This window comes from Cajanus cajan, chromosome 7 (genome assembly GCF_000230855.2).
Source record: "Cajanus cajan strain Asha chromosome 7, NIPB_CcT2T_4, whole genome shotgun sequence".
In the NCBI taxonomy this organism is placed as follows: domain Eukaryota; kingdom Viridiplantae; phylum Streptophyta; class Magnoliopsida; order Fabales; family Fabaceae; genus Cajanus; species Cajanus cajan.
This window is the reverse complement of record NC_138523.1, coordinates 4,996,954-5,109,513: the sequence shown is the minus strand read 5'-3', so window position 1 is coordinate 5,109,513 and position 112,560 is coordinate 4,996,954. Positions and strand designations below refer to the sequence as shown.

At 32.1% G+C, this 112,560-nt stretch overlaps 4 protein-coding genes across 23 annotated transcripts; all 4 read left to right on the top strand.

Annotated features, from left to right (window-relative positions):
• Nucleotides 1-4,125: 4,125 nt before the first annotated feature.
• Nucleotides 4,126-25,175, top strand: LOC109813146 (polycomb group protein EMBRYONIC FLOWER 2). 10 transcript variants are annotated; one of them, XR_014428082.1, is made up of 13 exons: nucleotides 4,126-4,282; nucleotides 5,398-5,499; nucleotides 5,720-5,775; nucleotides 6,456-6,561; nucleotides 6,715-6,880; nucleotides 6,964-7,041; nucleotides 11,809-11,942; nucleotides 12,128-12,190; nucleotides 12,323-12,445; nucleotides 20,362-20,606; nucleotides 20,704-21,476; nucleotides 21,787-21,950; nucleotides 24,904-25,175. XR_014428082.1 is itself a non-coding variant. In XM_020377274.3 (10 exons), the coding sequence occupies exons 2-9, from the start codon at nucleotides 5,491-5,493 to the stop codon at nucleotides 12,410-12,412; spliced, it is 702 nt and encodes a 233-aa protein (XP_020232863.1). In that variant the 5' UTR covers nucleotides 4,126-4,282; nucleotides 5,398-5,490; the 3' UTR covers nucleotides 12,413-12,445; nucleotides 24,904-25,175. The 10 variants fall into 10 exon arrangements, 1 of the variants encoding a protein (XP_020232863.1); XR_014428086.1 differs by adding an exon at nucleotides 5,282-5,326 and having other exon boundaries at nucleotides 4,153-4,282; nucleotides 5,401-5,499; nucleotides 20,362-21,476; XR_014428083.1 differs by adding an exon at nucleotides 5,282-5,326 and having other exon boundaries at nucleotides 4,153-4,282; nucleotides 20,362-21,476.
• LOC109813151 (retrovirus-related Pol polyprotein from transposon RE1) lies at nucleotides 23,830-24,651 on the top strand. Its single transcript, XM_020377285.1, has one exon. It carries the CDS (start codon nucleotides 23,830-23,832, stop codon nucleotides 24,649-24,651), a length of 822 nt encoding a protein of 273 aa, XP_020232874.1.
• A 14,066-nt stretch (nucleotides 25,176-39,241) lies between the features above and the next one.
• EMF2 (VEFS-Box of polycomb protein) lies at nucleotides 39,242-70,601 on the top strand. 11 transcript variants are annotated; one of them, XR_014428080.1, is made up of 25 exons: nucleotides 39,243-39,453; nucleotides 39,831-39,909; nucleotides 40,448-40,574; nucleotides 40,662-40,785; nucleotides 40,997-41,052; nucleotides 41,779-41,884; nucleotides 42,006-42,171; nucleotides 42,253-42,333; nucleotides 47,962-48,095; nucleotides 48,248-48,310; nucleotides 48,448-48,569; nucleotides 51,329-51,361; nucleotides 51,609-51,640; nucleotides 52,503-52,555; nucleotides 52,644-52,697; nucleotides 52,783-52,842; nucleotides 54,117-54,163; nucleotides 54,255-54,364; nucleotides 54,822-54,951; nucleotides 55,853-55,901; nucleotides 65,137-65,220; nucleotides 65,958-66,037; nucleotides 66,217-66,306; nucleotides 67,238-67,443; nucleotides 70,268-70,601. XR_014428080.1 is itself a non-coding variant. In XM_083060449.1 (24 exons), exons 3-24 carry the CDS (start codon nucleotides 40,540-40,542, stop codon nucleotides 67,356-67,358), a joined length of 1,827 nt encoding a protein of 608 aa, XP_082916575.1. In that variant the 5' UTR covers nucleotides 39,242-39,453; nucleotides 39,831-39,909; nucleotides 40,448-40,539; the 3' UTR covers nucleotides 67,359-67,672. The 11 variants fall into 11 exon arrangements, 9 of the variants coding, with proteins under 9 accessions (XP_082916575.1, XP_082916572.1, XP_082916576.1 ...); XR_014428079.1 differs by lacking the exon at nucleotides 70,268-70,601 and adding an exon at nucleotides 67,590-67,672; XM_083060449.1 differs by lacking the exon at nucleotides 70,268-70,601 and having other exon boundaries at nucleotides 39,242-39,453; nucleotides 55,856-55,901; nucleotides 67,238-67,672.
• A 5,260-nt stretch (nucleotides 70,602-75,861) lies between these two features.
• Nucleotides 75,862-77,417, top strand: LOC109813165 (ethylene-responsive transcription factor ERF104). The gene has a single exon (XM_020377300.3). The coding sequence runs from the start codon at nucleotides 76,009-76,011 to the stop codon at nucleotides 76,879-76,881; it is 873 nt and encodes a 290-aa protein (XP_020232889.1). The 5' UTR covers nucleotides 75,862-76,008; the 3' UTR covers nucleotides 76,882-77,417.
• Nucleotides 77,418-112,560: the final 35,143 nt, after the last annotated feature.

Genomic DNA, 112,560 nt, shown 5'->3' with positions numbered 1-112,560 from the left:
TAAATTAAACATTAATAATCGGTTTTGAATAAGTAAATATTTGACCACCATTCAATTTTAGAAAATATTTAACTTTTCTTCAAAAAATTAATTTTTTTCTTCAAAAAGTTAGAAAAAATAATACATTTTTAGAATGAATTAATTTAAATACTTAACTATAAACGAAAATAATTTATTTTTCTTTTTTCTTTTTCTAATTTTTTATTATTATCCTTTTATCTCTCTTTCTTTATTTTTTTTTCTCTTGTTGTAACGTAGTAAGTTATTTCAGAAGGCCCAAAAGTCTAATATGGGTGATTTAGTAGCCCAGAACGGGCCGTTCCCAATCTGAAACGGGTCGTTCCAAACTATTAAATTGACCTGTAAATCATAGTTGAGAACAGACCGTTCTAGATGGAGTACGGGCTATTCTAGAGGGAGTACGGGGCGTTCTAGAGGGAGTACGAACCGTTCTGGATGGAGAACGGACCGTTTTGGATGAATCCCAGAACGGGTTGTTCTGGTTTCAGAACGGGTCGTTCTGCATGTGATTTTTGCACATGATGAAAGGGTGCAGAACAGGTCGTTCCGGATTCGGAACAGGCCGTTCTGGCCACTCCTGAACTTCTATAAATAGGGGTTGTGTGGTTGAGGAGAAAGTGAAGTTTTTAGAGAGAAGTTTTAGAGAGAAGGACTCTGGGTCTGTGAGCTCCTTTCTCTCTCAAATTTCTCTGTATGATTCATTTTCTCCTCTAGATCACTAATACCTTCTGTCTTTTCTTGAAATTCAGGTTAGGAAGCTTGTTTTGGGAGGATTGAAGTTTCGGGTTGAGCTTTGGAAGATAATTCTACTTCTTCTCAGTTATTGGCTATTTTGAGCCAATCTTCAGGTGAGGGAAGCTAGAATGTTTGTTGTTTAAGTTGCATGTGAGTTTAGAAACTCAATTGATGCATGAAAGTTGAGGATCCATGGCTGGATCGGAGAATTCGCTCATTTTTTTGGGTTTTGGGAAAAATGGGGTTTTTGGTGAATTTGATGCATCAGATAGGTGCATGTTGATTTTGAGTTTGTTTTGTGTTGTATGGAGCCTATGCATTATGTTTTTGTGTTTGCATGTGGTTGAATGTTGGGCCAGGCATGATTTGGTTGCGTCAGGCATGGAGACTCTTAGGAGTCTCTGTCTCAAGGACACCGAGCGTGAGTTGAACGCGCCGAGCGTGGAAGAGCTTAGAGCTCTCAGGTTGGTGTTAGGCCAGGCGCGAGCTGATTACGCCGAGCGTGAATATGTTTATAAATAATTGATTTAAATTGATGCTTATGCATGTTTAAAGTTGAAGTTTTAGATCATGTATGTATGATATATGATGTATGGTGAGGTGTGATTCATATGTATGCTTTGTGATGATACGTATGAATGTTTGAATATGATATGACATGTGTATATGTTCATATGGGTATGTTTATTGATCATGATGGTGGGTAGACCATGTATGATGTATGATGCATTATTGTATGTGATGCCTTATGGCATGTGTATGATTATTGATCATAATGGTGGGTAGACCATGTATGATGTATGATGCATTATTGCATGTGATGTCTTATGGCATGTGTATGATTATTGATCATAATGGTGGGTAGACCATGTATGATGTATGATGCATTATTGCATGTGATGTCTTATGACATGTGTATGATTGTTGATCATGATGGTGGGCAGACCATGTATGATGTGTGATGCACAATTGCATATGATGCCTTATGGCATGAGTCTAGCCTAGGACTTGAGGAGAGGAAAAATATTGTTGAACTGGAAGAGCTCACATAGAGTCTCTTGAGAGTGGTGCTTGGATAGACCACTGATATATGAGAGTGGTGCTCAGGTAGGACACTAGATTTGGGAGAGTGGTGCTCAGGTAGGCCATTGGGTTGGGTCAGTCTCCTCTAAGTCCTTAGCTAGTGTTGGAGTGAGGTATGAGGTCGAGAGTTATTCCCTTAACCAAGTACTTGGGAAGGTGCATGGATCCTTGCAGATAGTCGATGGGCGAACTCCATAATTGACTTGGTTATGCATGCCAAGGTCGTGGTAAGCTCGTACCCAGTTGTGCTATACCTGACGGTGGATCTGGACTTCCAATTGTGTAAGTGACATCATCCGAGTAAACCCAAGTGAGGATTATATCCTGTTTAGTTGTGACCGAGCGGGCACATTGGGCGTGAAAACGGTTAGGGTGGTTTCGGTAGGATGGAATGTCACTTATACAACTCTGTTGTTAGGAAGATCTCCTAGGTGAATGCGTGACGACGCATTAGATGATTGATATGCATTGATATTTGTCATGAGATGCATTTATTGCATGATTATTAATATGATGAAATGTGATGTTTGACTTCATGATTGGTGGATTGTATTTTATGCATGAGTAGTATTGGATAAAGTGTATGGTGTAACTCTATGAACATGATTGATAGTTGGATGATGTGTAATATAGATTTTATTCTGTACTTGTATGATTAGTTTTGAACTCTAGCTTACTCTTTTGTTTCTATGTGGTGGGACTGTGATGATCATACTTGGTATGGGAGCAGGTCAGGGCTAGCTTGGAGTTGAGGTGACCGCTGCGAGACAGGGAGTTTGATCCTCGTGTTAGAGTTACCATTTTGGGTAACGGTTTCGTCTGTGCTTGACCGACACTAGAGTCATATTATTTTTGGAATGACTGTATATATATGATGTTCTATTTTATAACCAGATACTTAGTTTTTTTCATTCTTATTTATACCTGTATGTATGAGTTATCCAACTTAATATTTCTCTTAGTTCACTAGTAATAGTGCGATTCCACTAAATGTAGAGACCATGACGGGTCGTTACACTTGTCAAAATCCATTCATTACTAAGAAAGATACCATTTGAATTTTTGAAAGAATAAAATAGCTATTATTTTAATCTAATAAGAACATTTTGAATAAGTTCTATTTGTTCATTTAAGTCTTTAAAAATGTAAGAAAAAATTTAACTCTAAAAATAATTACTTATTATTTTAATATTTAAATTAACATTAATATTATCAATTAAAACATGTATATCTTAAATTTTTTAACTAAAACCAATATTATTTAAAACTTTAAGCAACTCTTTTGAATTTTGATAATCAAAAGTGTTTCCGAATCAAGTGACATACAATTTCATGATCCAAATGATTTTTTAGCCGGAGACAAATGTACTCATATAAGTGTGGTACAATTTTCTCACTAACTTTTTAGTTTTATTTAATATAAGCATAAATATAATTAAAAATTATTTTATAATTTTATACATAATAAAAATAATTTATAATTTGAATAGTGTTCCCATAAATTTATATAATTTTATTCTCTTCAATTTTTCAATTAGATATTTTAAATACTTGTGTATTATTGTTATTGTTAGTCATACTTTATGCACTATTTTAACTAATAGTAAAAAAAATATCTCTTAATTATTCATTTCAAATTATATTTGTTTTATATTTTTATTTAAATTTATTTATTTTATCATATATCTCTTTCACTATATCATCTGTTATTTTTATCAATAAATTTTAATATTTTTTAAATTATAAATAGTTAAAATATTTTTTTTTTATTTTTAACAATAAATTTCAATATTTTAAAATTATGAATAATTAAAAATAATTTTATATTATAATTTAAATTGTTCATCATAAATTTAAAATTATATGCTTAATTAAATATATTTATTTATTATGAACTAGTAATAGTATAAGTTGATTCAGAAAAGTTACTGTATAACTTGTATATTAATTTTATTTATTTATTATTTAACATTTAATTATATAAAATAAAAAACTTATTATGTATGATAAATATATATATATATATATATATATATATATATATATGATAGATTTATTTATTCTAAAAAAATAAATCTACTTAGATTCAATCTACTTAAAAATTTATTTTATATTAAACTTTAATGATTCAATTGTTAAATTATAAATTTTTAATATTTAAATTAAACCTGTTACAAATTTTTAAAATTTTTTAAAAATATTTAACATTCTATTTTATTATTTTTAATTTTTTATCACTATTATTTTTCAATTGCATTTATTATTTTATTATTTTTTTCATTTCTCAGGAGCGTTAATGTTTCTTTCTTACCTCAGTTGTGTAGTTGTGTTAAAGGTTTCACTTCCTCAAACTTAGCACAGAACTTCTCTTTCTTTTGGGAGTTAATCAGAGAAAGAGACAGAGGGAGACACAGAGATAGCATCATCAACACAATCTGTTCGGGTATATTAGATTTTCAATTTCGTGTCTTACATTTTGGGTTCAATTCTCAGGTACGATATGAATGATCACACACTCACACTTAACTTTTGAAGCTCAGTTTTGAACCAATTTTGGATTCAATTGGTGCCATTTTTTTGTTCTTTTTTTCTCAACCCTTCTCCTTCACACTCTTCTCTTTAACCCCTTTTGGTTCATTCAAAGTGAGAACCTTTTCAGTTTTTTTTCCTACCCATTTGCTTTTCTTGCTGGCAAGATTTTTTTCCCTTCAGGGCATTCTCTGTTTTTGGTTCTTAGAAATTAGAACCCTTTATTTGTTTTGATCCATTCTTTTTACTTTCCTTTTTCTTTCTTGTTTTGTGATTGATTCTTGTACAATACTTTGTTTTTCATGCAACTGGATATACTAATCTCGTTTTCCACAATTGAAGAAACCTTTGAAGCTTCTGTTTCCCACAATTGCAAAAAATAAGGAGTTGGCTTGTGATTGACATTCCCCGCATATGTGAAATGTTTCAATTAAAATAAATAAATAAAAAAGAGAACTTGAGGCATTTTGATATCTTCATATCAAAGCTAAATGAAAACAGAAACAAGACACCCTGTACAATTCTATATGGTTTTTTCATCGCAATCATTGCCTTTATGTTATTATCATCGGTGTATTTTATATGTCACATGAGAGTATTTATAAATTGGGCCATGCTTTCATTTACTACCAGGGCCAGTGGTTTTCAACATGATAAGAATTTTTTTTTTTTTTGTCAAGTAGTGGTGTTCAGGCTTTGATGTAGAACATTGAAGTCGAATCCATTTATATGTTGGTATCTTCATTATTTGTAGCATTGAAGTTTTGATGATTTTATGCACCATTTTCGATTGCAAGTTTGTCATTAGAGAAAAATTCACATTCTTAAAGATTCAGAATTTTAGATAATTATATATGGTATATGAGTTGAGACTTCTTGAAAAAGAAGTAATACCAGGCATTCCTGTTTGCAGCTTGTGCAAATTCATATCTTCTCCTTCATACAAGGCTTACCTTTTGTAAGTTTTACTTTTTATTGACAAAAGCATTTTGAAACATGACCAGTGATTATATCTGTTTTTCCCTGCAGAAGCCATCTGCAGAAGAGGAGCTTGCAGCTAAAGAGAGTCTTTCAATTTATTGCAAGCCCGTAGAACTCTAGAACATTATTCAGTCACATGTTATGGGAAATGTACTCTATCTGATTGGCTATAATTATCTGCTTCTGTTATAATATTCTATTCTATTGTTTATCATATTTTATAATATGCATGAGGCATAGGGCTGACTGTATTTTTGGTGGCATTATTGTCTTATAAATTTTCTGGTACCTAAAGATATTTGGCCTGTGATAAACTACTATGGCATGTTGTATTGCACTATTGCTATTATAATTTGTCTCCGTTATGCAGCCATTATTCCTTAAGAGATGTTTGCGCTACAAGATAGAGGCGAAGCGCAAGAAGAGGTAAAAGTTATCATATATAGACATTTCCTTCTGGAACTTGCTGTCTTTAACAAATATATGTCAGTTACATGTCCATGAGTTTATCTCTGTGCATTGATAATTGAAATGGACATTTTGTGATTCAGATAATTACATGTATTTAATACCATATGTGAAACTTGGGAATTGAGAAACAAAATAATTGTGTGTATTTGCTTGCTATTATCATAAAACTAGTAGCAATTTAGGTTGCTGATATGAGAAGAGCTGTAAACCAAGTTGAATGAACAAGTTTCTGAATTTACACTTGCTGTTTTAGATTTTGTTTGGTTTTAAAATGAATAAGGATTAGGATTATCAAATCAAATAGTTCTTTGAAACCTATCAATTTAGTCCTCACCAATATATTTAGTAATTCTGTTCCTTTTGTCTGAATGAATTTCTTATTTCTTTTTTCAAGGGAAAAAAACCTTTTTTCTGTTTTAGATGATGAGGATAAATTAGTGTCTTATTTTTATGTAAACCTCTCAATCTTGTTCTATGATGGTGTTTGTTCATTCTTTCAAATAAGCTTGAATTTGCTATAATTTAAAGTGATTTCATACGAGATATTGTGTTCATTCTACTTTATCTGTATATAATGTTGTATTTATAAATATTGATTTTGATAAGCTAATGGGATATGTTATTTTCATATTTAGAATACAAATGACAGTTTTGTTCGCGAGGCGTATTACTGAAAAACAAAATGTGTTTCCAATTTATGTATGCCTTGCAAGGCGGATTTCTGATGATGGAACTTCAAGGGTAGGAATACTGCTGCTTAAAAGTTGAATCATTATTATTCCTGATACTAACCAGTTTCCTACTTCTTATTGTTAAAATACTTTATCTCTAAATTTTTTTTCTACTATATAATAATACTTTTTTGTTTTAACTTACCAAAAACAAAAAAAAAAGCACTCTGCCGTTTATCAAATCGGTCGGATTTTCATCTTTCGAAATTCCCCTGGAATTGATTTGAATACTCAAGTCCAAGCAAATTTTACACTCCCTGAAATCAATAAGTTAGCTGAGGAAGCTAAATCTGACTCACTTGTTATCTTGTTCATCAGCACTCTCACTGGTATGTATATGCTTATGTGATTCAATTGGGATGAAATATGTATAATTTTTGGTAAGTTCCTTTTTATGACTTTTTACTTGCAGGGGGAAACTCAAATTTATCTTCCGGAGTCGATTCAAACTCAATGCCTTCTGATTTGAGTCATCTGGCTTTATTTGAATGTGAGATGTGCTTTAATTACTAATTTTTATCTTTGACCATATTGTTACATTGTTATTTGAGCCCCACGTTTTTTAAATTTATGTACCTAGAGCCAATACTCCCCTAGGTCCTTGACGGGTATTGGCTTTGTTCACAATATGCTTCTATTGGGTCTCAAACCCCATACATTGCTAGTAAAGTCTCATCATGGACCAAGCTGCTAGGAGAGATATCCACATTTAATGCCTGACAGTGCCTCAAACAAGATTGTTTTTGAAGGAGGATACCTGTGGTGTGGCTAACCAAAAGAAAGTCCCCTAAGATGGAGCTCTATTAGTGTACTGAGCCACACTTCATGGTTTCTTGAGCCACTTCTAGTTTACACTTTTGTATGCTTTTCTCTTTTTTAAACAAAAATTTTTTACGTGACCATCTTGTTTTGTATGCTTTCCTTCTTATTGGATCATCTGGGTAGGCTGCTTGATGTGTCAAAAAATGGGTGTTAGAGCGTGTTTGGCTCCATTTGGGATGCCATCAACGACTTTGAACAGATCAATGCCAGGCGATCTTCGTGGTGGAGTTTGTCACTGGAAAGGTCGCCGGCAGTGGTGGTGATCAGAAAAGATGCTGGAAACCAAAGGTGGTGATCAGATTTGCGAATGGGAGAAAGAACATGGTTTGCAAACAAAAAGAAATCCCAGGGAAACTAGGTTCATCGGGAAAACGGTTCAAGGGCTGTATCTCTTAGGCTCTTGATACCATATTGAAAGAGAAGAAAAATAGAGACATCAGACTGAAACTGTGTGCCTATAAAGGCAACATGGACATAGGTTTATATAGACTTATTGTATTAATTACAAATAATTAGGATATTTTGCTTTATCTAAATCATTGATTTTGTTGCCTAAAATCCTCTTCTATTAAATTTAAATATTTTATCGTGATTTTCAACAATCCCCTCTCTCTCTCTCTCTCTCTATATATATATATATATATATATATATATATATATATATATTATGTGTGTATGTGTATATATATTATATAACCTTTCTTTCATAATGAATTCATGTATATAGTATCTATAACAAAAAATGAGTTCCCTTAGATCTCTTTGAATATTAATATGTGGTGCTACCTAAACCACAATTGTCAAATCAGGAATCATATCAAGGATAGTTTATTCTAATTGTTCTTATTTTGAATTGTGAATTGTGATTCGTAACATGTTGTACATAAAGGGTCCATGTAAAGTATTTTGGAAAGAATATTAAGGAGGAATTCTTGACCCTAAAATCAAAGTAAATTAATTGTGAATTCAATCTATGTGATTGATTGACAACTATTCAAATGTATAGTTTTCCCTCTTGTAGAGGTAGGTTGGGGAGGCAATGTGTGCTTCAACTAGAGTTGGCAAAATGGGTCAGATTTGTCGGGCTAGTCTGAACTGACCCAATAGATTATAATGGTTGAGCTCTAAGTTTCAAGTTTAAATCAAGTATGAGACTTTTTAGTCTGATTCGATAAAGTTCATGTCATAAATAGATTCGGGCTAGGCTAGCTTGGTTGAGCCACAGGCTGCCCACATCCTTATTTAGTTTTTCTAAGCGACTAAGAAAGTTTATTAATTAAGAGACAAAGACTAAATAAAATTATAACTTTTATAAACTTATACCCAAATAGTTGAATATTATATGTATTTGTGTGTGTGTGTATACATACATACATATATATATACATATACATATATACATATATACATATACTAACATATTATATATAAGTTTTTCATATTAAAAATAATTACAATAAATGTCACATTATCAATTTCAATGTTTTTCATAAACGTAATAATATAATAAATTAATTATTTATATTTTATTTATTACATTAAAGTAAAATGTCAATAAAAATAACTATCACAAAAATTATTTAGCTTGAATTTTGAAATAAAATTAAAAAAAATAACAAAAAAGTTAAAATGTCAAGCTGGCTCGATAAGCTCGAAGCCTATATAGGGTTGGATTTGGGTATCAATTTAGAAGACCAATTTAAATTTGGGTCCTTTTACCCTAGCCCATTAAAATATGTGGTTTACATCAGGCAAGCCCGCAATGGGCTAGGTAGCCCATTTTGTTAGCTCTATCTTCAACCTATCATAGTACTCAATAGTGTGCTATAGTGGGATAGCAGAGTGGAGCTGCCTTGGGACATTGTGGGATTGAAATAGTGGAGTGACTTTTAATAACGACTTTAACTTTTTGTGTGCTACAACAACATTATGATGGTATAGGCTTCAAACACCATTTTTATCACTAGGTAATGGTATAGGCTTCAAAAACCCATTTTTATCACTGGAAGATCCTTGTTTGGTTTTTTTTTTAGTTTGGTAAAATATTCCACAAAAAGTTGCCTATGTTTTGACCTTTTTCCCTTGCACCTTATATTCGCAACCTTGCGAAGGTTTGATATGCGACCAATAATTACATAGTGAAGCTACCTACATATTTTGAGAGGTTAATAGTATTGATATGATTTCTACTGTTAGGAGTCCCACATTGAATAGAATATGAAACTTAATGTGATACTTAAGCCTTGAGGCTCCCCCACCTAATGAACTAGTCTTTTGGGTTGGGTTCTCATCATGTGTTTAAGTCCTAACAATTGGTGTTTTCATTGAGAATTGGTCTATGAAATGGACTACCTATAGGCTGAATTGAGGTACAATCCGAATATTGATAGGTGAGTGAAGCCATCAAAGAGAAAAGAGCTACCATCAAGTCAGTGTTGATACAGTGAACGCAACTGTGGATGTCGACCCTTAAAGGGGACAGGAATGTTAGGAGTCCCACATTGAGTAGAATATGAAGCTCAATGTGGTAGTTAAGCCTTGAAGCTCTCCCACCTAATGGACTAGTCTCTTGGGTTGGACTCTCCTCATGTGCTTAAGTCCTAACATCTACATTTGTAACCATAAAAGACATATCACCCTAGCCAAAACTTACAATAATTGTTAGCGGTATTGTATAGTAAATACTATTCAATAGAACAAGATGTAGGAAGTTCAACTCAAAGTGAAGGAGCCTTTTTCCTCTAAATTGAAGGTTTAACAATCCCATCCTATGCCAAGAGTGTGTAGCACCTATAACTAAGGCCCTACCTAACAAATTTGTCACTTAAATAAAGATTGCATCCTAATGGCTTTGGTGAGGGTTCCATTGCCATTTGAAAATAAGAGCAATTTGTTGTTGACCTTGAGTTCCTACTTCCATGCCTTTCATCATAAACACATCGTTAACTAAAATGCATGCAATGGTGTCCACCTCTTTGCCCTCAGCTCTTGCTCCTTTGACTTCTTCACGAACTTAGTACGTGCTTGTATATGATTTCATAGAGAATTGGTGAGAAAACCAATTTGCCTAACTATCATGAATTGGTATGCAAGTACCAATACACAATTTGCAAGGGTAAGAGCAAATCATGTTTCTATGCCACTAACACCTACTCAAATAAGGAAATAAGTTAGCAAATGCACAATGAATAGAAAATATTTTCTAGGATTACTTCCTCATTTTGATGAACAACATTCCACTAAATTTCTAAAGATTTGTTAGGATTTAATTGCAAGGTGTGAGATTTGAGTCATGTTGGAAGTATGAGATTGACAACTATGGATAAGATGTACACAACCTCTCTCCCTACTATGCAAGTAGGAGGTTGTTTCCAAGATTTGAACCGTTGATCCCCATGTTACAAGGTAACAAGCTTACTATTGTAGTGAGGCTTGCCCTCCATTGGAAAAAGGAACAATAATGCCATAAAAGAGAAGAGATTCAACAAGGATGGAAATTTCATAAGAGCATATGAAGTAAAAAGAAAAATGATCTCAAAGTTGAACACATTGAAAAAATAGCGGGTAGAAGGAAGAACTTGAATTTTGATTAATGTATATTTGGTGCATGCAAGTGGGAAGGAAAGGACTAATAAAAATGGACTGGACCAAACTCAATCTCACAAGTTAACTCAATGGTGGAGGGTTGTCTAAGTCTTACAAGGACTTATTTTGGCCATATTCTTAGCTGATATGCGAAATATTTTAACAAAATCTATGGAGATAATGGCATTGTTGTAATGTTGTTGTGAAGTTACAAAGTTTTGGGAACTTGGTGAGGTAATGGAGTTACATATTCAAATTCATTCCTTTCTTGAAATCATCCATTAAGTGGACAATTCTTATTTTAGTTTATCAAGAGATTATGCTTCTATGTTTTTGTATTATACATGCTTCTATGTCTCATATGTAGCTGTATTGGATTTTTAAAACTTTTTTTAAAGGTTTGAATACTTTATGGACATGTATTAGTGAAATATCCAAGAGTATTAGTATCAGATACAGATATTTTGATATTGTGTTCAAATCATTGGATTTAGTAGTGAACTTTGAAGGAGGAAAAGGGATAAGAAGGACTGAATAACAAATTGTTATTAGATTGATAAGATGAAACCCATTGATACACTAAGACTATGAACTCCATAAGTAAATAATGGAAAAAAATCTGGAAAAGTAATGAATAGTTAATAACTCTAGGAAAAATTCCTCGATTAGTAAACTAATTGGTTTGATTGTATTTTCTGCAAATCATGTAAGATATTCAAATATACAATAAAGGTATTATAATATTTTTTTGTGGATATTTGAATGCTTGTTGTGGACTAATGTTTCCCAAATAACTTCTTAATGCATGATTGTATTCTCCTTTCAATTTTCTTCATTTTTTGTTTGACAGCTGGAAAATACTGCCTTTGTGGGAAAGTATCTTTGGAATCAATTTATCTGATTTTGAAGCACATGCCAAATTTTCGTTTGGGACAGAGCGTTAGTATTATGTCAAATGTGGATTTGCTTCCATGTATTCTGAAGGTTTGATGATTAACACTTTTGTTTCGGTAGAAAACACCAACATTACTCTACTTTCTGTTGTTCTATTTAAAGTATATGCTATGCATGGGCATTATATTTTAGGTCTAAGAATCCATTTCAAGCTTTATTATCTATACCTCATTGTTTGATATATGTACTAGTTCACAACTTCCTTAATGTTGCAGTCAGATTTTCTAAATGAGGGCACAAGAATCTCCATTCAAATTCCCTCTAATTTTGAGAATATGGTTAGTTCTAACTTGTCATTTCCCACTGAGCAAGAAATTCACACACCTAAACACCAAAAATGACTTAGATATCAAATGGAGAAATTATATTAATTGCTGTTTGTTTATTTTCTGTTCTTTCAATTTCTAAAGGGTACATCAAAGCAATTACAAATCTCAATTTCTGCTGAAGAATTTGGGGCCAAAGAACAATCTCCCTACCTTTCATCCGGCATGCAGTGAAGTACAGTTCTCATCATTATCTCATATGATTGGGTAAATTTTTATTTTATTTTCTCAGAAGATTCTATTATCCATTCAATCATTATAATTGTAAAGCTTATTTCTCTGTTTCTACGGAAGATTTCTTACAAAAAATGTAAACATAGTGACATGGATATCGTTGCTAATTGGAATTAGCTTTTTGCTTAGTGTACATGGCTACTTACTTGTTATTGAGTGTATCCACCTTCCTTGCTAGTTCCATATGCACTTACTATTCAACGCCAACTTTTTTGGCAACTTAGCCTTGGTCTATTGTCCTATAAGGAATTGGTTTCATAGTGAAGATTATGGATTCTTTTCTTCGTAGTTATAGTTACAAAAAGTACTCTGAGATTCAAGGTTGTATAGTGAGTGTTAGCTGCGGTTCACCATTGTGGCCGTGAAAGCCTTGAATATCTGTGTTTTCTGGTGCAGTAGTAATGGACTCGACATCCGCAAAGACAAAATGCTACTACTGGGTTTCTGTAATGGTGTGTTTGGATTGAAGAATTTAAAAGGGAAATGTAATTTAAGAAGGGATTTAAAATTTTTTGTGATAAAATTTTCTGTTTGGATATTTTATTAGCAGGAATTTATGTTAGAATTTTAATTAACTAAAAACAGCAGGATTTCAAATTCCACCTGAAAAGAGAGAATTGTAAAATTCCTTGTGTCTAGCCTTGCTCACGCTTGTTCCCTGTTCGCACTGGCTTGAGCCTTTCTTTCTTGATCTTCACTCTCTCTGTCTCTCTTGTTTGAGCCCTTTGGCTCTATCTCACATCTTGCATGCTCGATCCCTAGTTCGTTTCTTTCATTTCTGATTTCTTCTTTATCTAGGATTTTTCGTGTTTTATTTTTTATTTGTCTCTGCATTTCTATACATTTATAATTTATTCTCTAATCTAGGGTTTTTGTGTTTTTTTCTATTCATATGTTTGGTAATCTGATTTCCATTTTATGGTTTTGGTACCTTTACAACTTTAATCTGTTGTACTGTAGTAGCATTTGATTTGCTGTTTTGGATAATTGTGTGGTGAAAATGATTGTTTTTCTCCTTCAAAACATTTACAAATTCACAAACTATATTCGGTATGTTAGAAATGTATGTGCAAGGATGCCTGAGATCATTAAGAAGTTGGCTTTAAATTGAATAGATTAACAAAGACAACGATCAGTTTTCTTTGTATTAAAAATCTACATGTAATTCAAATTGTTGCTGAAAGTACCACATTGAATGACAATCTCCACTTCATGCCTTAGAACTTTTATATTCTGAATCAGATTATCTATTAAATTCTCATATTTTGTATATTATTTCCTCACTTTTTAAGAGATTTTAGCATACTTGCAAATTAAAACTCATGGTTTACTTGGTTTATCATTTAATGCAGCTACCATTCAAGTGTAATAAAACACATATCTCTAAGTTCGCCAAGGAGAAAGATGAATTTCTTGTTCCTGATATGAATAATAGCTAAATGGTTTAAATAAATAATTATTTTAACTCCAAATTTAACAAGCTCTGAAAAGCTGATTAGAAAAACTTTAATTTAAGAAGAGTATCAACCAATCTAATGTTTACTGTCGTAAGTATATTAGGCTTAATCATTAAGTTCATATTATCAAAGAAACTATAATTCCATCTCATAAATCTCAAAACAAGTTATCATTCCATCCTAAGACAATGCTTATCATGAAAATGAAAAAGACATTCATTTGAAAGATATTTGATTTGAGGGAGTTAGAGGAAACGCAGATCTATTCATATGCCCCATTCAAGAGGGAATTACCATCATAGGTAAGTATTGTGCTTACAACTATAGAAAATTCCACTCATACTAAGCAGAATGCTACAAGCAACTTATATGGTATTATGATAAAACCTAAGAAGCAAATTTACAAAATTGAACTGGTTCAAGTCTTTCTCTTTCTTAATAAATTATTTATCATGTTTCACAACCAGCATCCTGATCATCCTAACACCTAGAAGATAAAAGGTTATACAAATGGTTTCATGAGTATCAGATAATAGTTTCTGTTAGAATAGTGGATTAAGCCTAACTCAACCCTACAAAACTGGCTTGTAAGGTGAGGGTTGCTTTCCACTTATATACTATTCAATTACCTAATTTCTAGTCGATGTGGGACTTGGGTTTTTCCCAATACACCCCCTCATGCCTATGAGGCATGCATCAATGGTGGGTGGCCCATTTTTAAAGTGGATCTAAATGGCTCTGGTACCATGTTAGTATTGGAGTATAGTTTTACTCCTTAATTGTCTGTACACATTTATTACTATTATTACTGTTATTATAGACCAATCTTAATTGGCTCTATATAAACCTGCCTTGTACATTATTTTCAGTCAGTTAATGAAAATATATTCTTTGCCTATTGTAAACTTTCTCTCACCTCTCTTGCTCTCTCTCTCTTTCTCTCTCACATATAATTCTGTTATGGTATCATAGAGCTGCTTGATCCTCTTCTTCTTCTCTCCGTTTCTGTTCGTCCAGCAATCTCCCTATGGCTGAATCTACCTCTACAATGAATTCTTCCCCACCACCACCACCTCCTCCGCCCATCCATGCTACCCCCTTTAACACCGTCCCTCCCAAGAACCCTCCCCCTAACTCTCATCCGTCTCTTACCTTCTCTCACACCATATCCGAAAAACTTGACACCAAGAATTATCTTCTTTGGTGTCAACAGGTTGAACCCGTCATCAAGGGTCACCGCCTTCACCATTATCTTGTCAACCCGCAGATTCCTCAGAAGTTTTCAACCCTTGCTGATCGAGATGCTGGTCGCATCTCTGAATCTTATCTTGCCTGGGAACAGCAAGATCAATTACTACTTTCCTGGCTACAATCCTCCATGTCTAAAGACATGCTTACACGAGTTATAGGTTGCAAATCATCCTTCCAACTTTGGGACAAAATTCACTCATACTTTCACTCTCATATGAATGCCAAAGCCCGTCAATTGCGCAATGAACTCCGCAGTACCAGTCTTGAAAATCAGACAATCTCTGAATATGTGCTTCGAATTCAAACCCTGGTTAACGCTCTCACAGCCATCGGCGACTCTGTCTCTTCAAAGGAACATCTCGATATCATTCTTGAAGGCTTACCCGAAGAATATGAATCCACTGTGTCTCTCATCAGTAGCCGTTTTGACCTTCTGTCCATAGATGAAGTCGAGACCTTGCTTCTTGGCCATGAATCCCGTCTTGACAAGTTCAAGAAGAAAGCCGCTGCCTCTATCAATGTCACCACCACCACCCCTGAACCCAATCTGCCTCTCACACATCCACAAGCAAATCTTGCACATCAAGAAAACCGATCTGCCTTTTCTCAGCATCGTGGGGGTCGCACTAATTTTCGTGGTGGCCGTTTCTCTAACCATGCAGACCGAGGACGAGGCAGATTCGCTGGGTTCCAATGTCAAGTCTGCCATAGGCATGGACATGTTGTTTCCTCCTATTATTATCAGTTTGATGAAACTTATGTTCCATCCTCACCTCTTGAAGCACCCGCGTACCACTCTACCAACCAACATGCAAACCCAGGCGCGTGGTACAGCAATCCACCTGCTTCTCCTTCTCCTCACCAAAACGGAATTCTTGGGCCTAGACCTCAATTCACCCCTCAAGTCCACTTTACCTCCACCCAGGCGCAACCTCAGGCCATGATTGCTTCATCCTCCTCTTCGAGCAACAACAATTGGTATCCGGATTCTGGGGCATCAAATCATGTTACCAATGTCTCTCAAAATATTCAACAGTTTACTCCTTTTGAAGGACCCGATCAAATCCATGTTGGTAATGGACAAGGGCTTCACATTAACTCCACAGGTGTTACCACCTTTCATTCTCCAATCAACCCTAAGTTTCAATTTGCTCTAAACAATCTTCTATTTGTGCCCTCCATCACAAAAAATCTAATCAGTGTTAGTCAATTCTCCAAGGATAATTTTGTATACTTTGAATTTCACCCCTACGTTTGCTTGGTCAAATACAGGATACTAAAGAAGTTCTCCTCCAAGGCTCGGTTGGTCCTGATGACCTGTACCAGTTTCATGCACTTATTCCAACTACCAGTACACAATCTGTCCAGCGTGTGCAACCAGCCAGATCCTCCTCTGTTAATACAGCAGCAAAGAGTTCTGTTTCTTTTGCCACTTGGCACTCTAGATTAGGTCATCCTAATGTTGATGTAATGAAACATGTTTCCCGGAACTTCAACATTCAGTTTGTGACCAATAATAAATCAGATTTCTGTACTCCTTGTTGCCTTGGTAAATCCCATAGATTACCTTCCAATCTGTCTAATACTGTTTACACTACACCATTTGATTTAGTATACAACGATTTGTGGGGACCTGCTCCGATTACATCTACCTGTGGCTATCAATACTATGTCACTTTCGTTGATGCTCACACACGCTTTACGTGGATCTATCTTCTCAAAAATAAAGCTCAAACCTTTAACGTTTTCAAGCAGTTTCATGCTATGGTTAAAAATCAATATCACCACCCGATCAAAGCATTGCAGACTGACTGGGGTGGTGAGTATCGCTCCTTCACAACTTATTTAAATGAAGTTGGAATTCAACACCGTCTAATCTGTCCACACACACACCATCAGAATGGAGTTGTTGAAAGAAAACACAGGCACATTGTTGAACTTGGTCTCACCTTGTTAGCTCAAGCTGAATTACCTATGCAATTTTGGGACCATGCCTTTCTTACTAGCGTTTATCTCATCAACTGCCTTCCCTCTTCCTCTATTCAAAATGCTGTTCCTTATCGCAAACTCTTCCACCAACCATCAGATTATCTCTCTCTTAGAATATTTGGTTGCTTTTTCTTTCCACATCTTCGGCCCTACAACAAGCACGAACTTCAATTTCGATCCCAAGAATGTGTTTTTTCTAGGTTACTCTACTTCTCACAAAGGTTACAAATGTCTTGCAGCTGATGGACGTCTATATATCTCAAAAGATGTCGTGTTTCATGAAGCTAAATTTCCCTACAAGGATCTCTTCTCCCCTTCCACAGTTCATGTCTCCCAACATCCTATTTCGGTCCTTCTCACTATAACCCCCACTCCAACACCCTCCCATGAGACCAGACCCACTTCCTCTAACCCACCCGCAACCTCACCAAACCTGACTTCTGATTCCTCCACCACTGGTGTAGTTGCCACGGGTACTTCTCCCTCCACTTTATCCATTCCAACATCCTCAAACCTTGAACTCACCTCTTCTCCTGTCATTCACCCTCACAATGTTCATCCTATGACCATAAGAGCAAAAGATGGAATAGTCAAACCACGTCTACAACCCACACTTCTATTAACTCATGTTGAACCCAAAACCACCAAACAAGCCTTATCTAATCCTACCTGGTCTGCTGCCATGCAAACAGAATACAATGCCCTTCTTCACAATGGCACCTGGTCTCTTGTTCCTCTACCACCGCACCGCACTGCTATCAGTTGCAAGTGGGTTTTCCGTGTCAAGGAAAACCCTAATGGTATGGTCCAAAAGTACAAAGCACGTCTTGTTGCCAAAGGCTTTAATCAACAATTTGGCTTTGACTATCATGAAACTTTCTCCCCTGTTATCAAACCCATCACTGTCAGGCTCATTCTCACCCTTGCCTTAACTCATCGTTGGCCCATTCAACAACTCGACGTTAATAATGCCTTTCTCAATGGCACTCTTGAAGAAGAAGTCTATATGACACAACCACCAGGATTTGAAGCATCTGATAAAAATCTCGTCTGCAAACTTCACAAAGCCATCTATGGGCTCAAACAAGCACCTCGTGCTTGGTTTGACAAACTCAAATCCACTCTACTGCAGTTTAATTTTTATGCCAGTAAATGTGACCCGTCTCTGTTTGTATACTCTCATGAGAATAATGTCATTTACATCCTGGTGTATGTCGATGACATTATCATCACTGGCAATAATTCCACTATCCTTCATACACTTGTCTCTCAACTCCATTCAGTCTTCTCTCTCAAAGATCTCGGTGATCTTGATTTTTTCCTTGGCATTGAAGTAAAATCTCAGTCTGATGGTTCTCTCATTCTCACTCAAAGTAAGTACATCCGGGATCTATTAAATCGTACTGATATGGAAGGGTCAAAACCTATTTCTTCTCCCATGGTTTCTGGCAGCAAACTATCAAAAGCAGGCTCTGAAGATTTCCTGGATGCGTCTCTCTATCGTTCAGTTGTAGGTGCACTACAATATGCTACCATTACAAGACCTGAAATTAGCTTCTCTGTAAACAAAGTCTGTCAGTTCATGTCTCATCCTCTTACACATAATTGGGCTGCTGTTAAACGAATTCTCAGGTATCTGAAGGGCACTACATCTTGGGGCCTTCGTCTGCGACTTGCTCCTTCCTCCTCCTCTCTTTCGATTCATGCCTATTGTGATGCAGACTGGGCGTCTGATCCTGATGATAGGCGATCCACATCCGGTGCTTTCATCTTCCTTGGACCAAATCTTGTGTCCTGGTGGTCCAAAAAGCAAACTGTTGTTGCTCGCTCTAGTACGGAAGCAGAATATAGAAGTCTTGCTCTTGCCACAGCTAAAGTTACTTGGATCCAAACGTTGCTCTCTGAGCTTAAAGTCAATCATTCTACTCCAATCATCTTCTGTGACAACTTGAGCACTATGGCTCTTGCTCACAACCCTGTTCTTCATGCGCGTACCAAGCATATGGAATTAGATCTTTTCTTTGTTCGAGAGAAAGTGGCTGCCAAGTGTCTTCAAGTTGTTCACGTTCCAGCTATTGATCAATGTGCTGATGTGCTCACCAAAGCTCTCTCGCCTTCGCGGTTTTGTGATCTTCGGTCCAAGCTTCAAGTAGTTGAGTCTCCTCATCCTACTTGAGCTTGCGGGGGGCTATTGGAGTATAGTTTTACTCCTTAATTGTCTGTACACATTTATTACTGTTATTACTGTTATTATAGACCAATCTTAATTGGCTCTATATAAACCTGCCTTGTACATTATTTTCAGTCAGTTAATGAAAATATATTCTTTGCCTATTGTAAACTTTCTCTCACCTCTCTTGCTCTCTCTCTCTTTCTCTCTCACATATAATTCTGTTAGTTAGAATAGTGGATTAAGCCTAACTGTTTCCTACACATATCCTTCCTTCTTAACTTCAAGATCTCAAGCTTCAAAAATTTTATGGATAACAAAAATAATCAATCAATGGTGAAGATTAATATCAGGTGTAGTTTTGCAAATGGAAAAGAACTTTTAGTTCTGGAGGAAAACAGGGAAGTGGGGAGGTGTCACTCTCTATAATCTTTTCACATTCCATTTCTTATCTTTTTCTTGAACATAAATCATTACTCAATATGGTTGCTTTTGAATTTGGAATGTGGTGCTGGTATGATGTCAAATTTATTTGATTACGTATTAGGTTGGTGCAAATGTTTGATATGAACTAGATGCCTCACTTAAAATCACTTAAAAAATGTTTTCATCAGTAAAAGGGAATATTGCCATGTTATAATGATATTTGTTGAAGGAAGAACATATAGATTATATATAGATTTTTGTTCTAGTAGCATGTTGATTGTTCTGTTTTAAGATATTAACCACTTAAGCAACTTTGTTAGCTGACCCTCTAATTAGTTAATTATTTGTTTATCTTTTATGTTATTTATTATCTTATCAGTTAGTTAAGATAAGATCAAAATCTTATCTCTTTTATTCTCTTAATATAAATACCTTGTAAATACAATTCTATGATAAGGCAACAGAGTTCTTTTTCTTTTCTTGGAAAGGCTCCTTTCTTAACATGGTACCAGAGCTCCTTTCCTAGGGGCCTTGATTACCGCTGCCATCTCTGAATTTTTTTTTCATTGAACTTCTTCTGGTCTTGACTATGACAGAAGCTACAGATCCTAAAAGGAACATGGTTGCAGATTTCACGGATCCTTTCTTTGTACGTCCAAATGAAAATCCTGGTTTAGTGTTGATATCCTCTTTGTTGAATGGTGAAAATTACCACCAATGGTCAAGATCAATGAAGATGTGTCTCAAATCGAAGAATAAACTTCAATTCATCGATGGATCGTTACCAAAACCAGCGAATGATGATTCAAAATTCTTGGCCTGGGATCAGTGCAATACTTTGGTATTATCTTGGATCCTTCATTCTCTAGATTCTTCAATCGCACAAAGTGTACTATGATGGACAATGCCGCTAAAGTATGTAACGATCTCCGCGACAGATACTATCAAGGTGATGCCTTCCGCATTTGTGAGTTGCAGGAGGAAATCTATTTACACAAACAAGGCAACTCTTCCATAACTACATACTTTACTCATCTCAAAGGATTGTGGCAAGAACTTAATAACTCTAGACCAATCCCTTCATGCACCTGCAAGGTACCTTGTTCTTGTCAATTAATTCCCACAGTGATAGCATATAGAGAAAATGATTATGTCATCAGGTTCTTAAAAGGCCTTAATGATCAATACTCTACAGTAAGATCCCAAATTATGCTCATGGAACCCCTTCCCAAAATCAATAAAGTCTTCTCTTTATTAATTCAACAAGAAAGACAAATGAGTGTACAACCTGATAAAACACAAATCTTGATGAATAATACTGAGAGTTACATTGGAGGATGAGGGGATTTTGGAAGAGGAAGAGGAAGAGGCCGAAATCACAATTTTAGTGGACAAGGATACAAGGGTCGTGGCAAAAACAATAAAATGTGCACATATTGTAATAAATTTGGCCATACTATTGATGTTTGTTACAAGAAACATGGATACCCGCCTAATTACTTTCAAAAGACTAGTGCAGCCAACAATTACACTGTAGAGGATCAAATACAAGAGAATGATGATAATCATTCAATAGTTCGTGACCAAAAAGATGCTTCCAATTCTTCATTCACACCTGAACAACATCAGGCCCTCTTAGCTATGCTCCAAAAGGCGTCAGTAAACCATACTGCAAACCATATTGGGACCTCGCAGTCTACTGACAAATCAGGTACCATATGCAATATTATGCATATCATAGATCCAAATCTTGGGTTCTTGATACTGGGGCTACCGACCATGTATGCAATTCCTTATCCCTTTTTCAATGCTATAAAAGGATAAGGCCTATAATTGTGAAATTGCCTAATGGATCACAAATAACTGCCAGTTTTGCTGGAATTGTGTGTCTTTCTGAATATTTGATTCTCACTGATGTTCTATATATTCCGAGCTTTACTTTCAACTTGTTATCTATTTCAAGGTTGACCAACACCACTGACTGCAAACTCATTTTTGATGGAAAACGATGTCTTATACAGGACACCAATACCTCGAGGACGACTGGTGTAGCTAGCCTAAAGAATGAACTTTACTGCATCTCATTCCAACCACAATTAGAGCCCAACGATCATGTTTTAAATAATTTTCACTCTTACAAATGTAACACATGGCACTTGAGATTTGGCCATCCCTCTCATGAGAGGTTAGTTCAGATGAATAAAATGTATTCTAACATTGATTGCAATAAGATTGTTGATCCATGTGAAGTTTGTCACTTTGCTAAACAGAAGAGATTGCCATTCCCAGATAGTTACTCTAAATCTGCACCATCCTTTTGATTTACTACATTTAGACATATGGGGTCCTATTTCTATAGTTTCTTCATTTGGACACAAGTATTTTCTTACTGTTATTGATGATGCAACTAGATATACGTGGATATACTTGATGAAACCCAAATCAGAAACACCAAATCACATAAAATCCTTCATTCACCTTGTGGAAACTCAGTTCGGGGTTAAGGTCAAGACTCTTAGATCCGATAATGGGAAAGAATTCATGTTGAATGATTTTTATAATCACAAAGGCATAATCCACCAAACTTCTTGTGTTCAAACTCCGCAACAGAACAATATAGTGGAAAGGAAACATCAACATATATTGTCTATGGCTCGAGCTCTTATGTTTCAATCTAATATGCCGAAGTTATTTTGGAACCATGCAATTAACCATGCCACTTTCCTTATTAACAGGCTGCCAACCCGCTATTTGGATCACAAATCACCTTATCAAGCTTTATTTCAATGCCTCCCTGATATTAATTCTTTAAAAGTATTTGGTTGTCTTAGCTTTGCAACAACACCAAATGCTCATAGAGGCAAACCTGACCCTCGAGCCAAGAAATGTGTGCACTTGGGTTATAAACCAGGCACAAAAGGATATTTACTATTTGACATTGAAACTAAACAATTTTTTGTGTCCAGGGATGTTTATTTTTATGAAAAGATTTTTCCATTCACTGATATTCAACCCCCTGATCCGTCCAATCCTTTACCACTACCTTCTATCACCTTCTTTGATAACCACGATCCATGGTTCCAATCCACAGAAACCCCTGTCAGTCCAACCAACCAAACAACCAGTCCAACAGTTTCGAAAAACTCATCTTCATCCAACTTACCATGTAGAAAATCTACCAGAACACGAAAAACCCCAAACTACTTACAAGACTATCATCACTCTCTTCTTTCCTCAACTGCACCAAAAACCAAGTATCCTATTGACAACTACCTCTCTTATGATGCACTTTCCCTGAAACATAAATGTCTTACCTTATCTATCTCTACAAACATTGAACCACACACATATGAGAAGCAATTAAGCATGATTGTTGGAAACAAGCAATTGGTAATGAGTTAACTGCTCTTATGAACAACAAAACTTGGACAGTTACTCCTCTTCCTCCTGGAAAAAGAGTTGTTGGTTGCAAGTGGATTTTTAAAATCAAATACAATACAGATGGCTCTATTGCAAGGCACAAAGCTCGATTAGTTGCCAAGGGTTTTACTCAAACTGTTGGACTGGATTACTTGGAGACCTTTAGTCCTGTCATAAAAATGACAACTATTTGACTTATCTTATCATTAACTGCTTCCCTCAATTGGCATCTATATCAATTAGATGTCAACACGGCATTTTTACATGGTGATTTGTGTGAAGAAGTGTACATGAAAACTCCTCCTGGCCTCGAATCTCAAGCTCCTAACATGGTTTGCAAACTTGAAAAATCTTTATATGGCTTAAAACAAGCCAGCCACCAATGGAATGCCAACCTTTCCCAAACTTTAATTGCTTTTGGATATGAACAATCCAAAGCTGATTACTCACTCTTCACGAAGAAAACTCCCTCTGGTTTTACAGCTATATTAGTTTATGTAGATGATCTCGTCCTTGCTGGAAGTGACATTTCTGAAATACAACAAATTAAAGCTCTTCTCCATACTAAATTCAACATTAAAGATTTAGGCGAACTCAAGTATTTTCTAGGATTTGAGATAGCAAGATCTTAATCAGGAATCAATATGTGCCAGAGAAAATATGCTTTGGACTTATTGCAAGACTCTGGTCAACTAGCTTCTAAGCCTTGTAACACTCCTATGGATCCTAGTGTAACCATTAGTAAGGAATCAGGTACACAATTAGCTGACCCTTCATCTTATAGAAGATTAATTGGTCGGCTACTCTACCTCACGAATACTAAACCTGACATATGCTATGCAGTAACTAGACTTAGCCAATACATGGATACTCCTACAATTGTTCACCAACAAGCTGCCTATCGCATCCTTAGGTACATCAAAACAGCCCCTGGTCTTGGCCTTTTCTTCCCTAAAGAGTCTGACCTCAACTTAAAAGGATTCACTGATTCAGATTGGGGGGCATGCCATGACACACGTAGGTCCACTTCTGGTTTTTGTTTCTTCCTTGGGAGCTCTCTTATATCTTGGAAAAGCAAGAAACAAACAGTAGTGTCCCGCTCATCTGCAGAAGCAAAGTATCGAGCTCTTGCTCAAGGCACTTGTGAAGCACAATGGCTATTGTATCTTCTTCATGATCTTTGCATCGATCATCCTAAAGTTGTGGTTATATATTGTGACAATCAATCAGCATTTCACATTGCTAATAATCCTGTTTTTCATGAGCGTACAAAGCATATAGAAATGGATTGTCACCTAGTCCGAGACAAAGTCCAATCTGGAACCTTGCATCTCCTTCCTATATCCACACAGGACCAAATTGCAGATATTCTCACCAAACCCCTTCATCTTGGCCCTTTCCAGACACTACATCACAAGCTTGGAATGCTCAACATACATTCTAGCTTGAGGGGGGCTGTTAGCTGACCCTCTAATTAGTTAATTATTTGTTTATCTTTTATGTTATTTATTATCTTATAAGTTAGTTAAGATAAGATCAAAATCTTATCTCTTTTATTCTCTTAATATAAATACCTTGTAAATACAATTCTATGATAAGGCAACAGAGTTCTTTTTCTTTTCTTGGAAAGGCTCCTCTCTTAACAAAATTGCTTATTTATTTGTTTACATTCCAAGCAAAAAGGGCAGCGGCTGATAATTTTTATTGTTTTATTACAGGTGAACAACATGTTATTTATCTTAACATGAAATGGAGAAAGATTAAGTCACACAAACCCTTGATACATTTGGTTCTAGCATCAATGTTATCCTTTCAGTATTTGAGTGCATCAATGGGTGATGTGTCGTGAATAGTTTGTGACAATCACTTGGATAGTTGAATTACTTGCTAACATTTACTGCTAGCAATTTGCTGATCTGTTTAGAAAATGAATTGGTGAACAAATTAAACTCAACTGCCATATATTTATTCATATCTAATATTTGTACTATCACTTGCTTTTTTATTAGCCAAATTTAGGATATCCTGATTTATGTAGCTAGAAAATCCAAATTGAATGTGTGTTTTTTTTTATTTAATTTTTTTTTATTATATATAGCAAAATTTTACACCTATTCCGGTAACAGTGTAAAATTAGTTACTAATAATGTTAAGATTTTTTTTTATGTTGATAAAACAAATAAAAAAGTGAAATTTTAATTATTTAATTTAAATAATAGAATTTATAAATAAAAATTAATTATATATTTTGAATAAAATATTTTATAATAATTGAAATTCTTAAAATTTGAAATCTCTTATAATTCTAAAATCTTCTATCTAAACATAACTTAAAGGTGGAAGGCCAATATGTTGTGATGTTGTGGTAGTAGTGCTATCGCTCGTGTCATTAGTTACTATGATTTTATTCTTGATGTATGTCATTGTGGAGACTTGAAAATAGAAAATATAGTGGATGTGTCTTAACGGTGTGCAACATGCATTTTTTATTATTATTATAAATGATAGAGTGAGGATCTTTTCGATTCAAAGGTGGATCTACAATACAGAGAGGAGATAAGTGTAATCCCTCACTTTAATTAAATTATTAGTGTATATATAAAAATATTATATTTTACATCCTTAATTTTATATATTAAATTTATTAATAATTATTTTTGATAATTATATATATATATATATATATATTTGTATATATGATAATAATTATTAATTTTTTTAAAAAAATTGTCCCTACTAACCCGTCACTGTTTCCATTATTATCGAATAAGGAGTTAATAATATGTTGAAAATTTTTAAATTAAATATTATTGTCTATTTAATTTAGTAGTTAGTCAAAAGTTAATAGTATTTAGCTTAATTTAGGACTTTAGTTTTAGAATTGAGAGCTAAGAGGGATTCACTAGACGAATCTCCACCACTTAGCATTCCCTTACATGAGTTTTAACAATTATTACAATAAATGAAATCCTATGTTAGGCCATAAACACCGAGAATAGTTCAAATGATGAATTAGGCAACTTAAGGCAAAAGAAGAAGTATTAAGCAACCCAGTTGGAGGGCAGATTACGTTTAATAGCTTCTGATTCTTATGAAGGCAATTTTAAGTTTTGACCTACTTTTCTTATAGCCATTGCTTCTAGGTACAGTCGTTATGAATTTACTTTTCTTTTTTTTTTTTGGAATTTAATGGGCTTGTCTTTTAATGTGAATTAAGCGATGAAGTTTTTATTTTATTTTATTTTATTTTATTTTATTTATTTATTTATTTATTTTATCATATCTTTCATTTATATTATCACGGTTGGTGTTCTTAAAGTAGATAGGGATATTAAATTCTTATCATTCGTGTTTTCATGTTTCCTAAACCTATTTAAAGAATGTTTATATTAAAATAGTTATAAATATAAATTATTAAGAATATTTTAGTATATTTTTTCTTATTTCAATTAGTTTAGCTAAGAGCCAAAACTAATATTTTCATATATATATATATATAGTTGGGGGTTGATTATGTTTAATAGCTTCGAATTTTTATAAGGCCTTTTTTATGTTTTATCCTATCTTTTTATAGCCATTGTTTTTAGATATAGTTACTATGCTTTTACTTCTCTTTTATATTTAATGGGTTGATCTTTTAGTCTGAATTAAGCAATGAAGTTTATTTTTATCATAGCTTTTGCTTATATTATTGCGTTTAGTGTTATTAGAGTAGATAAGGATATTAGATCCTTATCATTGGTGTTTTCAAGCATCCTAAACTTACTTGAAGAAAGTTTGTACTAAAACAATTGTAAATATAAACTAATAAAAATAAATTAGTATAGTTTTTCTTATTTCATTTAGTTTGCACAAGAACCAAAACTATTATTTTCACATATATATATATATAGTTGGAGGGTTGATTATGTTTAATAGCTTCAGACTGTTAATTAGAAAGACCTTTTTATGTTTTAACCTATCTTTTTATGACAATCGATGATGACTTGACACCTCCTATCTTTGAGGCCATGCATCTTAGTAGTGAACATGCCATTGTTATTCACTCTACTATTAAGATATAATCTATTTGAAGTGAGATCAATTTAAATCGTTCTTCTTGGCTAGATGGTTAGACTATGGACATTGTCAAGTAATAGTATAATGAAATGTATAATTTACTAACTTTAAGAGCTACTATTGAGCTAAACACAAAAGACACTTCTCATAACCTTTCCTTTGTTCTTGGAGAGCTATATTGACCATGGATAATTTAGCTCTAGATGAAATTCTACACCCAAGACATTGTCCCCAAGGCTGCAATTCACTTTGTCTACAAGGGCAAGGAGAAGTTGCCTTAGTATGAGTTTGACAAACACCATGAGCGCCATGCACGTCATCATACCTCACAAGACATTTATCTTATAGGTATCAAACCTGATCGCTTTCCACCAACCAATGGAAGATATTTTGTTATCTATCCTCTCCCTTCCAAGACTGAGCCAACAAGTTTCAACAATCTCTCTGTCACACGCAGGCTGTATTGTTATTATTCTTTATATGATATTACTTTTCATATCTTTTTTCCTGGGAAAACAATATTTTTGTACAAGAAATGTTCAGGTTGTCAACATCAAATCAACCAGGTCCTACTACTTCACCTGTTTCTTCCCCAGCAACAACTCCACTTCTCCCTCCACTAACCAGTGAAGAGGACCGCAACAAGGTAATTGTTGGCCTCTACCAAGTTTTACACTAGACTCTAAGAAGGCTAGCACGATATGAAAGAAAATCCAACAAGCTATTGTCTTGCGTCAACATTGACATGAGTTTTGATGGGGAGGATGACTTTGCCTAGCTTTTACTAGTGCCAAAAAAGGGAATGTGATCAAAGTTTTTGTTTGTTTGCTCTGATAATTTTTTTTTAATTTCTAGATGTTTTAACCTTAATCAATATTTTAAAAATTCTAAACAATTTTACTATTTTCGGTTTGATCTTAGTAATAATTTTACAGTTCTTTACTCTAAACAAGTTTTATATTGAATATATTATGCATATTTTGCTTCGGTGCCAAATTTTATACAAATTATATCATGCATGTTTTTGGGGGGAGTCCCCTATACATTGCATATAGCACCTAAGTTATATAGACATGTTATATTTCTCATATGATCTAATATGTATGATAAGAAAGATATAAAAAAAAGAATGTTATGCCATATATAAAACACTTATGTGTGCTATGATTTAGCACCTAAGTTATATAGACATGTTATATTTCTCATATGATCTAATATGTATCATAAGAAAGATATAAAAAAAAGAATGTTATGCCATATATAAAACACTTATGTGTGCTATGATTTAGCTCTAAAATCTCTAAAAAAACTAAGACTAAAACTCATATGATCTGTATGTACACTTAGTCTAACATGCTCTAAGAATTAAAATTGAATATCATTCTTGTTGCTCTATTATGATCACTTCGTTTGTCTCAAACGCATATCGAATGATGATAAATGTAAGTGAATACGAGAAAATACATTTCTTTAAAGTATGTACTCGTGAAAACCAATCCACTTGAATGATCTTACAATGTCTTAGATGTGTGTCTTACATCACTTTGATAAAACGATTCCAAATCACTTTTGTGCTTTTAAGAAAAATTTCTTAAACTAAATTAAAAAAGCATTTCAAAAGTTAAAAAGTCAAAACGCCTCTAAAATTATCTTTTGCAAGATAAAAGCTTTTCAAAAAGTCAAGAGTTTTTTCGTCTTACCAACACAAAAATAATTTCCAAAACAAAAAATAGACATTTAAAATAAACAAAAATGTTTTTGTCACCATAAAATCGAGGAAGCTTTTTAAGTCAAAAAATGATCTTAGATCCCTCAGGTTTTGAAGTTTTAATGTTAACAAATGAAACATTTTAAAAGAGAAAATGTCTTCGAAAATGTTTATCAAACAAAGTGTAAGACAAGATCATTTGTAAGGCGACGTAAATCATATGAAACATATAATTTGTCTCATATACATTAATGCTCATTATTTATTAAGACTAATGGCAAAATTCATTTGAATGTCTTATTTTTTAACAGATCAAAGTAAAAAATCATCTTGGAACTCACAAAATTGTTAAAGATAATAAAATCATGCTTATTGTCAAAACGAAGGATGAAGATCCTTGAAATCTTACAAAAAAGCAAATAAAAGTGTTGTTGTTGTTGCTCTGCATTGAAATTACTTCTACAAGATCCATTTGGTATGAAAAGATGATAAATAACTTCCTTAATCAAATAAGAGGTAGCATTTTGTGAAATCTGTTTAAAGTTTGCATTAAATGAGTCAACTATTATCTCTCATCATAAGGAAAGACATTGAAAATAGATGAAGCAAACTTGTAAGTTGGATTCAAAATGTTGTAACTATCATCTTCTCCAAATTTATTATATAAGAAGATCTCGAAGCTCAAGAAAGAAGATACAATAAATAGAAGAGACTTGTACAGAAACATACTTTGTAAATCGTACTTGTGTATAAATCTCATTCTTTATTGTTAAAAGCTCAGTGCACTATATTGATTTATAATGTTTAAGTGAGACAAATACAACATCATTGTAACCTTCATAATCATTTTTATAAGGTAGAGCCTAGAGAGACTTGTCTGTAAAACAGTACTTAGTTGAGTCTGGAGAGGCTTGCTTGAAAATAATACTTGGTTGTTAATCATAGAGAGGTTTCTTGTGAAAATAATACTTGAGTAAATGCTTGAAGAAGCAGGTCAAAGAATACTTAGGGTTGAACAAGAAGTGACTTATTGGAAGAATACTTGTATCTTTGTTGAAAGATAGTGTAAATCAATATGGTTTGATTGAGAACTAGATGTGGTCTCAGTGACTAAGAAAAATCAATATAAAAATATCAAATGTTCTATTTGACTTCTCTTTGCACTTCATTTGACTAGTGTTACTATTTCACTGTATAAAAAGTGCGATTTTTTAATACACACTATTTAACTTTTTTTAGTGTTTATCTTTTTTCTACAAGATCAAATCTATTATTTCCATATATATATATAGGTTAATGGTTGATTATGTTTAATATCTTTCTATTGTTATGAATGCCATTTTTCTGTTTTGGCCTATCTTTTTGTAGGCATTGCTTCTATATATAGTTGTTATGGTTTTACTTCTCTTTTTGTATTTAATGGGTTGATTTTTTAGTCTAAATTAAGGAATAAAGTTTATTTTTACCACAACTTTCATTTATATTATTACGGTTAGAGTTATTAGAGTAGATAGGGATATTAGATCTTTATCATTGGTGTTTTTATGCCTCTTAAACTTATTCGAGGAATGTTTATACTAAAATAATCTGAAGTATAAATTAACAAAAATATTTAAGTATAGTTTTTCTTATTTCATTTAGTCTGGTCATTATTATTTTCATATATATATAGTTGAAAAGTTGATTATGTTTAATAACTTCAAATGGTTATGAAGACCCTTTTATGTTTTGGCTTATCTTTTTATAGTCACCGCTTCTAAATGTAGCCATTTTGGTTTTAATGGGCTGATCATTTTGTCTGAATTAAGTAATGTTATTTATTTATATCATAACTTTCGTTTATATTATTATAGTTATTGTTATCAAAGTAGATTGAGATATTAGATTCTTATCATTGGTGTTTTCATGCCTCCTAACCTACTTGAGGAATCTTTACACAAAAACAATTTTAAATATAAATTAATGAAAATATTTTAGTATAGTTTTTCTTATTTCATTTACTTTGACTGAGAGTTAAAACTATTATTTTCATATATGTAGTTGGATTTTTTTTTAAATATAAATTAATGAAAATATTTTAGTATAATTTTTCTTAATTTATTTACTTTGGCTAGGAGTCAAAACTATTATTTTCATATATATAATTGGAAGGCTGATTAAGTTTAATAGCTTTTGATTGTTGTGAAGACCCTTTTATGTTTTGACCCAACTTTTTCTAGTCGTTACTTCTAGATATAGTCTTTACAATTTCACCTCTCTTTGAATTTAATGCGTTGATTTTTTAGTCTGAATTAAGCAATGGAGTTTATTTTTATCATAAATTTCGTTTGTATTATTTTTGTTAGTGTTATTAGAGTTAATAGGAATATTGGATCCTTATAATTGATGTTTTCGTACCTCCTACACCTACTCGAGGTATGTATAAAAAACAATTTTAAATATGAATTAGTAAAAATATTTTGCTATAGTTTTTTCTTATTTCAATTAGTTTTGTTTAATCGAGAGCCAAAACTATAATTTTCATATGTATAATTGGAGGACCGATTATGTTTAATAACCTTTAGTTGTTATAAAAGCTCTTTTTATGTTTTGACCTATCTTTTATAGTCTTTGCTTCTAGATGTAGCCTTATGATTTTACTTCTCTTTTGTATTTAATGAGTTTAGGGTTTAGTGTAGATATTGATATTAGATCCTTTCATTGGTATTTTCTTGCCTCTTAAACATACTCAAGGAATGTTTGTAATAAAATAGTTTAAAATATAAATTAGTAAAAGTATTTTAGTATTGTTTATCTTATTTCATTTTGTTTGACCGAGAGTCAAACCTATTATTTTCATATCTATCTAAATACATTTAATAGCTTCTGATTGTTTTGAAGGCCTTTTTTATGTTTTGGCCTATCTTTTTTATGGTTATTGCTTCTTGATATAGCCGTTATGATTTTACTTTTGTATTTAATGGGTCGATCTTTAAGTCTTAATTAAGCAGTAAAATGTATTTTTTTTCTTCATAATTTTCATTTATATTATTATGGTTATTTTTATTAGAGTTGATTAAGATATTTGATTCTTATCATTGATGTTTTCATTCCTCCTAAACCTACTCGAGGAATGTTTTCATGCCTTCCAAGCCTAGGAATATTTATACTAAAACAGTTTAAATATAAATTAATGAAAATATTTTAGAATAATTTTTCTTATTTCATTTAGTTTGGTCGAGAGCCCAAACTAATATTTTCATATATATATATATATAGTTGGGGGCTGATACATTTAATAGCTTTCGATAATTATAAAGGCTCTTTTATGTTTTGGCCTATCTTTTTATAACCATCGTTTCTAAATATAGTTGTTATGGTTTTACTTCTCTTTTGTAATGGATTGATCATTTAGTCTGGATTCAACAATGAAATTTATTTTTACCATAACTTTTGTTTATATTATTACGTTTAATGTTATTAGAGTAAATAAGGATATTATATCCTTATCATTTGTGGTTTCATATCTCCTTAACCTACTTGAAGAATGTTTATACTAAAATATTAGTAAATGTCAATTAATAAAAAGTGGTATAGTATTATTTTTCTTATTTCATTTAGTTTGGCCAAGAGTTAAAACTATTATTTTCATATATAAAGTTGGAGGGTTGATTGAGTTTAATAGCTTCCGATTGTTATGAAGGTCCTTTTATGTTTTCACTAATCTTTTTATAGCCATTACTTCTGGATATAGCCGGTGGTTTTGCTTCCCTTTTGTATATTATCGGTTGTTATTTTAGTTAATTAACTAATGAAATTTATTTTTATCATAGCTTTCATTTATATTATTATGATTAGTTTTATTAGAGTAGATAGGAATATTAGATATTTAGTATTGGTGTTTTCATGTCTCCTAAACCTACTCAAGGAATATTTATACTAAAACAATTTTAAATATAAATTAATAAAAATATTTTAGTATACTTATTTTGATTTTATTTTGTTTGGCTGAGAGCCAAAACTATTATTTTCACATATATATATATACATGAAGGGATTCACTTACTTCAAGTTTAAGTTTTGGTACATTGCATTCAATAACTTTTGTTTTACAAATGTTATTGATCTAACATGTAAATTAAAAGTGTTTTTTTTTTTGTAAAGATAGGAAAGATTACAAAGATGGTCGTAATGAGGATTGAACCTAGGTCTTCATGCTTCTAACTACTCCAACCCCTTCCCACCCAACCACTAGGCTAATCCTAATGGTCAAATTTTAATGTATATGCTAAGTTTAAAAAAAAATTAAATTTGAAAATATGATATTTTATTATATAAATTCAAATTAGTATAAAAAATACTTTTATGACTATCCATTAATTTGAATTAATAAAATTGAGTATTAAATATTTTTTTATTTTTATTTTTAAATTTATAAACTTCATTTATACATTAAGACCTTTTAGTTATATATATTTAAAAATTTTGAAATTTATTTGATACTTTGGTTTATTAATTAAAATTGATGGATAGTCATAAAAGCCTTTAATACATTGATTTGCATTTATGTAACGAAATATTATATAATTTTCAAATTTTTAAGAAATTTGTAGACATGATTTATACATTAAGAACTTTTAATTTAATGATTGGATCATTAAAATTTGATTTAAAATGTGAGTTATTAAATATAGTCGAAGAAAGTGGATACCTCTCTCCCTCCCTCCCTCTCTATCTCCCTCTATATATATATAACATAAATTTTAAAATTCAGTTGTGTAATTAATATTACTATAAATAAATAAAATAGTGATAATAATTATTCTATCATCTTAATAGATTTATAAAATATAATTTTACAACGAAAATCAAATGATTATTTCATTATTTTAATAACTAAAATATATAAAATATAAATATATAACATGAATCAAATAATAATATTTATATGCCATAAGTCAAATAATAATATTTCTTCTATTACCTAAATTATTAACATATTAAAATACATATATAATATAAAATTTTAAATATATTTTTAGTCCTTAAAAATTAAATATTTTAATTTTAATTTATGTAAAATTTTTTTTTTATTTTTTATCCTTCTAAAATTTGAATACTGTATCTTTAGTCCATACTATTATGTTTTTTTCTAATTACTTGTGTGTTTATTATTATTAAATTAATAGATGATCTTAGATATCTCAACTATAAAGTTTTAATGATAACAAATACAAATATTTTTATAAGAAAGTTTTTAAAATAAGACGAATGTTTTATATAAGACAAATGTATTAAGACAATCCGTTATCTTGATAAAAGTGTTTAACAAATGAAGTACTTCATCTATAAGACCTTTACTTTGAATTAACATCATTTATAATATTTGATAACTAAATGGATCTTTATGTATATTATTCCTTAAAAGATTGAAGCAAAATAACCTCCTTGGTACCCACAATGACAAAAGTGAAGGAGGATGTGTTTTTCCTTAAAAAAAAGACAAGCAAATCTCGTGAATCATGGAAATCTGTAGAAAAGTTGTTTTGAAATAACACGCACATGACTTCACTTGTTTGATACCTAAAAGGTGATAAGTAACTTCCATGATCAGATAAGAAATGACAATTTGGTGAAACACAATGCAAGCAATTAATGCACTAACGAACATTTCTCTCCACAAGGAACAAATATTAAAGACAGACAAAGCAAGTTTATGAGAGACACTTAAGGATTTGCAATAGTTGTCTTCACTGAAAATCATATAAAAGGAAGTTTGAAATTTATAAAGAAAGAGAGATCGATCATTGTAAAAATTATATTCATTCTTTTTTGTAAAAAAACTTTTTCAGTCAACTGGTTGTAACATGTATTGATAGTAAGACGAAAACAATAATGTTAGTTTACCCAAATTTAAATTTGTGTTATTGCTTTGAGCTTGGAAAAGCTAGTTTGTTAAAGAATAATTGGCTATTTGAAGCGTGGATAAACTTTGTGCTAAAGAATACTTAGATAGTTGCTTGAAGAAGAAAGTCAAAGAATACTTAGGTTAAGCTATAAGTGACTTTTGAAAGAATACTTGCATCTTTGCAAAAACAATAGAACTTCATTAGATTTGATCAAGAATTGGACATAATCTTGGTAGTTGAGATGAACCAGTATAAAATACTTTGTGTACTTTTGATTAACATTGTTTGCATTCTTACTACGTTTCATACTACTTCACTAATTTGAATTTTTTTTTGATAAATACTATTCAACGCTTCTTCTAGTGTCTTTTTTTTTTCCACAATTATATAGTCAAGTGACCATCTCGAGACTGGTATTCAAAGTGTTTATAATACTTTGTCAGCATATAATACCTCTAAATTGTTTGGTAGATCCTTAAAATAAATGTTATATGTATGTTTTAAAATTATTATTAGGGGCTAGAAATAGTATTTTTAGGTTTTAGAGTGATAAAAATTAAAGAGGAATATTTTGTAGGGGCCAAAACCAATTTTTGCTTATTTTACAAGAATAAAAAAAAGTGTTTACAAAATTTGGAAGGATGAAAAATAATGAAATTTTTTTACAAGAATCAAAATCAAAACTCGATTATCTTATAGGGATCAAAAACATATTTAAGCCTAATATAATTTTTTATGTTAATAATACATCAAACAAACATTTAACCAATTAAATTAACATATTAATAATACCAAGAAAAAAATGAACATATTAATCAATAATCAACATTCAAACAAGGTAACTAAATCATTAAATCATCCATACCACATAATATAATATAATCAAATAATATTAACAAGGAAATAAAATTTTAAATATAAAATAAGAAATTTGGGGTTTAGTCATCTTTCACTTAAAGTCATTATGATTCTTGCATATAGGAGTTGTAGACTTTAATGATATCAAATGATATCCAACACAAGACAATTATAAAAGCAGTTAATTGGACCTTTAATGAATCATGTGAGTGACGTAGAGAGGATTTGTCCCTCTTGCATAATAGGAGATATGTCGCGGACCTCTAAATATTATGATACATGAAATATTTGTGGCAATGCAAGAATGAATCAATATTGGATATTGGGCTTATTCTTGTTTGAATGTCTCTTTAGGTATTGAGAAACATATGATTGGACTTAACAAAAATGATATACTTATGTCTCATAATCAATCAAATGCATATGGATGAATGGACATATTGTCCTACAATAATTATGGTCGGAGAAAAGTTGAAATTAGATCATTGATTTACTTTCTTTAATTAGGGGTTAGTGACACATTGCTAGATGTCAATCTTTGTCTATAATATTTAATATAATGATGTTAAATATTATTGTCAATTAAGTAAGAACCCATGGAGACAAAGAAAACATTTGGGGCAAAGTATAGAATTAAATATGATTTAATTCATTGATTGACAATAGATTTAATCAAATGTGATTTAATTAAATGGACATGATATTGGGTTTGTATTGGACAAGCTCAACAAGAAGGCAAATTAGGTTAACAACAATTTATTAATACAGAGGTTAAACTAATTATATATGTGCATCTTTCTATGAGAGAAAAATAAAGAAAAGTCTTTATGACTTTTATGAGAGGCACAAAACTCTAGCCATGTCCAACCATTGCTTGCACTAAATCCTCGCCCTCGGCATTACTAATGTGGACTGATTAGAGGCATCATCCCTTTGGTGCTTGTTGATCAAAGAAAAAAAAAGTGTTTTTCCTTCAATCGCATAGAGGACTCTCCAAAAGCCATGAAGTGCACTACAAAGGTAAAACCTTGAACCCTAAGTGTGATTCTTACATTTAGTGTAATTTATGGGAAACAGGGTTTTTGCTCAAGAGTTCTCTTTTAATTGAATTTGTTTTTTTAAAAATTACCCATGAAATTCCAACAAAAAAATATATAATTAACCTTAGCTAAAAACATGTCATAATAGATAAATATCCCACATTAGGTATTTTTGTCCCAATGACTTATTTATTGTAATTACAAAACTTAGTTTCACAAGAAATTGCTTCCAAATAAGCACATAGGAATGTCATGTACTCTTTGTTGTCTTAAGTTTAATTTTGGCCAAGAAATTTTTTTATTTTTTGTTGGGTATTTCTCTGATAGGACATGTGACATCGAGGTTCAACTAGGATTTATTTTTCTTTATTTTTTAGGATAATTGTTATTTTAATGTATTAGATTTCATTTGGTTTCATTTTGTTAAAATGTGGTACTCTCTATGTTGAATATTTGGAATTAATTTTGATAAAGTTTTCTATTGAATTTTATTTATTCGTATATTATGGTATGTGGGGTAGAGGGTGTCACATAGTGGCTTAGTAATGTGAAATCAAAGTGATGCTTGGCCAGTTGAGAAGTCTATACAAGAGTCTATCAAAGTCCAAGCTTTGCCCAATAATGTGTTATGCATCTTTATTGCATTGTATATTGTGATTGAGTCCATCCATTCATGCATAGTTTGTTTGGTAGATCTTTATGATCTTTTACCTTGGCCTTATGAGGCTTATGATGGAACTTCTCATCTATGATTGGGACGAGGGGCAACCATGTGCAGTTATGTTACCTCAACTTACTATAGATAGATCTTTGTTCTAGTAGAGAGTAGATTAGATGATGTGTTTCTTTCATTACTCCTAGACTATCTCATATATGTGTGCTTTATGTGAATTGAGATTGGTACCACATACATATAGATGTAAAAGCACAAGGGTCAATGCATCTTGTGTGTTGAGTTGGGAATGTGTCCGTGCTTAAGATGTGATTTGTTATGTACTTATAGATACTACATCGCATCTTGTATATGTCTTTGAACATATGTGAGATATATTTTCATTCATGTTTTTGGTTGTTTTGTTGTTTATTGTATGCGTTGATTGCTAATGCAAGTGAGCATGATCATCTTGAGTAAGATGAGATTGTAAGAGACGAAACTTAGGCTTCTTAGTTTTATTTATGGATCGTTCTAATTAGCTTGTGACATCGAAGTTGAGGTTTAGTCATGTTGGGTTTATTAAGAACATGTTTTAATTCATTTTTTATCTTGGTTTTATTATTTTTATAGAGATTTTTGTAATGGTTGTTTAGTGTTTATTTATGATCTTTACTTATGTTTCTTTTATTAAAGTCTTTTACTTAGTTAAAAAAAAGTGTTGTGAATCATTTTGCCCAAGAATTACAGTGTTATTATATTTAATTGTTGTATTTTATTAATTAAAATTAAAACAATTTGGGGGTAGAATAGTGTTACAAGAGGTAAGTCAAATACTACTTAGATTGAACCAATAATAGTTTGAGAAATAGTTCCTCACAAGCTTGCTTTGTCTGTCTTCGTTACAAGTTCCTTAAGAAGATGAGTGATAAGTGTCCGTTGATGCATTAAATACTTGCATTAAATGTGTTTCACGAAATGGTCACTTCTTATTTGATCAAAGAGATCACTTATCATTTTTATGATACCAAACAAATGATCTGTAACATATGTCAATAGGAATAAATTCTGTGTCAACTTTTGTTGACTTTCTCTATGATTTTTAGGATATGTTTGTCCTTAGTTTTAGTGTATGACTTATTTCTCTTTAACAAATCTGCGAGTTCTAGAAAGTTTTTTAGTTTTAAAGAATCATTCAAATATGCAACAAGTAGTTATTAGTCTTTATATATGACATGCATTTAAGATTATATAAAGATAAACTATATGTTTTATCTCATGACATATTGTCTATTTAATGAATTTCGTCTTATATATCATCTAATTTGCATTTCTCAAAAAACATTTTCTTTTAAAAAAATGTTATATCGAAAGTTTTAGAAATTCAAAATCATCTTTTAATTTAACACTTATAAATATAAAAGAAATAAAAGTTAAATATAATAATAGAATTAAAGCTAAAAATATAGAAGAAATAAAAGTTACATACATGAGTAGAATTGAGGTTGAATGTAAATATAGTGGAGGGAAATAATTCAGAGATGTGGAATGAATCAGAAAGAAAAACGAATAAAAGAGAAAAATAATAATTAAAGTAGTAGGTATGAATAAGGTATTTCCGATGATAAAACATTGGGAGAAGGAAAAATAAAGATACCGAAAAAAGTGAATAATAAATGAAGAAGATAATTATTAATTTTATATTATTATTATTATTTAATAATAAAATAATCTTAAAACGGTAAGAAGAAAAACAGTTACCAACAAAACTATTATTTTTTGTTACATATATAAATATAGAATATGTATTGCTATATATTACTATTATTTTTCAATTGTATTTTATTATTTTTTTCCTTTTCTCAGGGGCTTTTGTGTTTCTTTCTTACCTCATTTGCGTTTGTTTCACTTCCCCAAACTCAGCACAAAACTTGTGTTCCTTTTGAGAGATAATCAGAGAAAGAGAAAGAGACAGAGACACAGACGGAGCAACATCAACACAATCTTTCCGAGGGTATTATATTTTTCAATTTCGCGTCTTTCATTGTGGGTTCAATTCTCAGGTACGATATGAATGATCACACACTCACACTTAACTTTTGAAGCTCAGTTTTGAACCAATTTTGGATTCAATTGGTGCCATTTTTTCGTTTTTTACTCTCAACCCTTTCTCTCTTACACTCTTTTCTTTAACCCCTTTTGGTTCATTCAAAGTGAGAACCTTTCAGTTTTTTTTTTCCTACCCATTTTTATTTTTGCTGTTAAGATTGTTTTTGTGGTTTCTATTCACTGTCGTTACCAGAAAACCTTTCGTGGGCATTCTCTATTTTCTTTTTTTGGTTCTTCGAACCCTTTATTTGTTTAGTTATTTTCTTTTTTCGTTTCCTGTTTTTGTTTTGTGATTGATTCTGGTGAAGTAATTTGTTGTTTGATACACCAGGAGAAACCAGTCTCGTTTCCAAGAATTGAAGAAATCAGTCAAGCTTCTGTTTCCAACAATTGTAGAAAACAAGGACTTAGTATGTATTGGCATTCCCTGCATCTGTGAAATGTTACAGAAAAAAAAAGTAAAAGAAGAAAACTTGGGAAATTTAGTTTGATATCTTCATGTGAATGACTAAACAGTTTCTTTAATTTTTCATTGACATCCATAAAGACATAAGGGCACCTTTCAAATCTTACCGAGCCAACAAACAGATACCTATATTATATATATATATATATATATATATATATATATATATATATATATATATATTGAACGGCAAATGTTAGTAAATTACTAAGTTATGTTAGTTGGGGGATTCGAGCTCATTCCTTCCTTATCACTCCATATATTATGTGTCACATGGAATATTCATTTATTTGGAGCATGCTTTCATTTACTAATAGGGTCAGTGGTTTTCAACTTGATAAAAAAATGATTTTTTGCTTTGGTCACCTGTTGTTGTTCAGGCTTTGATTTAGAGCATTGATGTCTAATCCATTTGAGTACCATATTTTCAATATTGGAATCATTGAGGTTTTGATGACTTTTTGCACCATTTCCAATTGCAGGTTTGTTACAAGAGAAAATATTACATTATCGAGGATTCAGAATTTCAAATAAATATTACATGTATCTGAGACTTCTTTAATAAGAAGTAACCATGCCAGGCATTCCTGTTGCGGCTCGTGCAACCTCGTATTTTGTCTTTCAGACAAGGACTATTTTACTTTTGACAAAAGCATTGTACAACATAACCAGTGATTGTATCTATTTTCCCTGCAGAAGCCATCCTGATGCTTGTGAACATTTATCTGCGGAAGAGGAGCTTGCAGCTGAAGAGAGCCTTTCAATTTATTGCAAGCCCGTAGAACTATACAACATTCTTCAACGACGTGCCATGAGAAATGTACTCTCTGATTAGCTAAAATTATCTGCCATTGTAATAATATTCTACGTAATTATTTATCATTTGTTTTAGAACATCTGTGAAGCACAGGGCTGACTGTATTCTTGGTGTCATTATTGTCTCGTAAATTTTCTGGTCCCTGAAGATTTGGGCATCCTATAAACTATTATGGCATGTTGTAATGCTAATAGAATTTGTCTTTGATATTCAGCCATCATTCCTTCAAAGATGTTTGCACTACAGGATAAAGGCAAAACACAAGAAGAGGTAAACTTATCATGTATAGCTTTCCTTCTCCAACTTGCTCTCTTTTAACAGATTACATCGGTTATATGCCTTATGTCCATGGGTTTATATATGCTAAGTTCAGTTTAAAATTAAATAAAAAGATTTTTTTAGTCATATCTGTGTCTTGACTATTGAAATGAACATTTTGTGATTAAGATAGATTCATATATTTAATACCATATGTGAAACTTGGGAACTGAGAAACAAAATAAATGTGTGTATTTTTGCTTTCTATTATCATAAAATTTGTGGCAACTTTGGTCTGTGATATAAAGAAGACTTGGGGACACTTAGTTGAATGAAAAAGTTTCTAAACTTACACTTTGGATGTTTGTTTTTTTTGTGGTTCTAAAATGAATTATGATTATCCAATCAAATAGTTCTTGAGTAGTATCAAATCAGTTCTCAACAATGTATTCAGTAATCTCGTTCCTTCTGTCTTAATCATTTCTTATTTCTTTTAATAAGAAAATAAAAAATTCTTGTTCTGTCTGTGATGATGAAGATTTTTTTTATCCAAACCTCCTTGCAATTCCTTTTCTTGCTGCATGGTGTTTGATTATTCTTTCAGATAAGCTTGAACTTACTGTAATTTTTGTTGATTTCATGAGACTTTGTCTTCATTCTGTTTTATCTGAATATAGTTTAGTACATATAAATATTGATTTTGATATGCTAATGAGATATATTATTTGGCATATTTAGAATACAAATGACAGTTTCCTTGACGCGGACAATTACTGAAAGCCAAAATGTTTTTCCAATGCATATCTGTCTTGCAAGGCGGGTTACTGATCATGGAGTTTCAAGGGTAGGCTACTGCTTATTTCTTAGTAACCAGTTTCTTATTTCTTAGTATAAAATATCTTATATATAATAATTTTTCTACTGTATAATGCTTTTTGTTTTAATTTATCGAAAACAAACAAAAGCATTCTGCTGTGTATCGAATTGGTCGGATTTTCATCTTTCGGAACTCCCCTGGAATTGATTTGAATACTCAAGTCCAAGCAAATTTTACACTCCCTGAAGTCAACAAGTTAGCTGAGGAAGCTAGATCTTGCTCACTTGATATCTTGTTTGTCAGCACTGCCACTGGTATGTACATGCCTATGTGATTCAATTGTGATAAAAACATCTATAATTTTTGCTGAGTTCCTTATTATGACTATTTACTAGCAGTGGATAACTCAAATTTATCAGCTGGAGCTAATTCGAACTCTATGCCTTTGGATCTGAGTCATCTTGCTTTTTTTGAATGTAAGATGTGCTTTAATTGCTAAAACATGTTTAACTTTGTTACTTTGTTATTTGAGCCCCCACTTTTTTTAATTTTGTTTAACTAGAGGGGTATTGGCTCTGTTCACAATGTGCTTCTAGTGGGTCTCAAACCCTTTACATTGCTTGTAAGGTCCCCTCACCTGAAGCTCTGTTTGTGTACTGTGCCACACCTCATGGTTACTTGAGCTACTTCTAGTTTACACTTCTGTATGCTTTTCTCTTTTTTACTTGACCATCAGGTTGTTGTTGGATTGTTGATCCTCTTCTATTTCTGTATGCCTTTCATTCATAATGAATTCATTGTATATAGTATCTATAAAATAAAAAAAGTTCCCCTAAGTCCCTTTGAAAATCAATTTGCCTCAGTGGTCAAATCGGGAATCATAATTTTTTGTTTAGTTTTTTTGATTTTGAATCTGTGAATTGTGAACCATAACGTATCGTACATAAAGGGTCCAAGGTTGCCTAAACATATAAAGCAATGCAAGTAAGCTATTTTTGAAAGATTGTTAAGCATGAATTTTTGACCCTAAAATCAAGGTTAATTAATTGCGGAATGATTCTAGGCTGATTGACAGCTATAAAATTGTGTACTTCTGCCTCTAGTAGATGCAGTTTGGGGAGGTAATGCGTGCTTCCACCTACAGCCTTTTATCTGCCTCTATATTGTGCATTTGTGCTCTTCTAAGCCCATTACTTTTTCTATCTAACTTTTGAACATAGTATTAGAGTCTCTAAGCAACTAAATGGTCAGAGATCTGATCTTTGTCACCCCTCATTCATAGACAAATTATAATTTTGGCGCAATTAGAGATGGAAATTATTACTAATCTGTACCAGAAAGCCTAAGCAAGGATGAGTTGTTTTTTGACAATATTTATTAGTATCAACCTTGAATTTTGTTGTGACCCAATGAAATGATTTGTTGTCTTAATGTTCTACTACCATGAACTTAAGGAACTTCATAATGGATGGTAAAAATCTATGGTCTATTGAACATCATTAGATTGATTATCTAGTGATATATATATATATATATATATATATATATATATATATATATATATATATATATATATATTAAGTCTACTTGGTCATTGAAATTATAGGATTTAGTAATTAGGTAGTGAAGGGACAAAGAGAAAGTTGAGAATCCAAATAATTAGATATTTGATTGATATGGTGTGTTGATAACTTGATACAAAATACTGTCCGTTGTCTTATTTTATATACTAATAATAGATTGATTATCTACTTATTTCTGATATATATATATATATATATATATATATATATATTTGAAGTCTATTTGGTCATTGAAATTATAGGATTTAGTAATTAGGTAGTGAAAGGGAACAAAGAGAGAATTGAGAATCTAAATAATTAGATATTCGATTGATATGGTGTGTTGATAACTTGATACAAAATACTGGCCCTGTGGTCTTATTTTATATACTAATAACTAGGTCAATTACTATTGTGGTGTCACTAAGACAAGCCAAAGTCCACTATAGTATGACTACTAACCAAAGTTAATAGGTTCACAATAGTCTCCTGTTCATGGTATGAGTATGGATATGCTATGAGTATGGATATGCTGTATGTGACCTTATCATGTATTGGTGTATTTGTAAGGAGGCTGTACATTTTATATACTGTTAGGTCAATTACTATTGTCGTGTTACTAACATAAGCTGAAGTCCACTATTGTATTACCACTAACCATAGTTGATAGGTTCACAATAGTCTCCGACATGTGGTAGGAGTATAGATATGCAGTATATGACCTTGTGATTATTGGTACAGAGGTGATACACATAGTCGGTACACTACCAATACTTGCACAGTGAATCTGCCTTCATATTTTGAGAAGTTTCTAGTACTGATCTGGTTTCTACATTTCCAACCATCATGACACATTGCACAAGCCAAATGTTGCCAAGCATTATCAGCGTTGTTGTATAGTAATTACCATCCAATTCAACAAGATGTAGGAAGTTCAATTGACAGTAAAGGTGCCTCAATCTAATGCAAAGGCAAATTGAAGAGATCAACAACCCCATCCAAAGGCTAGAGTGTTGCACCTAGGCCTAATGCCCAAACCCAATAGGCTTGTCACTTAAATCAAGTTTGCACCCAATGGCTTTTGTGAAGTTTTCATTACCATCGAACAATAAGAAAAACTTGTTGTTGACCATTAGGTCCTCCTTCCATGCCTTCTTCACAAACACATTGTTCACTAAAATGCATGGTATAGTAAATACTGTCCATTATAACAAGATGTAGGAAGTTCAATTGATAGTGATGGCATCCATTCCTCCAAATTGAAGAGCTCAAGAACCCCATCCGAAGCCAAGAGTGCGTAGCGCCTAGACCTAATACCCAACCCAATAGGCTTGTTGCTTAAATCAAGTTTCACACAATGGCTTTTTGAAGTTTCCATTACCATTGACAACAAGAGCACGTTGTCGTTGACCTTTAGGTCCTCCTGTCATGCCTTCAACATGAACATTCGTTCACTAAAATGCATGCAATTGTTTGCACCCTTTTTGCCCTCAGCTCCTTTGACTTCTTAACACACTTGGCACATGCTTTTCTATGATTTCGTCAGGAATTGGTGAGAACCAATTTGCAAAAGTATTGCCAATTGGTATGCAAGTAACAATTCGTGGATTGCAGGGGTCAAGGTCGACTTATATTTCTGTGCTACTAGACCTTACTAAATAAGGAAACAAATTAATAAACACAATGAATAGGAAGTAGCTCCTAGGATTGCTTCCTCAATTTGATGAACAATTAATTCCACAATATAAGATCAGAATAGATAAGAAAATATCATGTGGAGTGGGCTCAACAAACTAGCTTGGGAAAGCTACTTAGGGATACGGGAGATGTTGGAGAGATGAGCATTATTAAAAAGATAACTTAGAAAGATAGAGGGAATGATTATCGTTGTTAAAATTTCTCCAAATGCTTCAAGCAACAAAACATCTGAGAAACTCAACGAACCTAGAAATTAAGTTAGATGCTGGTATGATTCACAACAAATAAAGTTATCATTGGAATGGTTGTTGGTGGACAGAGAAGTCACAATTTGTTGAGAAGTCCCACATCACCTGCTTCAATTATTTACGAGCGGTTTGTATTCCTATTTGACAACTTCACTTAATGCCAATTGGTTTCAAAATAAAATCTAACATGATATGAAAGCCTTTAGCCTACTTTTGTGGTTTTCAGACAGAATCTAGCATAGTATCAGATATAGAAATTATTACTGATCTGCCTTAATTACTGGGGTGTGGTTTATATATTTTGTTGATTAACTTCACTTAATGTCAAATTGGTTTTAAATAGAATTTAACAATATTGGTATGATTCATATGTGGTTAAGAAGCATAAATTGGGTATGGATCATTATTTTCAATCTCACTCTTAATTCTATGCCAACATTAGAAAAACGAAAAATAAAAAAGGCAACCTAGTGCATAAGGCTCCTACCATGTGGTTTTTAGGAAGGTATATGCGTGCAACCTCTCTCCGTATGCTAGTGGAGAGGCTGTTTCCTAGATTTGAACATTTGATCTCCACATCACAAGGCAACAAACTTACCATTGTAGCGAGGGTTTCCTTCAATTGGAAAAAGAATATCTCAAAAGCAAGGTTATCGATAATGGATAATGGTCTGTGGCGGACAAATATATATATACACAAAAATAATAGCAAAAAACTAAATAACAAGCAGCAAAAATAAATTAAAAATATTGGGAAAAAACCCAAGTCTCACATTGCCTAGAGATTAGACAATTAAATAATATATAAGTGGAAAGTAACTCTCACCTTACAAGTTGGTTTTGTAGGGTTGAGTTAGGCTCAAATCCATTATTCTAAGAAAAAACAACATGATATCAACTTAAATAGTTAATATCATAACAACAATACCATAATTCATCAGTCTCATAAAAATAATTGATTAAAACCCAACAAAAGGATGCAAATGTTTGACTTTGGTTAGATTGCTAGACATTGTCCTAAAAATAAGAATAAGAACAATAATAAATTCAATGTTAGAACTTAGAACAATATAGGAACTTAAACTAGACCCAACTAGTAGAAGAAGTAGGATTAAAAACGAAAAAATGTTGATGTGGACGCATCATTAGACGCAACAATAGATGCAAATGAAGGAAGAAGTAGCAAAAAATGACGTAAAAAAAAGAGAATGAAAAAATAGTCATCAACAAGTAGATGAAGAATAGATGAAGTAAAAAGTAGGATTAAAAATGAAAAAAAAAACCTATTGCTGCGTTCGGCGGAGATGTTCGTCGGAGTGTTGGGCCACTGTGGTTCAGGTTGCCGGTCGAAAAGGCGACTGGAGAGTGGTGGTCGAAGTTGAAGAAAGGTGACTGGAGAGGTTTACGAACCTAGGGTTCGTGTGAGTTGAGTGACTGCCATATGCGTTTGCGATTGCGAAGGAAGAACGAAGTGTGTCAAGCAAAAAAATTAAGGACTCACTCCATTTGGGCTTGGGCTGAAGCCCAAAAATAGTTTTTTTATTTTTAAAAACTGTCGTGACTGATGTTTAGGGTTTATGGTTTAGGGTTTAGGGTTTAGGGTTTATGATACCATGGCCATTGTGGGCGCCATAATGGAAATGGTGGACACTGCCATAAACCTTCATAAAATGGATGGCAAATGGCGGTTCAAGTCCAAATTGGGACATTTTTCCATTATAACGCCATTATAACCGTTATTTGACAACATTGCTCAAAAGGGATGAGATTCAGCAAGGACGGAGATTTCAAAAGAGCATACAAAAAATGAATAAAAATGTTCACAAAGCAAAACACATTGAAACAATAGTGAATAGAGGGAAGAACTTGAATTTTGATTAATGTATATTTGGTGCAGCCAATGGGAAAAAAAGAACTATTAGAAATGGGGACTGTACCAAATACAATCTCAAAAAGCTTACAAGGACTATTTTGGCCATATCTTTAGTCGATGTAGAACATTTTAACAAATGCTATGGATTTGAAGGCATTGTTGTAGTGGAGTGACATTTTTTGTGAACTCGGTGACATAATGGTGATGATACTGTCATGGAAGACGGTGCTGTTCGAATATCATGTTGAAATTATTGGATATAGGTATTGTGAACTGTGAAGGAGGAAAAGAGATAACAAAGATTGAATAATGAGTTATTAGATTGATATGGTGAGTGTTGATGATGTGATACAAAATACTGACCAAATGATATAATTTATACTAATAATTAGACCAAGTTCAGGAGTTGTATTGTAATGATAAGATGAAGGTCATTAATACGGGAAGAATATGAACACCCCTATTCAATAAGGAAAGAAAATCAGGAAATATAGTTAATAGGAAGTAACTCCTAGGATTAATTCCTCTTCTAGTTAACTAATTGATTCCTTTGTATTTTCTACAAATTGCGTAAGATATTCTAAAATATTCAAATACACAATAAAGATATTATGAAACATTCTATATATATTCTAGCACTAGTCATGGATTAACTTTTGCCAAACGATTTTTTTATGCATGATACAATTTCTCTTTCAATTTTCTTCATTTTGTGCTTGACAGCTGGAGAATACTGTCTTTGCGGGAAAGTATCTCTAGAATCACTTTATATGGCTTGGGATTGTTTTCCGAATTTTCGTTTGGGACAGCGAGCGGAGATCATGTCAACTGTGGATTTGCTTCCATGTATTCTGAAGGTATGATGATTAACACAATCTTTGTTTGGGTAGGAAACACCGTCATTACTTTTTGTGCTATTGTTTTTGGTATAAGAATCCATTTCAAGCTATATTATCCATTCTTCATTGTTTGATAGATTTACTAGTTCACAACTTCCTTTATTGTGCAGTCAGATTTTCAAAATATGGACACAAGAGTCTCCATTCAGCTTCCCTCTAATTTTGAGAATATGGTTAGTTCTAGCTTCAAAGTCATTTCCCACTGATCCAAAAATCCATACACTTAAAACCCCAAAACAGACTCAGATATAATATGGAGAATATTTGTTGACTTCTGTATATTGCTTTCCTGTTTTTTGGGTTTCTAAAGAGTACATCAAAGCAAGTACAGATCACAATTTCTGCTGAAGAGTTTGGGGCCAAAGAAAAATCTCCCTACCTTTCGTATGCAGGCAATGAAGTACCATCCTCATCATTATCTCATATGATTGGGTAAATTTTATTTTCTCATTAGAATCTATTACTATTTAATCATTATAGTTGCAAAGCTTGTGATTTCTCTGTTTCTATTAAAGTTCTTACAAAACTCAAGGTAAACAGTAACTTGGATAGAATTGCAAATTTGGAATTATTAGAGAAATTCCAGAGAGAATGAAAGAAAATATTATTGATTATTTCTGTTATGAAATACAAGGAAAGAGCAACTATATATAGTTGTAGAAGAGTGTAAGGCAAGATACACAAACCTAGCTTACATGATAAGCTAACTAACTAATAATAAACTAACTGAAAGTGACAGTGACTGGTGTCACTTTCAGTTATAAAAGAAACACTTACAAGGAAAAAGCAAAATACATCAATACAGAAAAAAAGAGTAAAATCCTATGCTTTTTAATACCCTCTGCAAGCTCAACAGTGTTAAATTTAGGCATAGTAACTAAACCCACACCGGGGGATACTTGTGCGACCCTGACCCGATTTTGATGGGAAAAACCCGCTTTGACCGGATATGGGTTTTTCCTGACCTGAAAAATTGGGTTAAGGTATGTAACTTTCTGCCCCCTACTCGCCCTACTGCTTTTTTTTATTTTTTTTTTAACATTTTTTTACAGCAAAAATAAATATAAATATAAAACTTAAATTTAAGTTAATACAAATTAATTATTTTAATAATTAAATAATTCAAATTATAACAATAATTAAGTAATAAACGTAAAATTATACGATTAATTAAAAATGTAATTTAATTCTTAAATTTTCTATTTATAAATTCTTTCTTATTTATTATTATTTATATATTATTTATATTATAATATAATTATGAACTTATGATTTAATTTATTTAAAATGTATGAGTAAATTAAAATTCTAAAAACAATATGTCATGGGTCCCCATGGGTTTATCCGAACCCGACAAAATCTGATGGGGATGGATTTTTAAAATATAAACCCGCCTTTTTAAAATCGGCTTCGACCTGTTCCGTTGTCATCTCTATTTGAATTTGAAGAAATCCACCACTCTAAGCTTGGATCTGAGAAGCTGAAACCGAGAGGGAGAGAAGCTTTGGTGACACTATATGCTAATAATCTTCAACAACACATCCTCTATGAAGGTCCAAATCAAGTTGTAGTTGGTAATGGTCATGGTTTGAACATAATCCACTGGTTCCTTAAATTTTACTCTCCTCTTAAACCTACTGTCTCTTTGTCTCTTTCCCATGGGAGTGTATCAGTGAGTTTTCACCTAACAAGTCAATTTCTCCCCAATTTTCAAAGCATATTTTCTCTAGGAGAAGAAATGCTATGTCTATATTTTTTGTCTTGCAACTCTTGCTAAAATTGAGGTGCAGCCAAGAAGGAAGCTGACAGAGTTCAGTGCGGCAGTGGAGGCTTTCCAGAATGGAGATTCATGAGGATGGCAGTTGTTGGAATCAAGTCATAGCAGTAGTTGTTGCCATAGTTATGAATCTTGGATAGTGAGTGGAGCAGCTAACCCACCCCCGCATAGCAGGATGAATGCTACCATGAACTACAGCACATAGACCCCTGACGTGGACAGAACAAAGTGAATGGATGTGAACAATGTAGAGAGTAGAGACTGCTGAATGGTGTGCCAGAGTTCCACAGGTTCATGCTGGAGATAGTGGGTTTGAGAGAAGGCTGGTGTTTGTGGCAACTGCTGTACAGGACACTATTCAGCTGGGAAATGGTCAGAAAATTGCTCAAAACAGAGGCCATAGGCCAATATTGTGTTTCCCAACCTTCTAAGAGATGGCTTCAATTTGCTGCAAATGTGGCCATCTTTTGGGCTGCTATGTCGATGACTAGAAAATGCTCCATGACAAGTACCACAGGAGCACCAGGAGGGTGTGACATTATGCCACTACAGCAACATTATTGCGAATGATTAACTACTATGGTTATTGCATTTCTCCTTAAGTTACTGCAATACTCAAGTTGGAATTGTAATTATGATTATATTGTGTTTGCTTAATGAAGTCCTTCTGTTCTCCAACCTTCTAGGATGGGGAGGCTTGTCACTTGATTGTTTGCTTTATTATCTTTTCTTTTTCTTTGTTAAATTCTCCCCCTGGTTATTATATCCATTATCTGAATAGAAATGAATTATCCTTGTTAAAAAGCCACTTGGAAATCCTCATATTCAGTAGTTAGCGTTAAATGCTAATTAACGATATGCTTTGTGATGTTTTCCTCTAATTTGGAGGAAGCAGATGCACATTTTTGTGGTTGTTTTTAGCAATAAGATACATATTGTGTTGGCTATTTTGGTATTTAGTAAATTTTGGATGTGCTCTCAGAGCTTGGAGCAATTTCTTTTTGCTAGTTTTAGAAGTTTTGGACAGAATAAGGATGCTAAAGCTTTATGGTGTGTATAAATTCTGCTTTCCTCGGGTGTCTTTGTTTTTGGTACATTGTCTTTGTTGAAGTGAAATGCTATCTGTTATTTATCTATCTTGCTTTAAGATAAGATCCTTTAGATTGCCTCCGCTGTTTAGCTTTACAATATCTTTTGAGTATCATTGGTGGGCATGCTGAAGTACTGGATAACTCTTTTATATTATTGTTGTTTATCTCTGTTCTCCCTTGTTGCTTTGTTTAAGGAAAATAACTTGTGTTCATTTGTAAAACTCCTTATTTGTAAAACAACAAAAAAGTAATGACACTGTTATTTAATTTCTATTAAATAAGTTGTGGTGTATATTTAACTATAAGCTGTTTGTATGGTTCAGGTTGAGGGAAGGAAATGTCATGTTTAATTACAGGTATTACATTTTAACTTTTCCATGCTCTTATTTGACTTGTATTTGGGTTTATGATCATGGGCTTTTAAAGGGGGTTGTCTTTGTCAGATATGCAGAGGGATTTGAGCACTCTTTTGTTGTGATGATTTATATTTTTTTCTGCACCCCATGTTTCCTTTGCTGTTAGAATATTTTAAGAAAATTTTGATCATTCATTGTATTCTTTTTCTCTCTTAATAAGTCTTTGTTTTATTAAAAAAAATTTCAGGTATTACAATAATAAGTTGCAGAGGACAGAAGGTAATGTATATATTATCTCTTTGTCTCTCAATTTAATGCATGATTGATTTCTTTCTCTTTATGGAGTAATTAATGTATTTGTGAAAATTTAGACAATGTTAACTAGATCCTGTAAAAGCTATTTCTGTGTTTCTTGAGTTTTGAGTATTGATTTTTATATTGTTTTACATTTCTGTTTTTCAAATTCAAAGGTCACTAAAGTTTGTAATAAGTGCGATACCATAGGACTTGAGAATAACATCCGAGCAGATTTTCTGCTTACACTTGGATTATGAGGAAAAAGGAATATTTTTTCTGATAATTCAAAGAGTGTGTATGAGATGTATCACTATTTATACAGCTTTGATCATAAAAAATATTAGTTATGGACTCGATTACTACTGGAAACATTGACCAATCAATCTAATTAGGGAATAAGTCTAATTAACTTTGTATGTAAAGAAATAATGCTCATGCTTCATATTTTGTACATGTTACAATGCTCCACTTAAAGTTGGTAAATGTATTTCTGTCATTCCCAACTTGTCAATTAGATCACAATTGTTTCATTGGTAGCCCCTTAGTTAGAACATCCAATATTTTATTTATTTAATTGTTAGAGTGATTATGCTGGTAGTATTTGTTTTGTACTGAACCACATATTAGCATAAATAGGAGTTCTAGGCTATGGTTTTGTATCATATTACATCCATCAATTGGATGTGACTATTTTGTGGTTCCTACTTATTGACATTTGACACTTGCCTAATTTTTATTATCTATGGGTTGTTGTATATTACAATGTTATATATTTTTTTCCTTATTGTCAATGTAATGTTTCTTGGCATATAACATATCTAGTAATGGAAACTTTGGATTGCAGTTACTGAAGATTTCACTTGTCCATTCTGTTTGGTTAAATGTGCTTGTTTTAAGGTTAAAACTACTTTCTCCTTTTAAATCAATACTTCTTCAATGTGATGCTGAAACCTGTTTCTAATGCTACCGGCATGACCTTTTTTAGGGTCTAAGATATCATTTGTCCTCGTCACATGATCTCTTCAACTTTGAATTTTGGGTCAGTAATATTCAAATTTCTTATTGCCATTCTATTCACTGAGCTGTATTGAACCACCAGTAATTAAGTATAAATAATTTTTCAGGTATCAGATGAATGTCACGCTGTAAATGTGTCTGTGAAAAATGATATCTCGAGATTGGAGGTGAGGACAGTTTGTGCTCAAGTACTTTCTTTTGTAAATATATTATTTTCTTTTGCAAATATATTATATTTAATTATTATACTTTGTCTTACAAACTGATGCTTCGCTAGATGCTTGGGAAGATTTATCTTTTTCATTTGGACCTCTAAGGTTTATCTCTTTCATTTGGATCTCTAAGTTGTTCTTGGGATACTTTGTTAGGCCCATAAGCCATGTTTCCCAAAAGATCACACCCAACTCACATTCACAGACACAATCCAAACCCCCAAAGTCACACGCCACATGATTGACCACACATAACTCACACACCCACACAATCACCGTCTTGATATCCCCCTCCCATGAACAAAAGCTTCTCTTCGGTAACTCCTTCCATCTTTCTGGTTATCTCTTAAATCTCATACCTTTCTTGCTGCCAGCGGCCACATGATGCTCAAAAATCAAAGAAATTACTCAATCACATTAACAAAAAGGTTAAGTATTTACTTAAGGGGTTGAACAAAGATCCCTTTCTGGGTGAAATTTTTTTGGTCCAAACAAAAACAATCAGCATGGTGTTTTTCGAACTCTGAGATATTGTTTGGTTTCGGAATCGTTCCCCACTGAACCATTTTGTTGTGGACGATATTTGAATATAAGAACGATTTTTGAAACCTTGGGCTTAATGTATGGATAATATGTTAGGTGTCCCGATAATGGGTCTAAGATAGGCTTCGGTACCAACTTAGAATATGGGTTTAGACCTAACTCAACCTTACAAAATTAACTTGTAAGGTAAAGGTTGTTTTCACTTATATATATTAACTTAGTCATATCACTAATTAATATGAGACTTGGGTTTTCCCCAACAGATTTTTCTTATATCCCACTGTATAGAAGAATTTTCCTCTGATCAGAGATAAATATCAGTAGTTCAGCAAGTAGTAGTTCAACTATTTCTCTTATTTGACACCTTGGTGCTCCTATCAGAATTTTCCTAGTCTTGTTTGGTCTTCCGCTATCAATTTTAATTGGGCTATATTTGTTTGACTCACTTTTTGCCCTGGGATTACTTTTTGAGTCTTTTCTTCACATGACAAAACCACTTTAGATTTCTATCATCTCTTAAATTGCTAGATCAGCATTCTTCTAGATACCTTCATTTCTAGTTTTATCTTGCATTTACATGCATGCATTTGAACATTTTCTACCATATCTTGTTGTGAGCTAGAATTTCTCTTTCAGTTTAAGAGGCACTGGCACTCTATATTCACAAACATTATCTTTTTGTCCAGGTTGTTGCTGATGATGTTGATCCAAGAGAGCAAACGTTTTTCTTTTGGTAAGCTATTTTATTTCTTCTACTATTCTGTTTTCTCTGGATTCATTCATAACATTTTATGAGATTCAGTTGCCATTCCATGTCTCTGCAGTGGAAAGCGCCTTAAGCGTAGAATACCAAAGGACCTATCTTTGAAAAATGCAGTGGGCTTAGAGGCTGCCTTTCCTGCAGCAGAGACTGATATTTTGGAGAAGGATGATGGTATGTTACTAACTTTTGCCACAATATCAACTATTTGAGTCAATCCATTAATTTTGTTAAAAACTTGTAGATGAGGCAAATGTATATATAGTTTTAGGCATATTATTTGTCTGCATGACAGATGTATGTATTTGATTTAATGCATCAAAATGAGGATTTTCTAACAATGTCACAATTGTCTATTTTCTAACTGTTTGCTCATATCATGTCAAAATCATATGATTTTTTTATATCATAAAAAGCATTATCCTATGTTAAAATAAATTTGAATGATGGTTTTGTTTTTCTTATTTTTCTCAAAAGGTTTATTAATTTCCTTTTCCGTATACGGTCATGGTCTTATTGTTAATATTTTTTTTTAGTTGGGGTTCTTACTCCAAAATATTGCATCAGTACTGCCAGTGTGTTACTGTTTAAGGAATATGTTACATGATGCTATGAGTCTATGACATTGCAGGGATTTCTGCCACAATTATTCGATCACATCCTGACAGAGACTCTGTCCAGTCATTGTCTGATTGTGATCAAGCGGTGCTTCATTTTGCCAAGACAAGAAAATTGTCGATTGAGCGTTCTGACTCACGCAAGTATGGCTTGTTTATCTATACATGGGAAACAAAAAAATGGCTCTTACTTTAGGAAACTTTTTGATGCATAATTACAAGGGTTCTCTCGTAACAACAATGTTAAGAGGAATGCTAGTAACATTCTCTCTACCACTCTTTTTCTAACACTTTGTTTTTTATTTAAATTTATTAGAAATCACAAATTTTGGTGGATTCTGCATCTCATTTAATGAGTCTATCTCTTGATTTAGTGGTGTGACCCACCAAAATTTGTGATTTCCAAAAAAATTAGCCAATAATAGACTGTCCCTACGTTCCTCAGATTACTATAAGGTTCCTGAAATACAAGACTTCCAAACAAAAATATATCTTCTTAAAATTTTAATGATGTTTTTGAAGCAATAATTTAATAACATAGTCTGACATATTGCTGTAAAGTTGACAGATCTATGATGCTCAATGGTTGAATTTATATTTCTTGTTCAATGTTTAGAATTATTTTGATGATACATCGAATTGATGGGTTGGTTTTGCATGTCAAGATGTTGCATTTGGGATGTTATTATACGTGTCAAGCTTACGATTTGTTTATTTGGGCATACTTTTTATTTATTTGTGTCAATTAATTTTCAAGAGCTTGAGTTTCTACTTTATTATTACAAAAGCAACATATCTAGGTTGAACGTAGTTTGTGTCATTACAAATAGTCAACTTGTGAATTTGGTATCTAATTGTTCTTCATATGTGGATTCCTGAACTGGTTTAGAGATGAGTGTGACTTTGATGAAATTTGTAGATTTTTCATGCATTGGTAGTGTTAGAGTAAATATCTAATATCCTTTTCTATTTGTGATTATCATTTTTTGCACCTGTAATTTTAGTGGACACACCTCTGACAAAAATTAGTTTGAAAACATTTCAGCAGTGCCCTCTTGAGGAAGCGACAATTTTTTCATTCTCACAAAGCTCAGGTGAAGCATAGCCGCTTATTTTATTTTATTTTATTTTTTATTTTGTGCTTGCTGTTGTGTGTTTATTTTTATTTTTTGCTGTTAGTTGCTGCAAAATATTCCTTTTAGTTTAGAAGTGGGAGTTTATGGACTGACTCTTCTCTTTAGTTTGGCACCTCAATGTTTTGAAATCTGTTGCTTCTTGTAATGAATTGATCAAGTGCCTTCATAATCCTAAATAAATACTCCCTCCTGTCCTTTTTATACGAAACAAATGATAGTGTAAAATAAACTATCATTTGTTTCTTATAAGAAGGTTTAGAGGTAGTATTTTAAAAGGTGGGTTCCTCTTTTACCTAGATACATATAAACTATCATGTTATATGATATATCATTATAATTAACTTTATAGTGAATAAATAAAAAGTAGCTGAATTCTATAATTATTTATTAATTAAAAATTAAATAAATCAATTATAAATTGAAAAAAATGCATAGTTAAATTTGTCATAGTATTAAATATATTTAGTATTAAAATATTGAATGTAGTCTGGATAAAGGGTTATGACATAATAAATAATCTCTCTGTCTCTGTCTCTCTGTCTGTCTGTCTGTTTGTCTGTTTCTCTCTCTCTCTCTCTCTCTCTCTCTCTCTATATATATATATATATATATATATTGGAACATAAGTTGAGAAGTGAATCAATGATGCAGCAGCACTCTTATCCAGCACAAAATACGAGAATACAATTTTTTTCAAAATATAGGATACAATATGCTCTGGATACATTAATAAAATTTTATAGAAAAATTTATATACATGTAGAATATTGGTAAAGAATGAGACATGAATTCTTTCTCATTAATTCATAATTTTGATGATTACAATTTACAAAAATATATTTTTGTGATCATAACAACAAAAAATACAGTTTATGGCCATATCAAGTTAACTATATTAATAAAAGCATATTTGGTAGAATTTAAAACTAGTATTGGTTATATACAATCACCTATGACTCAAAAGCATCATTATTAAATTGCTATCTAGTGTAGTAGTGCTTATTGTATCACTCTCTTCTCCCTTGTTATCATCATCTAGAAAAAAAACATAGTTTCAAAGTTTGGTTCATTAAGAGATAACTGTGCCAATTATAGAAGTCTAACACCATCATCAAGTGGATGATGTATATTCTACTAATCCTTTTTTATGCCCTTCATCTTTCATAGACAAAAGTTGAAGCTTGAAATGCACATAAACCAAATCTTTTACCCTTTTGGATCCATTTTTTTCTTCTTCAAAGAATGAATAAAGAATTATATACTCCAATTCCTTACAAAGTATAAAAAAACATAACTGTACAAAAAGCTTAAGGATACTTTTCAAATATGTATCTAGAAGTATCCAATAAGTATCCAGGAAGTATGCGAGAAAAAAAGGTTAAAAAATTGATAAAAAAAAGATTGGATACTTTTTGGATATGTATCCGAAAGTATTCAAGAAGTATTAGTATCTGACACGAGTATGACACCGGTACTTTTCCATTTTTGGAGTATCTGGGATTCATAGGTCCTTAATGACCAAGCTTGATTAGACCAACTAGTGGTTTAGTTGCGTTGGTCTACCCAATCATTTTTTTCAATCATGGTCCTAATTTGTTTGTTGAAGTGTGATTAGTCTCTAATCAATACTTTTTCTCGGATAATTAATTGATTGTTACATCATATGATTTAATTTGATTCAGATTTGAGATGTTGTGTTTAGTCCCATATCGTCTAGTGATATGACCTAAGTAATTCTTATAAGGCATGGTCAGTCCCTACCTTACAAGCTAATTTTGTGGAATTGAGTTAGACTTTTTGTTAAGGAATACGAGAGGGTAAAATACTAGAGAGCTCTCCATCAGTGAGGCCACAAGCAAACTACACAAGTAAACACGACATTACATCCAACCCTAAATCTTAAGGCATTAGGTGTATGAGTCTTTCTAACTTCAATATTACAAAACTCGCCCATTCTTAACCTATGTGGAACTTTTTCACTTACATTTGTCGCTCCAACAGTCTCTTCCTCGAGCATGAGTTTTTTTCAAATGGTATGATATCACTCTTTAGGGAATTTGAAGGGGGCAAAACACTCGAGAGATTTCCATTGATGAGTTACATGAAAGCCGCAAAAGTGAACTTGACACTATACCCAATCCAAAATCTTAAGGCATTAGGTGCACGAGTTTTCTTCACTTATATGTTGCTCAACTTGCTCATTCTTACCCAATGTGAGACTTCTTCACGCACTTGCCACTCCAACAAGATTAAATCTCTATTTTCATCCTTTGAAGATACAAGTAAACTCACTTTGGTCCTCGGAAGAGTTTTATCTTCTAGTTGTTCAATAATGTATAGTGTCATTATTATGGTCTTCTAAAGATTTTTGGCATCAATTTAGTCCCTCAATATTTTATGTATCATCAACTTAGATCCTTAACCATGGAAAATATCATCAAATTAATCCCAAATTAGGGTTCTATTATCCTTCTCTTGCTTAGGTTGACAATAAAGGACCAATTTAGTGAATCTGGGTTCATTTGATTTGCTGAAGGTAATTTTACTAAACAAGATAAATATAATTATTCTACGTTTGAATTACCAAAAGATCATGGGACACGATAAATCAAATGAAGAAAGATAAGGCAAAAGTTCTATTTTTTTGTTACTTATTAAACCATTGGGGAGACTTTTTGTCCCAAGTACAAAATACATGAGTGACAAAAATGTCCACCACAATCATCACTATTGTTGCATTACCACCACCCCACCCTTTACTATTGCTGCCATTGCTGTGCCCCCACCACATCCGCTACTAATGCCTTCACCACTATAATTGTTGTTGCCAATATCATTGTTGTTATCACCACTACTTCTATTGTTTTGCCACCACCACTATTGTTATTGTCGTCACCACCATTAATACTACTATCATCACCCCCCTATTAAGATAATTATTAATTCATTATGATCAATATAGTCAAAATCAAGATTATAGTTCGAATTTGAAAAAGGTCCCAGAATTGTAACTCAAGCGCAAGATTCTACTAAATTATAAAATCCAAATATATGCATACAAATTCTTATATATGCATTTACATAGTACAAGTAGGAGGGAAAAAGGCCTTCATAACACATGGAATACTTAATTTAAGCTTAAATTCATAATAACTTATTCATAGGCATAATAAAGAAAATATCTAAACTCCATACAAAATTGAAAATACCAACAAGGGGAAAAAAAGAAAGGTAGTGCGTACATGGACTATTGGTCATGTGCTGAACGTTCACTTAGTGATCATGAGGCTTTTCAAATGCTGATTTAATTATATTAGTGATTACTAATTAGAAATTAGAATTCAAGAATATTGAATAGGTTTATTTTGAGTTACGAGCTAAATTTCTATTAAGCCCAAAATGAAAGAGACATGATAATACTAGGCCTAAAACAAAATTGCAGAAAAGAAGCTTTTGTTGTCCAAAAAAGGTTAAAAACTGAATGGACATCTTAACAAATTGAGACGACAAAACCGCCGTTCGTACCGATTATACACTTCTTCCTGACAATTCTACCATTCCTACTTCTGAGTGATTCTGCATGTGGACGAACATGCATATAGGGGGTGAAATCATAGAATCGTTTGATTCTACATCTCTACGCGTGATTTTGACTTCCGTGATTAAGGTAACTAATATTAAAAGGGTACTATAGTAAATTTAATATTATTTTGTTTGTGTTGTCCATTTTTCACCAAACAATTTACAAAGTATTAGTTATCTTGTAACTTGGGCGTTTGTCCTATGTTGTTCTTTTTGTATTTTACCTTAATGTGTACCAAACACACTCATTATGTGTAATTGGAGGATTAAAATACTTGAATCTGATTAATTTTCATGTTATTGAATTGATGGATACAATAAAATAAATAGGCATAAAACATAATCAATCCGTAAAGTTTAGGGATTTAGATAAAACTGACTAAGGAAACTAAACTAGAAATTAGGAGAGGATAAACTAGTATATCTAAACTATATCTTATAGAATTATCTTCTCCCCCTCAAGCTGGAGCATATATATCATGTGCATCTAGCTTGTTACATATATATGTTATCCTAGGACCTCGTAAAGATTTAGTAAAGATATCTGCAAGTTGATCCTTGGAGCAAACTGAGGAGGTCTTGATGATACCGGAGAGGATCTTTTCTCTGATGAAATGGCAGTCAACCTCTATATGCTTTGTTCTCTCATGAAAAACTGGATTAGAGGAGATGTATAAAGCTGACTGGTTATCACAAACTAGTTCCATATGACCAACCTTGCAAAACTGCAACTCTTGAATTAAGAATTTTAGCCACAAGAGCTCACATGTGGTGTGAGCCATAGCACGGTATTTTGCTTCAGTACTTGATCGTGCAACAACACTTTGCTTTTTACTCTTTCATGAGACAAGATTACCACCCATGAAGACACAATAGTCTGATGTTGATCGTCTATCACTTGCATCACCTGCTCAATCTGCATCTGAATATCCAACAATGTCTGTATGTCCTCTATCATTGTAAACAAGTCCTTTTCCTGGAGATCTTTTGATGTATCTAAGGATTCGAACAACTGCAAGCCAATGACTCTCACAAGGAGAGTTAAGAAACTGACTTACAACACTCACAGGAAAAGATATATCAGGTCTGGTCATGGTGAGATAATTCAATTTTCCCACTAATCTCCGATATCTCCCTGGGTCAGGATAAGGCTCCCCCTGATTAGGCATAAGCTTCACATTGGGATCCATGGGAGTTCAACTGGCTTACAATCTGTAAGTCCGGTCTCTTCTAGAATATCAAGGGCATATTTTCTCTGAGAAATAGCAATACCGAACTTTGACTGAGCGACCTCAATCCCAAGGAAACAACGGTACCCCTTTTGGACACGGGAGTATCCTAAGAACACACATTTGATGGCCCGAGCAGACAACTTATCACGTCCTGAGAAAAGATTATGGACAAAACAAGTACAACCAAAGACACGAGGATGAACAGAGTAAAGGGGTTCCAATGGGTATAATAGGGAATGAGGTACTTGATCATTCAAGACAGACGATGGCATTCGATTTATTAGATACCCTGCAATGAGGACAGCATCGCCCCACAACTTTGGGGGTGCATTGGCATTCAATAAAAGAGTACGAGCAGTGTCCACAATATGTCTATGTTTTCGCTCAGCTACACCATTTTGTTGAGGTGTATGAGGGCAACTAGATTGATGTAGAATGTCATGAGAAGCCATAAATGATTTGAAGCAATCTGAAAAATATTCTTTAGCATTATCGCTTCGTAAAATCCGAATTACTTTGCCAAATTGAGTTTTGATCTCCGAATAGAAACTTAGGAAAATATTGAATAACTCAGAACGATTTTTCATCAAAAATATCCAAGTACATCTAGAAAAATCATCAATAAAGGTGACGTAATACCTATGCCCCAAAAGAGAAGGAACACGACTAGGACCCCAAACATCAGAATGAATAACATCAAAAGGAGACATAGCTCGAGTATTAACACTATTAGGAAAAGAAGCTCTAACATGCTTTCCTAATTGACACGACTCACACTCTAAAGACTCTAACCGTGAGAGATGAGGTACCATTTTCTTTAATTTATTCAAGCTTGGATAACCCAGGCGACGGTGGATTAAACTAGGAGACTCAATAGATACACATATGGTAGAGGTAGAAGGCTGAAGGTAGTAGAGACCATGTGATTCAGATCTGACTCCAATCGTCTATCCCGTACTCCGGTCCTGTATCAAGAAAGAATCAGAAGTGAAGGCTATGACACAGTTTAGTGACCGAGTCAACTTACTTATAGAAATCAAATTAAAGGGACATCCAGGAACTAGTAAAACAGATTTTAATGGTAGTGATGGAAGAGGTGATATTTGACCGATACCAGTAGCTTGGACTTTTGACCCATCTGCAAGAGTGATATGATGTGGAGTTTTAGGTGATGATAGGTTACGGAAAAGGGAGACATTACCAGTTAGGTGATCAGAAGCACCGGAGTCCAAAACCCAAGGTCCAATAGACGTAGAATGAGAGAGACAGACTGTAGAATTACCAGTATGAGCAACAGTGATGGAGGAAGGGGCCTATTTAGTCGCCTTTAGTTGAAGATACTCTTTGTAATCATCGGCAGATAATGTGATTGGATGATTGCTCTTGGGTTCAATCTTGACTTCTAGAGCCGAAGTCGGAGATTGAGCCACTTTAGCTGTCTTGCTCGGAAAGCCATGCAAGGAATAACACTTGTCTCGTGTATGCCCATCTCTTTGGCAGTAGGTACAATGGAGGTTTCCTCTACCCCCTTTACCACGAACACGATCGACCACGCCCTCGACTTCCACGGTCATTTGAACTAGGGATAAAAGAAGAGGGTGTGCCATTCTTGGAAATCTCTGCCATGAAGAGAAAAAGGAGAAGAACAGCAAAAAACACCTCTAAACAATCCCGAAAGACCTCCAAGACAGCAACCAAATAGTCTCGAAATTCCGTGGCAGCACCCAAACAACCACGAAAATCCAAGCAGCAACCAAACGAAAATCCAAGCAGCAACCAAACGACCACCTACAGTGTGACCCACAACCTAAAAAGGGTAAAAACAAGAAGAGGGAGGGCCGGCGTGTCCAACGGTGCAAACGGCGTCGCAAACGGAGGCCTGGAGGGCGGCGCGTGAACCCCACGCGCCGGCGAGCTTTTCTGACAAAAACCGCGCGTGAGACACCGTTCTGGAGGCGGCTCGCGACGGAAAGGCCGATCAACGATCTCTGAACACTCAGGCGGCGTCAACTCCGACAACCGCTGACAAAATTCGAAAAACCCTAGATGCCTTGGTGGCGGCTGGGTTAGGGTTTCCAAACCAGGACCAGAATGCTCTGATACCAACTTGAATCTGAATAATTTTCATGTTATTGAATTGATGGATACAATAAAATAAATAGGCATAAAACATAATCAATCCCTAAAGTTTAGGGATTTAGATAAAATTGACTAAGGAAACTAAACTAGAAATTAGGAGAGGATAAACTAGTATATCTAAACTATATCTTATAGAATTATCTTAACAAAAATAATAATTTTTTGACTAAATCTTTGATGCTGTTAGAATGTTGTGTGATTTGTGTACCACAAGTTAAAAATGCATTTGATAATCATAATAGTTAATATTTAAGAAATTGCACCCATTTACTCTTGGTCTAGGATACTCTTATATTGTGCCGTTTCAATTTTTATAGTAGTGTTCTACCCAAACTTGCTTTTAAGAAAGATACCAGTCTTCCGACCTCTACTTGCAAGGATGGCAATTTAGTTCCATCCCCACACCTTTTGGGTACCTAATTACCTGTATCCAAACCCATTACCTGTACTTAAAGATGAAGATGGTCATTGAAGAATGATCAATAATTGTCCTTTAAGATGAAGATGACTGTGGATGAAACATGGCCTCAGCCTCAGCCATGAACACAATGCTAGTTGGCCGAAATAATGAGTTCAGAACTAAGTATACTTGGGTTTTTCAGTTTTGAGGTGAGATAATTAAACATTTTAAGATACAATTTGTGAGTGCACATGAAAGTTATAGGTGTAACTAGACTTTTTTAGTTTATTTTAAATTTAGTATATTTAATATTATTAATAATGTGAGTATGGGGTAGGGTGGGCAAAGAGAATTAATTAAATTCCAACATTTCATGGTTGACCAAAAAGAATTGTGCAAGCCTTAAACGCAAATCCGAGAAGAGTGTTGTGGTTGCTATAAGCAAATTGCTTGGTGCCACCAAGAAGTGAATGGTGTTGAAGAAGATCACCGACTTGTCAAATGCTGTTGTCCCACTGGAGAAACCAGGCACAAATTCACATGTGGAAAAGGAGAAAGGTCAGAAAACTAAGTCCTGCAGTTGCAACAGCATCCACTGTGAAAAAGTTGGACGATCCCCTTGATGATTCTGATATTTATGAGCATCTTCCCAAAATGGAGGTATTGCAATTAGATTGCACCAGGATTTAATTTCAATTTTAGGCTCTCCATCAAAACTGTCGTAGTGGCTGTTGTGCAATTAACATGGTCTGTTGGAGTTTTTGGTGACTCGGTTCACATTTGCAGTGATCCTAGTAAAAGACTGTTGCCTGGTTATGTTTAGAAATTTCAGAGGGACGTCAATGCAATATGAAGGTTGTTCTGGAGGTGGTTACATTTTTAACAGATCATAAATGGATTAATAGTTTGACAGTTTGACTCATCCATTTATGTTTTACACCTTGTTTAGATGGTAATAAAGTAAGAAGACAACTTATCATAATCAATTTCTATGTTTTCTTTTCTTGTATAAAAGAATTGTCATCAGAAAGAGGAAACAAAATCTTGGAGGAGGATATGAGATCCTATGAAATAGAAAATTGGAAAGAAATCAGTAAGTTAAGTTGGCTTAAATATGTAGCAGAGTTCTCATATTTCTTTCCATAACAGTAAAATAAATTCTCATAAGACAACCATCAGCAGAGCAATAGGAAGAGGCCATAAACACAATCTATCCCATATCAAGTGATTTCAGTACATGTGATTTCAGATTTCAGATTTCGGTTCTTAAAATTTGGTTAGCTTTGTTTAATTAGTGCAATGTGGAAAACTATAAGAAATTGGGCACTAGTTTTTTTGTCTGATAAAAGTGATTTTTGTTCTGATATTATTACAACATAACAATGATACATGTTTGTATAGTAAATTTATGTGCTCTATTGAATTATTTGTATCAATAATTACATGGATTTGTTTTGTGCAATAAAATTACTAACGGTTAGCTTGTTATTTTATGTTTGGTTGCTATTGTTGGAAAGTTAATTTTGTGGCCTCTTTGGGGGCTATCTTAATTGTAGCCTCGAAGGGGAATCTTTAGATATCTCTTAAGTAGTGCTTATAAGGCTTGGATAGTTCTCATCTTATAAGTTGGTCTTGTAGGATAAAGTTAAACTTTTAGCTCAAATTCTGAGAGGCTAAGACTGATGACCTATGGTCACCTGAAGACTGAACAACATTTTCTGCTGCTAAAGATTTTCTTGTTTCATATTTCATAACAAAGTTTCTTTTCTAGTATTATTCAATTCATTATATTTATTTATTTTTAACTTGTTATTCATTTTTCTTTTCCTTTTGCCTAAAGCCAATGGCAATTGAACAAGTTCTATCAGATAAAGATAGCGAAGATGAAGTTGACGATGATGTTGCCGATTTTGAAGATCGAAGGGTATGCTTGGTTATATTGAATTTTTGTTTTATTTTTTAAAATTTCTATTTATAACTCCTGCCGAACATCAAAGTTCTTGCAGAACTGTTTGTTAATTATTCACTGCAAGGAGCTTAAGAGTGACTTGTAGGTTTCCTTTTCGAAATCATATATGCATGGCTTAATAATTGGGGCTTATTTTGGATTTGATTGTACTTCCAAAGTTGTTTAAACTCTAAACATCAAACACGAGAGTTTTAGCTAGGTTTTAAACCCAACCAATTATTCAATCAGTAAAAGGTTTGATTCACAATTCAATGGTTAAAACAATGCTAGATATAATTAGTAGTAAGGGGAAGCTATGGTTCACGGTGGATGACACTGTTATTTAAACTGATTGTAATGCACTAGCTGAACTTGTATCTGAACTTGTATCTCTGTTTATAACTTTATATTAATACAATGTTTACCCAGATGCAAATATCCTTTACTTTGGATGCATTACAATTTAATAATTACTAACCCATAAGAGTTTCCTAATTAGGTAGCACTATACTATATTTCTTAACAAAAGTTGTATAAAATGGAATCATGTACTGTGTACAGTGTAATCTGATGTTTCAACCAAGTTATAGACCTTATTTGGAGACCTTATCATTTGTTATATTTTTCAAACCTGAGATTCGTTGCTTTGGATTTCAACACAGATTTTACTATTGTGTTGTGAGCAATCATTGACTGGCACTGATACCTTGCAGATGCTTGAAAACTTTGTTGATGTGAGCAAGGACGAGAAGAATTTCATGCACATGTGGAACTCATTTGTTCGGAAGCATCGGTAAATCCTTCTTTACTGCTCAAGTCTTTCTATTTTCTATATCTTCTTTTGTTGATTTCCATCATTAATGATAGTTATACTTTATGCTGAATGTACCTTTGTGCTTAAGGTGATATTCCTGGAGATTGTCACTAATGTATTTCTTCTTTCTTGTTTCATTTATTTTCTTCTTGTGGCAGTGTGATTGCAGATGGGCACATTTCATGGGCATGTGAGGCTTTTTCAAAATTGCATGCACCTGAGTTTGATCGATCTCGGTCACTTGCTGGGTAACTAGCTTATCTCTTGTTTTCTGTTCACTTGTTTGGAATTTATACCTTTTCTGTTTGTATCATCTTGTGTTGATTTTTTAAGTAAATACAAGTTCTTAGCTGATATTCACCAGTCTTCTATATTCTATAGCAAACAAAACTATTCATAGTCATGATTGAACTACATATATCAACAATAGACGCATGCTTAGTAGTGGAAATGTTCAAAATTCTGGACTATCTAGAGGAATGACTAGTTTATAATTTTGATGTTGAAATTTCCTAACCCAGTCTAGAAAACAAGATTTTCATAGACTAAGGGTGTGTATGGATAAACTTCTCCAAAAGTACTTCTAGAAAAAGAAAAAATAGAAAGAAAAATTGAAATATGCTTTTCCATAAACTAAAAGTAGCTTATACATAAGCTAATTTGAAGCTCTCTCCCACTAACTTCTCCAAAATCTTATTTTTAGCTTGTGATTAAATTAATTTTAGCTTATAGAAAAAATTATTTCATTTTCTTTTTATGTTTTTCTTCTAGAAGTGCTTCTGAAAAAGCTAATCCAAACAAACTCTAAGTGAAACAAGAAAAACAAGGGGAAGAAAGACTGTCTTTGTTGTTGTCTCACGTTAGGTGTTTATGGGGGCTGATGCTTAAGTTATTGAAATTTTTTTTGGAGTAATAACACTAGCAATCCAAGATTGTTGAAGTTTAGCATGTGCTATTAGCTGTAATGTATGAATCATAACTTCAAAGCTGCACGTCTTAGTCATAAAGGAGAACATTTGTTATTTTGTCTAATGTTAATTTCTTGAGTGTTAATAACTTGATATAATGTTGTGTCATGCTTCATAGTAAGATACTTAAATGTCATGCACATTAGTTTCTTTGTTTATTTCTATATGTATATAAATCTGGGAATAGTTATAAAATTCGTAATTTTGGCAGGTGTTGGAGAATATTTATGGTCAAATTATACAATCATGGTCTTCTAGATGCTCGGACCATGAATGACTGTAATATTATTCTTGAGCAATACCATATGCAGAATTCAGATCCCCAAAGCTAAAGAAAATTCATTTTTACTTCCTCAATTGAAGTAATTGATGGCAAATAGTAAAGACTTATTGATTTTGCTTTTCCCCCCTCACAAGGTACAGCTTTCTGTCAATGTCTTTCGGGGTTTCAATTTTACATTCTCCTATTCTGGGCTACTGTTAATGCTCGTTACCATATTTTTGTTGCGGGATAAAATTTTCATCCCTCATGACATGACTATTCACGTGTTCTGCTTTTTCAGGACCAAAAAAAATGTGTTCTGCTTTCCCTATTTTTCTATACTGACACCAAAATTAATTATGTTCATAGAGGGGTTTCATTTTATCCATATATTCGTCAAATTACTTCATTACTTTATCCTTTTTTTCAATTCCAAGATTCATGTCTCAAGGAGCAAAGTGGTTTCATACTTTCATGTTTGCCATGCTTGTGGATATTTTGCGTGCATAAGGTTTAAAATTCATCTGGGGTCACCCATGTATCAATTTATGATTGATGCCTATATATAAAGTATCAGTTTTAATCTCCATGCTATATTAAATCTATAATCCTATACGGATGTATGATTGGTGGAAATTTTAATTTCCAAAACTTAATAAATTAGATATATTTAAATTTAAATAAAAATTTATTTTTAATATTTTGATAATCCAATAAGTATTCCATGAACAACCAAGTCTTTTGCACTTACCACAACCTTATCAAGAGTTTCATTCCATAAGCAACTTGAGATAAGCACTGACTGTATGACAGGTCACAGGTACCACAGTTAGACAGGTTTGAGTTGGCATTTAAATTAAGCAACTATATTCTCGGCTTCTAAATTAATTACAATTACAAATTTATTTTAGAGTGCGTGCTTTTCATTTTTTTTTCGATCTGGAAAGAAAGTAAAAGGGAAACAATTTGACTAAGGGTGCAGCATATCAAGCAAAAGTGTGGAGCTCAATATTGTCTTGTGCAATGCAGACATTCACTAATCCTTTGGGTGAAATGTTTTGTTTGGATTAAAGAATTTGAAATTTAAATATTTGAGAAATTATTCAAAATAGTAAAATTTTTAAATTATCCAAAAATAAAAAATAAAAGAGTAAGAATTTGAAATTCTTTTATCTCTAGGTTAAGACCCCCTCTTCAACCTAAACTGTTAACATTTTTGTTGACATGGTTAACATCTACCACATGGCAGAGACTAAAACCACAAATTTTAAAATAGTAGACTAAGAACAATTTTAACCAATTCATCATAAACAAAAACCATGATTTTAAAAATATAGGGGGACAAGGTTATTTTTTACAATTTTTTTGGAGACCAAAAGCATTTTACCGTAATAATAATCATCTCTTAACACACTTGTCAAATTTTTTCATATTGAGCAAATCTTTAGGAACCAAAAACACATCTTTAATATGATTTTAATGAGGATTCCTTTAGTTTGTAGAGGAAAATAAAGCAAAATACTTACAAATGAATGCAGGCAGGCATAAAGTGTTCGAATTGTGTCCCTTGCTCTATTGAAGGAAGCGTAATTTTTTCACAAATGCAATGCCGAGTTTCAAGATTTTTATAGGGTAAACATTGTTTGAGACGCTATACTAACGTATAATTTCGAGGTCTTCCAAATACTTTTAATCTAGTGTATATGATGCTTGGTCAGCGTTGGATGTTAGGGACTAAAATATTTGTGCGTTCTAATCAATTTTGTTATTTCCACTGAACACCTTAGAAGAAAAGCTTGAAGAATCATTTGAATGACTATCATCCACAATCATTGTTGACTTTTTCATTTGTTATTTCATCATATGCTTGGTTAAATCCATTAAGGTTAGGGTTAGATGAACCTTAGATGATTTCTACGTAATTGAGTTTTTATTTTTTTTATTATTTTTTTATTATTTTCAAGTTCTTATGACTTAGAGTGTCCACATTATTTTTAATGTTTGTTGTCAACTAATTATTGATCAGATAATTTTAAGCTATATACTTATTGAGGAATGGTGAGTATGCATAGTGGTACTGAGTTGATTGCCTTCTATTAGCATGATCCTAGGAATAAGACTTTTGTATACATGCATTAATTATTATGTATTTCCCTCGTATCTTGTTTACTTCAAAATGTTTAGCTTTAAGGTTGGTTGAAAAGCTGGATCTTATTACTATTTCTTACCCCGAGTCTCATAGGCTTCAATGACTTAATGAAAAATATAGTAGTAAATTAATAAGTGGAAGTCAAGTTTTTTTTTTATTTTTTTATTGGAAATTATGAGGATAGAGTTTTATGCAACATAGTCCCCATGGAAGCTCACCATATTTTGTTGGAGGGTCATGACAATTTTATAAGAAATTCATGCACGATAGATTTATCAATGAAATATCCCTCACAAAAAAAGATAAGAAATTTGTGACATCTACCCAAATGGTGGAGGATTAGATGCAAATGAAACTTATGAGAGAAAAAGAAAATGGAAATAAAAGAGAAATAAAAGAGTGAAAGGAGTAAAAAGGAGGAAAATATTTCTTTTTAAGTGATTTCTAAAAGAGAAAGTTATTTTTCTCTAAAAAGTCAAATCAAAAGAACTCTTTATCTTAAGCAATCTCATGCTACATCACTCAATGAGTTGGTTAAGAGATATTATATTGGGAAGAGATGTTTAAGCAGGCTTTTCAACTCTTATAGGGTGAGCTCTTCCATGCAAAGGTTTTAGCTCTACCAGATATTTTTAAAACTTTTGAACTAGAATATTGATAGTGCATTTTGGAAAAAATTTGTATGCATTTATTTGACCTTTTTGACCTTTGTATTTATCTTATATTCATGTTTTGGCTTAGATTTATGATAGTGGCGTTATTTGATGATTGTTGTAACTTTTACTCAATTTTTGGATTTTTACTCACTTTTACACTATATTCTTATGTAGGTTATATCTGAAGCTCCCGATATTGGATTTGAACATTCTTGGTGTCTATGAAAAGATAAAAAAGAGTTTTACAACTTCTATGTTGGGAGTAAAGGCTAGTTCAGTTGTTAAGGGCCTAAAAATGCGTTGCAAGGTTGTGGCCTTGTGCAATATTTTCTATTTGTTTTAGATTGTAATATTAGGATTTGTTTAGTGATGTAATTAGTTGATTTAGTGGGTTGTGCCTATAATTACTTAGGTTAGACTCACTATATTTCTCTATTAATAGATGTTGTGAGACCTGTTGTGTATACTTTATGCTCATTTTTTAGATTTTAGATTTCTTGTTCTAGAAGCTTCTCTCATTTTCTCTCAACTCTTTTCTTTTCTCTCTCACGAATTTATCTCTATTTTGGCCAAGACTTCATCTTTTCTTCGAACAGATTTGTGTGTGGACAATGGTGGAGATACACGACTAAGTTCTCTTAATCGATTCAAGTTTTCGATTACGGGAAAAAATCCTCTCAAATATGAATTCCTCTCTTATCTTCTTTTCTGTCCTTCAATTAATTTTGAATTAAATTCATGATTATGGATTTTATTTTTGATTAATTGAAGAACGAAATTAATTCGAATTAATTTTAGAACACGGAATTGGATTCAATTCGAATTGAAACAATATGAAACAAAGTTGTCTTCATAGGATTTTCATAGACCATAATTGCATTCTTTGTTCTTTAATTTGAATTGAATATTAAATGTTGGAATTTGAATTATCTTTTTTTTTATATTTATTTTTATATTGCAATCATCATAACTTGAATTGATGTTTTATCCGCTTGAAAAAAAATTTATGAAAATTTTTGTCTACTTTATGCTTACAATTTAATTACCTTTAAACTGTTTGTAAAAAATCCCATAGCTAACTTGCATGTGAAGATTCGTGTTCTATGGTTTGTGATTTTGGATTTTGACCTAGGTTCCCTATATTACCAAATTTATAGGGAAAACTAGTTTAATTTGATAGTGAGATGATTGTAGCTATCAAATATCATGCACCTAACTTAGGTGCGGGAGTTGTATTGTTGAAGGGTAGATACCTTATTACTTCTTTGAAATAACTCCCTATGGTGTCACTCTTAACTAGCCCACCTATAAAAAAAGTTTCATGCTCTTTTCCAAGCCTTCCAACCGTAGGGACACCACCTCGTTCCCAAAATGTTTTACATATGGTGACTCTAGGTCACTTAGTCCATTAGGCAGATAAGGAAATTTTTTTGTAAATAGTATAGTTCTTAGGAGTCTAAGTGATCAGATAGGACATTTAAGGCATGATTTTGCAGATTTTAGAAAAAAAAATTCTTTAGAAAAATTGAAAAATATAGTTTTGCTTTAGATTGAACAAAAGTAATTCAAAAGGATCCCAATAAAATAAAAGATATTAAGGATAGACCCACCACATATCTAAAAAGTACCCTTAAGTTAGACATCTTTTATGTTCGTTGCAAAAACAACACCATTAATGCTTGTATAACACTTTCTTTTGTAGGTGTTGAAGAAAAGGAAAAGGATACTCTAGATTTGAGGAAAAATGCTCTTCTAAAAGGAGAGTATAATGGAATCATGCCCATGGGTCGAGTTCAAATAGAGTCAAGTGGAGTGAATTAGGATTAAAAAAAGAAGGACCAAGCTTATGTTGAGCTTTGGGTACTTTATGTAGTCCATTTTTTTCCTTTATTAATATTTCCCTTATAAATATTTTCTTAATTTTGACCTTGTATTTTTGGGTCAATTAGTTTAGAAATTTATTTTCTTGTAATTTTCTTTTTTAGGATTGTATTTAGTATTTTAGAAGAGGAGCAACTAATATTTGTAATATGTGCTTATTGGGCTTGTTTGGACCATGAAAGAATGGATATTACTATCCATAGAAGTGTACGTCCACTTCTTGTAGGGGCTCTCTCTCATTAGTTCAAACAAACTGATCAAGTCACATGTTGTACACACTAGCCACATTTTTGGCATGCTTACTTGTACACCCTTTTTTTCTACTAACACCCCTATCACACCTTTTGTACTTTGCCATGTAGCTAACTCTCATTAACTCTTGTAGATCTAGGATGAGATGTCTAAATAATGGAGGGAAAGTTCAAATTTTAATTTCAAACTTTAACTAGAGTTAATTAGCTTGAATACAAGTTAATCTAACTTTAGTTACGCTCAACCTTGATTAGCTTAAGTTGCACCACAAGCTAGCAAACTCTATATATAGGATCCTTGTACACATAACTCGCTACTTTGAGAATTTATAAAAATTGAGATTTCAAATTTCTCTCTTGAAAGTCTCTAGTGCTCTCTAAGGATAACTTCTCTCCTTAAGATCTTTTATAAAGGAATTCTCCCTACAAGATCAACCTCTCTTGCTTATCTTCCATTTGGAAGTGGTGTACCTCCACCTTTTTTTTTCTATACATATTTGTTTGAGTTCTTTAATATTTGGAGCCACGGATTAAGATTGGAGGAGTTAGGAAGAAGCTATGGAAATTTGGTCATTTTCTTCGTAGGTTTTTCTATCACTTGTCCCTCTTAGAGCCTTATGCTTTGAAGGCGTAACCTTGTGCTTAGCTCACAAATTTTCCCAAATTGGGAGTTCTTGAAATCCTATGAAAACTCTCAATATTTATGTAACTAATATCAACACTTAAAAAATGATTCTACCTATAGTTATCACACCACAAATAAATATACAAATGTCCTTTTTTTTTATAAGCAAAAGTTAGTAATTTGAAAGTTATGTTAGCTAAGAAGATTTGAACCTACTCTCTCATTATCACTCTAGTCCTATATTATTCCCTTCATACCACTTATACCACCTTATAACTTCCATTAGGGATGCAAAAAAATAAAACTCGTACTTGTCAATCTCCACAGATAAAATTCAAAACGATGATTTGTGATGTGACTTATTATGGGTAAATGACCTTTTTTTCTATGCGTGTGAATTTCATTTGATACAGAGATTGCAAAATATAATTGTTAATGGTTGTACCTAAGATGGGCGTTGTGTAAGTCTTAGTTGGGATGATTTTAGAATTTTTTTTTTAATTTGTACTTACTAATGTAAATGCCACAATATGATTCTAGTAATAGAAGATAAATTAATGTATCCTAAGAGTGCTCAAGGGTATACTAACCTTGAAATTGATCACAACATATATTTCTAAAATAATAGTTTAGCCAACTAAAGAGAGTTGTGTTATGAAAGTGTCATAAGTTAATGATGAGATTGACTTACTATAGTGGATGTGTAAAAATGAGAGAGAAATCCACAAAAGGTGTTATCACTTGAAAGGTTTAGATTTGACCATAACTATGAATAGTTACTAGTGACCCAATGAGGATAAAGTCTTGAGAGCTAATAAAAAAAGGTTGTTTGGGTAGAATAGTCTAACTATCCTAGAGTTCTTACTCAAAGAGACTTGTGACTAGTCCCTTTAAGTTTCCTTTTTTACAGGAAAACAAGTGGAAATACATGTTGATTGGTTTCTTCTTTGTTTGTATGATACCCTTGAGTGATAAATGAATTCTATTTAGTATGTATGCTAATTTTGTTTTGTAATTGAATGAAAAAAATATATTTTACATTAATAAGATGCTTCTGTATGATGTAATAATACTTTTATATTGTAAAAAAAAAAAATATGTTCTAATAAATCTAAAAGTAAATTTTTTTTTATAAACCACATGTATCCTCTATTAATTATAGTCAACAAAGTTTTTTCTATGAATATTTAACATAGTTATATACTAAAGACTCAAATTCAAAATAATGAATTAAGTTACAACAATTTCATATTAATTGATTTATATACTTATCAATAATCTACGCGTAATTACATTAATACCATCACAAATATTACTATTTTCATTCAAAATCCAATCTAGTCTAATTTTATTTTATTTTTACATTTTGCACTTTACATTGAATTGGATCGAACATTTTTCTTATACAATTTTTTTCCATACTAAATACTAAAAACACACTTATAATTCTCAAAGACTAGATTGAATACATAAAAATAATAATCTGAGTCCATATTTATCAAAATAATTAAACTTCTTTAATGTCTTTTAAAGCAATGCACACTATTTTTACAATCATTTATGAAAATTTAATAAATTATTTTTTTCGATTAATATACTTCATCCGTTTCATTTTGTTTTGATTTTTAAAGTTTTAGCATGAAACTTAAGAAATACAATTAGTATGTTTGATTTCATCATAAGATAAATTATGTAACTTCTCAAATATACATTTTAACATTTTGGATTCTCACCAATAATTAAAAAAAAATGAATTAATAATGATTAAGGTTATAATAAGAAAAAAAAATACTTAAAGTTACATTGATATTGTGAAGCAACAATCAAATTGAAACATACAAAATTGCTAAAATGTCAAACATAATTTAACGGAATGAGTATTTTTTTTTTTAATAAAGAGGTACAACTCTTTTCTACTAGTCGGTCCTTATAGGAAAAACTATATCTCTAGTTACAATTCTATGATCAAACTAGGGGTTAAACCCTAGTTATTTACTCTATTCCAAAACTTTAGTTCTTCTAGACAATTTAAGTGAGTAATTCATTTTTTTTTATGAATTTCAATTGCTTTGGGATGAAATGTCTTGTTTGGATGGAGAATTCATAAAGAATTTGAAATTCAAAAGTTTGAGAAATTATTCAAAGTTGCAGAATTTCAAATTCTCTGAAAAAGCAAGTAAGAATTTGAAATTCTTCTTCTTCTTTTCTTTTTTGTCTCACTTATAAATAACTTTTATCACTTTCATCTCTTGTTGTCTTCTCTTTCTTTTTTTCTCTATCTCCCTTTTCTCTCTTTTAATGTTGACATAAAAAATTTTAATTTTTTTTTAGTTATTGATACACACACAAAACACTAACTCTTTTAGGGTTCACATATACACAAAACACTAATTTTAATTTTGATGTGTAATTTTTCCAATATGTTATGTTTAGTTGAGTAATTAAGGTTAGTTTAAGTGAAACATTAATGTTATTTTGAGTGGTATGGGTGTAGTTAAAAATAAGAAAACACTTAGATACAATTCTTAAATATGATTGAAGTTATTTTTAACCAAAAATTTTAACTCATGATATGCATTTTCATTTAATACAAATTTTAGCAAAATTTCAATTTTGATTAGAGAAAAACAACAACTATTCTTAAGAAATTGCACTAGTGGAAGTATTGTACAAATCTATAAAATAATAATTAAAGATAATTTAGTTCAAACATAAATAAATTAAATACTTTTTAATTTGTTATCTTTAAGAATTATAAAACAGAAGTTCCAGAAAACTACGCACACAGATAGAGGGAAAACATTTAACTGCATAAATAAAATAAAGGGGAAGTACCCTCGAAGCGTCGTTTCGTGCACTATTGGTCTCCGCAACAAAGCAAGTCAAGTTGACATTTGAAAATTCCAAAACGACAAAAAAAAAAAGATGTGACATTTCCTCTAACACCAATTATTGATAGTTACAAAACGATGCTTCCTCTCTCCATCTTGGAACCTCTCTAGAAACCCAACTCTTAATTTTCCTCATTTTCTTAATCCTCTCTCACCCATCTTCATATTTATACAATCCCTCACTCCCCAATTTCCACTCAACAAATTCTCCACTTTGCCAATTTTACCAACTCCACTCCCTTCTCTCTCACCTTCAATTACAAAACCATGCAAAGCTTTGAACCCAACTTCACCTTTTCCACCTCAATTTCACAACCAATTCAAACTTCAGTTTCACAATCTGATATCAGCATCACTGATTACCTTGTACCCCAACAAGATCTTCGGTTTCAATTTCAATTTCAAGTTCCCATGATCAGCAATAATAACACACCAATGAACCAACCCCACCTTCAAATGCCTCAAATTTCACAATCTTTCTCCAAGCCTCCAAAGTCCTCAAACCTAAGCAACCGCAAACCCTCCTTGAAGAACATCACAATCCCTTCCATAACCTCAGGTCTTGCAACAGCTATGTCACAACACATGGATACAACAACAACTATGTTTAGCAACAATCAGATTAGCTCTTTTTCTTCTTCAGATGATGCCAACAATACCAAAGAGGAGAAGCACTATAGAGGGGTTAGAAGAAGGCCTTGGGGTAAGTTTGCTGCTGAAATTCGTGACCCTAATAGAAAAGGGTCAAGGGTGTGGCTTGGAACCTTTGACACGGCCATAGAAGCTGCTAAGGCTTATGACAAAGCAGCTTTCAAGATGAGAGGGAGCAAGGCTATATTGAACTTCCCTTTGGAGGTTGGGGAGTCAGAAGAATCAGTTTCAAACTGCACCATCAAGGTTGGTGTGAAGAGAGAGAGAGAGGAAGAGAGTGAAGGGAAACAAGGGAACAAGTATGATGAAGAAAGTAATAATTTTAATAATAACAATAGTAATAAGATGGTGAAGAAAGAAGAGTGTTCTCCAAAAGGGGTATGCCCTTTGACCCCCTCATGTTGGAAAGGGTTTTGGGACACTGATGTTATGGGAACCATCTTTAGTGTGCCTCCTTTGTCACCTTTGTCTCCACTAATGGTTGTTTGAGATTATTATGGCCTTCTGCTCTTCCAATGATGATGTTCAGTGGCCAAAGGATGAAAGAATTGAAGAGAGGGATGATGCTGCTGATTGTCCTCTCTGATTTAGGATAATAATTTTCCTAAATCAAAATGGTAGTATGGTAGTAGTAGTACTAGATTATTTTGCTATGGGTTTGTTTAATGTAAATATAGGATAGTATGAAGCAAGATTCTTTTGTTTGTTATAAAAAAAAAAAAAAAAAAAATCTCATGCTTATCTTCTTCCCTTTGTTTGATCAAAATGCACTGTACTTGAATCAATATTGAAATTTGTTTATTCGTTTATTGGAGAAGATGTGTTGTCCACTGAAAATTGAAAATGGCTGGTGACATTATTTATTGAATTTAGTTATCGTTTCCCTTTACCAATAAAAAAAAACTTAAATTTTAAAATGAGACAATCCTGTGGGCAAGTTTATAATCGGGAAAAAATTGGTTGTGTGGTCAAATAATTGATTGTCCATCAATATATAATGGCATCATCCATTTATTATATTGTTATTAGTTACAAGGGTTGAGACAGATAGGTATGGGTAGATAACACTTTCAAATTATGAAGCTACCAACAATCTGAATATAATAGCTGCTTTGAAACTTTATGCATTCCAATTGAATTCTATGCTAATCCTGATTATTATTCTCGACTGCAGTTAATTGCCCAAAAAAGTAATCACAATTCAAGTAATGCAAAATAGATTCAATCCCTTTTACCAATTAAAAAGAAAGTAAATTAATCTACAAATCTTAAACTACTTGAATCTCTCTAAATTACAAATATATATATATATATATATATATATATATATATATATATATATATATATATATATATTAGTTTGGTCATAATTATAAATTTCAAATAATTTTGAGATCAATTAAATTTAAAAAAAAATCGTAAACACATCAACGAGATTAAAGATGGATGGATTTGATTGAGTAGAGAAACTAAAATTGAAAACTAAGAGAAAAGGGAGAAATCTCCCATTTTAACTAAAAAAAACTGTCGTTTCTTGGGGAAAAAAAAAATTTAGCTTGCACGTAATAACATACTTAGCCATATATTCACACCTAATCTTGTTAGAGTCATAACCACGTTGTGTAAACCGTAAAGACTACTTTTTGAGGGAAAAAAAATAATAATTTTGTTAAGTATACCTAGAGATTCTGTTTTGATAGTCTGGTGAAAGAGATTCTGGTTCACAGTTGGAGGTGGTTGTCATCCTTCACAAAGACTTTCCGGTATACTTTTTCACAATGGTGCAGCAATCCTGGTCTATGCTTATGTAGATTAGGGGCTTGATGTGTTAGTGTAGGTGGAAGACAGCTACGATGGGAGTGGGGTTTATAATAGAGCAGTAGTAAAGGGTTGTGAAGGGGTTACTTCTTTTCTATTTTTTTCTATTCACGGAACTGATATTTGGTTCTATATGTACACTTTTCTGTTTATCTTTTTGGTACCACTGGTACCTTTTCAATGAAATTTTTCTTAGCTGTTAAAAAAAAAAGTATACCTAGACATATCTAATGTATACTTATACTCAATACGTGTTTGGTACGAGTATCACTCACAAGAAGTAGTACTATGCATGCTTCAGAATTGAAAAGTATGCAAGGATATTTAACCACCAGCATCCCATAAAATGTTGAACCAGTTTTTTTTTTTTTATTAGTAAGAATTATAATGATAGTAAGGTTTGATTCTAAGATCATTTAATTTACATAAGAATAGTTCATGTTCACCGAATTTAAACTAACATTTCTTAGATTAAATGATTTTGAAAAAGAAGAACAACAAAATGTATTTTAATTTTTTTTATTAAAATTAGTTCTAATTCTAACATATTAAAAATCATTTTGGTCTTGTATATTTTTTATTTATTTATAATCAATAAACTTCTTTTCCTTTTACATAGACTTGAGATATTAGTGCAAGAAATAAAATTTATCGATTAAAAAAGAATATGAGGACTAAAATTGTCGTTTTAAAATATAAAAATTAACACTAAATTTGAGTAGAAGGACTTAGAAGTAAGAACACATTAGAAATTTCAAAGTCCGAGTCAAGCAAGGCTCCAAGTCCAAGCATGTGGCATATATATCTTTTACTGAAATTGACTTCAAATGAAAGGCCAAATCCATGAGCCTAGAGGAAAGGAAAGAAAGAAGTGAGACACAAAGAAATGGACAAAATATAAGAAAAGGGTAAATTAATATTTATTTATTTATAGTAAAATGCATTATTAATATTATTATTATTATTATTTTGACAAAATCATACTTTTGGTCCTTCAATAATATCAAATTTACAATTTAGGTCAATTTATTGAATTTTCATTTAATCTTTAAAATTGTAGTATTAGTCATTGTTAGACAACATAATTAATATTTAGAAAATATTCCTCTTATACATAATTATTAAAGATCAATTACCATCTTAATGGGATCCACAATCTTAATGGGATTCACAATCATAGGCTAAGACTCCTCTTGTACTGATGTATATATTGATACTACCATATCAATGAAAGCAGGCATAATTGCTTACATGGTATCAGTAGTCACTATCTGATCCTTGAAAACCCTACCTGCCCTCACAAGACAGCGCCTCTCTCCTCATTCTTTTCTCCTTTTTTTTTTATTCCATCTCCTTTTCTCCCTCACATCAATGGCCGACCAAACCAAATTTCACCCCGCACTTGCTGTCAACAACGTTAAGAATTTCATTCCTATCACTTTAGAAATGGAAAAGGGTCATTATTCTTCATGGGCAGAGTTGTTCAAAATCCATTGCCGAGCATACCAAGTCATCGATCACATTCTCCCACCTACACCAACATCAACTGACACGGCAACGGAAAAAGTTGCCGAAGTCGATCCAGCACTTTGGTCTCGCTTGGATGCTATCGTCCTTCAATGGATCTACGGCACCATCTCCAACGATCTTTTACACACCATCTTACAACCCGATTCGACTGCACAACAAGCATGGGAACGATTACAAAATATCTTCCTGGACAACAAAAACTCACGCGCTGTCTACCTGGAGAATCAATTCACTCACGTTCATATGGACGACTATCCCAACATCTCGGCATACTGCCAAGAACTCAAAATGCTTGCTGATCAACTATCTAACGTTGGTGCACCAATCTCAAATCAAAGGCTAGTTCTTCAATTAATTGCGGGTTTAAATGAGAACTATGATGGTGTTGCTACTTTCATTCAGCAAACTAATCCTTTACCACCCTTTTATGAGGCACGATCAAGGTTAATCCTTGAAGAAACTCGCAAAGCAAAGCAGGCTGCCTCCGCCGCCAACAACGCCGGCACCGCTCTCCTCACAACCAACCACTCCATTGATGATGCATCTAGTGTTGGTCGCGGTCACAATTCCAGCCCTCATCCTTCCTCTAATCGTGGCAACAATGGCTCGAAACGCGGTCAAAACCGTGGACGCGGACGTAATGGTGGCGGTCGAGGCAGAGGTCGCAACAACAACCACCACAACAATGGACAACAACATGGTGGACCCTTACAGCAACGACCGTGGCACCAACAACAGTCCCAGTGGATGTCATACCCCCCGTGGGGACCTTGGGGACAACACCCATGGGCTGCTCCTCCTTGCCCTTACCCCACATCTTCATGGACTCCGCCTCCTCCTGCACGTCAGCCTGGAATTCTTGGCACTCGCCCACAACAAGCATTCAATGCTCATGGGCCTCCTTCACAACATGCACCCACCGACATTAATGCGGCAATGCAAACTTTATCTCTGAACGTTCCTGATGAAAATTGGTACATGGACACCGGTGCCACATCACACATGTCTGCTTCTAGAGGTACTCTCTCGTCTTATTTTAATTTGAGCAATAACAAAAATATTATTGTTGGCAGTGGACATGAAATTCCAATTTGCGGGTATGGAAAAACAACCTTATCACCTCCTCACCCACCCTTAACTTTAAACAATGTTCTGCATGCCCCTAAACTCATTAAAAACTTGATCTCTGTACGTCGTTTGACAACTGACAATTTTGTGTCTATTGAATTTGATCCTTTTGGGTTTTCTGTGAAGGATTTTCCGACGGGGATGCCACTAATGAGATGTGATAGCACCGGTGATCTTTATCCTATCACGAACACTCCATCAACAAACACTCCATCACCTTTTGCAGCCCTTTCTTATGTTTTATGGCATAACCGCTTGGGACACCTGGGAGCACCTGTTTTACGCTCCCTTAGAAAAAAATAAATTTATTGACTGTGAACACTCTAGTCTTTCGTCTATTTGTCAATCTTGTGTTTTGGGGAAACATGTTAGGTTGCCATTTTCTGTTTCAAATTCTTCCACTACCAAACCCTTTGATATAATACATTGTGATTTATGGACATCACCAATTTTAAGTTCTGCAGGCCATAAATATTACATTATTTTCTTGGATGATTACACTAATTTCTTATGGACTTTTCCAATTGGCAGAAAATCACAGGCTTCTTCCATTTTCTTGTCTTTTAGTGCATTCATTCACACTCAATTCGAAAGAAATATTAAATGTTTTCAGTGTGATAATGGGAAGGAGTTCCATAATGAAGTTTTTAAAAAATTCTGTCACATTCATGGAATGACATTTCGCTTCTCTTGCCCATATACATCTCCACAAAATGGCAAAGCCGAACGTAAAATAAGAGCCATCAACAACCTCATCCGAACTCTCCTTGCTCATTCCTCTATGCCACCATCATTTTGGCATCACGCACTTCACATGGCAACCTACCTCTTAAACATCCTCCCAAGCAAGCTACTCTCATCTTATTCTCCCACTCAAATACTTTATCATAGAAATCCATCTTACACACATTTACGGGTTTTCGGTTGTTTGTGTTATCCTCTTTTTCCCTCCACCACAATCCACAAATTACAACCTCGTTCCACCCCTTGTGTGTTTTTGGGATACCCAAACAATCACAGAGGATATAACTGTTATGATTTATCAAATGGAAAAATAATCATTTGTAGACATGTCATTTTTGATGAGTTGCAATTCCCATTTGCCAAGCTACATTCACCCACATCTCACACCTATGATTTTTTAAATGAAAGCTTACATCCTTTTTGGCATCACCACTTACATACTCAACCTACCTCAACTCATCAAACACAAGCTGAGCCAAATAATACACCACAAATTCCACCCAACCCCGAACCAAATTCACCCACATCTCCACGACCTAATACACCACCACCAGCCCTCTCACCTCAAACGACCACAATGCCACCTAGCCCATGTCTGACCCAAATAAATCAAGCCCCACCTCGAACCGTCGAAACACGCAGCATGCATGGGATTCATAAGCCCAAACGTCAATTCAACTTGACGACCTCCATTGCACCATCACCCCTTCCCCGTAACCCAAAAGTTGCTTTGTCTGACCCGAATTGGAAAATGGCCATGCTAGATGAATTTGATGCTCTTATTAAAAATAAGACGTGGGAGTTGGTTCCTCGTCCTTCTGATGCTAATATTATTCGTTCCATGTGGGTTTTTCGTCTTAAAAAGAAATCTGACGGTTCTTTTGAGCGACACAAAGCCCGTCTTGTTTGTGATGGCAGGTCTCAACAGGTTGGTGTGGATTGTGATGAAACTTTTAGCCCCGTCGTAAAGCCGGCAACTATACGGACCGTTTTGAGCATTGCTCTATCACAATCTTGGTCCATTCATCAATTGGATGTTAAAAATGCTTTCCTGCATGGTAAGCTCCATGAAGTTGTATACATGCATCAACCGATGGGTTTCAGAGATCCCATTCATCCCGATTATGTGTGCTTATTGAAGAAATCTCTCTATGGACTCAAACAAGCCCCTCGTGCTTGGTACCAACGGTTTGCTGATTTTGTCTCCACTATTGGTTTTTCACATAGCAAATCTGATCATTCACTATTCATTTATCATAAAGGAGTTGACACGGCATACATTCTACTTTATGTTGATGACATCATTCTCACAACATCCTCTACTACTCTTCATAATTCCATTATGTCACTACTTGCTTCTGAATTTGCTATGAAAGACTTGGGTCCTTTGAGCTATTTTCTGGGTATTGCAGTTACACGACATGCAGGTGGGTTGTTTCTTTCTCAACGTAAATATGCAGAAGACATTATTGAGCGAGCCGGCATGAGCTCTTGTAAGCCATCCACCACGCCGGTCGACACTAAGGCTAAACTAAGTGCATCTTCTGGACCTCCCTACTCAGATCCCACACATTATCGAAGTTTAGCAGGAGCTTTGCAATATCTCACCTTCACAAGACCGGATATATCATATGCTGTGCAACAGGTTTGTTTACATATGCATGCGCCAACAAATGACCACATGCATGCTCTTAAAAGAATTGTGCGCTACATTCAAGGCACCCTTGATCATGGTTTACATCTTCATAAATCCACAATCTCTGGTCTTCTCTCCTACACTGACGCTGACTGGGGTGGATGCCCAGATACTAGACGCTCCACCTCTGGATATTGTGTATTTTTTGGCGACAACCTGATCTCATGGTCCTCTAAGCGTCAACCAACCTTGTCTCGATCCAGTGCTGAAGCAGAATACAGAGGAGTAGCTAACGTGGTCTCTGAGTCTTGTTGGATCCGGAATCTTCTCTTTGAACTACATCATCCGGTTCATAAGGCCACACTAGTTTATTGTGACAATATCAGCGCAATATATCTCTCAGGCAATCCTGTTCAACATCAGCGCACCAAACACATTGAGATGGATATACACTTCGTTCGCGAGAAAGTGGCTCGTGGACAGGTTCGTGTCCTTCATGTTCCGTCACGCTATCAAATTGCCGACATCTTCACTAAAGGACTTCCGCGAATACTCTTTGAAGACTTTAGAGACAGTCTCAACGTACGGAACCCTCCCGCTTCGACTGCGGGGGTGTGTTAGACAACATAATTAATATTTAGAAAATATTCCTCTTATACATAATTATTAGAGATCAATTACCATCTTAATGGGATCCACAATCTTAATGGGATTCACAATCATAGGCTAAGACTCCTCTTGTACTGATGTATATATTGATACTACCATATCAATGAAAGCAGGCATAATTGCTTACAGTCATGATCTAACATTAAATAGATGATATAACAATTAATATTTAATAATATTTAGGTTAATTTTCACATTTAGTTCTCACTTTTACCTTATAAAAGTAGTATAATAAGAAGAAAATAAGAACTAAAAGTACAAATTAACCTAAATATTATTTAATATCATTCATTGTGACATCTATCTAATGTTAAGTCGTAACCAATATTACAATTTTAACAATCAACAAATAAACATTCAACAAAGGGACTAAAATTGCATATATTATAAAATTGAGGGACTATAATTGTAGAATTAAAAATAGAGGGACAAAAATTGAGAATTTGATATTATAAGCAAAAAAATGGATAAACATTCAACGAAGGTTCCAAAATTATGAATATTGTAAAATTGAGAGACTAAAATTGTGAAATTAAAAATAAAGGGACAAAAGTTGTGAATTTGATATTATAAGGTGACCATAAGTACAATTTTAGCCTTACTCTTTTTTATACCAAATTTGTGATTTTGGTTCTCAAAATTTTAATCATGTAATTTTAGTTATCTAATTTTATAAAATTATCAATTTAATTGTTAAATGTTTATCATCAACTATTAAAATTGTCATGTTAATCATAATCTGACATGATAGCATAATAATTAATATTTAATAATACGCTTAAATATAATTTTTATCCTATATTTTATCACTTTTTCACTTTTAGTCCTTATAACTTTTTATGTTGTTTCATCCATAACCCTTTTTATAAGGTTTCAAAAATAGTCCCTGTCATCAATAACTTCTGTTAAAAAAAATCTTATGTGGCAAATGGAATATTTGTTACATTCCATTTCATCATTGTCACATAGATAAATTAATTTAAAATTTTTTAGAAAAAATTTCAAAATGCACTACATTATTGCCACTTCATCATATTTTTCACATGCACCCTCTTTGGACTATGGAATGTTGTGTTCTAACTGTTTTCGATGGCAAAGTTAGACCACCAACCTCCCTACTCCGATGAGGTGTCTTGCTCACCGTTGTTGTGACAATCATGGTAGATGGCGATGATCTTAATGGTCTTAATTCAATTAGCACAGTTCTTCTTGGCCTTGGAAAAAGAAACATTGGCAGTGATGCTAACAGAGTGGTAGATGCTCTTGCTAGACATGAGTTCTTGCATGATGAGGAAGTAGCTAAACATGAGGTCTAACTCCTCTATGGTTAGGTGGTGACCAGTGGCGATTTCAAGACTTAGTGGAAGACAAATTTAATTGCTAAAAAATAAGGTTGGTTATGCTTCCTAAAGCAAGAAAGGAATGATGACAGGAACAAGGAATCTACCTCAAGCTACCATGCGAAGATACTTAGGCCACTTCTCAAATATGGCTTCAACATAAGAAACTTGGACATCCTCCTTTTAGTGTTATTAAATCCCTATTTCCATGTTTGTTTACAAAAATTTATGTTGAGTCATTCAATTGTGATGTTTGTCAGTTATCTAAACACCATTGTTCTTCTTTTCCAATTAGTAGTAATAAGAGCTCTTTCCCATTTGATTTAATTCATTCTGATGTGTGAGGACTTATTGTGGAATCTATCTCTAGTGCTAAATGGTTTGTGACATTTATTGATGATTGTACAAAGGTAACATAAACATAACTAATGAAAAATAAATCTGAGGTTGGTCAAATATATTATTTATTAAAAATTTTAATTAATTAAATATAATTAAAAAAATATAGCAACGAAACCACTTATTAAACTACTTATAATTTTTTCCTTTTTATTTTTTTTTTGTTTGATAAAGAAATATAATTTTTTTCCATTGGGTCCCAATAGAAGTAAAATAACACTTTCAATTGCCATTTCATATACAAGGTGAAGATTAAACCTTAATCCTTAATTAAGAAGTTCAATTGTCGAATCACTTGAACTAATTATTTTTCCTTTTCTATTCTTATTAAGAGTACAAATGAGATAAATAATTTTCCAAAATTTATAAGAAATGGTGTCGGTAGTAAAATTGGATAGGATCAATAAGTGATTAGTCTAAGTAATATTGAACTTTGGTCTTTTAAGCATGAACTAACTAGTATGTGTGAAGAAAATTTTATTGAAAGGAATCAATATATGATTACTAATCCTAACTAGTGAAATTGGATGATATATCTAATCCTTAATTTTTGTATTACATAATCAAATTTATTTCTGTTGAAGATGTACTATTTAAAAAATAAAAAATAAAAACTAGTTGAACTAAGTTACAAATCCATTCTAACCCAGCCAAGTTGGAGACTTAGCAAGTTGAATGATATTTGGCCGAAACTGCGTCCAATTGATAGTCTTGCGTTTAAAAAATGATTTGTTGTTAAAAACTCTTTTCAAGTTAATCTCGAACTAATTTAGTTACTTACGAAACTAAAACCAATTTCCCTACCAACACATAAGAGCAGGAAATGGAGAAGTTTCAGTTTCTACTTTCTTTCTATCTAGAATTGATGTTTCTGAAGTTGCGTGGTGGCATCGTTATTTATTTGTTTGCTAAACGTTTTAATTGCTTCTTTCTCTGAGGTTGCTTCTCCCATTCCTTCTTTCTTCATGTGTAATACCACTTTCAAATCATGAAAAGGATGCGAATGAATTGAGGACCAAGACGCAAATCAATGCAATAATAAGGGCATAGGGGACAATGAATCCATTGATTTTTTCCATAACCTCAACATCTGTGTCATTGTCTCAAACAGCCATGCATGATGAATCAGTTGATTTTTCCAAAGGAAACCTTAGAAACCCACTTGGACATCCACCACTTTGGCCTTCGTTGATGTTTCCCTACATCAATCAGCATGACCTGAAATCAAGGTTGTCATATTTCTTACATTAAATTAAGATTGAAAATCATATTATTGTCTTCTAGCTAATTTTAAAATGAAATAATAATAAAAAATAGACTCGTCTTTAACTTATTCTCATTTTGTAAATAAAAAAAATTATTCTCATTTTGAATTGTTGAAAATATGCCTTATTTTTTATAAATATGAATAATTTAATTACAATCTTTTAATTTTTGGTCAATTTTATTTCTTATATCTTTTTAAATATTTTATCGCTACATTTAGTAGAGTTGTTTAGTGAAGGAGTATAAATTTAAAGAGTATAAAGAGTCCAATTTGAACCAAAACTATTAGATTAGTTATTCCACTCAGTTATTTATAGTTAGTTATTTTTAAGTATCAGATATGTAGTTTGTTACAATATAAAGACAGAGGGTATATATATCCTCTTTTTATGCAATCTTAGATACATAGCAGAATATATTCAGAAAAGTATTTTTTTCTCTTCCGGTTTCAATTCCTTCATGAAATCGTGATTGTCTTACTTCTAATATGGTATCAGAAGAACAATTTTTTTCATTTCTTGCTCGTGGGTTATCTTGCTACTAATTCTTGCTGAGTTCGTATCCCTTTACAGCCACCACTGTCACGAATTCTTTTGCCCACCTATCACTCCCACATCACCAACGCACATGGCAGAACATCTTATGGATCCAAGCAACCCCCTTTTCATGCACCATTCGGATGGACCAGGACTTGTCCTCACTTCGCAGCTTCTTGATCACAAGAATTACACCACATGGAGTCGTGCGATGTATGTGGCTCTCACTGTGAAGAACAAGTTATCTTTCATTGATGGAACCCTCCCGAAACCTAATGTAGAAGATCCTACTTTTGTTCCTTGGAATCACGGAAACAATGTGGTTATATCTTGGATATACAACTCTGTCTCAAAAGAAATCATTACAAGCATTCTCTTTGCTACAACAGCAAAAGAAATCTGGGATGACCTGAAAACCAGATTCTCAAGAAAGAATGGACCCAGAATATTTCATCTAAAGAGACAATTAATGTCTCTTCAACAAGGTTCAGATGATGTGAGCACTTATTATACCAAACTGAAATCTATCTGGGAGGAGTTAGCAGGCTACAAACCAAACTTTCAGTGCACCTGTGGAGGGCTTGAATCTCTTCATAAACACGCAGTCAGAATATGTAATGTCTTTTCTCATGGGACTCAATGATTCGTTTTCCCAAATTCGTGGCCAGATTCTTCTCTCTGACCCCCTCCCTTCCATTGGTAACGTTTTTTCCCTTATTCTTCAAGAAGAAACACAAAAAGAAATCGCTGTCACTCACGCTACTTTTGCTCATTCTGATGATATGGCTTTTGCTGTGAATCAATGCTCTAAAACAAATTTTGATAACAACAAAGGTAAATTTGTCAAGAAAGACAGACTCAAATGTGCTCACTGTGAGATGTTTGGACATACTAAAGATAAATGTTACAAACTTGTGGGTTACCCTCCTAACTATTTCAAAAATCGTCAACCACAAGTTGTTAATCAAGTTGATATTTCACCTGAATCCTCGACATCAAATACTGCCTTAAATCTGACCCCTACTCAGTGTCAGCAATTGATGACTCTCTTGAACAATCAAATACAATCAGACAACAATCTTAATGCTATAACTACCAATGTTACAGGTATATGCATGAATGTTGATTTTTCTGATAAAAACCACACTTGGATTATAGATTCTGGTGCTACTTCACATATATGTTGTTCAAAAACCCTGTATAATTCATACTCACCTCTTGTCAATTCTCATGTCTTATTGCCTAACTCCACTAAAGTCCAAGTAAAAGGCATAGGAAGTATCAAGCTTAGTGATGAGATTTTCCTGCATAATGTTCTACATATACCCACTTTCAGATTTAATTTGCTATCTTTGTTAATCTCATAAATGAGAATTGTTTTAGATTTGTGTTTGAACCTAACAACTTTATTCTTCAGGATCTGAAAACCTTGAGGACGATTGGCTTGCTAGACCTCATCAAGGGCTTCTTCTCTTTGAATTTCCCAAGTTTTTTTTTAAATTCTGTTTGTAGTGAAATTTGTAATTTTGTTTCTTATAATACTTGGCACAAAAGATTGGGCCACGTTCCTGCTGCTGTTTACCGAATCATTGCTAATAAAACTCAATTGACTGATATTGATTCTAATTTTCATTGTAGTACCTATCATCTTGCAAAACAAAATAGACTACCTTTTCATAATTCTAACAAATTTAGTGCTAATATTTTTGACTTAATTCATGCTGATATTTGGGGACCTTTTAGGATACCTACTTATGATGGATATAGATATTTTCTCACCATTGTAGATGATAAGAGTAGATTTACTTGGTTATACCTGTTAAAGAATAAATCTGATTGCATTAATATCATACCAAAATTCTGTTCATATGTGGAAAATCAATTTCAGACTACTATTAAGACCTTTAGATCTGATAATGCCAAGGAACTAGCTTTTAAGGAATATTTTTCTAAGAAAGGAATCATGCATCAATTTTCTTGTATAGAGAGACCACAACAGAATAGTGTTGTGGAAAGGAAACACTTACATATCCTTAACATTGCTCGTACCTTGATGTTTCAATCCAATGTTCCCCTTCATATATGGGGTGATTGTGTAAAAACTGCAGTTTTCATTATGAATAGAACTCCTAGTCCTATTTTAAATTATAAATCACCTTATGAGCTCATCTACAATAAGATTCCTAACTATTCTGATTTCAGGACATTCGGCTCTTTGTGTTATGCCTCTACTCTTCTTTCTAGCAGGCACAAATTCAGCCCTCGAGCAACTGCTACAGTCTTCATCGGTTACCCTCAAGGCGTCAAGGGTTACAAACTCCTTGATATCAGCAACAATCAGATTTTTATCTCAAGAGATGTAAGGTTTTATGAACACATTTTCCCTTTTCAGAATAAATCCACCACAGGGCTCAATGAGGATGTTTTTACTTCTCATATTACACCAATCTTGGTCAATCCAAACTTTGAACCTGAAACTGATATGGACCCAGCTACTAATTATCCTACATCTCAACAACAAACTATGCCACAATTATCCTTACCAGCTTCTCTTGACCCTCAACGAAGATCTACCAGAACCACACATCCACCTTCCTATTTGTCTGATTATCATTGCTATAATGTGAGAACAGACAACAAGCCCATTTATCCCATACAACATTACCTAGACTATTCAAAGCTTTCTACATCTCAAACACATTTCACATGCCAAATATCAGAAAACTTTGAACCTCAAACTTACAACCAAGCCATCAAACACAAGCATTAGCAACAAGCTATTCAAGATGAACTCACTGCCATGGAAGTTAACAACACATGGACTGTCCAACCCCTTCCTCTTGGGAAAAAGCCTATCAGTTGTAAATGGTTATTCAAACTCAAACTTAACTCAGATGGAAGTGTTGCTAAACATAAGGCTCGACTGGTTGCTCGGGGCTTCACTCAACAGTATGGTTTGGACTTTCAAGAAACATTTTCTCCTGTAGCAAAGATCACAACTCTTAGAGTTTTATTGGCTGTAGCTGGTTCTAACCGTTGGCATCTTGCTCAACTAGATGTCAACAATGCCTTTTTAAATGGCACTCTAGCTGAAGAAATATACATGCAGATTCCTCCAGGATATTCTACCTCGAACACAAAAACAACAACTCCTCTGGTTTGCAAACTCAATAGGTCTATATATGGTCTCAAACAAGCATCCAGAAGTTGGTTTAACAAGTTCAGCAACACACTCATTTCACATGGCTTCACACAATCCAAATATGATTACACTCTCTTCACAAAGGGTTCGAAGGCTACATTCATAGCGGTTTTAGTATACGTAGATGATATTGTGCTTGCTAGTCCAAGTTCAAATATGATCAATGGAGCCAAAAATATGCTACAGCGACAATTCAAGTTAAAAGACTTAGGAGACCTAAAATTTTTCCTAGGCTTGGAACTCTTAAAATCAAGAGAAGGTATTTACTTATGTCAAAGACACTATACTCTCGCCATTCTTGAAGACTGTGGTATGCTTGCTTGCAAACCTTCTGCTATTCCAATGGAAGCAAATCTCAAGCTTCATACAGAATCAGGAACCAAACTTCTAAATCCAGGCATATATAGAAGGCTGATTGGGAGATTATTGTATCTAACAATATCTCGGCCAGACATCTGCTACGCTGTTCACAAACTGAGTCAATTTGTATCTAATCCTCACTCAGATCACATGAATGCAGTCAACGTGTTACTCAGATATCTTAAAAATACTGCGGGACAAGGTATTCTATTTAAGGCTAATTCTGACACAAGGTTACATGCTTATGTTGATGCAGATTGGGGTTCCTGCATTGATAGTAGAAGGTCAACAACAGGCTTCTGCATTTTCCTAGGCAATTCATTAATTTCATGGAAAGCTAAACGACAGAAAACTGTGAGTCGTTCCTCTGCTGAGGCTGAGTACAGGTCCCTTGCTTCTGTGGCCAGTGAACTTGTTTGGCTGAAAAATCTCTTAACTGACTTCCAAGTTAATACGACACATGCAGCAGTTTATTGTGACAACAAGGCCGCCATTCACATAGCTTCTAATCCAACTTTTCACGAAAGAACAATACATCTTGAAATTGATCTACATTTTGTGAGAGAACAAGTCTCAAGAGGAATGCCGAAGTTGTTTCATGTTAGAAAGTTTCATCAACTTGCTGATGTGTTTACAAAAGCTTTGCCAAGAAATGTTTTTTTAAGCATTTTGTCCAAGATGGGTGTTGACAACATCTTCCTCCCATCTTGAAGGGGGGGTATTAGATTAGTTATTCCACTCAGTTATTTTTAGTTAGTTATTTTTAAGTACTAGATATGTAGTTTGTTACAATATAAAGACAGAGAGTATATATATCCTCTTTTTATACAATCTCAGATACACAGCAGAATATATTTAGAAAAGTATTTTTTTCTCTTCCGGTTTCAATTCCTTCATGAAATCGTGATTATCTTACTTCTAATAAAAACCCATCAAAATAAATTAGGCCCATTTTCTGCTAAATGCTGATGTTAGATTGAGTCGGATAGATTTAAACGATTTGAGTTTAAATTTTGGGTCAATAATTATATTTGGATCTAAATCTAAGAATTACATTATTTTTATTTATTTTTTACTTTTGTACAATTTGACATTTGTTACAATAGAATATATATCATAACTTTTAAATTGGATCTTTATTTTCACGTTGAGCCATAGATAATTTTAAATTTAATAGGCACAAAATACTAAATATTAATTATTTAATTTTTTTAAAATAAAATAATTGTAATTAGTACAAACCCTTATTCTCGTCCTCTCTTTCACTGTTATGATGTAAGAAATTGCAAATACGCATCACACTTAATTGAACACATCTAGCACACCACTAAGTTAAAAATCCAGTGAATTATAGCTAAGTGATTCTTATTAATTTTATTCTCAGACAAAATCAATTATGTAATACTTTCACCCGATAGAAAATAAGTGATGTCACACTTAAAGTCATTTTTCTGTTAACATATATTAACAGAAAAATGACTTGGAATAAAAATAAAAAAAAACTAAACAAAGGCCTTCTATTGCATTTAAAAAATTATATCTAAATTTTCTCCTTACAAAATTTCTTCGTGAGAATAGAAGCAGAAGGAAACAACTAGTTTTCACTACTATATAAGATAATTTAGTATGAGTTTTCTTAGATATTTACTTATCATCTTGAGCCATGGAAACAAAAAACCAAACGCAACTATAAGGAGTAATATTTATTTATTGGCTTAATTGTACCTTTTTCTCTCAGTTTTATAATCTCATGAATTTTGTCTCTGAAGAGTTTTACCCTCCAATTTAGAAATTTTCATAAATTATGTCCCTACATTAAAAATTGTGGAGGTCTAAAGGAAAAATTATCACAAAATGTCTTTATTATCGTGAGTTTCTTTATGTGGAGGGCAAAAGTTGGATATTTTATATATTCGGGGAAAATTTATGAAAAAAAATTAATAATTAAAATTGTGAGGTTGGGAAATTTTAAGGACAAAAAAAAATGTAATTAAGTCTTACTTATTTAGTTTTTTCTTTAAAAAAGTTACATGAATCGTCCCTATATTTAAGCTAGAAAATGAATATAAGCCTTGGAATGAATAGAAATCGCTTCAAATTTAACTAAAGAGGGTGGTTTACGTTCAAGTTTATATTTTCACCATGATTATTTGACTCAAATTAATTTTCAATAAGGGTAACAAATAATACTAGACAATCATCTTGGATGAGCTATGAAATTGTGGCAAATGATAAACATGTTGCACTGATCATTCTGGTTATCGGAACCAATCTTACTCAAAATTGTTTCTATATTTCTTCAACAAAATTGGCCAAATTATTCCCAAAACAATATTGGAAGAACAACATATTAAAATTTTATACTAAATTAATACTAGAATTTAGAATATCACATAGTACTTATTAATTGTTCTAAATTATCTACTTCTTAAAGATATTTGTGTAATGTATATGTTATCAGAACGAACTTACTTATACACGTCAATAACAATTTTTCCACCATAATTTTTCTTTGTCAATTGTCATAGTCTCTAAGATGGATCAAAAAGGACAAATACAAAATTTATAAGTCTAATGAGATCTTATTCTAAAAGTGCAACTTAATATTTATTCATCACATATATTAAATTAATTAGATCTCGCATTAAAAATTTAACACACTTGTCTATTGGACTTAACCCTATAATTAGATATACTTACGTGATGATTCTAAAATCCAAAATAGATCACTTAATAAAATTGACTTATAAGAAAAATATATTTAAGGTAACATTCAACCCATTTTAATAAAACAAAACTACACCAATTAAACTAGCCCAAATAAATAAAAATTCTAACATTCTCCTACTTAGGTGATTTTATTTATTTTTAAAGTTCATTTTAAAAATGACTCTTGAGTTGAACTACTATGACTACAAAACAACATGAATACAATCACCATAAAAACATAATCCATGATAGAGACAAATTACTCAAAGTTTGATTTACTAATGACTACATAACTAACAATTTCATTAACATGATCATAACATAAGTGTGAAATACTATATATCATAACATAATTTATGTGATTTTTTCATGCTATTGTGTATGGATCCTTCATCGTGTCTTCTCGAGAAAATACAACCAATCTTCTCAAGAAGATTACTTATCATATTTCTCACGAAAAAAAATTCTCAAAAGGAACTAAAAACATCTCTGAGATAAAGTATATAATATTCATTGCATTAATAATGTAAAAAAATGTCATTGTATAATAACATTAAAATTAAAATAACATAAGTTCAATGCAATAAAAATAGACACATCAAATAATTACAACTCCTACTATAATGGGTCAAAAGACCCTTAGGGGATCAACAAAAGACCTTATAATCCTCATATTCTTAACATGTTTCATAAATATAATGGGTCTAAGCCCCTTAGGGGATCAACAAGCATTGCCTCATTAGGTATATGCTCAACAAAAATCACTCCATTTTCCACCATTTCCAAACAACCAGAAATTTAATTCTTATATGCTTAGATGTTGTAGTAGTGCTGTTTTTTTTTGGTAAAGAAAACAACAAAATTGTTATAACAAAAAAAAATATTCAATGGCTTAAAAAAGAGAGTTTACAATTCCAAGAACAAAGACAAAATTTCTCAGCCATAAAGCATGTAATCTAGCCCCATAATAGGCAACAAATTCAACTTACATATATATAGTAGAGGAAGTTGTTAAAGTTTGTTTTATATTTTTCCTAGATACAACTCATTCAACCAACATGAAAACATATCCAGAAGTAGATTTCTCATTATTTAGACCACTACAAGAAAAATGTAAATTTTCGACGGAAAATTTCTGACGGATATGGATTCGTCGGAAATTTCCGATAGATTTATATTTCCGACGGAATTTTCCATCAGAAATTTTCCGTCGGAAATTTTCGACAGAAATATAAATCCGTCAGAAATTTTTTCCGGAAAATCTCTGACAGAATATTCCGTCGAAAATTTCTAACGGAATTTTCCGTCGGAAATCTTATTTTTAATTATTATTTTTAATTTCTTTTTTTAATTTCTTATTTTTAATTTATTATTTTTAATTTCTTATATATATTTTAGTGTTAAAAATTTTATATATCTTTTAAAGGTATAAATATATATTATAATTATTTATTACAAGTTTTTTATATCTACGATTAATATTAAAGATGAAAATAAATTAGGTTATACTATATTTTATTATAATTTACTTGGTTTGAACCTAACTTTCTTTAAAAATATATATTTTAAGTGTGACTTATTTATCTATCATAGATAATTTTTAAATATTTGGGTAGAACTACAATCATATAGACTTATTTTATAATAATTTAACACTATTAAAAATATAAAAATCTATATGTTAAATTTATAAAAATAAAGTTTAATTTATTTATGATATAAATATGTTTTTAATATCTAATATATATTTTTAGATGATAATTTATTTTAAAATATATCTTATAATAACAATTCTAAATGGAATATAAATCTTATGATTTTTCTTATTTTTATTTTTTTAATCAATGTATACAATTTTACTATTTTGATTTTTCAATCAACGTATACAATAAATAAAAAATAGAAAAGAAAAACATACATGCTACAAATTTTATTTTATCAAAAAATTATTTGTTTTAATATATTACATTATATATGTGAATATTAAAACATATATATATATACATATATATATTATAATTAAACTTTTTTTAAAAATTAATTCATTTTTAAGAAATTTTTTTTATCACGTGAGAATTAATTTTCTTCAAAAATTTGATAGATATAAAATAAATAAAAAAAATTTTCTGAATCTATATATTTATTTTATTAGAATATAATTTTTATTTTTTAAAATATATTATTTTTTTAGGTAAAAAATTATGTATATGTCAAATAGTAGTGAGGGCAAGTGCCTCACTGTTCCAAACGTGCAGTTGTATATATATGTATGTGTATATATATATATATAATATAGGAGGTTATAATTATACCGGTGTAACTTTTACTAAGTATTATGTCGCTCTATAACTTTATATTAAATGTGAATTTTGTAAATCCAACCCTTAAATTGAAAGTTCATATCACTTTATACGTGTATATCAAATTTTGTTAAAATTGAACAACAACTGGAAGATAATCCAAGTGTTCATATTTTAGTGTATTTTGAAATGAATATATTACATCAATTTTGTTTTATAAAAATGAAGTATCAAATCATCTTGGATTAATATAAAGTTTTGTATATATAATCTATAAGAGATATGAACTTTCAATCTAACAGTTGGATTTACCAAATTCACATTTAATATAAAGTTATTGAGCGGTGTAATACATTGTAAAAGTCGCATTTAATATATATATATATATATATATATATATATATATATATATATATATATGAGGGGGGTTATAATTACAATGGTATAAATTTTACTAAGTGTTACACCGCTCAATAACTTTATATTAAATGTGAATTTTGTAAATTCAACCGTTAAATTGAAAATTTTTTACTATTAAATCATATATATATATAGACACACACACACACATATATATATATATATATATGAGGGGGGTTATAATTACAATGGTATAAATTTTACTAAGTGTTACACCGCTCAATAACTTTATATTAAATGTGAATTTTGTAAATTCAACCATTAAATTGAAAATCTTTTACTCTTAAATCATATATACAAAATGTTATATTAATCGAAGATGATTTCTTATAAAACAAAATTAAATCTGTCGAAAAATTTATATTTTTGATGAGAAAATTTTTGTAGGAAAAGCTATATTATTGATAGAATATTTCAGACAAATTTATATTTGTCAAAAATGTAAGAACTGGTTTTAAATTTGATATGAAAATATTATGATATAATTAGATAAGATTTTAAGTTAGTATTTTATTAATGGTTGATAATTAAAAAATAAAACATGGATAAATACATTTTTTGAATTTTATATGTTTGATTTAAGATAACTTACAAAATAACTCTTGGTAAAGTTATTCCGCTCAATAACTCATGGTGTGTTGAATTTCATCGATCTAATTAATTGTTAAATTAAAATTTATTAAATTTTACTAATAATTAATATAAAAAATTAATTAGTTTTGGAATAAATTATTTGCTAATTAACAATATAATTGAAATATTAATTATTTTAAATTATTTAACTAAAATCTTATTGACAATTTACTATATGATCTTAATATTTTTGTATAACTAATATCTGGTTTTAAATTTGATATGAAAATATTATATATAATTAGATAAGATTTTAAGTTAGTATTTTATTAATAGTTGATAATTAGAAGAAAAAAAAAGGATAAATACATTTTTTAAATTTTATATGTTTGATTTAAGGTAAATAAATATATTAAATTAATTAATAATTTATTTAAAATATTAAAATTTAATTTATAAGTATGTAATAAATAAATATTTATAATTTTATAAATTATATTATCATTATAAATTATAAAATTAAATAATTTAAATTATAATTTTAAATAAAAATAAGTAGATGCTAATTATAAAAGTAAGTACATATAAATAAAGAATAATTAAATATATTATTATTATTATAATTATTATTATTATTCGTAATATAAAATTATTATATATTATTATTATAGTACAAATATGAGATTGTATATTTGAGGATGACTTAAATGAATTATTATTCGTGCTTGACCTGGAGTAGTACTGGGATGGGTGACCTTCTGGGAAGTCTCCCAAAATTTGCACAAGTAAGGATAAAACACGCTAAATAGTGAAATATTGTGAAATAGAACCCTTGAGAGACCAAATATGAGAGTTGTTACATTAATAAATTTATTAAAATTAAAAAAAATTATAATTTCCGACGAATTTTTCCATCGGAAATTTTGACATCAATTTCTGATGGATTTTTCTGTCAGAAATTTTGACAGCAATTTCCGACGGATTTTTCCGTCGGAAATTTCTGACAGAATTTTCTGACAGAATTTTCTGTCAAAAAATTCTGTCGGAAAAAGCAAAATTCGTCAGAAATTTACCTATTTCAGTCGAAAATTTCCGTCAGAAATCAGTGGACAACCAACAAAATCTACATCAGAGTAGCCAATAACATCATCCAATAACATCCAACCCATCTATTTTCCTGTAAACAAGCATGTATTCTTTTGTCTTTTGTAAGTATCTCATTACCTTTTTTAATAGCAACCCAATAAGCATATTCCAAGTTTGACAAGAATCTACCCAAGACACTAATAATAAAAGGCAAATCAAGTCTATAGTATATACTTGTGCATACATCAAGCTACTCATTACACTAACATAGGGAACATCCTCCATGGAATTCTTTTCAGTGTCATTCTTAAGGAATTGATCCTTACATAGCTTGTCCCATTTGACAATAGGAACATCACTAGACAAGTCTCCAAGTTAAAACGCTTCAAAACCTTATCAATATGAGCCTTTTGAGATAAACCCAAAAGCTTGCGAGACCCATCTCTATAGACCTCTATACCCAAAATGAAAAATTCCTTTACAAGATCTTTCATATATCAAATCATGCTAACAACATTTTCTTTGTCTCAACAAGCATATCATAATTGTTTCTAGCAAGTAAAATGTCATCCACATAGAGAATAAGAATAATGAATTTGCTCCCACTAACCTTGAGATATATGCATTGGTCTACTTTATTCTCTACAAACCCAATGGATGTAATAATCTCATCAAATTTAATATACCACTACCTAAAAGCCTATTTCAAACTGTAAATTGATTTCTTCAATTTACATATCAAATGTTTTTTACCCTTCACTATGAAACCTTCAAGTTGTTACATATAAACCTTTTCATAAAGATCTCCGTTCAAAAAAGTTGTCTTTATATCCAAATGATGTAATTTCAAATCATAATAAGCTATAAGAGCCAAAATAATCCTTAGGAAATCTTTAGAAGAAATAGGAGAAAAAGTTTGTTTGTAGTCAATATCCTTTTTTTGAATGTACCCTTTGACTAAAAGTCGTGCTTTAAAACATTCTAATTTGCCTTTAGATTGGTTTCAAATACCCACTTGCATCTAATGGGTTTGGTATCATCAAGAACTACCACAAGCTCCCACACACCATTATGATTCATAGAGAGTATTTCATCATTTATGGCACAATGGAAACTAGCACAATATGATGCTCTCTACTAGAACTTGCCCCATCACTAATAGGGGTTTTAGAATCACTATATCATTTTGTAAATATTTGGCGGTGATTGCCTTAATTATTTTTGTTCCATGGGTAAGACAATAGAACTTATAACCTTTAGCATGGGTGGGATAACTAATAAAATAACATCTTAGTGGTTTTAGGACTTAATTTTGATGCCAAAAGGTCATAAATTTTAACTTAGCAACACAACACCAAACACAAAAATGGTTAAGGCTAGGTAGACATAATCAAAACAAAAAAAAAGTCATCCATAAAAGTTATAAAATACCTGTTTCCACACAAAGTTGGTTTCAAAGGCCCACAAGTGTTTGTGTGAATTATGCCTAAGAAATCTTTACTACATGTAAGGTCTTTCCTATTCTTGGTTAATTTACCTCTTATGCAATCTACATATTCTTCAAGGTCTATAAAATCTAGAGGAGGTAATACCTCATCTTTTATTAGCATGACAATCCTTTCTTTAGAAATATGTCCTAGATGTTTTTGCCATAAAGAAAAATAGTTTTCTTTAGTTAAAGCTCTTTTGGTTCCAAACATTTGAACATACAAAGAATTGAAAATATTTGAATCAAGATTCAAACGGTATAAACCATCATATTTGATTGCTTTGCCAACAACTTGAGAATTGAAAGATAAACAACAAACTCGTTTATTAAAATTAAAAGCATAAACATGATCATCAAGTTTAGACAAAGAAATCAAATTTCGTCTCATGGACAACACATAAACAATGTCTTTTAATTGTAAAACAAAACCCAATTCTAGTTTCAACTCAACTAGTCCTATAAATTGAACACCAACTTTATTCTCATTTCCTATTGGAAGATTAAATTCTTCTTCACTTAGCTTTCACTTGTTCTTGAACTCTTGCAAAGAATTAGCAACATGAGTAGATGCTCCAGAATCAAGACATCGTGAATTTATAGGAACATCCACCAAACTAGTGTTAAGTCAGACGAAGACGAAGCAATTCCAAGTGAGGTTTTGAATATGACAAATATAATACATATTGTTATTTCTAATAAGTGTGCCAGTGTTTAAAAAAAACATTAGTACAGGAAAAATGAAGGACAAGCATATGCATCAGACGATACAAGACGACAAACGAAAGCTTCATAAATAAAAGTCAAAGCAAAAAGAACTCAGACGGAAGTTGGTCAAACAAAAATGGAAGTAAAAAAAAATTAGACGAAGAGCAGTACAGACTAATAAGCATTTCAAACGAAAATGAAAGACTGTTCATATAAAAGTTAATCAGATTAGAAGAAAGTCAAAACATTATTGACTAATTCTTAGAAGAAAGTCAAGATTGGGATGCACAGGACCAACAAACGCAGACGAAGACTGCCACGCAAGAAATTGAAGAATCAAGTCTTAAAAGACAAATCAAGGCATCATCTACGATCATATAAAAGCTCTCAACGTAAACGCGTGATCAAAAAGAAAAAGAAGAAGAAAAGCACACAAAAGCAAGAACATGCATGTGTTAGAAAAAGTACATTACTTTTTTAGATAAGGACAACACTCTACAACTATGTGACCAGAAAAGGACAAAAAGGTTCCTAGGTCTCTGCTAAATTTAGAAACTACTGCTACCAAGGCAAAGAATATTTCACGCAAGGTCTATCACAGGAAGTAACATTTAATGCAAGAACTCAAGCATTAAATGAGAAGATTGAACTAGTCATGAACGACTATACTTGCTTCAACGGACACTTGCAATAGGCAGATTTTACAAGACAATATATATATATATCACTGTCTCCAACCTTGGAAGGTTGGCTTTTTTGGTTGGCCCTTGGCCTTGCATTCTTAACAAAGTGATATCAAGCCCATGAAATAACGAAACCAGAGATAAAACATATAGAATCAAATGTACCATAGTGTATTCATCTCTGTAAACTAAGGTGTTCCAAACATGTACATTTTAGGAGCAAAACCTTAGTGAGTTTAGCAACTTATGTATCCTCTCCATGAGAGTAAACCAAATACTCAATCGTTGTAAAGACTAAGGTTGCATACCTTAGTGAGTGTAGAAACCTATGTATCCTCTCTATGAGAGTAACCCATACACTAAACTAAACTTGCCTAGCTAATATTGAAAAGCCTGAAGAGGCTAGGGAAAGAATACTTGTAAAGCCTAGAGAGGCTTGTCAAGGAATACTCACTGCGAGCCAGAAGTGGTTGAGTAAATAATACTAGCATTGATGAGTGAAGTCAACAGGCCAGGAGTTGGTCGAGAATACTCATTGGGAGCCAGAAGTGGCTGATCAAAGAATACTAGCGCTAGTGAGTGAAGCTGGCAGGCCAGGAGTTGGTCGATAATACTCACTAAGAGCTAGAAGTGGTTGAGTAAAGAATAGTAGCGTCAACAAGTGAGGTTGACGAACCAGGAGTGGTTGAGAATATTCAGGCAACTAGAAATGGTTTAAAAATACTAGCGTTTGCGAGTTAAGCTGACGAGCCAGGAGTGGTTGAGAATACTTGAGACCAGGAGTGGTCGTGACCCGGGTGGTCTATAATACTCACTACTAGCCTGAAGAGGCTAAACAAACAATATTTGTACTTAATTGATTATTTAATGGAACCCTTCATTTGAAGGAGACTGGACGTAGCTCAATTTGAGTGAACCAGTATAAAAATTTGCTCTATGTTTTAATGTTTCAGACGCACTTTTTTGGTTAATCTAATTCACTAAAAGCTTCGTCCAATGTTTATCGTCTATTAAAACTATCTTCAGACGAAAACCACACTTGTTCAATTTGTTATCTTAAAGAACGGTTTTCATTTAAGAAACATTTTCTCTTAGCAGAAGATGAAACTCCTAGACGTAAAATGATTTTGGTAAACCAATCATAGGATGTTTCCGCTCAAGCATTCATTAATAATATTTTCACTGGACGAAAGAGAGTCTTCTTGCAAAACGTTTTTAAAACTCCTTTGTTCACACACACATATTTAACCCCCCCCCCTTTCTATGTGTTTTTCATTTAACTTCAACTAGATTCATGACAAATGAAAGCAAGTGACTTACCTTTACCCTTATTTTTTTAAAATAAGCTTCGAAGGCCTATAAATTTGACTTCTTATGGCTAACCTCTTTTCAAAACCAGCATTTTAATTCTTTATTCATAGAAACAAGTTTCGGCAAGGGGTTTGTATGATGAATTGTGACATTTGTATTCTTGGAATTTGTTCCCTTTTTCCCTTGGAAAACCTTTTACGGTGAGGCTGAGAGACCATATTCACACTTTTAGATGTCACTCTCATCTTATCCCCCTCTTAGGAACAAATAGAAATAAGGTTGTTTATGTCCCACAACTCATTTTCGGTATTATAAGAAGTTTTAAGGCATCAAAATTTTCAACCAAAAAGCTAAGGGCATAATGAACAAGGAGATTATCAACTCTAGGGCCATTAAGATCACTAAGTTTATTAGCCATGGTCACCATTTCATGACATATTGCCTAACAGGTTAACACCACTTATTTCATCATATTTCATGTTGACGAAACTCTCCATGTCTAGCTTCAACATTGTCAGAAATCACATACCTTTCCCCAATAGAAGCAAGAAAAGTCTTGGAATTATCAAATTAAGGAATAGCCTTCACCAATGACTCATCAATTGACCGCGTGATTAACCTTAAGGAAACTTTAAATTTAATCTATACCCTATAATAACACTTGGTACTTAAAAAAATTACATTATATTACATAAAATTGTTAACTTCAAAACTAAAAACCACAAGCGAGACACCAATATACACATATTCAGGAGTTACTACTACATTTTTGTCATTCTCCATTTGGGTGTCACTACTACAAGTTAGGTATTGTTCTTGGGCTTCACAATGCATGTGTTAGGTATTGTCCTTGGGCTTCACGATGTATGTCTCTATAGTTGATTTATTTCATGTGATGAGAAATTTTAATGGAAAAAATCTTTACTACTTTTTTATTATTATTTTCTAACATGGACAAAATGATTAAATGAATCATAGAATATTAATTCTTCAGTTTTTCATTTCCACGGATACATTTATAATTAGGGGTGTTTGGATTTTTTATGTATGTTTTAGAGATATTATTTTCTTATAATAATTTTTAATTTTTCATATCTAATGATGCAACTCAAACTAATTTGTTATTAATCGAGTTGATTCGGTTCAAATTTGATAGAAAATTTACACAAATTCAACTCAATACAAACCAAACTAGTTTAATCAAGCTGTTAGAATATAAACACTACATGACTCATAATAAGAATTGATATAAATGTTATAAGTTTCAAATTTTTACATTATTGGCTTTTAATGAAGGAGTCAAATTAAAGGGGTAGTTACATTATGAGTTTATGAAAGGGTCTCTAGTTTCGCCTATATAAAGCTTATAAAGCTCAATTGATTCACATATTCAGAAAAGGTAAAGGCTAAAAGACTTCTATTCTCTTTAAATTTTCTTTCTCTAATATTTGTGTAGGTTTCTTTGAGATAATAATGGTTGTAAGTGGAGGTATGTTTCAACATTATACTCTATATTCTCTATTCTTATTTTGTAGTCTGTATTAAAGACCAATGACCAAGTAATGACTATTTTATTATATTCATCATAGATGTCCAACACATGCTACATACCAAAAAACAAACTATTTCTTGTAGGTTGAATAATGAGTTTAATAAAATTCAACCTAAATCAACTTGTGAACACATGTAAGCTCAACAACTGTTTAGTTAACTTCACCTATGACCAACTTCTGAGGTCAGATATTCTTATTCTTGATTATTCTCCTTTTAAGTAAGGTTTGGACTCAAACAACCAAGTTCCTTAATTTGAGGATTAAATTGATTAATATTTTAGGCACGTATTTTGTAGATTATTTATTGAATTGTTTGTAGTTATTTATTTATTTTGGGTAAAAATTAGATTTTAAGTTTTTCAATTTTCGACAAAAATTCTCTCCTTATACTTTTAAATATAATGAAAATTAGGACAATAAAGTGATAAACAAATTTATCTATACCTATTATAAAGAAAAGATATGATATGTAACAACTTTTATTCTTTACTTTTAGTGAACCAATATACCTCTCAAATGTTAAGAGAGAGAAAAAAATAATAAAGTGTTTCGACCGTAAGTCCATTGGTATCGTTAGGGTCATCAACTCATTCCGTCGAGGTATTGTTTACTTTGGTACTCATAGGACCGTTACAATTTTTTCCTTGAAAAAACGCCTCGGTGAGTTAAGGAAATATGGTATTTATAAATAACCCTTGGGCTCAATTTCTAAGCAATTTGGGACTTTTACATATATACCAAAAGAAGGACTCCAATTGAGATTAAGGGGTAAGAGTGGCTTAAATCCTCTTTGACACTCGTTGGACTATCACGATTTTGTCCTTGATAAAGAGCATTGATGGGTTAAGAAGGGGGAGTATTTATAAACTACCCTTAATTAGGCTTGATTCCTAAGTGATGTGATACTTTTAAGCATACTGAAACAAGTCAAGGTATTGTCCACTTTGATGCTTGTTGGACCGCCACAACTTTGTCTTTAATAAGGTGCATTAGTAGGTTAAAGATGGAAGGTGTTTATAAACTATCATTACCCTTGATTCTTAAGCAATATGAGACTTTTAGACATACCAAATGAATCTCCTAGTCGAGACTAAGGGGCAAGAGATCACCATATGTGATATTGTTTGCTTTAACATTTAGTGAATCATCACGATTTTGTCCTTAAAAATACATCTAAGTAAACTAATTAAGGAATGAGAGTATTTATAAACTATTCTTATCCTCAATTTCTAAGTGATGTCAATTTTTTAAACATATTAAAAAGAAGAAATGTAAAGAGAAAAATCAACAAATTTAAAATAAAAGACTAATTTTAACCCCAAAATTATAAATCTAAAACACATTTTACTCATTTTTTTTTATAGTTTTAAATATCCTTCACTTCTGCCAACTATATACAAAACGATGGAAATAAAGTTGTCTTTTCAACAAAATTTCTTTATATGCATGAAAAAAAAAAACGTTGCTCAAGACATGTTCAAGAAACTTAATTACTTACAATTGTACTCTAATCTCAACCTTGTTAAAATAATTAAGTCCATATATATTTTTCAAATAACTAGTATATATATATATATATATATATATATATATATATATATGTATATATATATATATAATAACTAATATTTTAGTCTCTTTTAAATTAAATGTTTATTATATATTACTAAATTTTATAATAAATTATATATATAAAAATATTATACTTAAATATATAAAATATATTTAAAATTTGTATAAGCAAATATTTTAAATATATAGAATATATTTTTATATTTAAGATGAATAATTTATATTATAATATATAATTAATTTTAATTTTTTAAATATTATATTTTAATTTGTAAATAAAAAATTAAATTAAATAATAAATTAAAAATTTTCTAAAAAGATTTATTAAAAAATAATGTCTAACAACATTCTCTCGTATGTATAGATAATCGTTGCCTAGGAGTGTTCATGAATTGGTCTTTTGAAAAATTTAAACCGAATCGAATCGATCCATTTTATAAAAATAGATCAGTTAATCAACTCATTTTTTATAAAGTGGATCGGTTTGACTTTTTTAAAATATAGATCAGTTTTTTTTGAAATTGAATCGGTTCGATGCGGTGTAGTTATCCATTTTTTACTCATATATGAATCGATCTTTTTAAAAAATCAAACCGAACTGAACCAATCCACTTTTTAAAAGGTGGATCGGATAATTAAACCAGTTTTTTTAAGTGGATCGGTTCAATTTTTTTTTAAAACATATCGGATTTTTCAACATGTATAAGATCGGATCGGTTCGAATCAATTTGGAGTTGCCTCTTTTGCCTGTCATGTTTTTCTTAAAATGTTTTTTATGAGGAAAAAATTATAAAAACATAATTAACTGTACTCGGCATTGTTAATCAGATAAAGATATGAGAATTTCTATGGTACCCTCTATAAAAGAAGGGTACCGATACTATTGATGATGTGTCACTTACGTGTAAATCCAAGTCATTTATAATTTTTTAATTATTTAAAATTCACATCCACGTATGAAGTTCACATTTTTTAATTTTTTTTTTCCAAATCTTTCTGGCTTCCTATTTCTTCCCTCTTTGCGGGCCGGCGAGCGAGACAGCGTAGGCGGAGACCGCGATTGTCGACGAGTCGTGGAGGAGGAGCGTGGCGGAGAGGGAGACTCAATCATTTCAAGTAATTGTTCTTCAACATCCTTCCTCTCTCTAATTATAAATTACAAAAACATAAAAAACGGTTCATTCGTACCCATGGCCATTTTTCTTCCGCTCATCCCTCCCAATCCCAAACCACCATTCTCCCTTAATCTCATCTGAATTTCGATATCTCTCTCCATATTCTCTTTCTCTCCCTCTCGTTCTTGTCTTGCGTCTATCTCTGTTTAGTGTTTACGCGCTTGTTTCCATGGAGTCGGCCAAGATTGCTGGCTTCGCTGCAAAAACCCTAATCCCCGCGTGAAACGTGCGCGCGGAAACCTCATCGGCGGAGAATGGCGATTGTGACCAGAGATCGGTACCTCGAGAAGTTGGTGCACTTCGTGGAGGACCAGGCGGGACCTCTGATCGAAGGAGCCTTGATGTTGAAGCTGAATCCGGCGGGTCTTCACGGTGCTCATCGTATAATTATAAAAATATTAATAAAAACTTAAAAATAAATAATATAAAAATTTAAATAAAAAATAATTATTATTTAAAAGGCTGACATGACATTTAAATGATATGTACATACACATTATATACACATCAAATACAGTACCAAAACTCCTCATTTATCGGGGGTAGAGTAGCAACCCCTAAAGATATTTGTAAAGAAAACTCCCAACAGAAACTGACTAAAATGTCAGATCTTCATGTTGGGTAAACTTTTCAACGTTGTTATATCGATCTAACTGTTGCTAAAAGCTTCCCGAAGCCAAAAGCATCAGTCACATGCTGCAATTAGGGATGGCAACGGGGCGAGACGGGTACGAGTTTCATGATACCCGTCGCCGTCCCCGCAAGTTAAACTCATCCCCATCCCCGTCCCCATACCCATCGGGTATAGATTTTCATCCCATCCTCGTCCCCGTCGGGTATCGGGTATACCCGTACCCGTCAATTTTTTTATTTTTTATTTTTTGTAAAAAAAATGATATTTTTAAATTATTTTTTTTATTATATTATAATTATAATTAGGTTATTTTTTTATCTCATATTATAATAAATAATCACACATAAAAAAATATTAAATTTTTTTAATATAATTAAATTGAAAGTGAATATTAAATTAAAAATGAGAACGGGGACGGGTACGGGTACGGGTACGGGGCGGGTAAGTACATACCCGTACCCGTACCCGATTTAATATATCGGGTTTTACCCGTACCCGTACCCGTATCCGGTCAAACCGAGTATTTCCTGTCAAAGTCGGGACGGGTTCAAGTATTACCCGCGGGTACGGGTATATTTGCCATCCCTAACTGCAATATGCAATGACATAGCGACAAAAGTAGGCCAACAACTTGCAATGAACTCACTGCATTGTCACCACAATTTCCTTCACTATACCACACTTTGCCTGTTTCTGAAACTTTTCTATCCATGAACCACTCCTTGTTACAAATATTTTGTTAACACTAATTATACAACATATCATCTATTGAGTTAAAACTTAAAATGATTTTTTAAAAGAATATAACATACCAACAATTTAAAGTATAATTTTAAACATTTTTTAAGTTTGAACTTATCAAATTAGTGAAATGGGATGAGTCACCTGCATCAACTTTTTTTCTTTTCTTTTTATAAGGAGCATCTTACATATATACGATATACAAATTAGTGTCCACTTAAAATTAGTAAATTATTTAAATAAATTAGTATTTTTGCACAAGCTAAATATTTATCATATATAATTAAAATTTGCAATAAATTATATAAATAGATATTATATTTATATACATAAATTATATTTGAAATGTGTATAGATAGATATTTGAAGTGAATAAATTATATTTTAGATTTATAATAAATAATTTATATTATACCATAATATTATTTTTATTTATTGATAATTTATTTTAAAATATTAAAATTTAATTTATAAATAATTATGATAAATAAAAATTAAATTAAATAAGAAGTTAAAAGAAATTAAAATCTCTCACATAAAAAAAATCTAAAACTATTCTTATGCAACATTCGTGTTTAATATATAAATTATTATTGACCAATTTTTTTTTAAGTAGTTAAAAATAAATGAATTTAATTGTATATAATTTATCAATACATGACTAACAGTATCACGAAGTTATTAAAATATTTAACTGTCATGGTTATTAATTGTCACCGTTTATTGCATATATATATATATATATATATATATATATATATATATATATATATGTATATATATATATGATTAGTTTTTTTTTATAAATATTTAAAAATAAATAAACATAATTATACTCAATTATTAATATACAATTAATAGTTTCATGTAGTTAATAGTTTAATCAAATTGTTAAAATATCTAATAATTAATTATGAACATTATTAAATTTAACATTTTTTTAGTAATATTTATTTACTTATATTTTTTAAAATGTCATTATAGATTAAGTTAATAGATTATTATAATTTTTTTAGAAAATCTTATTATAGATATAATAATATTTTTTATCTCAATATTTTTCTTTATAATTATTTTTCAAAATTAAGTCTCATGAATAAAAGAATGACACATAAAGAATATATATAATCAAAGAATATATGAACTTTAATATGTAATTTTGATTTGATGATGATTAAGTTAGAATAGTTTTTCTTGTTAAATTTTTTTTAGGTATATTAAATTTTAAAGGACTTGTAAACAAGTGCCATAAAGTATAAATAAATAATGAAACAATTTAATTATAATTTTATAAAATTTATAAAAATTTAACAATATTATTAAAAAAAATTACAAAATATCACTTAACATTTTTTAAAATATTGTCATTAATATATAAAAGGTTATTAAAAGTCTTTAATAAAACAGATTTTATCTTATATTCGATAAAGTATCACAAAAATACATTAATAATATTTATTTATATTTTAGTAATTTTTAATATTGTTAAAAATATATTTTGTTGTAGGGGATATAAAATCAATGATATTTATATGTATAATTAACAGTGTACTGTTTAATATGTAAGATGTGGCATGTAGGAAAATGAGTGTGTTTTTTATTTTAGGATGTGAGAGTTGATTGATTTCTAAGCAACGATATCAGGCCTAGGTACTAAGAGCCAAATAGCTTGCCACATGTAGTGGTTATCAATGTAGAAATGGCTATTATAAATTGTAGAAAATGGTGATACGTGTGATTGGGGAAAGATAAAGATATGCCACGATACGAAAGCGAAAGTAATCCAGCCAAATGCCTCCATGGTACAATCATGGTGTAGAAAGATGTTGTTAATTCCGTTTCTCTCATGCTTACATAGAAGACATTTTTCTTTGACAAGATTTGTTGGCAAAAAGTGATCATTATTCATGTCTCTTAAATTGTTTAGAATTTGAATTCCTCTTTTTAATATGAAATAAAGTACGTGAAATAGAAGAATTAATTTTTAGGATACAAACGTGTTTAGAAAAATCTAAGAAGAAAATATATGTGAAGGAGATTAGAAATTATCACTTATGTTTTTATTAAAAAAGATAGAATTCGATTTTCAACTTGAAAGTAAGATTGTAATCGAAAACGTTGCTTTATTTATAGAGAACCTACTTATGGAAGAAAAAAAAGTATAATTTCTAATGGAGTTTTAGTGGGAATGAAATTTTACATCGATTAAAATTAAATATATTGATTAATATATAAGTGAGAAAGATTCATATACTTAATGTCTTAAAGTTTTGGGTTATAATGGTGCCAACTCTCTTGTATGATTTATTCACTACTCATTGGTGAAGTACTCCTCAGTGTTTAACTCTTCGACCCAACATTGGTATCAGAGCTGATGGTTAAACCTAATGATTGGTGATCAACTCGAATAAATATTAGCTAATAGAATTGGTAGTGGATCCAAGAATGGGATCCTTATCAGGCAATGTAATTGGCAATGTTGAAAGTCTTCTAAGAGTGTGGAGGACATGTTACATAGGCCACCATGAAATAATCGTGGATGAAAATGACTTTTGCTTAAGGAGGAGGAGCGTGACCATGTGGCTGGAAGAGATTCACACTTAAGGGAGAGTATTGGATCTCAAGAGTGAAGTGAGTCTCTCATTGATTAAAGTTGGACATGTTGAGTAGTATATATTTGAGAAAGACCTACCTACCTAATGCCTTAAGGTTTTGGGTTATATGTGGTGTCAAACTCACTTGTACTTAACTCCCTTAACTTATCAATGGTATCAAAGCTGATGGTTGGATCAAGAGACTAGTGATCGACTTAGACAAGTATTAGCCAATAGAATTGGCGATGGATCCAAGAGTAGAATCTTGGATAAAGGAATGTTGTAGGAGATTTAAGAGTGATCATCCCTTGTATCGAAGTCTTCCTAGAGGTGTGGAGAATGTATCCCATTGATGTGCAATGGTGGTGAGACTTCCACTTGAGAAGGGAGTATGATTATTTGGAGGAGATTCACACTTGGGGAGAATTGTTGAAGTTCAAGTGTGAATAGATTCCTACATCAGTTAAAGTTTGGTATGTTGAGTAATATATAAGTGAGAAAGACTCATCTACCTAATATTTTAAAATTTTAGATTATGATGTGATGTCAACCTCACTTGTATAGTTTACTCATTACCCGTTGAAATGTTTCATAATGTTTAACTCCCCAACCCAATAATTTCTATATTCTATTTGAATACAAAAATTATTCACCCAACTAACAATAAATTTTAATAAATATAAATTTGGTTACCATAAAAGTTAACTAAATTAATTTACATATTAATTTCTAACTACATTACGATTTTAAAGTTCTTTCTGTGGTTTGTCTATATACTATTTTATCATTAATTTATAAGAAAAAAATGTATTTAAATAAGAAAAAAATCATTTTAATAAATTTTACTAAAAAATGTATTTAAATAAAAAAAATCATTTATAGTAGTTATATGCTATTTTTATAAACTCAAGTATCAAATAAGATATTTATTTAAGTTTTTCTAAGCATCGATGACGTTTTAGTTAAAATAGTGTCACTATAGTTTATTTTTTTGTTTTAAAGAAATAGGAAACAAATACTTACAATACAATATTGAACATCATATTAAATTTGAAAAGTAAATAGATTTTACCTTGTGCATCCTACTCTTTTCTTCACTCTAAATCTTAAGCCTTAAATTGGAATTGATGTGATAAAAGTGTCAATGCTTAAAATAAGAGTCAAATGCACCAAGTAAAGTCTCTTTACTTTTCAAATTGAATCCTAAACTTTGTGAACTTGGTTGAATGAAGTTTGAACTAATACAATCTCGCATATTACACATGGCATGTTTGAGTCTGGATTTTTATCTTTGAAACTAGACAAATGTAAATTATATTTTTAAGAACTCGTACTTAAGGATGGTAAGTAAATTTGTACTCGTGGATAATGTCTGAACTTTTTCTAATTTTGATGGAGAATGTTCTGGTTGATCAAGCATGGGTATATATAGATAAAGGTAATACTCAATTTATTAAATTGAGTAAGAGATGAGGATGGATATACACTTACCTGCCATATACTCTTATTTGTTCTCATTTTATATTTTTAAAAATTATTTTTTTTATATAAAATTTACTTAAAATTTATGTAATTCCTACTCTATTTTAAATTTATGTGAAATAAAACTTAAATAATGTAATTTTGTAATTTTTACTTTATATTAAAATTCTTGATTTTATATATTTTTTACAAAAAAGTGTTTAATTAATTTTTAAACAAATACAAATATATTCGATACACGACGAAAATAAAGACAAAGATAAATATATAATATATAAATTAAGAAAAAAATATGAAAATTCGTATTCATTTCGTCACATTGTCATCTCTACTTGTACCCCATATTTCTTTTTTTTTTTTTTAGGTTCGTTCCTGGAGTATCCACCGCCGACAGCAGTGACTAATCTCCTCGCTACGTTGGAGGCACCTCAAAGGGTGGGATAGCTGGCCCCAAGATTTAACGCGGCTGCATACACAAGGCAGGATTCGAACCCCTGACCTTGCTTAAGCGTG

Excerpts from the sequence above, each read along its gene's own strand:
- LOC109813151 (XM_020377285.1), top strand. The coding sequence starts at position 23,830 with ATGTGCCAGAGAAAATATGCTTTGGACTTATTGCAAGACTCTGGTCAA.
- LOC109813165 (XM_020377300.3), top strand. The coding sequence starts at position 76,009 with ATGCAAAGCTTTGAACCCAACTTCACCTTTTCCACCTCAATTTCACAA.
- LOC109813146 (XM_020377274.3), top strand. Across the intron at positions 6,562-6,714 it reads CTGATGATGGAACTTCAAGG|CACTCTGCCGTTTATCAAAT; the intron begins GTAGGAATACTG and ends CAAAAAAAAAAG. Across the intron at positions 11,943-12,127 it reads TGCTTCCATGTATTCTGAAG|TCAGATTTTCTAAATGAGGG; the intron begins GTTTGATGATTA and ends TTAATGTTGCAG.
- EMF2 (XM_083060446.1), top strand. The coding sequence starts at position 40,540 with ATGCCAGGCATTCCTGTTGCGGCTCGTGCAACCTC. Across the intron at positions 42,172-42,252 it reads GTTTGTCAGCACTGCCACTG|CAGTGGATAACTCAAATTTA; the intron begins GTATGTACATGC and ends ACTATTTACTAG. Across the intron at positions 55,902-65,136 it reads TTCATTCTCACAAAGCTCAG|CCAATGGCAATTGAACAAGT; the intron begins GTGAAGCATAGC and ends TTTTGCCTAAAG.